A 144,179-nucleotide genomic window follows, 5' to 3' on the forward strand; every position below is an offset into this window, starting at 1 on the left:
TCATAAGATAGATAGATAGATAGATAAATTTTATTGTCATTGTCCGTATATACACAGTATACACAACAACGAAAATCAAACACCCAAGACCGGATTCACATACACATTTGCACGTATCTCCAACACTCTCATCCTATTCAGACATAATCTATTAAAACATACATAATCCAGAATATAACACAACCTATTAGAAGCATAGCATAACCTAAAACCTATCTCATTCCTTACTACTCACTGCTTGCTATTTCTTACAACTGGCCCTGAGATCATTATTTAGTGCAATCAGAGCTCTTGGATAGAAACTATTCAGAAGGCGTGTGGTTCGTGTTTTCATTGTCCTGTATCTTCTGCCCGAAGGCAACAGTTCAAAGAGGTTGTGAGCAGGATGGGTGGGATCTCTCAGGATATTGTGTGACTTCTTCAAACTGCGAGACGTGAAGATCTCATCCAGGGTTGGTAGTTGGAGCCCAATAACATTCTGGGCAATTTTAATTATTCTCTGTAAAGCTTTTTTATCCATTCCAGAGCTGCTCCCATACCACGATAATATACTATAGGTTAAGACACTCTCAATGGTACTATGATAGTAGGACAGAAGTAGGTGCTGAGATAGATTCAATCCTCTGAGCATTCTCAGGAAATACAACCTCCCCTGCACCTTCCTTGCGACCACTAAGACCGGGGCCTTTAGTGTGGTGGCAGCTTCTCATTAAAATGCAATCCCACTGAATATCAGGCAACCATGTACACCCTTGGCATTTAGAGGCCTGCTTAGAAGTCGTCTGTTAACCCAGGCTTCTCCTGAGAGGAGATCTGGCTACTTCACTGTATTAAGCTGATTTGGGGTGTATTTTGTACTTGTTGCATTAATGTAATTTTATTGTTGGTTTTATGCTGTTCAACACCAACATATTTATTTAATTTTTGAGGTTGGCAGTGTGTAAATTTTTGCAAATAAATAAATAAAGCGAGCGTAAAGCTTGTTCCCTTCGTAAGTGACCGAAACTGACTCCTGCTATAAAAATGTGTGTCATGCACATTTAAAAATAAATAAATAAGGAAAGATTACAATATAACTGGAAGGTTAAAAGCATATTCCAAGTATGATTCCTATAGACAGAGAGCTGAAAAGATAAGATGTAGTTAGTCATGCTGTGATATGGATAATGAAATCATGAAGCAATCCTAGATGACTGCAAGAGCCAAGTGCCAACCACTACTACTGAACAACATTCATACATTTGGGAGAGGCATGTGTAGGAATGCACAATAAGGTGTAGTGTGTGTGTGTGTGTGTGTATCCTCACTAAGATTTTTAAGGAGCTGTTCAAAGGGCTGTTGAACTCCTTGACATTTATCTCCCCCACCTTAATCTTAATGGGCTTAGTGATAGGCTCTGGGTGTTACATCTCTGGGATATCTGGTAAGTACCTCTGGTACAACCTTGCATCATTGCTTAAATGCATTATGGATGGGTAAGGGAAAAGGAGGTCTTTTCTTCTTGAGGATCATATACCAGCCACATTGTAATCAGGGCTTCGAATGTGAAAGACTAGCAACCTGATCTGAAATAGTAAATCCTATGTTCCTAATGGATCTATTTTATGATCCCTCTATTTAATGTGGACAGGGCATTGAAATGAAACAGACTCCCAAATCAATATTTAAAATTGAATTCAAAGGGAAAATAAAGCTTGACTTTCTGTTTTTATTTTCTCCTTATGGAGGGATTTTTAAATGGTGACAAATATCTAGTCGAGTATGCCAAATTTTCTTCAAACGGGGGGAAGCTTAAGTAGGAAAACTTAAAGAGAAGCGAGAAAGGGGAAATAACTTTATTTGAATTTTCAGAATTTATTTTGCTTGCAACATTGGATTTGCATATCTAAATTAATAGCACTTTATTGTTTTTGGGTGCCTTTTGATGACCCATTTTGGCTAATGGAAAACAAGGCACCCTCAAGCGCTTATTTTGTTATGCTTCCTTTGGCAAAATGAGAACATGTGTAAATGAAGTACACAATAACTGGAAACAAAGCATCATTTCACACATATTTTTTTAAATTCAATTGATTGCTGAATGCATGCATGCATTCAATTGATTGCTGAATGCATGCATTTAGCAATCCTAAAATGGTAGGGAGGCGGGGCTGGAGATTCTGTGGTGGAGAAACCTCCAGTTCCCAAACTTGTGCCAAGTAAGGCGGAAGAAGGAGGGTGGATTTTCCCATTCGGTTTGGTTCCGCTCAGCTTCCGATTTCCACTAAAGAAGGCCAAAAGGAGTACGCCAGTTTCAGGATAGGTGTAATTTTTCACCTTTCCTGGGGGCATGTTAGGGAATGAAGGGGCTCTATATGTAGTGGGTCCATGGCTTCCCCTAATCCACCCAAGAGCGACCTCTGAAATAACTTCTTCTGGGGCCATGGGGGCCTCCATCTCTAGAAAGGTTTGCAGTATCCTAAGACCCTGGGAGCCACCTTCCCAGGGAGCGTAGGATTGCTCTCTTAATGTTAAGGGATATTTTATTGTTACTGTGGCTCTGGGCACACTCCTCTTTGCTCTGCATCCAGTGTACTCCCATTGCTGGTTTGTGAAGCCCTGTACACATGGTGTCAGCTACAATTCATATCTAGCCTGAAGCTCCTTGAGAATGACTGCATTTTTGTGTGTTTTCTCCCAAACTGTCTTCAAAACACATCCAACCGTACTGATGTGTACAGCACATGCAAATAGAAATTGGGGGGGGGGAGAGATGTCACTGCTTCATTTTAAGCCGGTATTGTGTACACGAGTCTTTAACTTATTGTTTGAAATGCTCTGAGATAGGTAAAACAAAAAGGTAAAGGACCCCTGGACAGTTAAGTCCAGTCAAAGGCGACTATGGGGTTGCGGCGCTCATCTCGCTTTCAGGCTGAGGGAGCCGGCGTTTGTCCACAGACAGTTTTCTGGGTCATGTGGCCAGCATGACTAAACCACTAATGGGCAAAAGAACACTGTGGTTGAAGCCAGAGCACAAGGAAACACTGTTTACCTTCCCGCCGCAGAGGTACCTATTTATCTACTTGCACTGACATGCTTTCAAACTGCTAGGTTGGCAGGAGCTGGGACAGACCAACGGGAGCTCACCCTGTTGCGGGGATTTGAACAGCTGACCTTCCGATCAGCAAGCCCAAGAGGCTCAGTGTCCCTGAGCTCAGTGTCCCTGAGCGTCCCTGTGCTCTGATGATGAGTAGTATAGAAATTTTCTGATCCATACAGAGAGAGCTCCATATCTAAGTAAGAATGCTTGGTACATCCTTGGCTTTCGATCCTCTAAAGCATTTTGGTAATGCGGAAATAATCAACACATTCAACAATAACAATGGAATGTTATCAGATTATTCAGTTTAAGTTCCCTGCTTTGAGGTGGCATCCTGTCTACAGAGCTAAGCCTCTGAGCTTCTAGCCTTTCCCCACCAGCATTATTGACACGATAGCTCACTTAATTCTTTCTGAAAATCTAAATGACATTATTCCGCAAACTATCACATTCCTATGGAGGGAGAGGGTAGTGTTTTGGCATGAACCAGTTGGGGGAACCATCTATGCAAACTCTTTCAACAAGTTAAAATATCCATGGAATCATAGAATCGTAGAATTGTAGAGGAAAGGACCCCCAAAAGCTAAAAAAAAATCTGGATTTTCACTTTCTGAAATATGGCAACCCTATAGGATACACACATTCATTTTGGAAGGAAGGAAATCAATCCACCTTCCTGCATCCAGCACAACGATGGTGGTGACAGGGGAAAGGACTGGATGGCCTCAGGGTACCATGGGAATTGCTATGTCATTTGCAGAGGAGCTAGAGAACGCCAAACAGATTGCCAAACAGAGTTAGCACAACAGAACATTAGATCAATCAACAATAATCAAATAAATGTGTTCTTTTGGTGTCATCTGAAAATACCTTGAGACGGGAAAACTGTTGGCTATTAATATTAAGGGTTTAATAAGAAGCTGCCTTGTACTGTCCGATCATTGCTCCATCTAGATAAGTATGGTCTACAGAGACTGGCAGCAGCTTTTCAGGCTGAAGTCTCTTAGTTCTCCTTGGATATACCAGGGATTGAACTTCATGTGTGCAAAGCAGATGGTCTACCACTGAGCTATGGCTCCAAAGCATCCACTCCCAATGGTACATATGTACAAAATGCTTAATTCCATGTTCCCACAATCCTGTGCTGGTGACCTGTGCAGGGTGAGGATTCTAAATACATAGCTAGCTTCCAGCTCTAAGTGAAGGACCTCAAGATAGGATGAGAGAGACTTGGCCTTTTCTAAGAAGACTCTTGTGTTTTCCAGTTGCATGCTACAGACATGAAGTGCTGCAAATTCCCATGTGGGACATGTGGTTGGAGTTGTTCTGCAGAAGTTCTGACCAAGCTTGAGGCTGAGAGAAGGAAATTTATGCTATGCATGTGTAAAAGACAGACTTTACGTGCCATTAGGTTTGTGCGCATCACAGAGAATCATTGCGACCTGATGCGGTGATGGTCTTAGATGGCTCTCAAAAAGGGTCAGATAAATTCATGGAGGTTGGGATAACTAAGGGTTCATCCACCCTTCTGCTTTCCCCACTGCCTTCCCCTGGGGAGATCCAATCTTTACTGCTGCATCAGAGCAAATGTCAACTGAGCTTTCTCTGGATTAACATTTGCTCTGATTTAGAGCTGAAGATGCTTTCTAAGCCCAGATCCATGCCTAGAAAGCCCAGTACGAGCAGAAAACCACTTGGACCTGTGCTTTCTAGGCATGAGACAAGTGGAAGTGTGGATGAACCCTTAAAATGGAACTTCTATGCTCAGAGACAATGTAACCTGGATTACTAGATGCTGAGGGAGACAACAATTTCCATTATGTCCTATTTGTGAACTTGAACTTCTATGAAAAAAGAAGTTCTTATTTGTGAACTTGAACTTCTGTGGGGGGGAGAAAGTTCCTATTTGTGAACTTCTTTTCTATTATGTCCTATTTGTGAACTTGAACTTCTATGGAGGGGAGTTCCTATTTGTGAACTTGAACTTCTACGGAAAAAAAGGTTGGGCCATATGTCTACCTAGTCCTGCAAGGCATTTCTTAGGTGCCCATAATGAAGCGTGTGTGTGTGTGAGAGAGAGAGAGAGAGAGAGGGATGGGGGAGAGAAACACATATAAAGGCCTATCATTTCCATAAATTCTCTGGGCCTCTAAGTCCTAAACATTTTGCATGAATCACTTAGCCATGTAATAGTGCAAAAGCAAAAAAAAAAAAAAAAAAAAAAAAGTTACCCACAGGACAAGTTTAGGAAGAGTAAACACACATCAGCATCAACAGAAATTTAGTGTCCCGATCAAGGGAAATAATAGTACCACTCTGTTCTGTCTTGGTCAGACCAATACTGTAACCAGTTCTGGGTGCCACAATTTAAGAAAGATATTGACATGCTAAAACAGAGGAGGGCAACCAAGATGATCAAAGGTCTGGAAACCTTATGAGGAACAGTTGAGGGAACTGGGTATGTTTAGGCTGGAAGAGAGGAGATGAAGAGGAAATATGATAGCCATCTTCAAATATATGAAGGGCTGTCACATGGAAGATGGAGGAAGCTTGTTTTCTCTTGGTCTGGAGGATAGGACTCAAACCCATGGATTCAAGTTACAGGAAAGGAGATGCCAACTAAACATCAGGAATAGCTTTCAGGTGGTAACAGCTGTTCAACAGTGGGACGGACTCCCTTGGAGTTTGGTGGACTCTGTTTTCGTGGAGGTTTGTAAGCAGAGGTTGGATGCCCATCTGTCATGGATACTTTAGCTGAGATTCCTACATTGGACTAGATGACCCTTGAGACCCTTCCAACTCTACAGTTCTACGATTCTGTCTCAAGCAGCAGAAAGTATGTGTTACCAAGAACAACAATAACAAACATGTGAAAATTATTTCCCAATGCCAAATGTGCAGTCATTTAGACACTGGGTTATATTTTATTTTCTTTCAAATGCATGCACAATTATTATTAATATTTACCAAGAATGGATTTCTGTTTTCAAGCCCAAACTCAGTTGCTTTTTTTTTTTAAGGCTCCTTCATTTGCTTAACTCCAGCGCCATCTGTTGTTAACTCGGGGAAAATAATGGCCAAATCCAAAGGGAAGCCACACCAATAGATAATGAAATATTAATTTTAACTTTCTGTTGTGAACATAAATGGTGGCACAGAAAACCATGTTTCTTGGGAGTGGAGGTGAAGGAACTCCCTTAAGTGGGAAGACATCTGCTTTGCATGAGCATGTCCCAGGTTCAATCCTGGCATCTTCAGGTAGGGCTAGGTGAGACCCCCGTCTGAAACTCTGGACAGATACTGCCAGTCAGTATAGAGAATACTGAACTAGATAGAAAAATCCTCAGACTTGGCTGAAGGCGACATCCTACTTTCCTAAAGTGAATGGAGTTGTCACCTTTTTTAAGCAGTGCTGTGTTTTTAACAGCGGACTGACCCACAAATATTTGGCAGGTGAAGCGTCTCACCAGTTTGATTTGTGTGTGCCAGGCTACAGTGAAAAAGTCGCAAGAACATCATAAAATCCTGCTGGATCAAGCCAATGGCCCACCTAATCCAGCCCCCTGTTGCCACAGTGGTCAACCAGATCCCTGTGGGAATCCTGCAAACGGAATCCAAGCACAAGAGCCCTGTCCCCTCCTGGGGTTTTCAGCAACTAGCATTCAGAGAAGCATTGCTGCTTCTGACCATGGAAGCAGAACATAGCCGTTATGGCTAATAGCTACTGATAGCCTTATCCTTCGTGAGACAGGGTCAGAGTCCATAAGCAAAAATGCCAACCCTTAAAAAAAACTTCAGGAAACCGTTGTGCAATGTTCATTCCACTCACCATCATGTGAAGCCAGTGTGGTGTCGTGGTTAAGAGCGGTGGACTCGTAATCTGGGGAACCAGGTTCGCATCTCCGCTCCTCCACATGCAGCTGCTGGGTGACCTTGGGTTAGTTACACTTCTTTGAAGTCTCTCAGCCCCACTCACCTCACAGAGTATTTGTTGTGGGGGAAGAAGGGAAAGGAGAATGTTAGCCGCTTTGAGACTCCTTCGGTAAGTGATAAAGCGGGATATCAAATCCAAACTCTTTAAACTCTTATTCTTCATGTGGGCAACGGTAGCTGATCCATTAAGGCCCTTCTGCACCAACCTCGGTCTCCAGCTAGCTTCCACCTGCCTGCCTTTTTACCAGTCCAGGGGGTGGCACCGCCTGTCAATTCTTCCTCCTTAGGCTCAGTGTTGCTCTTTAAGAACTCATCAGGGTGCAGGATAGGGACAAAATTGGGGAAAGTGGCTGTCATTCTCTGGCTCCATCTACTCTTGGGCTCCCTGCTTTCTGCCCTGCCAATCCCAATGGGCTTTGGCTGCCATTTGCCTCTTCACTTCCCCCTCCAAATCCAAAATTTACTTGCCAGTACAAAACACATTCTGAAGCTTGGCAACCAGCTGACAGTTCTACATGAGGTGCTGTAAAGATTCCACCCCTCAAAGAATTCTGGGCACTGTAGTTAATTAGAGGTTGCTGAGAATTCTAACTCTATGAAGGGTAAACTGCCCAGAATTATTTGAGAGAAAGAATATGCTTTGAATGTGCTTTAAAGGTGTGGCATACCCTACACAGCCAAAGTTTATGTTTCTATGAAAGTTTCCTTTCTATGAAAAGGGGGAAAATGGTATCTGTACATGCAATTGAGAAATAATGTAACTTCAATGTCAGCAAGATAATTTGAAAATAATTTGAGTCCGCACCAATTTACCATTAATAATAATAATCGTAATAATAATAATTTTATTATTTATACCCTGCCCATCTGTCTGGGTTTCCCTAGCCACTCTGGGCAGCTTACAGTACATATAAAAACATAGGAAAACGTCAAACATTAAAAGTTTGAGTCACTTGCATTTGAGTATCTATCTGTGAAGGCACCCAGATATTCTACCTGCAGTCAAATTAGCTGATGCTGCTGTTACCCAAGATTACAGCACCTGAGGTTACAACCCTCAAAGGGAAATCCATGTGTGAACAAGTCTTACATTTGTTATGTGTGTTGTTTTGCTTGCCTGTTTTCCTTTGAAATGTCAGGTATCAACTGTTGCCAGGTGTAAGAGATGTTAGGTGGATCTGGCAGAACAGTTCGTGCTACCTGCCTGGCTTACTAACAAGTAATTATTATTACCAAAGAGAACACAAGTCAGCAGCATTGCAGAAGAGCGGGAGATATTTTATCATGCCTCTTCCATACACCAACAAGGAAACTGCTATCGTGCTGCTGATTTTCAAATCAGAATTACAGGTGCTGCTGATAGCGAGCGCTGAGCCATGAAGCTGCAAGAACATGGCTCGATTCTCAGATACCACGCTGAGTTCTGCTTCTGGTGTCGTTAGAAATAATCTTACAAAATGAGCAAATGTGAATATGGAGCATAACTATGGGAAGCAGAAATGATATTCAGCTGCTTTCAGATAAGCCTAGTACCCGAGTAGAAATTTCTGTACTGATAAAACTAAGCAACATTCTGATTTGGTTTGATTCCTTTCCCCACTTTCCTTTTGCAAAGGAAAAACATTGCAACCTTCGCATCCTAACAGTGCAATCTTTTACATATTTACTCAAAAATAAATCCCAATGTGGTTAATGGGTCCAGAGAAGAGTGTGTAGGATTGCAACCCAAATTAAGGACTCAGCTACATTAGTAAAAATAAAATGTTATAAATGCGTTATAACACTGTGACGCCAGATGGCGTTGTAGAGCTGAAATCAGAACTCTGTGAAATTTTCCATTGTGAGCTTTAAAGCAGTTTTTTTCCCAGAGCATTTTTTATAACTGTGTAGATGCAGCCTAATAATCTGATACTAATTCAGAGAATAAAACATCTCTTTCTTTCTTTCCCAGTTCTATAATGTATGTAAGAACTTGCACTCAATTTGGCAATGCAGGTTTACTAACACCTGAAGCTCACTACTTCTCTTGTTGAAATCGCCACCAGCATGGTTAGAATGTGGGAAAGGGTACATATTGTCACCCCACTTCTTTCAATATGGATGAAATGAAGGGTCTAATCTTCACCAGTGATCTTGACTAAGGATCCAGGCAATGAATCCCATTCTGCATGCATTAATACAAGGTGTGATTTTGTGTACATGGCCATGACCCATACACCATTTGCATCATAGGTTATGCAGCAACTTAAACAGCAACAAGGTCATTTCTGCACACACAAACACAGCTGTGTTTCAAATTGCATCTTTATGTTGCTATACACACCATGGGGGGAATATTTAGGAAGTTTTTAATGTCTGATGCTTTTAATGTATTTTTAATCTTTTGTTGGAAGCCACCCAAAGTGGCTGGGGAAACCCAGCCAGATGGGTGGGGTATAAATAATAAATTATTATTATTATTATTATTATTATTATTATTATTATTATTATTATTCACCCAATGCCCATGACTGATTTGTTTCCCCGCATCTGAAACCCTCCCAACTTCTATTCAAAGAAGCTGTAACCTGCTCAAACGTGATGGATGTCTTACATGTACACAGGTTTTTAAGTGAGATGGAAGCTGGTTTGAATGGGACCGCATCACAGGATGTTTTCAGATTTGGTTTATCTGTAAATGAATTAAGAGAAAAGTCCTCTGAAACCTAAGGCAGTGCTCCCAGCAACGCTTGAAAATGATGTTCCATTGAAATCAGTGGGACTCAGAACAGAGTCACAAATGCAAGCCTGCCATACAATGGCTCGCCACGGGATTAATCCACAGCATACATTGACTTGCAGTGGATGTATGAACTGCCTCAAGTTAAGTGTGTTCTTTCAAGTGGTCTGCCTCTTTGGCAGCACAGTCTGTTGTAGGGAAAAGAGAAAATAAAGCTCCGTCCTCCCAAAACGTATCTAGCTCGTTCCACTATCAGTATATACATTTTATGATATTCTGCACGGTTACATGTGATGGCTGTTTCAGACATAAAAGTTACCACTTGACATCACAGTCATGAACTGTGAGCTCAGTTTCCTTAGCAAATGTGTTTAGTATTTATAGAGAAAATACTTCCATTCTTTTACACCACGTACTGTATTGGAAAGGAAATGTTGCAAAAAAGGGTCAGCAGATGGGCCTGATGCCTGCAAACTGTTTTTGCCATCATGAACAATGGACCCAGAGATATTCTGAAGAAATGAAGACGATAGGTGACTCCTGCCTCATCCAGCACCTTGCCTAAGAGTGCAAGGCAGCATGGGGTAAGGGCACTATCAAACCTGGCTTTTTGACCCTGAAAAAACAACAACAACACTGCTCCCTCAAAGTGCTCCATGGATACCAAAACTGTGCACATGTTGCCATTTAGTCTGGCTCAAATGTACTCTCACCACTGGTGTTTAAAGCCAGAATTACAGGTGACATTAGTTGCAATCTATAGGTATCTTGTTGTTTCTTGAGAAATTCTGATGTTTCATGCAGTGCTTTTTTTTCTTAAAAAATGGTTAGGGGTACTCTCATTTTGACTCAAGAAAATCACCATTTTATAGTTCAAATTGGGAAAAATACAGTAAATGGACAAAAGCACAAAGATTCACAAATTGTTTAGGGGTATGCATACCCTTACGTACCCCCCCCCAATAAAAACAACATTGGTTTTATGTGTTCTCCCTGCTGCACCCCCACCAGCACGAGAGGAGCAGTAGCCAGACCACCTGCAAAACAGCTGGAACTTTTGCTACAATCTTCCAGCTTTGCCTTGCTATTGCTCCCCCCACACCCAGAGACAGGAGAGATTTTTTAAAGGGAAATTCCCTTATTCCGAATAGGATTCCTAGCAAGAAAAAAGTTGACAGCTATGTGGAGGACACTAGACCCACCCGCTGATTTACTACAGCTGGCCTTGACACCAGACTGCAGGGTGGGGAGATTAGAATGCTACTTAGCGGGCTAATTGTTTATTATTTGAGAATCATCAATGTTGTTTATTATTTATATTGTGTGTTGTTTTTATTTTTTCATGTTAGGTTAGACAATATATTGATGGGCCCCCTTTCCCCCTTCCCCATATGGGGTGGGTGTGGGTGTGTTGCTGTAAGTGGCTTGGAGACCTTTGGGTGACAAGCGACTAACAAATTTAATAAACCAATTCCTTCAAACGTTATCCAATGGACACATCTCCGCTTCACCGTGGCTTAACGTTTTCAAATGCAGTGCACGGAAGCATTATGCCGCAATGCTTCTTGCTCAAATCCGGGGCGCCTCGCTCTGCAGTGACACCCGCAGAGCTCCATGCAGACGATCACTTCCCGGGAATGCTGCTCGGAGACCGGCCCCGCTCGGATGAACCGCGACGCCGCCCGCTCCGCGTCTTCCGTTCCAGGCAAGTCACATGAGTGGTCTGTGCTCACTCTCCCCCCCTATTCCCCCCCTTTTTTACAAAATGGAACGGTCCGCGTTCTGCTGCGTGCCGTAGTACGGATGAGGGGCGGAGCTGGGTTGCTGGCGGAACAAACCAATGAGCGGGAAAGGGGAGAGGGCAAGTTTGCGGAAGGAGAAACGCGTTTTGTAGCCTTTGCGCGCTGCGGTAGATTAGCGAGCTGGGAGTCGAGAAGCTGGCATGGGCGCCGTCAGAGGGCAGGAGCACCAGCCTCCTCAGGAGGTAAGGCTGAAGCGGCGGGGCTGTGTTTCCCTCTCGCAGGGCAGGCTGGCCTTTCCCTTGCGGGTGGCGCTTCCCTGCCCCGCTTTTGTCTATGGGCTGCCGTTCCCCATAGCGCTTTCCGGGCAGCGCTTGCTTTGCAAGGCGAGCCCGCAAGTCCTGTTGCCTTGCAAGGAACGCGCCCCGAACACGTCGAGGTTCGCTTCTGGGGAAGGAAGCGTGTATATAGGATAAGCGCAGCCAGGGGCGCAGGCTTCTCCAGGAAACGTTAGTCCTGGGACCGGTGTTTGTATGTATGACGGGGAGGAGAACTCAGCGAGGGGATAAATTGCTGGGCCAGTGTCACACTCTGCACATGCTCAAGGCGCTCATCATTGCTATTACCTCAGATGTCTTCCTGGACGGGTGCTTAGTTCAGTAAGCCCTCAATTTACGCGAGGGATCTCGCCTAAAGTCAAAATCGCATATGGGTTCAGTGGACAGTGAGATTACCAAAGTAAATCCCCCCCCCCCCCCGAACGCCCTGCCCACTTTGTGCATTTTTATTCATTTATATTTTTTTACCACATTTTTATTCATTTATATATATATATTTACCACATGCATAAAGAGGAATGCTGTGGTTCCCAACTAGGCACACATCCCACAGGGGACAATTCGATAATGAGTTACTAACAGTGAATTTTTTGCATTTCTTGTGGTTCTAGGGGCCTCATATATAGTATATACTGTAAATATATATTGTGACATACACATTTTAAAAATTGAAATCAGAATGTACACGGTGGTCAACTGGTGACAGTGGAAAGGTTATCTAAACCTTGGCTGGGGAGGGCGGGGTATAAATAAAAATCATCATTATTATTATTAAACAGATAAGTTTATCTAAACAGAAAATACATTGTGTGCATTCTGGGGGAGTAGCGCTCCGTGGGGGGGTGGATCAGGTTTTTAGAGATGCTTAGGTGGGGTATGGCCAAAAAAAGGTTGGGAAGGAACCAGTGGCTGAATGCAAGCAAGTTAAATGCATGTAGGTTTGCAGGCTTACTGTATTGACAGGCAGTACATCAGCTTCATTTGGGTAAGTGCAGACTGAAATAAAACTCTCCTCCCAAACTCCCATGGTGTACCCAGAGGATAGGAGGCTGCTTGGAGTTGCATATTCTCTGTTCCAGAGAATATTTCCCTGAGTGTCATGTCTTGCGCTTGAAATACCCTGTGGATCCTTTGGAGGTGGGAGTGGGGGAATGAAATACCACATTTCCTTTGCTGTTCAGAAATCAGTAATGGTAAATGTTTGTCACAGAGAACTGGATAGCTGTGTTTATTTTCTATAGAGCTGTTATATGTCGTACTGTGAACAGACAGTCCACAATGTCACACCACATCTAGAAGGCAAAAGTTGTTATTATAACAAATTTATTTGTACTCTGATGCGACTCAAGGCAGCTTATATATAAAATGAGAACTGATAAAAACCATAGAAAAACATTAATTAAAAACAGTAAATCATTGTTAGAAGTAAAGTTCTGCTTTTTGTCTAGCAGAGCAACCCTATGCATGGTTTCTGAGAAATAAGGCCCACTGTGTTCAGTAGTTACTTGGTCCCAGGACTCTAGTTGTTTGTCATCCTTTTGAAGAACATCTCACAGGTTCTGGGTGATGCGGGGAGTGGCAGCAGAGAGACACTTTCTCTAGCAATTTACTCCCATAATGTGCTTTAGTACCAACATACACATACATAGAGCTGCTTGTCTACCAATATACACATTTTTTAAACTCTGTCAAAGTACAGCTCTGTGTTGTAATACAGGGGGAGTCACTGTGGAGCTCTACAGATTTTCTTCCTCTTCTAAGACTACAGTTCCCATCATCCTTGACCATTGACTGTGCTGGCTGGGACTGATGGGACTCATCATTCAACAACATCTAGAGGGCTGTCTGTTATGATGTATGAATAACATGGCTTTGTGACCTTTGCAAGCATCCAGCTTGTACACAAGTATAGACCAACTTGTAACATCAGCACCGGTCTGAAGTGGATATGATGTTTACTACATGCATTTTTTCTCTACGACTACTACTACTACTACTACTACTAATAATAATATTTATATGCCATCAATCTGACTTGGTTGCCCCAGCCACTCTGAGTGCCTCCCAACAGAATATTAAAAACACAATAAAACTTTCATAAATTGCACATAATTTTGTGTTTTAAGATGGTATTTCCCTCTCTTACCAAATGACATGGCTGTTTTATCAGTCAAATTCATCTGATCTTCATTAGTGCAAGGGCTTCTGTCAGAAGTGCCTCAAAACACATGATAATAACAACTTTGGTGCAAACTTTACATTTCTTAGAGCTGGTGAGCTAGCAGAAGCTAGTGCAGGGACTCTTATTAGTTCAGTGGAACTTTCCCTCAAGCGCCAAGATTCAGGACTCTGAAAAAATACCAAATAGCTCAAGAGATATAAAACATTGTAAACATCAGTAACACCACACTGCAATGGTGGTATTAGAAATGTAATGATTGGGCTAAGCTGTAGAAGTTTTAGAAGGTTTTATTAAAGAATTTGGGAACTTGATTGTATTGTCTTTATAAGTGACAAATGTGCCTGTCTTCCTTCAGTTGAGGAACATTGGTTACTTCATTATTCTTGTGTCTGACAGAATCAGAAATCTCAGCATATGCTACTGGAGGGAAAACCTGTGCAATAGTTGAACAGTTCTCATTTGCCGGACTTCCACCATCTTGTTTTTGCAGGATTCTTTGGGGCTATGTGCATTGATATTTTTATAGCCAGTTCCACAGGACGGAACCGGCTATAAAAGTATTAAAACTGTTTTACAGTGTAGTCAACAGTGTGTCTACTAAAAGAAAATATTTTGCAAGAAATTTGTAGTGTGTACACTTAGAAGAACATGGTTTTGTTTTTTTGAACATAGAATCAGTTTATTATCTCTTCTAGGTTGAAACCCGTGAAGATGAAGAGCAAAGTATTAAGCTGAGTGAAATCTTAGAGCTGCTGGTGGCAGCTGGATACTTCAGGGCAAGAATTAAAGGGCTGTCCCCCTTTGACAAGGTGAGAGTGTAACAAATTATGCACAAGGCATGCTTTAATTGGTAAATATATATATATATATATATATCAGCAAGGGCTAATTTGTGCAGATGAGTACAAATGTTATCCAGATGGCTGTGAATTAAGAGTTCAATTTTAAAGGGTTTTATATATATATATAAAAATGAATCTCTTTTTATATGTGTCTCAATGCAATTTGCAAAGATACCATAAAAACAGCTAAAATTGTTCAAAAACTGACAGAATGTGCAATCAGCATAAGCATTGTTGCTTGCTGGAGGGTATAAACCTCCCTCTCCTCCAGACGTTTACTGTTTTGGAAGTTCCCCTGACCACCCCAGGCCGATTTTGTGGGGTTCTGTGAGTGATGGAGAGGAGTGCCCAGTGTGAGTGGAAGCCCTTATACAGTGCCCAAGGAACTGGCATTCAGACGCAATACTACCTCCAACTGACACTGGTGGCAGAACATAGCCATCGTGAAAATGTGACATTGGGGGGCTGTCTTTTGTGTTTCATTTTTAAATAAATGCACAAGATGCTTCCGTGTAACTTCTGCGTTCTTCCACCAAACATCTGCGAGGGATAAAACGAGTGTGCTTGCCTTGTTCTAGGTGGTAGGCGGCATGACGTGGTGCATCACAACATGCAGTTTCGACATTGATGTGGACTTACTGTTTCAGGAAAACTCTACCATCGGCCAAAAAATGTAAGTGGGAGCTTGCCAGAAAGGGATCTTTCTTTCCAGTTGTGCGATGTGTTCAGTACCAGTCATATTTGTAATTGAAGCTTGCATAAGTGGTCACCTGAGCCAATATAAAAACACAAAACTTGCATACCATTATAACTAACAATAAACTGCAATTTAAAAGGCCGTCGTTTGTTTAATTAGCCAAAGGCCTGGGAGAAGAGGAATGTTTTTGCCTGGTGCCTAAAGATATGTAATGAAGGAACCAGCCAAAGCTCCCTGGAAATAGCATTCCATAAGCACGAAGCCACTGCAGAAAAGACCTGTTCTCATATTGCCACTCTCCTGACATCTTATGAAGGAGGCACACGAAGAAGGGCCTCAGAGAATGCTTGCAGGGTCTGGTTTGGTTCATATGGGGAGAGGCGGTCCTTCAAATCTGCTGTGCTCTCTGTTTTTTGGTCTTACTGCCCCTGATGTGCCCTCCCAGTAATATAATCTCTTCTCATCCTAAGCCTGAAAGCAGCCATGAAAATAAAGTGAAATGTTTAAGTACAGCAGGAACATGTAGAAGCCCACACTTACTTTCTGTTGCCTCCTCCTTCTTTTTGCACTATTTAAATGTTAGGACTTTTAAATAAAACAGTGACAATTACAGTCGTACCTTGGAAGTAGAACGGAATCCATTCCGGAAGTCCAAATTGCGACTTCTCATTGGCTGCAGGAAGCTCCTGCAGCCAATTGGAAGCCCCGTCGGACGTTCAGCTTCCAAAAATAGTTCGCAAACCGGAACAGTCACTTCCTGGTTTGCAGCGTTCGGGAGCCAAAACGTTCGGGAACTAAGCTGTTCCAAAACCAAGGAATGGCTGTAGAGTTTTTCTATTAACACATGAATGTCTTAAACTGTTGTTACTTTACCATGCGCTACCTTTGGAAGCTCGGAACTGATTAGATGTGCATCCCATTGGCGCACTGGATTGAATTCGCACTTGCTTAGCTTCATTCTAGAATAAGGAAATCACAGACCATTCCCTGGACTGAAACTGAAAACATTTTATGAAGTAAGGATTGATTGTTTGATAAGAAGCTTTTAACAACAGGTTTAAAAAAGAAACAACCTTGAATTTTTTTTCTCAGTTTTTAATAAGAGTTTGCAAGCTTGTCTAAAGATGTTTTTTTAAAAAAGAAGTGCCTCCAGTCCTACAGATCAGCATTTATCAGCACAGTTCTAAATTGCTTTGTGTATTCGCTTTTTAAAATCTACTATTTGATTTCAGCCACTAGAGGGCAGTTTCAGGCTAGTTAAGGCTTTGCTTCCACCCAGTTTCACCTTAAGCTCTGTCATCCTTCACCTTCTTTCCAGTGCCTTGACTGAGAAAATTGTATCCGTCTTGCCGAGAATGAAATGCCCTCATCGCTTGGAGCCTCATCAAATACAGGGATTGGATTTCATCCACATATTTCCTGTTGTGCAGGTAGGTGCTGCTTGAAAAGTTGCTCCCCCCAACACCTCCGTATAGTAGGCCTGCTGATGAAAAACCATATTGTAACCCTCTTTCTCTCTTCCCTGCAACTCTTATAGCCACTGGGGCATGGTTTTGATCAGGAAACAACCAAGTAGAATGAGTGTTCCTAATCATAAACAACATTGGTTCCACTAATGTGGGTAGGAGGCCCTTTAGATGCTGTGGGGCTCAAAGCTCCCTTCAGCCCTAGCTAGTGTTACCATTGGTCAGGAATGATGGGAGTCTAGCAACATCTAGGTGGCTACCCATTCCCCATCCCTGCACCATTGATTAATCCCTTTTGTAGCCTTGCAGCATTTCCTGTAACCAAAAAGTGTATGGAAAGAGATACTGCATCGCTGTTGCTTGCAGAGACAGTATTGGAAGCATAGTTCCATCTCTGATTAGATCCTGAACAAGGAGCAAGTTAGAGGCATCTTCTAAACCTAGTGTTTAACTTGGGATCTCGGAGTCTTTTATGTAATCGTTTCTATACCATCTTCTGTGAAATAAAAATAATTCAAAGCATTTAACCCATTTCCAAATTTGAGTCAATTATTAGCAAGACTCGGAGTGTTCAAATGGTTTGCTATTGCCCATGTAAATGGGAATACTGTTGCTTTATAGTTTTATATGTGCTTGCTTTTCTCTGTCTTGGAACGTCATTTGCAAAATTGACGTTTCAGCCAAACCAAGCCAGGAAGGTGTTTCTGTTGCAAGTGAACAGGGATGAGTTCTTTGCCTGGAAAGCTGGCTGCTTAAATAGAGAGCATGGGTCCCCCCCCACACACACACACCAAAGCAGAGTTGAGAGCTGCAGATGTAAGAGCAAGGCAGCAACTATTTTTGCCTGGTTGTCAGTTTGACAAAGTGGGGAGAAGTAGGTTGATAGCCAGAATGAGACCAGCACCTGCTACTCTTCCGTGGCCCTTGTTTGTTTCTGTATTTTTCAACTAAGTGCAGCAACGACCTGGTTGCACCAAATAGGAGCTGAACTTAGCCTGAGATTTCTAGTTGCCGACTCCTGATCTACAATGACAACATGAGTTAAGATTTTCCTTTAGGTCACACGTCTCAAGCCTTGTGCCTGTGCACCAGTACTGTGTTATGTCCATTGGCATGCTAAGTCTTCGGGCAGCCTGATAAGCAAGTGACACATCCAACCTGGGCCTGCAGATTGTCGTTTGTGACTACTCAGGTTTTGCTGCTATGCACCTTTGTGATATGGTCATGGAAAAGCAGGAATTTCCAGGTGGAGAAATCGAAGTTGGAAACAGAATTGTTAGAACCAAAGACTAAGGTACTATCTAGAATGTATAACTTGCTGTTAAAATGGAATACACAAGACGAAATGGTTAAATCGGCTATGATAAAGTGGGCACAGGACATTGGGCATAACATTATGTTTGAGGACTGGGAAAGGTCGTGGACCATTGGGCTGAACTTCACCGCATGTAATGCTCTGAAGGAAAATGTAATGAAAATGATATATAGATGGTACATGACCCCAGTTAAACTTGCCAAAATATACCATTCGTCTGATAATAAATGTTGGAAATGTAAAGAAAATGAAGGAACATTCTTTCACCTCTGGTGGACATGCCCTAAAGTGAAGGCCTTCTGGGAAATGATATATAATGAGTTGAAAAAGGTATTTAAGTATACCTTCACTAAGAAACCAGAGGCCTTCCTTCTGGGTATTGTCGGCCAGAAGGTGCTAAAGAAGGACCGAACATTTTTTATGTATGCAACAACGGCAGCAAGGATACTCATCGCTAAGAACTGGAAAACTCAAGATCTACCCACACTGGAAGAGTGGCAGATGCAGCTGATGGACTATATGCAACTGGCCGAGATGACTGGCAGAATCCGAGACCTGGGAGAAGAGAGGATTGAGGAAGACTGGAAGAAATTTAAGACGTATTTACAAAAACATTGTAATTTGGTTGAATGTTAAGAAGGATGCTAGATTATAAAAAATTGGCCACCACTAAATTAGATTTGAATTTGATGATAAGTGAGATTAAAGAAAACATAAACCTTTTGGAGAATTGCTAGATTATATTTAAATGAGTGGATATAAGATCGTAAACAAGTTGATAATTTGCTTGGAAAAACCTTTTAACGATGTAAATGGGAGCGGGAGACGTGAGGGAGTCCAAAGAAGTGATGAAACCACGTTATGATATAAGTAAGGTTGTTTATTATTTGTGCATTTGTATCCAAAATTTTTTTAATAAATATTTATATTAAAAAAAAGGAAAAGCAGGAATTGGAGTTTCATACAGCCCAGTCCAGGTGTCTCCAGATGTTGCTGGACTATAGTTCACATCATCCAAAGTATTGACCATACTGGCTGACAATGTTGGGAGCATCAGAAGGACGGCATATTGGCCACTCCTGCCTCTAGTCCCTGTGAGGCAGAGTTGGCCTCATGAAGAACAGATTAACTCACACTGTTCAGAGGAAAAGCACAGCAAAGGCTGATGAAACATGCCAGAAATATCTACAAGTGAGAAAAACAAGGGCCTAACCTGTCTTCCATCGTATTTGTGTCCTTTCAACATTTTTGCCTCCTAATAACCCTTTGTGGTAGGCTGAGTTGAAAGGGAGTGGCTGGGTCAACATCAGCCACAACAGCTGGTCAGAAATTTAAATCCTGGGTTGGTATTCAACTGAGTTTTACTTGAAGTAGACCTATTGAAATTAATGGACCCAACATAACTATGTCCTTTAATTTTAGTGGTTTTATTCTGTGTAACGCTTAGCTGAATCTAGTCTCAGTCAGATACACTAATCTTTTATGTCACGCTGAGACTCAGTGGGTTTTATGTTTCTTGGTTCATATGATGAACATGCACTGATGGCCATGTTCAGTGTCTAAATGTTTCAAAATATGAAAGGTAAGTAGCTGTAATAAGTATAACCCTTTGTTTATACAGTGTTGATTTTCCTTATTTTTTATTCCCTTTTTGATATCCAAGTCTGTCCTGAGTATATATATCTATCCAAGGCGTTGCTTTAATGCTGATGGTTTCCCTTTTTCTTTTCTCCCAGTGGCTTGTGAAACGTGCAATAGAAACCCGTGAAGAAATGGGAGATTACATCCGTTCATATTCTATATCTCAGTTTCAGAAGACACACAGTCTGCCAGAGGTAAATGTTTGGCTGCATCTTTTGTAATTCAGAACTAGAAGTGATTCTTTTAAGCATCTCTAAAACGGATAGGATTGATGCAAACCTGCACCAGCTGATTTGGCTCATAGGTTTCAGGACATAAGCGGATAGATCACACGTTATGAGCTGGCATTGGAGCAGAAAATATGAGTAGAGTAATTCAGTCCAACTCCTTAAGTATTAAATGCCCAGTTGCGCATCAAAAAGGTAGATGAATTTGCAGTGCATCCAAGTGCATTCATCGGATGCTCTGGGAAGCTGTTCTTGAAGGCACTTTTGAAGCTGTGCTCCTATTCGGTACTGAGTGACACAAGTCACTTTTTTCTTGTAAGGTCTTTTTCACAAAATTGTATTTGAATATATTTGTGCAGTGGCAACACAAACCTACACTGTGCAAGCACCAAAATGTTTCCCATTCTTAAAAATACGTTGCCCACCTATTCTTAGTGCAGAATGAGCCATTCCTTGAGAAGGAAAGTCCAGGTGTATTGTTTCTCTGTGATTAAAAGGTGATTGGCAGTTGATAATACTATACCTTAACATGACAGCTGCCCACTGGAATAAAATAGTTCATTTTTTTTTTAAGGCTGTGTTTTGGGGGTTTTCACTCACATTGTCGAAAGTTCAATTTACGATTCTTGCATCTCCCTGTATCTGTTGGTGCCTTTCATTACTTGTGCAGCTGCAAACTAGTGAGCATCTTTCTCTGCCTCATTTGTCAATAAATGGAAAGTGATGTTAAAGGTGTCAGTGCTGGAAGATACTCTGAATTTTTCTATCTGATGGGCCAAGTTCCTGCTAATGTTTTACTATTAACACCATATGTCTAAGATATAAATTGCATTGTGGAGCTTAGTCCTAGGTAAAGTAGGTAGGATCACAGCTTCATTGTGGTTTGGTTCCCACCTTTAAAAGTTGCTGCAGAGGCGCAGAGTACATATTTCCAGCTTTGGTTGGTTCTTCAGCCACAGCCATTCCTGGATTGAAGTAATCTGACCACAGTAATCCATGTTTTAATAATTTCCCAATTAGACTTTTGAAATATGGTCTACATGGAGCTGTCCTTGAAGACAGTTCAGAGATTATAGTGGGTGCAAAATGTGGCAACTGGGTATTGATTGCCACAGAAAGATCTGCACTATTTGCTACCATGTCCAATTCAAAGTGCTGTCCATGGAGGCACAGGACAGTTCTGTGTCCAGGGCAGCTGTCTACCAGATCCACCTGGTATACAGGCTGAGACCCTACCTGCCCATGGACTATCTCACCAGAGTAGTACATGCCCTGGTTATCTCCTGCTTGGACTACTGCAATGTGCTCTAGGTTGGTCTACCTTTGAAGGTGACTCAGAAACTACAATTAATCCAGAATGCGTCCGCTAGACTGGTGACTGGGAGAGGCCACCGGGAGCATATAACACCATTCCTAAAGGATCTTCACTGGTTCCCAGTACATTTCCGAACACAGTTCAAAAAGTTGGTGCTGACCTTTAAATCCCTAAACAGCCTTGGCCCAGTATACCTGAAGGAGCATCTCCACCCCCGAGGTCCTCCTCCAAGGGTCTTCTGCTGGTTCCCTCACTGTGAGAAGCGAAGTTACAGGGAACCAGGCAGAGGGCCTTCACAGTAGTGGCACCCTTCCAGTGGAACATCCTCCCTTCAGATGTCAAGGAGATAAAGAATTACACAACTTTTAGAAGACATCTGCCCTGTATCGGGAGGTTTTTAATGCTTGATGTTTTTGTTGTGTGTTTGGGATGCTGTAAGCCACCCAGAGTGGCTGGGGAAACCCAGCCAGATGGATAGGGTATAAATAAAATAATAATGATGGTGATAATGTAAATATGTAAACAAATTAATACCCAGCTACCTGAAGGTGTGTGCCTCCTGATATATTCCTCCCTGTTATCTGAAGTCTGCCAGGTAAGCTCTGTATGGTCATCAAACAAAGCCTTGAGTTCCCAAACTTGGAATAGGACTTTGTCAGTGGTAGCCTCCTAGCTGTGTAACATGAGATTAGGCTGGAACCTACATTAGTCAGTTTTCTTCACCAGCTTAAAACATATTTGTAAAAATCTGTCGGGCCTTCTGAAGTGTGTACATGGCCCTTGATTACTTGTATTCTGCTGAAGGATTGGCTGTATTTTTTGGTACATTTTAACATCACAGCTTTGGACAAGTTGACACAACAACTGGCCAATCTTTGTTGACACTGTTGAGGTTAAATATGTTTGTATGCTGGTATTTAAAGCTATCTAAATTGCTTTGCAGGATGATGACTTCATGCAAAGAAAAGAAAAGTCTGTCAAAGCAGTTAGTGAAATCTCTGTAAGTGTGGCATTCAGCAGTGTGGGTTTTCAGAAAATTTACAAATAAATAATAATTGGATTTAGCGTTGTTTTGATTATGTATATATTTTGGCTTTAATTTACTCCCCCTTCCCTTTTAAAGATGCATAGACCATGTTTGTATGATATATCTGCATACCTGCTTCCTGGGGATAGTAACTTTTCTTCAAATGAATTGCAACTTCAAAGGTGCTCAGTTTTATCCATTGTGGTATCCATTCGCTACATTCCTAGTTAGTTTTTATAAAAGAATGCATTTTTAGAAATTGATCTCTCCTGGGGTTCATGGCGGTGGGGAGGGGGCTAGAAAATGTTTCATCCCACATCATTGGTAACACACTAAATGAGAATTTTCTGGTCAAGTTGTGGAATGCCAACAACAATCCCAGCACTTTGGCATATACAGCCCTCAAATGACTCACTCTGCTAGGTTAGTACAAGTGGCAGCCCTAGTTAGAGTCTGTATTTGAGTCGGGTGCAAGTTGAGTCAGAAACACAATATTTTAAAGCTGCATTCTTGGACACATTAACTAGAGGATAAGCCCCATTGAATATATGTATATTTTTGTATAAATACGTGTGTTTATTTATTAAACATTGCAACTCTACCACATAAGAAAAACATTGCAACTCTACCACATAAGAAAAACATTGCAACTCTACCACATAAGAAAATGTGTACAGTGTTGTGCAATAAATCAGCTCCTTTCCTCCCTACAGAGGGTTTACTGTGTCAGGATTTTATTTCTCTGTTCCTATAGATTGCATTGCTCCATTATAATACCATATTAATTTTAGTTGGAGTTGACATGTGGCTCTTGGAGGCTCGATAGATTGATATCCCATTGTGCTCATCTTTTGAATACCAGCTCTGTGTATTCCTTCCCTTGTCTCTCTTTGTCCGGTGCAATGTCACTTTTAAAACGCCACACAAAACAGAACGTTGCGCTGCTGTGAATTCGGAAACGCGGGAGTTTGAATGGATTCCGTTGCATCTCAACTGATGTGCTATAGTTGAAAAAGATTTCCCACTTGCAAAACTGCCAACATTGATCAAAACGTTTTTAAAAGGAAAAAGGAAGGAGGGTAAAAAGCTCTTGACATATCTTCCTCTGGCAGAGTCAACAGAGTAGAGAAGCCAAGTCGTGGAAACAATGATCTCGTTTGTCATTGTATCTCAGGGAGAGTAAACTGCCTTTGTCATTGTGTCTGGAAGAAAGTGTGGAATGTCATCTGAAGGCACTGCTTTTTCCGAGAGTTCTTCTTAACAAAGAGTGTCTGGCATTGATGCTTCTTTCTTTTTAACTGTAGCCGTGTACAAGAACAACTTGGCTGTATTGAAGCATTGCTTTTTAAAAAGGGGGGGGGGGGGAGAGATTTCCTTGAACTTAGTTCAGCAACTTTTTTTTCTTGCACATTCTTACCACCACCCCAATTATGTTAAATCAATTTTCTTTTCCTATGTGACTGGCTAAAGTAGCCATAATGAAGAGAGTAGTAATTAAGCATAATTATTCAATAAGAGGCTAGAAGTGGAATGCATGAACACTAACCGCAGTGACTCGGAATTAATCATCTCTTTAATTATGCATAGTATTTTTTTTTCTTACTTTGTTTAAGATGTTTTGCAGATATGTCTGAGATCAGGTTGAATAGATTCATATGTTCTGGCGTAGCCATGTTCTTAATAATAGTAATAATAAGCTAGGAAAGTGCAAAAGGGAGGGGGAGGGGTGAGTCTAGGTCAATGAGCAGCCAGTGAAGGATATTATGTTATGACAGACTGTGTTGTGTTGTATTATGGAGCCACAAAAGCCCTGAGAAGGTCCAGGTAGGAGGTTTCTATGGAGAAAGAATGTTGACATTGGATTGCTTACTGAACATTTGTAGTTTGACACATGCTTATGCTCATTTTGTTGGCTTTCAGGAAGTTTACAAGCCACAAAGGAAATACCAGCGACGAGCAGGAGCAGAAAAGTTAGTCGACGAGGAGTCTAAAGTTCATGCTACGCTTCTGGAATATGGCAGGTATATTCATTTTGTTAAAGTGTGTTCCAGGGAACCCAGGATTTCTTGGGGGCATCTGAAGGATTCCAATAATGGCAGACAAAAGATCTGAAAGACAGCATGCTGTGGCTCTCTCTTCCCTGTAGGCAGATGCAGGAGAACCTTAAATGTAACTAAGAAGGGATGTTAATAGTGTAGCTTTGCTATTGTTGTTTTTTCTTTTTTTTTTACAAATTATCAGGCCAGGGGACCCATTCTGGAACTGTACAGTGAGGGGTAGGGGAGCGTTTAACCTTTTGCCACCCATTCTCACTAGCTGCAGTTTGCACCACCAGCAAAGGCCCCATATGTTTAGATGGAGCCTTCATTGGCCATGGAGTTGCAGGGGCCCTAATCCTGATTGGGAAGCAAAAGGCTAAAGCCCTCTATGCTCCATGCTAGGTTCATGATGGGGGTGGGGGGTGCTAATCACGTATGCCATCTTGAGGTTGGAAGAAAGACAGGACGGTAATGTAATTAATAATGCAGTCTGCTCAAGTTCTTGGGGGGAAATGTTGCTCCACAACATGTCAAAGACTCTGGGTTAGTGACAGCAGATTTCCTGGAATAATCTAAGTGTGTACAGAGTACAAAAGCAACATGTTGCTTGCCACAAATAACTGGTGAAATGGTTATAATATAAAATGTATTGACATTTTGATTCACTAGCTTTTCCACTGCAGTTCTTTAGTCATACAGGTGGTTTGCACACTACAGTAAGCCAAAGTGTGTTTGAAACTGTGGCCTAAGTGTGTCTTCTCCTCCCTATGGCAAGCCAGATCGCTTTTTCAAGTTCTTCATCTTTTTGTTTTCCTATCCCCCTTCTTTAGTATCACTGGTTATTTCTTGTGAGTATTTTTCCTCCTGTGTACGTGTGGTGTGCGCCCCCCCTTTCTAGTTGGCTCTTGGCACTTGAATTTGCATTTTTCACGTTAACATGTCTTCCACATTTGGTATTTAACAGCATTGTTAAATTAATGTTCACGGGGACTGTCTTTTTTTCTCAGCGCAAAAGGCACACTTTTCTCTAGGGGCTAAGGGGTGAGAGAGGAGTGCATAGGAAAAAAATCCCAAATTCCACTCTTTTCACATATTCCCCGGGAAAATAGGTTCCCAGCTGTTGCCTCCCTGATCTACTGCTCCTTTTACGCCGATATGTAAATATTTTAAAGGACTCCTTTATCACGTGAACCCAGCTGATCTCAGACGACAGTGATTAAACACAGCAGTATCATGGAGCCTAGAGTGATTTTACATGGCTTCGTTAGTTACAACAAATATAGCAGCCATTGGTAGACAGTCTACAGAACGTAAGGCTAATCCCCTTTCAAAGCCATCAAAGTTGGTAGTCACAGTTTATAACTGCACTGTGAAGGACTTTCTGTAGTCCATCCATCAGTTAGCTTCAATGGACAACCTTGGAGTCTAGTGTTACATAAGAGAGAGGGGAACACCCACTCTATCACCATGCCCACTTTTGCCACATTGTGCATGGTGTTTGAACCCTCATATCACTTCCTTCCCTGCCCTGCCCCTTACTTCGCTTTTTTCCTGTTCTAAAAAGCTCCAAATGTTGTGAACTTTTCTCATGGGAGAGAAAATTGTTCCAGCCAGCCCCTTTTCCTGCAACTTTCCCTTTTGCTGGGAAAGGCTGTTCAGGTTTTCAGACTGGGTCCCCTGCACCAGATCTACCTGGAGATGACCAGGACTGAACCTGGGACCTTATGGCATGCACAGTGTGCCTTCCTCAGTATCCTCTGCTTTATAGGTTGTGTAGCAGCATATTAAAACCTGGTTGCCTGAGTGCAGTGGAACTACTCCCTAGTGGGAGAGTGAAATACAGCTGCAGCAGAAGGAGATGTTTAAACTAGAACTTCAGTGGAAAGGGCATATACAGAGAAAGCAAATAAAGCTAGGGAGGGCTGGCAGATTAATGCCTTGGGGGGCAAAAGTGAAATGTTCTTGGAATTAAAACGGGCTTTCATTAGCAATTCAGCAACAAGCCTCGGAGCACCACTGTCATTAACGATAAGGCAACCCCCCTCCTTCCCTCCTTTCAGCCCCCCTGGAACCTGCTGTACTGCAGAGGTTTAGAATGCACTGGGAAGACTTTGATGATGAATTGCACTGTTGCAACAGGAAAAATGGTTTACTTGTTAATGGCATATAAATTACAAAATGTACACTCAAAATAAAATGGTGAATATAACTAACCCCAAACTGCTGCTGTTGTTTTTCTAAAAAGCACTGAGAGCTGGTCTTTGGCATGTTTGCAAAAGCACATCTTCTGCAATGAAAGTGAATCCAGCTGCATATTCTGATTTGTTTCCCCCTCCCTTTTTACTTTTTCTAGGAGGTATGGTTTCAGCAGACAAGGGAAAATTGAGAAGGTAAGCTTGTTTCCTCATCTGGAATCCAGCTGAAAAAATGTGTGTGTTGGACAAAATACTAGACACCAAAGCAGGTTTTTATATATATATATATATAAAAGTGTGATGCAGCAATTGATTATTATTTTTAATAATATTGAAAACCACTTGTTTGCTTGTTCTTTCTAGGCTACCCAATCTTACTGTGTTGTGGTCACCATCCTGCTGCTGCTGTATTCAGCACATTGTGGGGAAACATTGCTAGAATTGTTCATGATCCTTTTCACTGTGGGTTAAATTCAGAGCCAGTTTGACTTTTGTCACTGCCTGTTCCAGACAAAGGGGCTCGGCAGTCTTCATTTTTTGTTTGTTTTTATTTTTCAGTGTTTGTAATTAGCCCTGCATGCAAGGATCCCAGGGTGGCACACTGTAAACATTAAAACCATTGGTAACAATAAAACTAAAACAAAAGTAACTCAGCATAATGCAGTTTAGCAATTCACAGACAACAGAAAACAAACAAAGAAAACCCCTCTGTTATTGTTATTTTCTTGGGAACTGCTAGCAAGCATGATGTAGCCCAGTGGCGCCCTGCAAAGCACTTTCAGATTGGCACACTTTCAGCACACGCTGTTGGAAAGAAATGTTTCCTAACATTTCAAGCTACACGCTGCTTGGCGGGAGATGTTAGCTAAATTAGTATTAGAGAACAAAGAGCACTTCACCCAAGAAAGTTGCCAGTGAAGTTAATTAAGCCGATGGAGCTTATTTTCCACTTGCAGAAATGTACATGTATTGCAATGTTGTGGAAGGCCCCAAAGTTCCATGCAGCAAGAATGCTGTTCCTAAAGCTGCATCTCACTCCCTTTGTTGACTTCTACAAAATATGGCTGCAACGCTTCATCATATCTTATTGACCTTGCATGCTTTTAGCCTAAGACTGTCAAATGCTTTCATTAAAATTTAGCCACTGTGATGGAAAGGAGGTCCTGCTCAGGATACCGTTTACACTGTGTGCTTCTTCTGGGCTTCATCCGATGCTATCCAAGAGGAGTTCTGCTCATGCGGCAAAACTTCCTCCATCCTCTCAGCTCCTGCACATGCCCAAAATCTGCTCTCAATGTCCTCCAGCCCCCTGGAGCAGATTTTGGGGGTGCTGGAGGGGCTGCAGGGGAGAGGAGGTGGGAAGTTAAATTGTACAAGCAGAGGTCTGCTGCATGAACAGAGCAGCAGTGTTGGGTACGTGCCTGTGTCTGAATTATTACTGTAGTGTGTTTTTAATGTGTCCATGAAAGGCTCTCTGGAGCCTTTCCTTAATATATTCTGAAAGCATACGTTGTTCGTTTCCTTTTTTTTTAATTCTCCCCACCCCCGCCTTGTGATTTTGTACATGCACCTTTTCCTCTTAATGTTAGACAACATCCTTTTCTTCAATAGGTTGAAGACAAGAAAATGGTGCTGCCTGCTGGCCTTCCATCATCTGGGAAAGCTGATGCCTACACTGAAGATGACCTCCAAGCTGCAGAAGAGGTGGAATTAACTGCTAATTTGTGACAAGGCTCAGTTCAGGGTTACTACTTCCTACTACATGAAATGAAACAAAGCTGGTGGTATAGAGGTTTCCCCCACTTCCCTTTTTCTATCTGTAGATTTTGCATTCTCAGAACCAATATGCACTCTTACTTGAAATTGAGTTTGGTGCAGATACACAGTGCTACAAAATGCATGTGGTAGGGCTTTAGTGGTGCACTTGCCTTTCAGTGGATAGCTTTATTTTATGTATTGCATTTGTGTCCTGCTGTCCTCTAAACATCTTATGGTGCCTTAAAATGGGATTAACCCTGCATCGAATACGGAAACTCAGCCATTCAAATGTGTGAGTGCTGTTGACAGCTGGTGCACCACATGTATATAAACTTAGGTATATGCACCTGTTTTCAAATAAAGTGAAGTGTGACTGTTCAAAGAAGAATGATGCTGTGAGGGCCTAAAGAAAATGATGTTTTCTTTTGCTTTGTGTTTGCCCAAAGTAGAGGAGCAGAGACTTCAGATTATTACACAGCTTTTTGTGTTATGTTTGTTTGTGAATAAACGAGTGAGCAAAAGGAGAGGGGTGTGTGTATATCCATTGCTGTTTTCTTCAGTGGAAGCAATGTACTAAGGAGCCATGTTTGCAGTAGCTTCCAGGCTGCCATCACAGTGTTGAGAAGGAGTTTTGTATGAAAAGGGGAAGGAAAGTGTGTCAACCTCCTTGCTAACCTCCAAGCATTGTCACATTTTTTTCTATAAAAAAAATTAAAGCATGTGCTACATGTTTAGAAACAACTGTTCTGATCTCAGCACTTCTATTTTTTATCAGCTTCGTATTAAAACATTGATGACTGAGATGGCTGCAATGGGAACAGAAGAGGTAAGCAGTTCTGTTTGTTAGTCAAAGTTTTTTGGGGAAAAATATTATTTCAACCACTACTCTGGTATTATTAACAGGGTAGCACAGGCCAAAAAAAAATCTTTCCAGATATCACTCCATCTTGATTTCTGATATCTGAAAGTTCCCTTCTTCATGGGGCTGTGAACTGAAACTGGAGCGAACTGCAATTCAGTAGAGAAAGAAAGGAAAGGATGCATATTTCTTATTGCCTAGCTGTACTCTGTACCTATCAAGCAAACTCTGCAGTATATACAACTAAAGTTATTCACATCCCTGTTCTTTCCTCCTGCACCTGCAGATTGACTTGAAAGCTATCACAACCCATGAAATAGGGTTAAATGGAGTCAGGCTGCCTGAGGCCTTACATTGCAGTGTAAATTGACACAAGGAAAAGACTACTAAGCTTGAAAGGTGGTCTTTTTCAAAAGGTGTTTAGCCTTTGTTGGCTGTGTCCTTGCCTACAAAAAGCATAAGGAGAGTTATCTCTGCTTAGTAAGCAAAGATACGGCAGCTCACAGCCTTTTCACTCCTCGCTTTGTGAAAAGAAGAAACAAATGAAACTTCCAAAACTCCCAGTTCCCTTTTTTGTACAAACCATGAAACTATGGTTTAAAGCAGGGGTCCCCAAACTAAGGCCCGCGGGCTGGATAAGGCCAGAGGGACTCATTTATCCGGCCCACAGCGACCCCCGCTGCCGCCACCCGCACTTACCTGTGCTGCGCTTCGCGGCTGCCCTCTTCCGGGTCGGAGGAGCACCAGAAATAGCTTGTGCGGATGCACAAGCATTATTTCCGGTGCACATCCGGGTTGGAGGAGGCCCACGCACATGCACACAAGCTATTTCCGGTGCTCCTCCGACCCGGAAGTGCGCCGGAAATAGCGTGTGTACACACGTATGGGCATGCACTCCTCCACCCTACCGCGCGTTCGGCGCTGGAGACACCTGCCCAAAGCACAGTAACTTTGCTGACCCCTAGTTTAACAGCTTCTCAACAAACCAGACTGTTAAGACATAACTTAATATCTTTTCTGAAGACTTTCTGATTCGTTTGATCACCAGCAGTAAGAGAAAAGTATTTCTTGCACATCTTTTCTGTCTCCCAAGACCGCGGAACCTTTGAAGAGCCTTCTCATTTGGCTAGATTCTAATGGAGTCCACTATCATCCTGTACACATTTTTTTTTTCTGCTCCCCTACCCCACAGCACACATACCTCAGCAAAGCAAAGGTCTTTGTTGACTCATGGTAATGCTTATCAATTCTATGCACACATGCAAACTTTCTGCTGCTCCTACCTACATTCAGTGACCAGCAGATGTCACTCAAATTCTCTTCCCACCTGGCTCATGTGCATGGTGCCTCATCTACATACACAGCCCTTTCTTCCATTCTTGGGATATGAGTCCAAAATGCTCCTTATCTCTCAAATATACTTTAAGCAAGGAACTTTCATAGCAAAGCAGCAGCAATTCTTGTGCTCTGACTTAATGTAATTGAGCCATTGCCCTGGAAGCCTTGCTAAGGTAGCAAATGTTGTCCTGTTCCCACTTCTGTAGATGGATTTTATGATGAGATAAAAAGGCTTGCTAGCTGATGCCCACTCTTCCAAGTATCTCCCCACTGCCCCGGCCAGCTCTGCTTGCTTATTCTCCATCCAAGCCTTGTTGGTTTCATGGAGGACAGTGGCACTGCTTCATGGAAACAGACATTGCATTTACATCAATTCAAACTGCCCTGCTTTTTCAAAAAGCTGTCTCATGTGTGCCTTCATAAGACTTGTGTTCTACTTTCAGGGCAGACTGACCGCAAGCACTGTAGGGCAGATAGTTGGACTTCAGTCTGATGAGATCAAGCAGATAGTATCAGAATATGCTGAAAAGGTAGGTGATTTTTAAAAACTGTTTTAAGAAAACCATACCTGAGCAATTGCCTATTAAGTCTTCAAATTTTGAAGCTTCAGTTTTAAAATATATATTCTTTAGAACAATATCTACAATAGTGATGCTAGTTGGTGTGCCAATGCTTCTTTGTGCAGGCATACAAATCTGCGCTATCATCAATAAAAATCAGTTAGATTCCCGTGTCTCTGTGTCTTCTAAGCAAGTAGCTAAAAGTTGCATATGACTTTGTAGAGGAATATTTCTCCCACGTCCTTGTGCGCCATGAAACAGTTTGTGAAGTTTTACAGCTGTAATATATGGAGCTATTTGATGTTGTGCTATGTTGATCATTCGGTCAGGCCAGATGGAGCAATTCTCCCTCTCCTTCCCCCCACCAGGGAGCTGTTTTGGGGTTCCTCCTGACACACGCACACCCAGGCCAGTTGTGAGGGAGCAGACTAGGATAAACGCCATTGCTCAGGTGGAGGCCCTTGCCTGGGCTTCCACTGATGGGGTGCATTATTTGAATTTCACCCATAGTTGTTGTAGTCAAGATGTGTTTTGTTTGCAAGAAGACAAACCCTCCCATCCTGATTTCTTCCTCTTTATCTATTTCCTCAGCCCATTCCTCTTACCTTTCTGCTAGTTATAGGGGTTTTTTTTGAAAATCTGGCTTGGCTATTTTGGGCTTTTATAATAGATTTCCTGTCAGTGCACAATGAAGATTGCTTAAAGCAATGGTGTGTGTTTGTGTGCCCTTGAGTTTAGTGGTTACTATAGAGCAGTCACTTAATTACGTCTTAAATTCAGGAAGGTCAGGCTTTCCTGGTTGTACTTGGGTCTAAAGAGATGAGTGATGTGTTTGGGAGGAAAAGGAGAAAGATGCACATAGGCTTGCATGAATTGAGAGGGAATTAGGCAGTTGCAGTGTTTAGGCTTAGAATCCGGAATCTGTGCCTGAATCGAGAGGCTCTTAGGGAAAAGAATATAGTTTCTAACTTTGGTAGCAGTTTTAAAATGTTCAAAGTGCTTTACCATTCTCATCTTGGCTATTTCCCCTGATTTAAATATACCAACTACTTGGGGACTCCTTTTGGGATTCTTTTTGACAGTATTTAACTAATAAGTTGACTGTGTTAACTTTAACAGTGTTATGGGAATGGAAAGAGTTTCATGCATGGGGATGTTGTTGAACAGTTGTGAGAGCAAAAAAGGGCAGGGGGTCAAGTGCCTTGCACATAGAGTACCTTACAAATTGCAGAACCACCTGCTCCCACAAAAATTAAATAGTCTTTTTTTCGATTTTGGAAATAAATGTCCACCCTGAGATCTTCAGATGAAGGGTGGTATATAAGTTTAAAAAATAAAATTAAAATGCTTATTTTTCTGAAATAGAGATAACTTGTTTCTATTTTCTGGCACCTCATTGATCTGCTACTTTTTCCCTTCAGTTGACAAATGAATGGCAAGTTTAAAAGAACTTAGGTGGGTGTTCGTAGCAACTGCTGAATGTTTTAATTGACAAATTTAAAAACAATTCCTGGGTTTTGCCATCCATCTGTGAATGCAATTTTGTAGTACGCAAGAGAATTTTCAACTAAATGTTTATGATCTGAAGATAACAGAATGTGTCGGCTCTCACTTAAAACTGCTACACGTCTAGTGTGGTTTTGAAAATAAATTACTTTAGTAGAAACCTTTTGGACTTCAATTTCAAGCAAGAGCCAAGAAGCTTCAGTTGTGTTATAACATATGTCTTCCATAGCCCTACTTGCTATACCTCATGTTTCAGTTCGTAAATAGCACAAATAGATGATATTGTTCAAAACTTTGTTTTAACAGGTCAGATGTTATATCCTTCTTTCAACAAAATGTTTTTTATGAGTACAAAGGAAAAATAAATCATGGAGCAGTGGCTTGCAGCAAAAACTGCAAAAAAAGTTGTTGTTATTTTTAAATGGATAACTGTTGTATTTTACTGACTGGACTTCACCGTCCAGGGGTCCTTTACCTTTACCTTTTACCATACCGGACTGCTCTGGACTCCTGCGGGTGAAGGAGCATTACAGAAATAATAATCATAATCATATTAATCATGATCAAAATGATCTTGATTGCTGCCTTCCACATTTGTTGTATTTTTCCATGAACATAAAACACAGAATGAGGTAGCAGCTAAATACAGTAATTAAATTCCAGTCAATTTATGTGTGCGGGGAGAATTAGTCTTGCAGCATAGTCTATCTGTGTTTACTTTGAAGTCAGTCTAGTGGCAATCAGTGGCAGGGAAGATTCCCAGTGCCGGGCGAACATTGCTCCCAGTTACGAAGAGGGTGAGAGACAAAGAGGTAGGAAACTTGGCATGGTGCTCGGCGTCGGTAAGCGCCCACTACAGAGTCAGCCCCATTGGTTTCAATGGGACTTAAGTACACTTAACATTGCAGTCCAGTCCTGGGAAGTTGGTGCTGAAATTCAAAGTAATGCTGCGAATTCTCACCCCATCCCCATATAATGATGTGCTGTTGAATTTTAACAGTCTTATCCACCTGCCCTTTGCTCCCAGCACCGTATCTCTTTCTAGGATGGAGGAAATGTGTTGAGTCAGCCTTGCGGGTCAAAGTGGAACATGCCCAGTTCCCCTCACATTTCTGCCTCCAGAAGAGCTCTGCCAACTTCCACACTTGCTTACTCCCTGTAATGCAGGACATGCAAGCATCCAGACCTCTGCACACTTGTATGCGGCTACCCAGTGGTTTATGGAACAGTCTTAATGCACAGATTAGGCAAGTAATGATTCCTGTGCGTCTGACAAAGTGCTGAGGGGGTGTTCCATTCATTGTGTCCTCTCCCTGCCCCATCTTTTTCTAGCAATCAGGACTTTCTGCAGAGGAGCGTCCAGAGAGACTTGGAGCTGCCCAGCAGCACAGAAGGAAGGTGGCATCTTTAAACAAACAGATCTTACAGAAAACCAAGCAGCTGGATGAAGTATGTGGGGATTTGTTGTTGTTGTTGCTCCCTTATTTTGAGGGTTTGTAAACCACTTTGCCACTCTGCACTTATGGAGAAGATTATAACTTCAGCATCCATTTAGGAGAATTACAATATGAGTAACCTGGGTCTTAATAAGCATTGGTTACGTGGATTTTTTTGCACATAAGTTGTAGGGTTTGTACATAAGTTTGCACACTTTCCTTGATTGTCTCTACGGAAGCAATAGGTGCTTACTGACTGCCAGCAATTCCGAATTAAAGCTGTGAGCTGTGTTTATGTACAGGCAAAGGCAGCATTTAAATTCTCCACTGTCAGAATATCAAATGTTGAGGTCAGACAGGTGCCCTCCCTGTTCTACTCCCAGTGCCTACTAGGGATTCTTAATTCCAGCAAGGTTTTTTTAATTACATTCTGATATCATAGTTTTAACTCATTTTAGACTTACTGTATTGTACTGGATCTCCTGCACACTGCTCAGAGACAACCGTGATTAAGTGTACTATAAATTGCTGAAATAAATAAATAAAAATAGTTGGCATTTAAAGCGGCACAGAATTGCATTGTTAACAGAATCTTTCAAAGGAGTTGTGATTCTTTTTCTTTTTCTTTTCCAAATGCTGGAAGGTCCACAAATCATAGAAACAAAAGAGTTGGAAGGGGGACCATCAGGATCCTCTAGTCCAGTGGTTCTCAACCCGTGGGTCCCCAGATGTTGTTGAACTACAACTCCCATCATCCCTGAGCTCTGGCCTTGCTAGCTAGGGGTGATGGGAGTTGTAGTTCAACAACATCTGGGGACCCACAGGTTGAGAAAGGCTGCTCTAGTCCAACCCCCTGCATTGCAGGAATATGCAACTGTCCCATGTGGGGATTGAACCTGAGAATTTGGTGGCACCATGCTCTTACCAACTGAGCTATCCAGTCCTTAGCTCCTGTAAACATTACATTGGTGCTCACTTGGCTGCTGCTAACATTATTGTTTTGCCTGTCAAAATCTTTGCGGATTCGCTGATTTAATTGCCTTCTGTTCCGTTCTATCTGCCATTCCTCCCCACTCCCTTTTGTACTTTAAGGAAGCCAAATGGAATACAATTTCCTAGAATCAACCTGGTTTTTTCTAATATACGTGTTCTCCTGAGTTATATTTCCTGATGCTTTTCCAATATTTGTGCATCAGGTCAGTGAATTTTATTTAAAGATGAACTGCGGTGTCAGCTACGATCCAGTAAAGGCTCCCACCAAAGAAGGGTGGGGGGATGATTTTCACTTGATTTCCACCAACTGTCCCAAGTGCCACCTTCCATATTGTTGACGAGAGTCCCCTGAAGCCCAGAACAGTTTTTGGAGGGTACAGGCCTGTTGCAGGAAGTGAAAGCCAGCAAAAAAGGCCTATCTCATGCACAAATTTCCTCCAGTGGAGCATTCTGTAAATAGAGTTCCTCCCACAGTATAATTCATCTGTTGTTGTTCTTCTAAATCCAGATGTTTTGATAAAAAAAAAGGGTATCCTGGAACTGCTACATTCCGTTCTTGTTCAGCTGATAGCTGTCCAGAGAACTTTGTTGATATATACATAAATACATGGATGTAAACTTTATCTCTCACACATTACTTGCTTCTAAAACCTTCCAGACTCTCAAAGTGGAAATTTACTGTAAGTTTAGACCTCAGGAGAATCAGTGCCTTTGTTTTTTCTTTCTGTCCATGGATAAGAAACCGAAGGAAGCTATAAGAGACACTTTGCAATAATATACTGCAAGAGAAAATAGTTAAAATTATGGCCCTGTTCACGCTTAATGCTGAAACAGGAAACATTTCATCCATCTTGGAAGCACTGACCCCTGACACCTTGTGGACACCAGCCCTGCCTTATTTCTTCCAAATTTTCCTGTGTTGAGTGGGGGAAGTCTGAAGGGAGCTTCTACCCATGTTTGCTTGAAACCTCCATGTGATCAGAAACTCTTACTGTAGAGAAGAAAGAAGGACAGGAATAAATTTGCCAGTGTAGGGACAAGCAAAGAACCTCAAAGGTGCACAAAATTAAGATTGATTCAGCCCAACATGTTTAGGTTTAAAGAATTTGCCTGGGGCATTGTAAAACAAATGTTATCCACCTGCTGCATTGCTAATTGATTCCTCGGGACATAAAACATGAATCTGGGAAGTGGGCATGAAATGTTTTTGATAAAGAGGTTGTAAAATATTGTCCTTTTTATTATGAATAGCTACAGTTCACCATGCAGTGTATATGGTTTGCATAGACCTATTTCTCAGATGGGGTGTTTCATAAGCAAAAGCCTCGTTTCTGAGGTTTCTCACTGCTACTTTTATAAATTTTCTTTACAATCCAGCCTGAGCAATGCTTCTGTGGATATTAGAAGAACCATTAAGTATAGTTCCAGCATGTTTCTTGGTGTGTATGTGTGTATACGCATGCCATTGTTAGGAAATGTTGCTGCCTTTGATTAAAATACCAGGTTGGTGATCACTTAACTTGACTTTCCCCCTGTGTTCTTCTTTTGAAAACAGTTGCAGGCAAAATGTGCTGACCTGCAAGCAGGATGTAGTGAGGCTAAGAAGAAATTGAATGAGGTAAGCTCGTTCTTCCCTTTGTCCTCCCCTCTTCTACTTAGACTGGTCTCTGTCAACTCTGTGTTGGCCAGATGCAAAAGAGGCCTCTACATCTAATTGTTGTGTAGAAGAGAATTTTGGGATGTAATGCAAGCTACACCTGCTGAAATTCATTCTTCTGCTCAGTTGCATAAGAGCCCTGTCACCTTCTTCATTTGACCACCTGGACCAAAATGAACTTGAATAATTGTAATTGTAATAATTGTAACAATGTGCACCCGCACCTATGCAAATAAGAGTAAGAGGCAGCCCAGAATACCACATTTTCCATTGTTGCGTGTTAGGGAAGGTTCTGCTACGTTAGTAAAAGCTGCCTCCTGGTGGTTATCCAAATCTGTCCCAGACAAGCATAATGCCATATTGACTTTTGTCTTGTAATGATACTGCAGCAAGAAATAGGAAAGATGAAAGAAACTTGTGCACAAGATGTACCAGTGTTTTATCCCTTGCAAAAAAAAGGGGGGGAGAGACCTTAACAAATCCTGTACAAGTTGGTATGAGAGGGGACCATGCACTATCCTGGTAGGCAAGTGTGCAATCCAGTACTCACCTCTGTAGGCAGCTGGAGGAGACAGCGCTGGTACAGCAGAACTGTACCGAGCCTAGGCTCACATCTCAACACTAATGCCAAGGGTTACATCCAATTGTGACGGTCAAGGGCCCTGTGAGCTACACCTGGTGCCTTTATGAGAACAACTGGTCATGCTATTTGAGGAAAAAATAGGTAGAGCTTGCCAGAGTTTTAAATAGAACCCTATCATTTGTTTTTGGGTTAAATTGGTTTTTATTACATTTTCACACCATGTGTTATTAATTCCAATCCTTTAGGTTAAGAATCACAGTGAAAAATTGGACAAGGAGCTGGCAGCCTTAGAAACAGTGGAATCCCAAGCAGATTCAAAGTATGTGTCTAGTTCCTCTCCATCCTTCCCTGTCCCCTTTGCAATGAATTGTGTTAATTCAGCAGTAGTCCCTGTTGGTGGTGGTGGGGTTTTTGTATCTATAGTTTATAGTGTGTGTGTGTGTGTGTGTGCGCACACACACACACACACACACAACACACACAACACACACACACACACAGACATTCTAGTCCAAATGTTTCCTTTCATGGCAGAATGTTCTTTATGCTGGAGACTCTGTCAGCCTTCCTCAGCTTGGTGACCCTGTATGGTTTTGGCTACAACTCTGATCAGCCCAACCAACAGTCAGGGCTGGTTGAAGTCTCACGTTAATTCTTGACATGGTGCAGTCACTGCAAAATGATGGTTAAACATCATTTTCAAATTAAGACTTGCATTGATTTTCAAGGATTAGGGGCTGGGAAAAACATCTGGCACTTCTTGAATGTTCAAAAACACCCAGCATCAAAAAGGGTTATTTTAAGAATTACTGTTTGCTCACTGAGCCTTAAAATAACCCTATTAAGGAAAGTCAGCGTATTTTCTTCCAGATGGGAGACTTAGCAGCACAGTCCTGTGCAGGTCTACTTGGAAGTAAGCCTCATTAGGTTCAATAGGCCTTACTCCCAGCAGTGTACTGGAAGGGAGAGCCAAGTAGCAATGCTTGCACTGACGGAACGATCTCCTTAGTGCAACACTGAAATCCACCTGTGTGTTTTATTGTTTTAATGTACTGGCTTTTATGTAGATTCTGTAATGAGCTGGAATTTTTCATTATGATGAGCAGTATAAAAATGTTTCTGCCTTTTAAATCAGTGGGTATTAAGAAATGTTTAAGTTTGATTGAATCCTGTCCATTGTATCCTTCCATGAAAATGGTATATATTCAAACTGGAAGACCCTAAGATTTGCTGGTCTCTCATTTTTCCTTCAAAATTAACCCATGAGAAACAGGTGTACTTCGATTGATAATGGAGTCATCCAAACTGTGAGCAGCAATATAGGAGAACGTTTCTTCTGTGAGATTCTACCTTTCTGTTTTATTCAGCTCTGTTGCTGCCCTAAATTGCTTCTTTAAGATATTTTGTTTTCCCCACTCCCCAATGCTTCATTTTTCTTAGAATAAATGTCTCTAAATGCTCGAGAATAAATAATGTGTTGTTGTTGTTGTTGTTGTTGTTGTTTTAATTTAGTGTATTGCAGAAGCTTCGGGCACTGGTGGCAATGAATGAGAACCTCAAAAGCCAAGAGCAAGAATTTAGAGCACATTGCAGAGTAAGTTTTTTAGATGCTTCATTCCAAGTCAGTGCCTGCACACAATTCTTTTTAAGGATCCAGATTGAGGATCCATAATCCAGATGTTCTCCTGTGCTTCTTTGTGTATGCAAAGGTGGCCTTACAATTGGTATCTCCCTTAAACTTCGGGCTAAACTTTCACTAGTGCATGCATTTCCGCCTTATGCAATTACCGGACTGATCTCTGGAGGAAACTTCTCTTTATTGGTTACAAATGTCTCTTTCCCTCCGGGAGGGTTAGCAGCTGATCTTACTTCTAGATGGGAATCCCTAGAGGATTTTTTACTTTCCTGTTATCTTAAATATCCCAATGTCCCCTCCATTACTGGAGGCGATTTTAACGCTCGGATAGCCTCAAATTGGGAGGCTCTTAAAAAGTCTAAGTGGTGGATTGACCCTGGCGCTCAAACTTACGATCTAGCATACACCCCCACTAGAATATCAAAGGATGTAAAAGTCAATAAGGCGGGAGTGATGCTTTATCAGATGACTCTGCGCCTTAATTTAATTATATTAAATGGCAGGTGTCCTCCAGACATACCAGGAGAGTTCACCCACCTGGGGTTAAAATCAAACAGTGTTCTCGACTATGTTTTGGTTTCCCGGGATTTATTTTTGAAAGTCACCTCTTTTAAAATTGATAATGCCCAATTTAGTGACCATCTTCCCCTGACAACCAAGTTATGTGTTGACTGGCAGTTGCTCGACCGCTCCCACCTAATCCCGGTGACTGTGGAGTCGTCCACTAAAATAAAGGGGACTAAATGGTCCCCTGCCCTTGCTCATAGATATATGGATTTTATCAGAGAAAAGTTTCCTGGTGACCAGCCGGATGTAGGAATAGTCCCGCATGATCCTATTACCTGTATGAATTTTTTTTTCTTGCCTGATAGAAGTTTTAACTCGCTTTTTTACTTCTCCAACCCATGGAGTTAAAAACGATTATTTTAAATTTGGCGCCCCTTGGTTCAACTCTGCTTGCAAGCTAGCCAGACTCCATCTACATACAATATATAATGACTATAAACTTTCCGGCGCTCCGGCCTTACCTCCATCTTATTCCCTGGCTAAAAAAGCATACAAACAGGACCAGAAATCGGCCAAACGGGAATGGCATTTAAATCGTTGGCAGACTATAATTTCTGCCTCAAAATCTCATAACTCCCGGAAATTTTGGTCCTTAATAAAGGGAAGAAACACGAAATATCCCTTAACGGTGATCCCGGCCCCTACATGGGAGCAGTTCCTGAGAAAATATTTCTCTGTGGTAGAAGCTCCGGCCACTCATTGGAGACCTTCTAATCCCCTTCCCATCTGGCCCAATACCAACCCTGCCCTGCTGAAATCCTAGAATTGATAGCCGAGCTGAAAACTGGTAAGGCCCCTGGGCCAGATTTGGTCCCTGTTGAGGCTATAAAGCTTCATTCTGCATGGTGGGCAGGGATTTTAGCTAAAATGTTCGACGCAATAAATGTCACGGGCTTAATTCCAGGAATGTGGAAGGAGACCATTATAATTCCTATCTACAAAAAAGGCCCTCCCGGTGACCCAGGGAATTATCGGAATATCAGTCTGCTATCGTCCATTGGGAAAATAGATGCCCGTTTTTTGCTGGCAAGGTTGATGAAGTGGTCAGTTGAGGCTGACCTGATTGGACATGAGCAAGCTGGATTTAGATTAAACCAATCCACAACAGACCAGGCAATTATTCTTTATCACTTAGCCCGGAAATACTCGACACCTAGACGGGGCCAACTTTGCGCAGCTTTCATAGATTTGAAAGCTGCGTTTGATAGTATCCCGAGGAAATTACTATGGGATAAACTTGCCAGTTGGGGAATAGATAGAAGGCTCCTGTGGCTTATTTCCCAACTTCACGCCGGGTCCGTGGCCAGGGTGAGATTATCCCCTGCTGGAGACCTGACTAACCCAGTGCCAGTAAATAAGGGTGTACGCCAGGGTTGTATTTTAGCGCCGCTTCTTTTTAACTTATTTATCAGTGATATGAGGAACCCATTAGCCGTCTCACATAAATTTATCCACACCCCTCGTATAGCAGATTACCGTTGTCCTTTACTTCTCTACGCAGATGATGCTGTACTACTCTCTTACTCCAGAGTGGGTTTAAGGAGGGCACTAAAGATTTTTGCGACATATTGCCATTCTAATCATCTGTCTATCAACCACACCAAGTCCAAAGTACTGATATTTTCAAGGAGTCGAAAACTTTATTCATGGAAACTGGAGGGCACGAAAATCAAACAAGTACACAAATTTAAATATTTAGGAATTTATTTTCAATATAACTTAGGGTGGAAAGCGCATGTTGAATATCTTCAAAACAAGACAAAAGCCCTATCACACTCCCTCCTTCGTTTTTTCTACTCTGACGGGGCCTCATTCATCCCTGTGGCCCTGAAAGTGTATAGCATCAAAGTGATGGCCACAATGGCCTATGCTGCACCTTTATGGGCTGCCTTTGCAAACCTCTCACCATTAGAGTCACTTCAAAGCCAATTCTTACACCGACTTTTAAAATTACCGACATGCGTAAGTAATGCGGCTATTCGCTTAGAAATGAAGATCCCCTCAGTGGAGTTAGTTATATGGAGGAGAGTTTTGATTTATTGGATATCCCTATGGCATAAACTCCCGAACCACTATCTCATTCAATGCATGTGGCGAGATGACTTCACAAATTTGTGGTCAGGAAAAATCCATGCCAAATTGCTGTCTTATGAGATCTCACCCACTGAATTGCTTAAACTGGATTTAAATGTGGCAAAAAGGTGTATAAATCAAAGGCTGGATGATGCGGAGCTATACCAAAATTTCGTAGCTGGTGGTGGAGTCTGCTCGCCGTTAAATTTCGGCATAACCCCTATCTACCGCACTCCGTCCTACTTAACATCGCTTATGGCCGCGTCTCACCGATATGCCTTCATTAGAGCTAGGTTTAATGTCTTTCCAACAAACGTGCTGAGACATAGATTCACTAAGGGCCAAGTCCCTTCAATGTGTGCTTGTGAAATGAAAACATCTGAATCTCTACATCATGTTATGTTTATCTGCCCTTTGTACAGTTCAGCCCATGCTAGCATACTAAACTCCATAATCCAGCCTATGGCTGACAAACCAGTAGACCTACAGCTTGCCTGGGTTCTTCAAGATGTGGATCCTTATATTACTCTACAGGTTGCTAAATTCCTAACAGCCGTCCTCTCGTACAAGAGACGGAATGGAATGTTAGCTGATTATTGATAGTTATAAGAATTTTCTATAGCGACATCAGATATTGATTTCGGTGTAGTGCAAAATTTTTTTAATCTTAATCTTAAACTTAAACTTTTCTTATGAATTGGCTAATATTTGTCCTTGTGAGTTGTGAACTGTGTTATACTACTTGTGGCTTGTACGAGTCCGCTGTTTGATTTGATTTGTTTTGTTGTGTTGTGTTTCATGATGGGCGTAAAGCCGAATAAACATTTGATTTGATTGATTGTGTATGCAGCAGAATACATGTATGGACCATGTTTACTAATTCCTGTTGCTTAGGAATGCTTTTGCAACACAGTAACTGGAAAAACTACTTCCATGTGGTTAGGGGCTCCGTGTCAACATGAGGACCAGAGGTGTAGTGGGGGACACACTAAACACCACTAAACACCACGACAACGCACTAAACACCACATCATGGGAGGGGAGCCCACACTTACCACGGGGCGTGGCCTACAGTGCACCTGAGCCACATGTCTCCTGGGAGTGACGCAGTGGCTCCCTGCTGCCCGAAACAGCAGCGTGGGGCTGGCATCTGCCCACCGCCTCCCCCTCAGGCTCAGCTGTCCTACAGCTGAGGCCCCAGCTCACCCCGCCCCCAGGTGCAGGGCGCATGTGATGCCCCAGACGTCTAGCTAAGCCGCTGTTGGGTACCTTGTAGTAAAGCAGAATATAATCTTTTTTTTTTTTTTTTTTAAATGCCATTTGCCTTGTTCACCTGGCTGGTTCCCATTCCACAGTTCCCAGGTGGACCTGTGCAGTGGGAACCTATGAACATTGCAGTGTCTTAACACTGACATCTGTTAAGATTGCCGTGTGGAGCTCCCACCACCTAGGTGCCAAGGTAATGTATGAATTGGACTGAAACCATAATCAGTGGTTGTTGTGAGGTACCTTGAAAAAGTGATCAATATCAGGAGTCATAAAATGTGTAAATTGTATGAGAAAGGAGGAAAGAAATGGAATGGGGCAAGAATACAAATTGAATTTTAAACCCCTGTAACTTAATATTTTGGGGTGGCTATTTTCATTATGGGATGCAGTGTGCTCAGTGTTGCTTCTGCAAAAGCGCTTTCGAAATGGTTAGGGACAGTAGGGCTTATGCAAGATGCTGTAGTCATGGTGGTGCTTGTATTTTGATTTTTTAAAAAAACCTCAAACTTATTCCCTTGCCCTTCTGACTTGGGTTCATTTGCATAAGAGTCAGACTGTGTGTTTTCCCCTCTCTCTCCCCCACCCCCTTGACAATAGAGTGTGCTACTTTACATAATGAAGAACATTCACCTCCTCTGGAGCCCTAAGCACAGAATGTCTATACGTTTTTGGGCTCTTTCTGATGCATATTTTACGAAAAGAAAACACTGTCTCTGGCTTCTGTTTCCATAAAGAGCACACGCTGATTGCTAATGAAAAGAAACAATTATTATTTTCTTGCTGTTCTAGGAAGAGATGGCACGCCTCCAGCAAAACATTGAAAGTTTGAAAACAGAAGCAGCTGACAATGGAGAAGAGAAGGTAAACAGAAAATATTTAAGCATTCTTACTGAGCTTTGGAATCTTCTTCCCAATTTTAAAATGCTTGTGGTCCCTTTGCTCCATTTAGAAGTGTTTGCCCTCATTTGGAATGCTGCCTGAATTTTTTTGTTTTGCCAGTCTGCTACCTAAAGGTGCTAATGTGTGTGTGTGTGTGTGTCTTTTGATGTGATTCACTTTCTCTGGTTACTTAAAATGAACACTTTATTTCACTTTAACAAAACTTTATATATTTGAACTCATGTCTTTCTTATCAAAGGCAATATCTTATACACAAGAATTGGGACTTGGAACACTGGAACACAGTCAGTTCCCAAAAGTGTGTGTATTTTTTGGAGCGGGGTAGCTTGTTCCTTTAAGTATGCTGAATAGCAAATCTGATTCTGTTTGCCTGTGTATTTTAATAAAAGAAACATCAGAACACATGGTGGACATTTAACAATGGATGTGGCATGCAGGTGTTTTCCATTAGAGGACTTCTAAATTGTTGCCCAATTTAAAAGTACATGACGCTTGAGTTTGGACTCCACCTTCAAGAAGATTGCTCAATTCAGATGATTTTTGAAACCTTGCAGTCCATCCTCTCTTCCAGAAAACTTCTCTTTTGTTTTGCACTAATCATAGTCGGTTGTAATGTCCAAATCAAACTGCAGAGTGTTTGCACTCCAGGAAAAACCCACTTCAGACCTTGGCTTCTAATTTCCGGCTTGGAGTACAAGCCTTAACCATAGTCTGCCGATTCGGATGCCATGGGTTAGTGTTAAACAGGAAAAAGCAAGCCATCTGTAAACCTGCAGCTCATTACTGAATGTCCAAATAATGAACAGAAAGATACTTTGAGCTTTCCTGGAGCAAATCAGAACTCCAGGGTAGCTTACCCAGGATTGTATTCTCCACAAGGAGAACTATGTTGAATAGTCTTCTGATACTCTGACTGATGTGCTTCCCCAAACCCCACTGTCCTTCCACCTGCTAGTGTGTATTTTTAACATCTGTACAGCAAGCAGAGCCTGAACAGATTCACCTTTACCCAGGATAGACTTGTGGTGGGGAATGTTCTTCTGCTTCTCTGGGCAGCTTGTTTTTAGGTGAATACGCTACATATGTAGTTGCACAAGTTAACATGTTGGGTTGGATCCAGTAAAATGTGGCAGAACATAGCTTTCTTGAACCCCCTTCTCCTCAGCATGTTTTTAACTTTGGTGCGGAACCACTATAAACCCTGGGCCCGGTATGAACAAGTGACCCTTTGTCATCATAGTCTCGACTGAATTTGGTCAGCTAAAAATCAGTTTTGTTTTATGTCTCCAATGTTAGGAACCCGCTAAAATTATAGACCAGCAGTACAAAACTGAGAGAGAGAAGCTGCAGAAGATCAGACTGCTTCTGGTGAGTTTTCCAAACCGTAAGTCTCACTGGGTCGGCAGATGTATTTGCTAAATGTCTTCCTGTCCTGTGCAATGTAAATTTCTGGTTCACGCGAGACTCCCGGATTCTTCTGTAATGGGTGTTTTAAAAGTTGGAAATACCAGTTTGGGGGTAATTATTTGGAAAACGTCACCTTTCGCAGTGGAGCCAAGAGGGCAGGGGGTCCGCAAGGCAGCAATTGATTCCGTTATCAGGTTGTTTCTAAATGTCAGTTTGTTTTTTAGAAACCTAGTCACAGGGTTTTTTTCTGTTTTTGTTTTGTATATTGTTTTCAACTCTCCTCAGGCCCGACGAAACAGAGAAATAGCCATTTTACAACGCAAGATTGATGAGGTTCCCAGCAGAGCTGAGTTAACACAGTACCAGAAAAGATTTATTGAACTTTACGGGCAGGGTACGTATATCAGGCAGAAATGCATTCCTCACAGCTAAGCACTATAAACCTATGGAGCATGGCAACCACTTCTTGTTTAATGTTGTTGTATCACTGTCTGTTTGACATTCATATCGTATGCCTTCTCAGACAAGCAGGGTTTTTCCAAAACATGGATTTTAAAATGCCCTCAGGGCCAAAGATTTGGCACTTTCGGGGTAGGTTCTTGAATGTTTGTAGCTGGTTCTGCCACTTAGTTCCACAGTCTATATATTAAGACACTGTTCCTTATGACACTAGACAGGGGGGGAAACAATAGCAACAACCAACCCACTACATGCAATGGGTACGTCAGGGCTGCCCTCCCCACTAATACACTAGTTAATATGTGTGATGTGCAGCATTCATATTTGTTTCCAATCCCTGCTGTTCTTCCACTTCAGAAACAATGTGTGTGGGGCCTGTGCATGCACACAAATAGGTGCACGCTCAAACATACGCATGCAGTTCAAGGTGAGGACGCCTTCTCCAGGCCCATGATCCCAGTGCACTTGTAACTCAGTTGCTGCAAACTAGTCTTCATCTGCTTGTTAGTGGCTGACTACTTCAGTGGAAACCCCTTCAGCAGCAACAGCTCTTCTGCTCATGGAGCACCACTGGCTAGGGGTTTAAGTAAGCCTAAGGAAGAAGAGGAGGAGGAGGAGTAGTTTGGATTTGATATCCCGCTTTATCACTACCCTAAGGAGTCTCAAAGCAGCTCACAATCTCCTTTCCCTTCCTCCCCCACAACTAACACTCTGTGAGATGAGTGAGGCTGAGATACTTCAGAGAAGTGTGACTAGCCCAAGTTCACCCAGCAGATGCATGTGGAGGAGCGGGGAAGTGAACCCAGTTCACCAGATTACGAGTCCACCAACGAAAGCCTGCTTGTTTCCCAAATGCTCGTCCTCTGGTGAAATTCTTTGTTCTTGGAGAGATGGGGTGGGCTGTCCAAAAAAACGAGGGGGAAAAGACAAAGGTGACAGAAGAAGAAAATCAGAGGTACTGCGTTCCATAGGAACCTGTCGTTTTCTGGTACCCAGAGGTAAACTCCTCCTGTTGTCCTTGGCCCTCATTTTCTGTCTGCCCCAGTTGTTCACTTAGTTTTTCCACATACCTCCCTTCCACATACCTCCCTCTACTCTTGATCCTCTATGCCTGGCTGTCTGCCATTTCCAGAGATCATGGGGAAGCTGTTCCTTTACACTAGGTGAAATCTGCAGGGCAGGAAATGTCTACCTGCTGCACCCTCTTTGGGGAGATAGGTTAAGGTTAGGGGGGTGCACTGGTAAGCAAGCCCACATGGGCATTTGACACTTTGACATACACTCTAGATAATTCAAGGACTTGAATTTCTTAACTCCCAGAGGTAGGCAACTTCTCGCCACGTGGAACATGTTGTAATTGTTGTATCCCACCCACCTCCCCCCAAAATTGCTCAAACCATGGTGAGGAGGGGTTTTTAATTTATGTAAAAACAAATGTCTAGTTCTTATAGTTACAGGGATGTCAAATTTGTGCTCATCAAAATTAGCAATGTGATCTTTTATATTGAACAAGTGGTTTCCATGGCTGCTTATTATACTTCTGATTTTTTCCCGGAATAGGGTACTCCTCTGCAATGTCATTTCTCATTGGCTTTTCTCCAAAACATCTGTTGGGGGGGGTCACATACATGCACGCGCACTGAAGCTTTATCAGCAGCCAAAGCAAAATAATATATGGGTTTTACCGCTCTGCCTCTTCAGGCTATTCAGTACCATTAATGGCTATAAAGAGTGTTCTGTGTCAGAAAGTACATTACCTCTCCTTAGACCGGAACCATCGTTGTATCACTGTCCCAGCCACACTTAATGTAGTGAATTGATGATTTAGGAGAATTCTACCTTTTGCCTGCCTGATCTACGCTAAATGAGCATTGCAAATCATTTAGAATAACCCTTTTTGCTTTACAAGCTGAAATACTGTCACTCCCAATAAATTTATGTGAGCTACAATTCACAGAATGTTGGTTTTATGTTAAGATATATTGCCAGCCTTTTATAGGTTGGCTAAGTACTTGGGAGTGTGTTCTTTCCCTCCTTGGATTTCTATGACAATGTTGAAAAGTTGAAAAGAATGTTTGCAAAATTGTATTTCCAGGTTTTGGCTGGGATCCAAATAGGCTCATGGAGGAGTCCTAAAGGGTTTCCCTACCCTTGGAAGATGTTTGAGACAGTTGTTTTTTTCCATAAAATGCCAGTTCAAAAGGTCCCCTGGGTTTGGGGGGTGGTTTTTCAGGAAGGGTAGTATGGTGTGTAAGGAGGGGTGTGAGAAAGATACTGTGCATAAATTAAAGTCATCTTATCCTTCTGTTAGCTTTCAGGCCTTTTCATTTCTTCCTACAGAGCTAATAGGAGCCATGGAGAGATTCTGCTCCTTAATAGGTGGAGAACCAGCCTTACATATGACAGCAGGTTCACCTTTTAACTTTTAACGTGGTACACCTTTCATGTTGTGCACCATTAAGATGTAAACCTTTTGTGTGCCGTTAACTTACTTAAGTTAAAAATTATCATGAAAGCCAGCTTTCTCAGTCACCCAATTTTGAGTGCAGGTGACACTGGGACTTCTTCTCCAGAAGCTTGTGTTCAGGAGTGCAGCCTAAGGTTGCAACCTTATACTCACTTAACCAGACTAAGTCTTACTGGACTCTGTTGTACTTACTTAAGAAGGCATGTCTGGGATCACACTATAAGAATCTTCCCTTTGTTTGCAGTTTCGGCAACACACAAAGAAACGAAGCAGTTCTTTACCCTCTACAACACACTGGATGATAAGAAGGTGTATTTGGAAAAAGAGGTAAGCTGCTTGATCAGATGTTCTAGCTGACCACAAAGCGTCACCTGCAGTATAAGCCGTTATTTTTGCAATAAGGGGAACTATGGTGAATATATTTGGGTTCCTGTTTGGTTTTTTCTGTCTGTTCTGTAAAAGGGTTTTCCTTAAGACAGGAGTGGATGGGGAACCCATGGTGCTCCTTGATGTTGCTGGACTACAGGTCCCATCTCCCCTGACCATTAGCCATGATGACTGGGGCTGGAGGTTCTTCCCCCAGCAGGTTCTTAGTGGGGGAAAATTATTAGTGGGGGACATCACAGGATTATTATTTTTTAAGAATTGCACAATGCTTTTGTGTGCCGTATAGTGTTAATTAGTTCTAATGTAACTCAGCGTGGGTAGAATGTCTCCTCTGTCTCCTCCACATAGGAGTTCTTGCCAAAAAGTTAAATGGCAAGGTGTAATTATATTGTGCTCTCCCTGCATTGATGAGAGTGAAACCAGACATAAATTCAGAGATGCCTCTTAATGAGAGGCATTATTTCTATAACCGATGTGCAGTTAAAATATTCATTATCTTTTCCTTTCCTTGACGTGATTATGACAGCGCTGAGAATATAGTTATTTTAAAAGTCGTCTTTTAAAATGCTAAGTGTTAAATTGATAAATACTGCCTGACTGTGTATCAAGAGCTCAGTGGTATCGAGCATGTGCTCTGCATGCAGAAGATCACAGAATGCAGCAGCTCAGTCCCTCCTAACATCACCAGGAAGGGCAGAGAGAAAACCCTGCCTACAGTCCTAGAGAGCCCCCTGCCAGTTGGTGACCATACTGAGCTGGATAGACCAATTGTCTGACTGTAGTAGTCTGACTCTAAGGCAGCTTCCTCTGTCCCCAATGGTGAATTGAGATGTCATGGAATTGTGGGCCAGCTAGATTCTGCTAAATTTGCTTTTTGACGCCTGATTACACAAAAAGTTGTGGTCTTCAAAGGCTAAAGCAAACATGGAGAAAAACAAGTGAACTGGAGGAATGTGTGTGCTTTTGTGTGAATGCATGGACAAGGAAGCCATATTCCTGTAACCCCCTTACAATTTTTTTTGTTAAGTGGTGTACATAAATCTTGTCAAATAAATAAAAATAATCCCAGGTTGACTCCTGAATGGGATTCTCCTAGCCAAAGATGATTTTCCCATTTCCTGCTTCAGCCCTCCAAGAAGGCCAGCAGATCCTAATTAATGGCATGGGATGAGCTGAGGAGAATTCAGTGGGGATGGAGGTCACAGAGATTGATTATAGGGGGCTGGTCTGAAGTGCATGGATTAAATCAAGCAGTGGATTCTAATGCGGGCCTCCTCAGGTAATCGTGTCAGAATGCAACTGCTTCAAGGCTTTTGCTAAAAAGAGGTCAATACATTATGAACCTTCCTTCAAACTGACTTGAGACAATTGGTCCATCTATCCTGATTTTGATTCTTCTGACAGGCAGCAGTTCTCCAGGGTATTGCTTTGAATAAAGTGAAGCATGTGATTGATTGCCCTGTTGAATTTGGCAGTGTGTTGTCTCGTGTCAAGTGTTATTTATAAAGGGGCGGGATGGAGGGGGAGACCCATGGTTTCTTGGAAGACCTGCTGTGGTTTGCATTGCTATGCCGCACAAATAGGAAACCGATTGTGTTCTTTTCAGCAGCTAATGCAAGGCAAGAAAAATGCTAGCGGAGCAAAAAATGTGCAATAGCACTCTGTGAGGCAAGGAGAATTTTTGTCTACAGCTTAGTCCAGGGTTGTCACCCTTTTTCAAATAGCGGATGCCATGGGGTGTGTGGCAAAACACAAAATCAAGAGTACAGTCATTGCTGCCCAGAATTCACTGGGGTTTTGTAACTCTGTGGTTGCATATCCCTTTGTACATGGTACTTCAATTTCTTATGAGATGGCTTTGATAATGTTTTGATAAATAGGATAGCAGCAGTCCAATATTTATTTGAACACATATGCTAGCTGTGAGGAGCACAAAACATTGAATATATGCTCCTGAAAAGATAAAAGTTAATAGGCACATAATTTGTCTGAAGTCATCTAAATTCCCTACCAATACATGTTTGTGTGTAATGCTCTGAATACCCTCACACTGTTGTATTTCAAGTACTGTTCTTAGGGTAACATATTACTGGTTCATTAAATGCATGTTCATTACTTCATGTCTGAAAGTATGTGTGAATACAATAAGAAATTTGTGGTAACCCAATAAGGCCTCAGATACACTGTTTTTGAACGAGTTGGTTCACACACATTAAACTGCAAATCAAGTAATTTAGTGCAGCAAAGCCTGTATGATCATGCATTAGCCAAGCCGCATCATTTTCTGAACCAGCCCTATTGCTTAAAAGGGATTTGCTTTTTTAAATGGAAAACTTTGCATAAAAATGCATCCTTGTGTTTGTCTTTCCCAGGTTAACTTGTTGAATTCAATTCATGACAACTTCCAGCAGTAAGTAGTCCTTTCTTTTTTGTGGGTACAGCCTTTACTAACACAGCTTGGCCATTTCACCTCCCTTACGATGACCAGCCCTTGATTTAAAGAAACAGTCACATGTCTTTACAATCTTTCCAGAAGTTTCAATGGTCTTAAGAAAAAAATTTAAGTCATGTATCCCATTCAAGAAATTATGCATGTCACATTATGCTCCTAAATAGTTCATGTAATACTTGTTTCAGTGCCTTTTCTCTGAAACTATGACAGTACGCTGCTTCTTGTTTTTGAAGGGGAAATATAGAAAACAGTCCTAAATTATTATTTCTTTTGTCAGACAAAGGCACACTTTAATAGGCTAGCCCTAAGAATTCTGTCGAAATCCATGGGACTTGAATAAGCACCACTGGATCCAAAGAGGCCAAGTTTGTCTTTTCTGTCAACTGCAAAGTTTGACTTCCATGATTTACCATTTAGGCTGCAGACATATTGCGTGGACTCTCACTCTTTCCACAAGTGACTTTGGCACCCATTCTCCTTTGTCTGATGCCCTTATGCCACGTGTACCCCATTCTCATTTCAGAGCCATGGCTTCTTCTGGTGCTCGAGACCAGTTTCTGCGGCAAATGGAACAAATCGTAGAAGGAATTAAACAGAATCGAATGAAGGTTGGTTTATTATTTTCACATAAGTTTGGTGGCGTTTCTTCTTAGACCTCAATATAACCTTTAGGATTTGTGCAGTGAAATACAAACGTACAGAAGATCTGGAATATGCTTTCATTCCTGCGCTGCTAAAATATGCTCATTATTACCCTGTGAGCATACTGCAACATTCTAGCAATTGAAATAGAACCCAGAGGTTGAAGATGCATCTCTATACCAAGCACAATGGAAAATGATTTGGATTCATAGACTTGGTCCTGAAAGCAAATGCCTTGGAACATAATCAAGTGTGTGTTGTGTTCCTCCATCATGCAGCCTTCACCTGTTAAAACACATGCACAGTTCTTATCCCAGATCACATATCTGCCAAAATTCCCTTGCATTATTCTTTAAATTACCCCCTTTTCTTTCATTCACAGAAATCCTTCCTTCAAATAAATGGCCATTCTCAGTTTTTAGATTTAATGATTTGTAACTAAGATGTGCTGAATAGAACAAGGGATAACCTAAGGTGTAGGAAAGCCACTATTATTTAGGGTGGGCAGTACTACTGTACTTGATACCGTATTTTTCGCTCTATAGGGCGCACCGGACCATAGGGCACCTAGTTTTTTTTTGGGGGGGGGGGAAATAAAGAAAAAAAAAATAAACAAAAGCGCCCACCCCCCCGCCCCAAAGAGCAAAGAAGCCAAGACAGCGAGCGGGATCCATCCCACTGGCTGTCTTGGCTTCCTCTTTAGCCATGCACAAGCTCTCCAGCCGGGAGAGACTGTGCGCGGCTTTGGCAGAAGCCAAGACAGCGAGCAGGATGGATCCCGCTCACTGTCTTAGCTTCCTTTTTAGCCGCGGGGCTGGGGCGGGGGAAGCCCGAGGCAGTTCATTATTTATCTGAGCACAGAACATCTGTGACTAAAGATAAAACTTGGATTTAAATTAATCAGTCAAGCTTATAAAATTTCTCTAGTGGATGGCATAGTAATCTTCTTGCTATCTCAGGATTGAAAGGACCCCCTGTAGATGTTCTCCTGTGCTGAACCTTAAAAAAAAACAACCCCACAAGCTTCTTTGCTACAGCCACTCTCACTCAACAAAGTGGAAGGTGTTTCCTTCTTGCTTTCCATTTTTTAAACTCCTCCCATTGGGTGAGACAAGCACTTCTAGCACAAAGCATCAGTGTGGGCCATGGGTTGTCCAGTAGGGAATCTGGCTCAAGTCAGTACACCTGTTGAAACCGCAGTGCAGGTATCCTTGAACAAGATAGTGTAGGAAAGAAACATCCCATGAGCAGAAAGGCAAAAGTTCACTTGGTCTTGATTTTCATTTATGAATGCAGACCATGAAGATGGGGCCTCATGAGTTACCTTACTTCTGAGATTTTAAGCAAAGGGGTGTTGGAAAACCTTCACCACAAGAAAACTGACTTGTGGCAATGAAGGTTTCATAGTGATTTCACTTTTTAATCCTTTGCTATATTTCTGCTCTTTCCTAGTTGTACACTACCAAATGCTTCTATTGTTGGAACAGATGCAGGGAGCACTTGTTGTTTATTTGGTGTTTTGTTTTTGTTTCAAGAGGGGGAAAAATGCTGGAGGATTTCGTTTTTGGTCTTGTGCGTTTCAAGGTACCATAATACTTTCCCCTTGTTACCAACAGATGGAAAAGAAGAAACAAGAAAACAAAATGAGAAGGGACCAGCTCAATGATGAATATCTGGAGTTACTGGAGAAACAAAGACTCTACTTCAAAACGGTCAAAGAATTTAAAGAGGTAAATGGTACAGTGGTGGTGGGGGGGAGAGAGAACACGCACACACACAGAGATACTTTGTCTCAAAAGCTCTGACCATGACGTGGTGGCTTAATAACACACACACACACACACACACACACACACACATACACACACTGATTCAGCACTACTTTGTGATGCCACAGTGTCCCGTCCCCGTCCCCACCGCCCAATCATCTAGCACTGTACGGTTGTGGGCAGAATGCAGATTAGTTGTTCACAACCTGTACCCCGCAGATGTTTGGTGCTACAACTCACATAATCTCTGTTAGCCATAGGACTGAAGAGTTAGTCCTAAAAACAGAGGGCATGAGGTTCAGAAGGGCTGGTGTGAATGATTCTAGGTAATATAGTTGGTGGCAGAAGGCTAAGAACAATCAGGTGCATTAGTCTGGTTTTTTCAGATATTATTCATACGGACCAATCCCATCCAGCACCTTTTCACTTTAACAGTAAATTCCACCTGCCTTGCTGTATTACCTACAGCATGTGTTAAAAGATAGACAGCTGATTTGGGCTGTTATCCTATATGTTTAGTTGGAAATAAGACGCATTGAATTTAATTACCCTTGCTTCTTTGTTGCCATGCAGGTTTGCACTGTTAGTATCATCATTTAACTGACATGTCTTGTTTAATATTTTAAATCTTCCATCTCTTTGTTTATCAACAGGAATGCCGCAAAAATGAAATGCTTTTATCCAAGCTGAAAGACAAGTGTTCTTGAAGAACTTCAGACAGCAATTCATTTATATGATTGAATTCATTTTCATTCTGATCCAGCCCAATGATTAGATGTATTCCTTTTTGAGATTTAATGCAGTATAGCAGTTCAGAAATATTATTTGATTGTCTTTTTATATATGCACAAAGTAAAGTGACACTGTTCTGTAAATGATTTACCTTTGCACTAGTTAACATTTCATGTGCACTAGAAAACATATATTATGTGTTAAACAATAAATATGTATAAATCAAAAGCTCCAAATTTGTTTGGCTGACTAACTTGCTTTCTAAGCTGCTTTTCTTCTTCTATTCATGATAAAAAAAACTTCTTCACTAACAGGGATGAGTGCAGATATTGATGTTTTGCCCATTTCTCTGACAAGCTACAACATTGGCATCTGAAATTCTGCCCAAAGCATAGAAACCTTCAGCACAAATGACAGAACCTGATAGGATTTAGAAAATTCTAAAAGAGCTGAGTTCACTCTAGAAACAACATGTGTGCTAGCTGAAGACTGAAAGGGGTCCCAGACTGCAGAGGTAAATGGGCTGAAAAATGTGCAAATGCCTTGACTGAATCCAAGTGCCCCTGCTTCCAAAGTTGGCAGTAGGGCTCCTTTTGCAGTGGGGTGGTGGTGTATGTGGGGTACCAAACAATACAAGCAGGGGAATCAGACATTCCCTCTGAACAAGCAGACGGTACTTCTAGTCACACAATAGATCTCTGTGTTTCCTTGTACTCTTCATACGATAGGGACACACCTGCCTGCAGTCCCCTACATTGCGTAATATGCCTTTTTGAAGGGTTGTCTGACCAAAAAGCAGCTTAATACATGTGGATATTGAGAGTCTGCAGCAGGTAATGGTGGGGGGAACTTGATATAGGCATAGTTTTCAAACCAAGCTGATGCAGGTGTTTCCTCCTGTACCAGTAAATTGATTTAAAACAAACAAAACAAAAACCTCCCCGTCTCTACTCCTGGAGAGACTAGGATCTTGAGGTAGCCTGGAACCTCTAAGCAATAGTTTAAAGCTTGAGAATTCGGTCTGCATTGATGTCACCAAAGTATATATTGCATGCTGTTGTTGTTTAAAATATATTTGACAATTAAGTTATTTTATACTGACTAAGCTATCAGACTCATTTTAAAGAGCCTGATGCCAACTTTGCATTGATCTTAAAACTGAGGTAATAGCTGAACATGCAGCTGAGTAAAAGAGCTTTATCCCAGCATAGTAAAACATACGTGTGATGCTGCAAGAAAAGATTGCACTTATTTTTCATTAAATACACATTAGTATTTTTCTGGAAGAAAAGAACACCAAGAGTTTGCCAAAGTATGGTGGTAACCACTAAATGACTCTGAAGGAAACTAGTTGTTGCAATATGTTTCCCACTCTTTGCAGAGCGATACGCTGTCCTCCCCAGTTACCATTCAATGTTGATTTCCCCCATAAAATGCATTTAGCACTATGGTAACAGGGCTAAGACATAAAACACATGCTGGCTACATGTAGGCAAATCCAGTCCAGTTAATAGGGTCATTTGCAACTACTAAAGGAAAGTTTCCACATAACTATATTTTCCCCAAAACAACTGATTTGAATGGAAGGCTCTGGACTTGCGATCTGGGAATTTAGTTTCAATGCTCCCCTGCGGTAGTCTTCAGAAAATTGCCTCCATCCTCTACTTAACCCAACACTTCCTTGAGCCATTTCACATGATTGTTTTTGCTCAGTTTTGCTGCAATTAAAGTTTTAAAAGTTCGGCCACCCAAGTTCAATGATTCTTGTATCTTAGCAGTCAATGATCTTTATCCTGATTCATATCTGAAGAATTACTAAAGCAAACAAATATTGTTAGGGATTTTATTAGTTGCTGACCCTTTACTTACCTCCAGTCTCTGTGTATTATAGTGCCTTGTAACTCTTGGAATTCTTGTTTTCAGTGCCTTACTACGCCCGCCATAAATGTTTCATAGTAAAAGTTATTGATGACACTACAACTGGCTGTTGGCAAATGAGCAGAACAACGTTAGAAATACAGTCTAGCCTTTACCAAGGCAACACAGGACAGCTTGTTGCACAGGCTTAATTGTGATCGAAGTGGGGTTTTTAAAATTATTTGCTGCCTTTCATATAGGGAGCTGCAGCCAACTGGGCAGGAGGACTTTTGCAATGGTCAGAGATTTCTTCTCTAGAAAACTGGGCTGCATTGCAATGGAGGGTGTGTAATGGGCTATGTTTCTGATATATCACCCGTTCTTATTGCTTAATTCCCACAGTCAAGTGAAATATGCAAACGGAATTACCTAGCAAACAAATTTTGCATAAATGAGCTTACTATAATCCAATAGGAATGGTAGCCATGCACCCCCATTGCTCTTTTTACCTCTGCCTCACAAAAAGGTTCTTGAATGCATTGTTGTAGTTTTTGTTAAAAGCTGTATAAATCAGAGGATTGAAGAAGGAGTTGGAGTAACCAAGCCAGAGGAAGATGCTTTTCCAGACTGGTGCTATGGTGCAGGAGCAGAGGGGGCTTATTAGTTCTGTGACAAAGAAGGGAATCCAGCAAAGTACAAACACACCAATTAAAATGCCAACCATCATAGCCGCTTTCTTCTCTTTCTGTTCTCTCCATGTTTCTCCATCTGTCTGGAAAGTGACAGTCGCATGACGAGCTGTAAACACCATCTGCGGCTGATGAGAAGCTTCTTTCACCTTGACATAAAAGCAAACAGGAATTATTACCAAGACAGTTTTGTTTAAGTAAAGGATTTCTACACACACACAGCCCTTCACTGCTTTTCAAATGACAGACCAGCTGTGTCCAAGCCCAAACTCTAGACTTCAACCAGTGTGTGTGTGTGTGTGTGTGTGTGTGTGTTGCAAGACTTCTGCTGGGGTGGAGGGAGGCAAGAAAAACACAGATCAGGACAGAACTACGCTGCCCCGTTATTCACTCCTGCAACATACAGCACAAACTACTGCTCAAATAAGTCACTACCTCAAATAAGTCAGAATCCAAAGGCTGGTGAGGTCTTGTGCATGGATTTCTGCCTTTCAAGCCATTCTGCCCTAAACCTATTCCCCTTGCTCTCAAGTAGTGCAAAGTAACATCTGACGCAGCACAAGGAAAGCAAAAATGGCAATGTCCCCAGGTGAACATCTGCATATAAATGGGCTTTTTAAAATCCTAATCATACTGTTTGGCACTTTTGTTAGAGTGATCCAACCTTCTGCTAGATGGGGGAGCCAAAGGAAAACTGACCCTCTCTCCTTTAGCCTATAGCCTGTCCCCCTGTCCAAAGCACACCCACCCACCCACCCCACAGGCAGGGTACTACAGCAGCATCAATAACTAATGGAATAAAACATAGAATGAACAAAATGGGTTCTATCCAGTTCTTCCACTGCTAGATGTCTTTCAACTGACCATCATCACATGAGAGCCCAGGATGGTTTGATCTAGCAGAGGCTAACTTCGACAGAAGAAAGCAGAAAGATATTTTATATTATCAATTAACCCTTCCCTGTGGACCCCCATCCAAAAAAAGAATACACCAGTCTGCCTCAAAACGTTGCACCCTCTGACATGAATCATACACACAACACTGGAATGACCCCATCTGTTTGCTCTTTGAATGGCTAATATTGCTGGAAAATGTTACTGGAAAACTAAAACAACCACAACCACCAGCAGCAGCACTGCAGGACTTGCCCGAAACTGGTTGATGAACAGTATTGAGGAGAAGCTCTTGTGCTGAACCCAGTTCCAATTAAGGGCTTCCGGGTGACATCCAATGATTTCCACCTGCTTGTGCAACAGAAATTGACTCATGCAATGGGACTTCTAGTCTCTCTCCCACTTCAGCCCCACCAAATCAGCTGGAGATGCTCCCATGTAGGGGAAGCAGCAGGGTAGTAAGGAGGAGAAGCCTTTGTTGGATCTTACTCTTTGTATGAGGCTTTACTGACAAACAGCAGAGACCCAACATGACGTACAGCTCTTTTTGGGACTGCTCTGGCCTAAAGAATGCTCTGTCTGTCTGTCTGTCCTCAGCTTTATTCAGTAAGCCAACTACAAAGGAATGGACAAAACGTAATTGTTATCACTGAAGTGAGAAATTAATAGGCATTTAATGTTGCTTTGCCCAACTCAGGGTTCCATCTGAAAGGGCCTGACTGTTTTGAACCTCTTTAGTATGAGAGGAGGGTAGCATCCCCAGAAAAGCTAAGTGTGAGCAAAAAGTCACTTATCAGTCATCAGGGTGGATAGTGCAGTCTTTCCCTACAGGTGAGAGACATAACAACAACAACAACAACAACAACAACAACAACAACAACAACAACAACAACAACAACAACTTTATTATTTATACCCCGCCCATCCGGCTGGGCTTCCCCAGCCACTCTGGGCGGCTTCCAAAAATATTAAAATAATGTAATACATCAAACATTAAAAGCTTCCCTAAAAAGGGCTGCCTTCAGATGTCTTCTAAAAGTCTAGTACAGTGGTGCCTCGCAAGACGAAATTAATCCGTTCCGCGAGTCTCTTCATCTTGCGGTTTTTTCGTCTTGCGAAGCACGGCTATTAACGGCTTAGCGGCTATTAACGGCTTAGCGGCTTTAAGAAAAAGGAAAAAAACTCGCAAGAACTCGTAAGACGTTTCATCTTGCGAAGCAAGCCCATAGGGAAATTCGTCTTGCGGAACGACTCAAAATACGGAAAACTCTTTCGTCTTGCGCGTTTTTCGTCTTGCGAGGCATTTGTCTTGCGATGTACCACTGTAGTTGTTGTTGTCTTTGACATCTGGTGGGAGGGCGTTCCACAGGGAGGGCACCACTACCGAGAAGGCCCTCTGCCTGGTTACCTGTAACTTGGCTTCTCGCAGTGAGGGAACCGCCAGAGGGCCCTCAGTGCTGGACCTCAATGTCCAGGTAGAACGATGGGGGTGGAGACACTCCTTCAGATATACTGGACCGAAGCCGTTTATGACTCTGAAACCTATGCTAGGAAATAGAAGGGCATTTATTTGCCTATTCCTTCTGCTCCTCTGCACTGATATTCTCATGATTCTCAACCAATGAATCAATGACTGCAGATCTTTCCCCTGGATCTATATTAGCAGCCTAAGCAAATGCTTCTCTGTTGAACTTGCACAGGAAAAAAACGAAATTGCTATAGTAACAGAAATTGGTAAGTGGGGCTGGGAGTATACCTGCCAGTTTCACTTCAGACTTTACTGCCTCCAGGACATGCAGTAAATATAGTCTGCCTCACTGATTTGTTCTCCTTCCTGCTGCTTCAGGTGTTTCCTGTCATCCTGGACCCTTTTCTGCAGCCTGCTCTCCTTTGTATTTGCTTCTACCTGCATCAAAAGTCCTGGCAACCAGAACTGAGCACCGTGGTCTACTTTGAACTTAACATAAAAGGCTTGGCCCTGCAGATGATTAATTGCCAGGAATGTTAGCAACCCTTATCCTGCTAGCAACCTTACCTGTAGTGATCCCATTGATGGCAGTGGGACTACATTAAAACAAAATATATTGTCCATTTTATGTCCTAATTCTGTTGCATGTGCAAGTCCTACTAAATTTAAGGGGGCCTCCACCCCCATTCCTCCAAGCAGATATAGGGTTGAAGCCACAGTTACAAACAAACAAAAAACTGAATCGATTTTCTGTGTGCAAAGATTAGGGGCCCCTCCAGGCAACCTGTTTATTGAGCATTCATCATGATTTGCCTGCACAAATCAGGAGATTAGATTATATCCTGTCTTTATTGAGTATTCATTCTGATTTGTTTGCTGCAATGAGCATATGTCCTGCATTCCTGATTTGCTGGCAGGCTTTTTATACTTCACCCCATTAATCAATTGTTCATCTAACACTTTTCATTGTGTTTCCCTGTCACTTTCCTAACAGTAGAAAGTCTGGGGATTATTATTTTTTAAGTGGATTTGTTGCACTAGGGCAATAAAATTCCTTAATCCATTTAGAACATGCAAGCCTAAAGTTCCTATGTGTGCTTGAGCCACTCCTGTGAAATAGCGATAGCTTGCAGGTACCCCAAGTCTTGATAACTCTGCACAACACCTCTTCCTTTCCCAAAAAGATAACGTTGGCTCAATGTTTCTTATGTCTTGTCCATTCCTTCTGTGTTTTATTTCAATATTGAAACAAGGACACAGTGAATAAAGAACTCCAACAAACATATTTGCAAAAATGTGCAGAATGTCAATAACCTATTTCTATCTGGAATGTGACTAATCAATCTCCTTCGTAGATCATATCAGAATACCAGGAAAATGAAGAACCCAACTTCGCAGTCCTTGCCCAGGCAAGTTTGATTACACTGGAAGAGAATGCAGTGACTGTCACTCTGCTCACTTGAAGCATCAGTAGCACTAGTAGCTGACATTGTTAGTTATAATTAAAACTGCTCCACTGTAAAGCCAAGCACAAAAAAAAAGGTTTCAAGACAATGGTGTGCACACGATGAAATAAAAAGACAGGCTTAAAATAAAGAAATTCATTTTGGGTTGGGACTGTATATAAGGACCTTTTGCCTATCAAGAAAGGAAACTGGACTGGGGGTAGTGGAGCGCTTTCCTAATCAAGGATGCTGAGACTCTTATGCTGTAATCTTATCCACGTTTACATAGAAGAAAGGACCATTTACGGTAATTCAGCTGAGGTTACTTTGACATAAATGTGTGTAGCAACCTGCTGTTGCTTGCAACAACTAGATCTGTATATGCATTCCCCAAAATGTAACTGTTATATTCAGGTGACAATTCACATATTCAGATAAACTGAAAGTTGCGAAACACACAACTTTACCGTGATAATACACTAATCTAATAAAGGCAGCACCATTATCTTTGCTGCACCTTCCCCTCCCATGTGGTGACATGATGAAGATCTGGTTGCAGGTTCGATCCCTGTATGGGACATCTGCGTATTCCTGCATTGCAGGGGGTTGAACTAGATGATCCTCAGGGTCCCTTCCAATTCTATGATTCTATTCTATTCTATCTAAGGACCCTTGGGGTTTACAATCCACAATTCCCTCCGCCCTTGCTTAATATGATAACAATAAATTATTTTTCAAGTACTAGTAAGTACTTGCCTTAAGAAATGAAGATTTTTGTCCCACACATCAAGTTGCAGCTTACCAAAACATTAGTAACGTGGTGCATGTTTACTCAGAAATAAGTCCCACTACTTTTCAATGGGGCTTAATCCCAAGAACTGCACCCTCAAATGTGTGCACGTGCACACATTCTCTTGTGTCTGTGTATCTTATTTCCAGACACAGCATTATACAAATTTTGTTTTTAATATCACAAAAAAATGGTATCTATCAAAGTTCTTTCTCTGCCTACAAAAAAAGCAAACGATTGCAAACTTGAAAATTATGGAGCCAATAATATAGGAAATGCAATTTTTTTAAAAATCAGAAGGTTAAGCTTTTGTGGACTACAGCCACGTTATCACATGAATTCAGTATTATTCTGGGCTACCCATGTGGTGGTGGGCCTGTATTGCAGAAAAGTGCAGTGAGAGTTTTGTAATTAACAGCAGGAGTTTCCCAAGATTGTTCTTGATAACAACTGCATCATTATACCAGTAAGCCAAAATACAAAACAAAACTAAACAAAACAGAACAAAAAAAGAATCTGATAAAAATCCTCTCTGTTTTACAGTCATCATCCCCAGGAAAGAAACAATTCCATCTTCTTGTCCTCACAAACTACCGTGTGTGTGTGTGTGTGTGTGTGTGTGTGCGCGCGCGCGCACGCACGTACACACGCATATATACATATATATATATATATATATGTGTGTGTGTGTGTGTGTGTGTGTGTGTATGTATGTGTGTATAGAGAGAGAGCTGTAACTAAAGATAACACTTCATGCATCTTATGAAGTGGACTATAGTTACCAAAAGCTTCATGCAATGATACATTTTGTTAGTCTTTAATTTGCTACAAGTATCATTGTTCTTTTTGCTGCAACCAACTAACATGGCTAACCCCTCCCCCCCCCCCACTTGCAAATTGCTGCCATGGATTTTGGACACACTTGAATGAATTAAAGCTGGAATCTGTCACAATCATTCACATCAAGCCGTGCAAGGAAGCTATAGGGAAATCAACTGGGATCATTTATGAACTGAAACGACAGGCACTGAAGATCAAGCCCAGACAATGTAAAATTTTGTTGCTGACTTCAATGGTATGGAGACTGTGACCAGCATGAGAAATGGTAGTACATATTAATATGGATAGCTCAGTCGGCAGAACATGAGATTCTTAATCCCAGAGCCGTAAGTTCAAGCCTCACATCGGGTGAAAGATTTCTGCATTGCACCCTTGCAACTCTACAATTCTATCAACAGTAATTCCTTATGATAGCTAACTAGAACCTCCTTATTCAGAGGCAGTGTACCTTTGAATACCAGGCGCTTAGGGAATGCAGCGAAAGAGCCATGCAGCAAGTGAGCTTCCTTTGTAGGCATTCCAGAAGCACCTGGCTGGCTAGGAAAGAGGAGGCTGTACTAAACAGGCCTGACCACCCACTCCCCTCTCTTATCTCCTTTACGTGACATGCAAAGTTCATTCCTGCATATTCTACCTCCCCCACAATTCATCTTTACTTTCTGCACGAGTGGCTATGAGTTAAGAGATGCACGCAGGTGGATTTGGTTATGTAGCTGCTGATGCATAGATGGACAGACAAATGGATGACTCTAAGAGAAAGACTTCATTTCCAAACTCTGCAAGCATGCGCAACAGAATAATTCAATACATAGTTAAACCATTCTGTAAAACACCAAAACAGTGCAGAGAGATGGGGGAGATGCGTGCATGCCAGAGATATTGATACAGTGGTACCTTGGTTTAAGAACAGCCCTGTTTACGAACTCCTCAAAACCAGAAGTAGTGTCCTGGTTTGCAAACTTTACCTCCGTCTAAGAACAGAAGCTGAACAGTGGAAGGGCACCGGTGGTGGGATGCCTCATTTGGGAAAGCGCGCCTTGGTTTAAGAATGGTTTCGGTTTAAAAATGGACTTCCGGGATGGATTAAGTTCGTAAACTGAAGTACCACTGTAATTCCCTTCCTACCAAAGAATGAGTCCCAAGATGGTTGATAATAAAAAGCACCCCCTCAAAAAAATAAAAGGGGAGACAGACACTATTAAAGACTCTTGAGTATTAACAGCGTAATCCTAAACAGCATAATCCTAAACTCATAAATTTAAGCCTACTGCCTTCAGTGGCACTGTGAGTGTGTTTAGGATTGCAGATGAAGACTACAGCAGACTCAATTTAATTGAACATGGTGTGGCCTTCCTTCTGTGTAAACACATACATAATTGGGCGGCACTGTATAAATAAAAATATTAGCTCTTTTCCACTTTGTGCTAAAGGATAAAACGGTGGAAACCATTTATTATTTGCCTCATCTTAAAGCATTGTAAAACCTTAGAAGCACTGCACACCAAATATTTGTATTTACAACGGTTTCTTTCTTCACACAATGAGCATCAGCTTTTGAGGCTGCACCAAAAAAAAAAAAAAAAAAAAAAAGCAACGCATAAGACGAAAACAGATTTCAAACCAGCTGTGTAATTTTGCACCTCCCCATTTATCCTGCCACACTGGCTGTCTAATGCCTGCATTTATCTACTTTCCATCTCAGATGTGCCACTCCACTCTCATCCTCCAGCTATTCCTAGCTGAACCTTTCTGTCCTGATGTTCACTTTTGCTGTTTCTAATACATCCAGAAGTCCCTACAGCTGTTCTAGAAACTCTTCCCAAGGTTAGAGCTAACCCTGGAGCATAAATAACACTGAGTAACTTTCTCCAGATCCCACACCAGAGGTAGACACTCCCCTCTGCAGAGCCCAGAACTTCCAAGCAGGCTTGGAAAACCTACACTTCACACTTAAGAAGCTAAGCAAAAGCTCTGCATAAACGCACTTCCTCCCCTTTTCACTGTGGCCCCCTGAATTTCCAGCTGCATCCAGCTGCAAATTTCCAGCTTGCATCTTTCAGCTTGCAAGTTTCAAAACTTGATTCCAAAAGAAAGAAAGAAAGAAGTTTTCATTCAAGGCTGCATAGACGTTTCAGGCTGCTTGAAGCAACTTTTCCAAAGGGCGAATGAATTTCAGCCTCTCCTTCCCAGCCTCAGTTGCTTTTGAAAAGATCTAAAATTCCGGAGCTTTGACAGCAAAGTCTGAACTGCGCTGGTTGGAAATAACCCAGGCTTGCAGCAACTGCTGTCTACACCTGCTCAACGGCCAAGTTCAGCAATCAAACCTTGAATTGTTTGGATGCCTGCTGGTGAAACGCAGATTGAGATTCATGCTTGTTAAACTTCTCGGACCCACCGTTCGCCCTATTGCTCAACCACCCCTACTGTCTATGCTGCGCGCGACCCCCTGCTCCCCCCACAGAACTTTAGAGTTGGAGGGTCATTAGCCCACCCCCCCCCCGACAGATCCGAGGGTGGCGTTGCGGGGGAGCCGGATTCCAACGAAGCCTGGCATAGCACGTTCCCCCACCCGCTGTGCGCGCGAACCCCCAAGTTGGGAGGGACCCCACGGGTCATCTAGCCCAACCCCTGACAGACCAGAAAAAGGCGTTGGGGGGGGGGGAGCCGGATTCCAACGCAGCCTCACATGCCACGTCGCACCCCCCCTCCTCCCTGCGCACCGATCCTCCCCCCCCCCCACGACGAGGCTTTACCTGCCCCGTTTCTGGGAGGGGCCCGACGGCGTTCCTGCCTCCGACGCGGAACTTGGCCGCCTTGTAGATCTTCCAGTAGACGAAGAGCACGACGCCCAGGGGCAGGTAGAAAGCGCCCCCGGTGGAGAAGACGGCGTAGGCGGGCTCGGGGCTGACCTGGCAGCGCTGCTGCTCGGCGCTGTACGAGCTGCCTCCCCCGCCCAGCAGCAGCGGCAGCAGCGCCAGGAGCGCGCCCAGCGCCCACGCCCCGCCAATGAGGGCGGCCGAGGCTCGGCGGCGCGCGCGCGGGGTGTAGCGCAGGTGCCTGGAGACGGACCAGTAGCGGTCGAGGGCGATGGCGGCCACGCTCCAGATGCTGGCCGTGCAGCAGAGCACGTCGAGGCAGACCCAGGCGTGGCACAGCGCCCGGCCCAGGCGCCAGCGCCGCCCGCCCCCCGACAGCTCCTTGGCCAGGCTGAGAGGCATCACCAGCGCCGCCACCAGCGCGTCGGCCGCCGCCGTGGACGCCACCAGGTTGTGCGGCGCGCGGTGGAAAGCCCTCACGCGCACGATGGTGGCCAGCACCAGCAGGTTCCACACCAGCGTGGCCAGAGTCAGCAGCGCCAGCAGGCTCAGCACCAGCAGGCGGAAGAGGGACAGGGGCTCGCCGTCGTCTGAGGACGAGGTGCGGTTGGCTCCTCCGGCGCCTGAGGAGGAGCCGTTCAGCGGCATGGCCGGCTTGGCGGGAAGAGCAGCCGCTCGCCGCCCGCATAGAGCTCCCGCCGGCGCGCCAAACTGAGGGAAAAGTTAGCGGGCCGAGGAGGCGGCGGCGGCGGGTCCAATCAACGCACCTCGCTCCTCCGAAGTGCTTGGGAAACTCCCGCCGGCGGGCAGGTGGCCGGCAGCCGAGCCGCGCAAAGCGCAGCAGCTGCTCGCTCCGCCCCCTTCGGAAAGACCGCTCCCGCTGCCAGCGCCACGTGCTGCTGCTGCTGCTGCTGCGCGCGCCTTGCTTTCTCTACGGGGGGGGGGGGGCGCAGGGTCTGATTTAGGTTTGATGAGGCCCTGAGCTACTGAAGGTAATGGGGCCCTTTATATGTCTAGCTGTCCAGTTTGTCAACAACAAATTGCCGCTGGGTTTTTTTGTGTTGAATATATGCTGTATGGTAATGTATGAACCTAATAGGTATCTAAAGCCATTTGCACATAACAAAGCATGCATTTTATCAAAGTAATTGATATAGAAATGAGCAAACCAGTGATATTTGAGGGAGCAGGCTAGCAGGCGGGCCCATTACTTACATCATAGGAGCCTGCACAACACAAAACACTGTTGCTGTATGTAGGTTTTATTTTATTAGTTTTTTATCTCATATTTTGGAAAATGTACCTCCAGGTTTTTTTTCCTTTAAATTGTTTTGGGGGCCCCACTCGGGGCCCTAAGCTATAGCTTGTTTAAGGTAAAGGGACTCCTGACCATTGGGTCCATAGCCGGGGGTGGGGGGAGGCAGGGGACCAAATTTCCTTGATTATAAATCAAGGAAATCCATAAAAAAATACTAAACTAACTGAGGTTCTGCCTGCAACATAAAGCCTGTCCCGCCCCCCACATAAATCCTGGCTATACCTATGCTTCCTTCCTTCCTAGGGAGATTTGCAGTGCAATCCCATGCTGATCTACAAAAACTGGATGCCTTAATCTGCCCCAGCTGCAACAAAACATGTCTCTCCCATATTAGTCTCTACAGCCGCAGCAGGTTCTGCAACCTTCTAACAGCTTGACTTCACCCCCCCCCCCCCCAGGCACACTCCTCCATTGTCTCCTGAGATGGACAGATGCCAACAACATTAGAAGTAATTTCACCTGTTACGGTGGGAACTCCATGGAGTGTCTTTAATCCAGGAATTGGGAACCTGTGAGCTTTTAAATGTCATTGGAAAATAAATAAATAAATAAATAATTTTATTTGTACCCTGCCCACCTGGCTGGGTTGCCCCAGCCATTCTGGGTGGCTTCCAACACATATAAAAATAATAATAAAACATCAAGCATTAATAGTAACAATCTGACCCAATATAAAAAGTTACAATAACTTTAAAATAAACAACTTATATAAAATAAAGCAATATTCAATAACCCATTAGAATCCAACTACAATTTCCACCTACCCTGGTCATTACCCATCCTAATGACTACTAATGGAGGGTTAATGACAACTGGAGGCCAACAACATTGGCAGGACCATAGGTGAAAGCAGGGCTAGGTTAAGTCACTTCCACAAATATAGCTGATTTTTAGTAATTCATAATAATCCAAACAATCCACTTTTGAACTGCCAGAGCCACTCTGCTATCACTTTTCACAGTTAAATATTTATGCTGCTTTTCGAAAAAGTTCCATTACAAAAGAAATAATTCTCAAAACTAGCACCATAATGTTAACGCAAGACCCCAAAGACATATGAAGCAGTCTTTTTCTCAACCCAATGCCTGCTAGACAATGCACCTTCACACACACACACACACACACACACACAATGAAGAGAGATTATTTTCCTTTTATTTCTTCTTCTTGCGGGAAGAGGTTCCACCATGGTGACGCAAAACTTGTAAAACCCATTGCCATCAAAAGCTGTGAAGACAGCAAGGCAATAGGACGTATATGAGGAAAGAGTTTCCTGCTTCTGGTGGTAGTGTGTGGTGTTTCTTTTTTAAAAAAGCTGTGCTGATTCCTCCATCTTGTTTTTCAGTAGCCCCGTTTTGACTCCAACTTGGTTGGCATTCAACCACCGGAGTTGGTTATTAGAGGGACAGATAACAACAACAAAGGCAAGAACAGTTTTAATAGGGCTGACTTTTGAGACAGGAGCAACAGCACTAGCTGTAGTGAGTGGGATGAAGTAATTGCATCTGTGGAAGAGTCACCTCTCCCTCAGTCTCCCAATTGGTTTTCTACGCGAGACGCCATCTCACAGGACACTGTTATTTTCTTCTCGATAAGAACTGTTTAATGTCCTTTGAGAAAGTTGCGTTTATCCTCATAGATAATCATGCTGCAGTTGCTATGGCAACCGGCTTCAGCATCTCAAGAGCAAGGCTGTAATTTAGAGAGAGAGAAGACAGATCTAGATGAGGTCCAGATTTTCATAAATTATAAGTAATGGAAAAGCAAATTGGCCCACTTAATGGAAATGGAAGGAGGGGGAAATACAGAGAGGTGGGTCCTACTTCTTCCACAAAGCAATTAAGAAAAAGAAGGGAGGAAATAAGTTGTTCGCATTGCATATGCAATTACTATTATGCAAAATGTTGCCTCTTATTAGGCACAGGAGAATTACAGTTTGAATTCGCTTTTTCTCTGCAGTGGCTGAAGCAATAATCTATGGAACATCCTCACTTCAATTTCCGGTCTGTCCAAAGGAGCTTGGTGCCTTGGCAGCTGATACAATCGACTTTTTCATTACTGTTTATCATTTCTTTTGTTGAAAGGTGGGAAGTGTTAAGAATGAACAGTGAAGGCAAAAGAGCAGGAGCATGCCTTCTGCGGAACCCATGTTTCTCTAGATAATGGGGAGAGGCATGACAGAGATAGCATCAGTTCATGAGAAAAATATATATGAAAAATGGGTACCTTCATAAAAAAAAACCTCCTTTTGTGAGTTGGTGCGTGTGAAAATGTAGTGCTAGGGCAAAGAAGGTAACATAGATACAAAATGCATATAACATGTTGGGAAGGCTGAGAACTGACTTATGAGATGTTCCACCGTTTATTGAAATTCTGAGAAAGGTACTGAAGTAATATTAAAATAAGGAATCATTGGTTTGACATATTATTTGCCACATAGTTCGAAAACTTATGGGATTGCTCTTCTTTTCTCACTTTCAGAACCCAACCTGCAAAGCTTTGTGGGGGAAATACTTCAAATCATGATAAAATCATGCAGTTCATCAACCAAGTCAGTATTTTTCACTGGGGTTTTATCTTTGCCTTCTTAATCTCCAATTTCTGCCCTCTGAAGATCATTACGCTGACCTTCATGCACTAGAACAAGATCAGCAAATCTGAAGATACCGCTTCACAGCATCCCATTTTAACACCCCATTGTTTTCTTTATTTCATTTTTGCTATATAGGTTTGTGGGTATTTTTCTAAATTAAAAAGTGGCCATGCACCACTTGGGAAACATTTATTGGGAAGCACTTTATAAATTCTCTAACAAATAGCAAATAAGGGGGGGGGGAGAGATAGAAGAGATGGTTACTTGTTTGTGGGTCTCATTTGTTTTTTTTATTATGCATTTCATTTTCTTTATTATTTCTATGTTGTGAACTGCCTCAAGATCTACAGATGAAGGGTGACACACAAAATGAACAAACCAATTAACATTTCCTCCTTGTCACTTGTTTATTTTCCAGTTCAGCTATGGAAGAATGGGAAATGAATTAAATCTGTGATGGGGAACCTGTGGCCCTTCAGGTGCCTTTGGATTACAACTCCCATCATGCATCAGCGTTGGCCAGCGTTGGTCATCAGAGTGACCCATGAAGCTCACTGGGTGACCTTGGACCAGTCATGACCTCACAGTGTAGCCTACCTCATGGAATTTTTGTGAGGATTAAATGAAGAGGGGTCGAACCATGTACACCAGGCTTCCTCAACCTCAGCCCTCCAGATGTTTTTGGCCTACAACTCCCATGATCCCTAGCTAGCAGGACCAGTGGTCAGGGATTGTAGTCTCAAAGCATCTGGAGGGGTGAGGTTGAGGAAGCCTGGTGTACACAATCCTGAGCTCCTTGGTGGGAAATGTTTATAAATGTAATACAGTGGTGCCTTGCAAGATGAAATTAATTCGTTCCGCGAGTCTCTTCGTCTTGCGGTTTTTTCGTCTTGCGAAGCACGGCTATTAGCGGCTTAGCGTATGGGAAAAAAAGGAAAAAGCTCGCAAGACGTTTCGTCTTGCGAAGCAAGCCCATAGGGAAATTCGTCTTGCGAAGCACCTCAAAAGACGGAAAACTCTTTCGTCTAGCGAGTTTTTTGTCTTGCGAGGCATTCGTCTTGCGGGGCACCACTGTAAATATATTTTGTTTTTATTCATGTCCTGCCTTTCTTCCCCCATGGCGCCCAAAATGGCACATGCGGTTCCTTGCAATGACAAGCTCAGCTTCCGCAAGGTGGTAGCGTCAGGGGCCTGCACACTATGCCTTTAAAATACGTTTGAAACACCACCACCCCACTCAAAAAAGTTCTGGGTACTTCAGTTCGTTAAAGGTTGCTGGGCACTCTTAACTCTGAGGGGTAAACTACAGTGCCCAGAATTCTGTGGGGGTGGAATGTGCTTTAAAGGTATAGTGCATATACAACCAGAAAACTACCCTTCAAGGCTTTTATAGATAGTGTAAAACTTTCCAGCATGTTGAGACAATGAGAATATAAGTTTGGGGGAGGGCAGAATAGCTTTCCTCGTGAGCTAAGGCTTTCTCTTGGTGCCCATTCACTTAAGTGGAAATCGGCATAGTTTAAGGATATGGTTAAGCAGCCCATTTACTGCTGTTGAGGCCAGATACAAGGGTGTGTTAAAAAATCCCCCCTGGGAATTTTCTTTAAAAAGCCATCAGTGCACAACAGGCTATTCTCATCAAACTGATGACTCTGCAGAGCTCTGTTTGCTTCTAATCAGAGAAAGTTTTGCTAACGCTATCGTTCTGGAGAGAAAGCACATTCAAGCTTATCAACCGTGTAACAAATATCTCAGGAGTGTACGTACCCAATTCCTCAGCATTATAGATGGGTTCTGGGGGATGCAAAATGAGACTAATGTGACAAGCACTGTTTAAATGTTGTTAGCATCATAATAGATCCCTTTGCCAATTGCAACCTCAGGCTTTGGGGGCCAAATGTATCTCTTGGAATTGTCCTCAGGCCACAGGCTCCTGCAGGCCATGAACCCTCACCAGCCTAACTTCATGACCTCAGGCACTTTTGCCTGCTTGAAAGGTGTCCTAGAACTGTGATACTGACTCCTGCTTCCCTGGATGGAGGATAGAGAGAAGTATGTGACTGTGTAGAAACTAGCCTACCATAGGTAAAGGTAAAGGGACCCCTGACTGTTAGGTCCAGTTGTGACCGACTCTAGGGTTGTGGTGCTCATCTCGCTTTATTGGCCGAGGGAGCCGGCGTACAGCTTCCGGGTCATGTGGCCAGCATGACTAAGCCGCTTCTGGTGAACCAGAGCAGCGCACGGAAATGCTGTTTACCTTCCCGCCGGAGCGGTACCTATTTATCTATTTGCACTTGACGTGCTTTCAAACTGCTAGGTTGGCAGGAGCAGGGACCAAGCAACAGGAGCTCACCCCGTCACAGGGATTTGAACCGCCGACCTTCTGATCAGCAAGTCCTAGGCTCTGTGGTTTAACCCACGGCACCACCCATGTCCCTAGCCTACCATACATAGGTAGAAATTACATTGTCCCACCCACTTTTGCTTCCAGCCCTGCTCGCTACTGGCATGTGCACTCTCCCACCAATGGATCTTTGGCTGAAAAAAAAAAAATCCCCAACTGTTTTATGGTTACAAATCACAGAGTAACCTGAGGCCAAACAGCAACAACCTACACCACTGAAGACAGGTTGTGCAAAAGAGCTGTAGAGGTAAATGGGAGGAAAGGCAGGTGCAAGAGGAGCAAAGTGTGTTTCAGACTTGGTTATATCAGGGGAGAGCTGGCTTGGAAGGAAGCACTATGGCAGCCCTGTCATCTAGAGAGGCGGCATTACAAGGTGTGGCTGAAGAGGATCCAGCAGATGAAGACAAGTTGGGGGCAAAAAAAATTAGGACATGACTGGATCGTCTTCGGAAACGTCATGTGCCAAAGGATTAATCTCTCTCAGCCAATATTGCTCCCAGGGGTGCAAGGCTTGGGTTTACTGCCCCCAGCTATTCACGTCTCACAGAAACACCAGAATGGAGTGGAAATCTACACCAGAGATACAAACCTCCAGTATTAGAAAGCAAGCCTCAAAGTAGACCAGGCCATGGAAATATGTGGACAGGATAGTGCCCATCTTAGGCTTCAAATCAGTGATATTAATTAAAGATTGGTATAAGGAAATTCCAACTGCTGCTATTATTATTATTGTTAGACTGGATGAGACACTGCAACATTAGAGAGACACAGTACTTAAGAGTAACAACCAAATATTCCTGCCCAAAGAAGATTGCGATCTAATTTTCAATCTAACGTGGCTCCTATTTGGTACTTTTCACAGTATCAATTGAGGAATGGGGACTTTGAAGGGGCAAAGAGTTCTGCAACATATTAGCCCAGGGGTTGTCAACCTGGTCCCTACCGCCCACTAGTGGACGTTTCAGGATTCTAGGTGGGCGGTACGGGGTTCTACGGCACAAGCTGAATCCTCCTTCCATCGAGTACTGGTGGGCCTTAAGGGAATTTTACTATCAAGAAAGATGCATTATTGGGTGGTGGGTATAAAAAGGTTGACCACCCCTGTATTAGCCAATAGGAAGTATCCTACTTGTACAACAGGCAAAGTGTTTCCTTGTGTTCCAGCCTTGAAACAGTGTTCTAAGCACTTTCTGCTAAGCAGAGTTCTTAGCCAAAATTGCCTTTGAAGGTTGTGCTGATTCTCAAAGCGTAGCCTTCCAGAGCATCTCAACATGTTGTCAGCTCCTCAGCCTCATGTCAGGATCTCTTGCCCACTGTCAGAATCTGTGGATGTGCTGCATATTCCTCAAGACTGAGGTAGTAGGCACATAATTCTGCTTCATGAGAACCTCAGATTTCTTTTAAGGCAAAAAGCAACAGAAAGCCACCAGCTCTTATGGCTAAAAAAAAAATCTACTTAGGCAACAGCTGCTGAAATCCCAGAAAGGTGGCTCAATAAAGCTTTAGGTAGGTTTCTGAGTTTTTGCCTCTCTAAATATTAACAAGCCTGTAATGCATTTATGCCAATTTGCACACTGTATACGTCACAGAATTCAGCTTAATGAAGAACTACAACCGGCACAGAGTGCCTATGTGTATTAGAGGTGTGTAACTGACCAGCACATGCAGCAGTATATGGTTATAGAAACTATTGCAACACATTTCATTCAAAATGACAGAAATGTAATCAAATCAGTAGGAAGAATAATGCTGACTCCTGCCGTTTTGCCACTATGGTTAGGAGTCGTCCAGTGACTGAAGCATGAGGAGGCGATAGAGGGAAACACTGGGAGAAACCCCAGCACAATGGGTGGAGGACGGAGGGGGGAGACCTTTCTGTTGGACAAGCAGAAATGCTTCTGCTGACCAAACCATCTCCTTAGCACATTGAATATGACCAGATATCTCTCCTGTTGGTAGTGCCTCTGCAAAATACAATCAGATAAGCTAGACAGCATGATAAAGAGCCTGTTGAACTTGGCCGCTTCCACCAAGTTATTGTGATATCTTGTATTCCACTGTGAAAACAGAGCCAGTTCTTACACTCTTTGAGTCAGCTCCAGTTCACGTCACAACTAACTACTCAAGTGAATGGCTCACTCTCACATGTGACATGAGAGGGAAGTATTTCTTTGTGAGTCGTTGCTAACAGAAATTTCAAGATGAAACTTTTCTAACTGGAGGGATGAGGGCACCCCAAGAATTCTTCATAGGATAACTAACTTCTGGGATGACGTTTAGTTTCCCCTGAAAGTCATTAAAAATAGACCTGTGCTTAACAAGTGGACGTGCAGCTACAAAAATAGCAGTGAAGAGAATAGGGAACAGGCTCCAATAATCAAGTGGAACAACCAAGTGGAACAGGAGGAAAAGGGATGAGCCTGACATTTCAAACCAAATTAGTCACAAAGGTTTGTATTCCTTTAGTGGTGCAGCAATAAAAACTGCTAGCACATTTGAAAAGCTAAGCAGGGTCTGATACGGTTTCAAATTGGATGGGGGCCCAAATATTGATATTTTTGCATTGCAAAGGATTGGGTTAGATGACCCTCAGGGTCCCTTCCAACTTCACAATTCTATGGTTCAATAGAATTTCCCAACTCTACAATTCTAATAACATGCCTTTTTTTCACATGAAAGCGTGCAAGTAGAATTTAAGAACGAATTTCACATTACAGAATATGCTGAAAACTGCACTAACCCAACAAGTGAGTGGTAGATCTTTTCAAATTCTTGTTTGTTTGGAAGCACCCATAAGAAGTACATTTGAATAGGGTTTTTTGGTGGGGAGCGGTTAAAGAAATGTTTCAGATGGTGCAAGCCATCGACATAATCAGACCTCCCAATATGGTAACTTAGCTCATCTGGAAAAGTGAACTATCAATCTGTGTGTCATGGTAATCTGCAATGGCCTTAAAGCCCCCCCTCCCCCAGTTACTATTGTGAAACCATAGAGAGGCATAGAGTATCCAACTTGATAAACTCTGGCTGCATGGTCAATAAATCTCCCATCTGTATCACTTCATCTTGAATGATTTTGAAAGTAATTGCTATTCTATATCTGCACAAAGCAGCACAGGACTGTAGCATTCTATAAGATGTGCCTGCATCATGCCTGGCTTATTCAATTCCTATTATGGGAAGCTTCAGCAAAGCAACTGTGTTTTCTTTTATGGGTCTATAGTGGGGTTGTTTTTAAAATCTCCCCACAGCCACTTTGATAACCTCCCTTTAACCGGCTTACGAAGTCCAATTTCCTCGTCAAGGTTTTCTGAGTGGGAGGCAATTCCTCAAGAAATACAGTATTAGTGTGCAAACCATCAGTCACCTTTATGAGACAAGCCTTGAGTGCGCGATGGCCGAGGTCTATTAAATACCCATAAGATTGATTATGGGAAAAGTGCACAGGAAACCTTACATTTCCAGTCCATTTTTATAGTATTTACAACTTCCTGTGATACTACTCATATGAGAGCCAGAGCTCAACAGACTAAGCTGTTATCCTATCTGCAAGCTACTGTATACATTAAGTGGGATTCAAAGAGCTGCTTAAGACTTACAATTGCCCAGTGGACCCTTTTCCTTTTCTTCTTCAAACAACTGAATCGCAGCCGAAACCCTCAATGTAAGGGTTTCCATTTCAAAAGCAGCTTGCCATGCAGCACGAGGAAAGAAGCCGTTCAATAAAAGCTAAAAGTCCCTTGGCACTCATGAAACTGTTTTCAGAATTTTGTAAATCGTCCCGTAAGTAAAAAGCAGAGGTGAAGTCAAATGCATCTGCACAATCAAGCGAGAGGCATCTGTGAATCTAGTGAATTTATGGAGTCAAGTCTTCCAAATAGGAAGACACTTTTACAGTAGCTCAGCCTTGCAAATTAAACCCTCGAGTATTTCTAGCCTATTTGTTTGAGGCAGAAAGAGGTGTTGAGAGGGGGAACACGCTAACTCTGCAGAACTGCTCTGCTAGTTTGCCTGGAGATACTCTCCAAGTTTTCTTACCTGGAACAAGCTCTCTGAGCAGCCATACACCCTCTGCTGCTATTCTGGCCATCTCCCACATAGGTAGCTATGGTTTTATTGGACCTCTAACAACTGAGCATCCCTCAGAAGACTCAACGGTTGTGTGACTGGAATGAGGTTCACTTACTCAGCAGGATTCTCCCTCCATCTCAACTTAAAACTGGGTTGGGGGAGCCACCAGAATAGATTTGAGGGCACAGGGGGGAAGAGAAGGTGGAAGTCTTCTTGCATGACCAGACCTTGTTCCTCCACTTAGCGCTTTGTTGAATTCCATCCCAAGGGTGGAAGTCAACATAGCTCTACAGCAAATGTCTTCTCGGTCCAAGGATTTCTCCTTGCACAATGGGATGTTCATCACAACTCCAGATCAGGGGTTCCCACAACTCTCCGGAGCATTTGGGTGAGCCTTCAAAACTGACATTCCAGTTGCGAGAGTGTGGTTAGGACAACTCTCACTTGCTTGTTCCAACACAATATATATTACTATATAAGCAACTAACTCATCAGTAGGAAACCTGGCTTTCAATGTTACTGCAAACTTTCAGTGTTACTGCAAACACAACCACTTGGGATTCACAAGTACTTCGCTGCTTCTGATGTTGCTCTCCTGCTGCCATGTGAAAAAGGCAGTTCATGCAGTTAAAATGCACAAGCTGGATGCCCTAATGGAACATGGCTGCGGGGGCTGAAACCTATTCCAAAAGGGACAAAAAGGAAAGAATCCGCTTTGGTGGCAGAACCAATAGCCTGAGAAGTGCGCTATGCGCCCAGAACTCTAAAGGGGTTTATTCGTGTGACACGATGATATATAATTTTGGTTGACCTTTTGAATTCTAACCATTTAAACTCAATTCAAAAATTCATACAGAGCGCAATACCCCTAAACTTCTTCAAAGCTTTCAATTCAAGGTAAGGTATCACTTTATACACGTCTCGGATAAAGGTTCTCTCTTCTTCAAACATCCTTTATACTTCCAAAAGTTACAAAAAAGCTTTTGAAGCTTTGGAGGAAAAAGGAATTGCCACTTGGGACCGGGTGGGGTGGGGGGAATAATCACCTACAATTTCTAAGCATGGCCCCAGTGGGCTGTCAAACCTCTAAAGAGCTTCTGAACAGCCATGTGGCATAGCAGGCAGACAACCTACGTTTACTTTGTAAGAAAACACAAGGAAGAGTCTCTGAGTACAAAAACTTAAAGAGTACATAAAAAAGAATTGTATTAATCACCTCTTGCAAAATCTGTGTACATACAGCCTAAAAATTCTGAGAGATGCCAAATCACTTGGGAGTCCATGGAAGGAAATAGAGCACCCTTTTAAAAGTGCCACATAGTATCAGTGGATAGAGACTTGAGCTCCAATCCATTGTAGCCACAGTGTTAGCTCCCGGAGGACCCGCAAAGGGTCAGCCAAGACGTATATCAAGAATAGTAATATCCTGCACTGCAGAGGGGAATAGGGGACACAGGAAGAGGCATTCTATTTTCCCGGGTAAGAGAACTGCAGCCAATTCATGTGAGCATAGGCTGGAAGAAGTGGGAAAAGCTAAAAGGAATGTTCCATGCATAGGTACAATGATCACAGAGGACTGGACTGTGCTTCAAAGTCTATACCAAATTCTATCCTGAATGCACCTTGCTTTGCAGAGAACAGAGTAATTAAGTGAAGGATCAAAAGCCATTTCTGTGAACACGGAACAAGCACCTCAGCGGGAAAACTGCCTGCTATCTGATTGTTTCTTGTTAATGTGCTTGAAGATTTTGGATTTCTGGACGTTCTTTGATTTCTGATAGCCAAACCCTCCACCGCCACCTCTTTTTTGCAATCTCTTCCCGTGGCTGCTGTTTACATCTGAGAAAATGGTGTCAAGGAATGCAAGTTCATAAATAGGTAATTAGCTTAAGCTATTAAAATTCTAAGGATGGCACCAAGGCCTCTTTTTTTGGGGGGGGGGGTGGAATCATAGCATTAGCAGTACATTTTCAAAACTAGGTTGCAAGTGTGGCAAGGGAGAAGAAAACACCTGTAGAAATTTATCTAGTGACTGCCATCGCTCAGAGTTTTCCAATTAAGTTTTTCTACGGAGAGCAAAGTTAGCCCTCTATTAGATACCGTTATTACGTCAAGCCTGTGACTGAAGCAGTCATGTTCCAAAGGATAGAATAACTGGTCCATGTAAACACAAAGTCAATGGGCATTTTAGGATGCAAAGATGATGGAATGAAACAACAAAAGCAGACCATAATCATTTGCCCTGGCAGGCCCTCCTTAAGAGTAGTGCTATCGCTACATGCTGAAAGCTCATGCCCTCCACCTTCTTTTACACATGAAAATGTCATGTTTAAAATCTACACCTGCAGTTCTGAATTTCTGAAACTGCCATTGAACCAGATCTACTACCAGCCCACAAACTGGTTTACTGACAAGTGAACAGTCGACCCCAAGACATCTGAATCATAGAAAGGGGAAGAAATACTTTGCAACAAAAGGATACTAAGGTCCACAAATGGTGGGACCTTGAAGCCAAAAGAGAGTGCAACCTTGAGCAGATCCAAGTTATTGACGTTGTAGATCTGTTTCAGAGAATGGGAATCATAAGCTCTTATATAGGCTTTGTAAGCTTCTTGGGCAGATTTGTGAAGAAAGTAGTTCTTCTCGATCAATTTTTCCAGCTGAAAATTACAAAGGCAGAAGGAACGTTCAATTATACAGTCATGTAATAAATGAGGAAATGGAACATTTTGCAGGTAACTGACATTGACATTTATCATTTGGAAGAATAGAGCAATACAGTTGGAATAGTACACACATTTATCAAATTGTAGTTTTCAAAGTTAACAATGCAAGCTCATTATCAAGAAATACTGTTCTTTTCCTTTTCTTTTTTTTTTTTTACAAAAATATGTGGCTATAGAATTTGAAAATTAGGTATAAATTTCCTTCATAGAACGAAGTGTGAAAACTCCACATTCTACAGTGGGACTTTTTACCAGGTCTCTGAAAAAAATATATCCTGGTCTCCATCTTACCTACCGCTAAAAATATACACAGCATGTTTCCACTTCCAGGTTTTTTTTAAAATATATAATGCCATAGAGGAAAGGCTTCTAAAATCATGCCCCAATGTCAACCTCTCTGATATTAACGTCTTGCAGTCAACTCAGTTTACACTCACATGCTGTCATTTTATCCGTAGTGAAATTCTTGTGGGAGGAAGTGCAAAACGACATCAGGGTCTGTTCCAGCTATGGCCCATTCCTCTGCCTGCCCTGAGTCCCTCAGGCCATATACTGTCAACTGCCCTGTGGGAACTGTTAATATTTTACTCTTTTTTCTATTAGAAATCCTTCCATGAGGACGTATAAATATTCTGAAAGGCTACAAATAAACACTAATAAGAAAGACCATAAGGTCTTCATGTGCCTCAACATACGTAAGACACACACTGTGCTATGTTCATTTTATAAGTAGGTTGCTACGGTTACTTTAAATGTAGCAGGATTAAAATTCATCCAAATTTAGTTTCACTCACACCTCACAATAGCTTCAAATTTGTGCACTGTGTGTTCTTCTATTATGATTTATTCATTAGATTGCTTTTTGTATTTATTTTTAGTTACCTAGATATGTGGGGTACAAATTTTCCAAAGAAATAGGTGAAGCAAGCTTAAGAATGCAAGTGGCAGAAACACTTTTATTTTTATTTTACCTGAGATTGGATGTCAGAAATTTTGGACCAAGAAAATTCAAATTCATTTAATGGTACCTAAAAGAATAATTAAGAAAACTGTTACATTATATGCAGAAGATACTGAAAAGGCAGGTGCTGCTCAAACATCAGTTCAGAGAACTGTCACTAAAAACAAATAGCAGCTGTCTAGAACATATGGAGGCTCACCCCAAATCCCATTCTTCTGCACTTGCTAAATTAGTGTAAATAAAGCAGGGTTTTTTTTGGTGATGACAGAAATCCAGAGAGCGATTTCAACACAAAAATGTTTCAAAGAGGAATGGAAGTTCATACACAGCATGAGCAGCTGTTTTGTAATCGCATTCTGAAACACCCTCATAACCAAAGACATTTCACATTTCTATACCCAACAGGGGACAATTACTCTGATGCATTCCTGTGCAAATGCGTCATGGAAGTTTCTGTATTTGCATAATTCCTGCAAAAGATGTGTTCGTGAGTCATTTTATGGTGGGAAAACAAGCTTATATGAACCCCCTGTGGGCTACCACCAATATATGCAGAAGCACTGCCCTGACATCTTCACGGTGGTATTGCCTCCATCAAAGCCCTCACCATTCTATGCAAAACATACAAAACAAACAATTTTATTGACAACTTATGACCATCCTTGGCATCATGGGAATTAGAAGTTGATTCTGTTTGCTCTGATACTGCTGGATCTGCGATGGGACCAAGAACCAGGATATCAAAGCACTGCATCCATAGCTTGTGTTAAATTTTCTCTACTCCCTTAAACTCCACATGCATATGATGGAAAGCTTCTTCTAAATTATGCAGTTTCATTACAGCAGCCGCTCTGCAATTCTACTATGGTTATTTAGTTAAACACTCTTTAGGCAATTAAGGCAGGTAGAAATTATTTGATTAATCATTAAAGCTTAGCTGCAGTGCTCCACACTGACTTACCCTGGCTTGCTTTAGGTAACGCAAGAAACCCAGTTCTTCCGGACGTAAAATCAGCAGAGCATGTCCTCTTCCATTTATACCCCGGGCAGTCCTACCAACACGGTGAATGTATTCCTTTTTAAAAAGAAACAATGCGAGAGTAACTAACTTTTTTTTTACAGTAAACAGAGGCACAGCAAAGGGCGCTCATACATAAACAGATCCGCAACTAAACTTACATAAAAGTCTCCTATTCCCCAAATGAAATTCTTATTTACTTCAGTTATGGACTTAGCTTTGACAAAATAAATTAGTAAAAAAAAGAGGGAAAGCATGGATGCTTTGGAAAAGTATACACAATGGGAAAAATAAAGCATTGTGGGGTGTGTTTTTTTTTGGGGGGGGGGAGTTTGGAAGCTTGACTCTTCTTGGTTGGAGGCGACGCAGCTGGAAGTTAGCATCTTCTGGCTGCTGCTAAGGTCCCAACACCCTGGACCCACCACTGCTCATGATCTTTATTTCTTGCTGCTCCTCATTACTGTCACCATTTGCATGCTCAGGCAGCCAGCAGCACATTAACCAGCTCTTTCCTTCTGGGCTCCCAATGTCTCACCTAAATGCCACTCTAACTTGCTCTTGAACATCGCTGGAGCCAGCTATGATTCCAATACTCTTGCCTTATTCAGGCATTCCATGCCCACCATTATAGAATTGCCTGTGTGAGGACAGGAACATGCTAGCTAGATCTGCTCCCACCCTGGTCATCCCCGTTACTGGTATCCACATACCGGAAGGCAAACACCTGCAGCATGGATCCTGCTCCAATCCTGAAAGCTACATGCATGTTTCAGCAACATGCAGATCATGCAGCAACATGCAATTTAACTGGAAGGCAGCATGAAAGTCTGGCCTCTCTGCTCACTATATACCAGATTTTCCAGTTCCTTTATCTTTTTAAAGTTTCCTTAGAAGAGCAATCTTGTGCAAATAATTTCCCCCAAAAAGGGGGAAAAAAGAAAAAAAAGCATTCTGAAGGGTCTCAGAAAACAGTCTGAACGTACAGGATACAGAAACCCTGCAGAAGCAAAACGAAATTGGGTATAATCACTGTATGGGACAGAAACGTATGCATGCCACCTTGCGCTCCTTGGAGGAAATGTAATGGATAAAATTTAAATGTTAAATTGTGAAGTCAAGCTTAGCAGGGATTTTATTGATGGTCTATTTTTATTCTTATACGTCGTATGCCACCTTGCTATATTATAAGTGCATGTTATAAATATGCATAAATAAATATATTAAGATTTGCGGTCTCATTTAGTTTCAGGAACACGGGGGAATTTCTTAGGTGGGTTAAATCCACAGCACCTCTGAAAACATACATCTTTCAGGAAATCGTACTACCTTTGGATCATCTGGTGGGTCATACTGAACAATCCAGTCAACCTCCGGAATGTCCAGTCCTCGAGCAGCTACATCTGTGCACAAGAGTATTCCAGAATCTGCATTGCAGAACTGGAAAAATGTCGTTGTGCGCTTCGTTTGCTTCTGCTTGCCCTAGAAGAAAGTGAGATGTTCATGATGAGGTTCATAAGCAACTATGGGATTCTCCAGAGAGAGCCTGAAAGCCAACACATCCCTATAATGTACATGCATCACACTGCATGAATAGCAACCTGGCTACAAATATATCAGAATTATGTCAAAAATTATACTGCCGAACAAACCCCAAAACCATTACAAAACCATAACTAGGTGTGAACAAGTGTCAGAACCACCACTGTGTGGGAAATAACCTGTGATATATTATGCACGGTGAAATAAATAGGGCTTTTTAATTCTTACAAGAATCCTGTAAAGAAAGGCCTGCATTACTATCCCCATATTGCAGCCAGTATGCCAAGGCTCTGCAGTTTGCAAAAAAACACTCCAGCAAATCCATGCCTAAGGCAAGATTTAGATCAGAGAATTGCTGGCTGTCAGTTTACACTTTTAGCCACCACATAAAATCAGAAGAAATGTCCAGCATGGAAAAAGGCAGCAATTACTGCTTTTTATGAGAAAATGCAAGAAGAGCAGCCTACAGTAGGAAGAGGGACACGGGTGGCGCTGTGGGTTAAACCACAGAGCCTAGGACTTGCCGAACAGAAGGTTGGCAGTTCGAATCCCTGCGACGGGGTGAGCTCCCGTTGCTCAGTCCCATCAGTTGTAAACATAAACATAAACAAAAACAAAACAAAACAGAAAAAAGTCCGTTTATGGGAGAGAATGAAAAACTTTTTTTTTGCTTTCTAAAAAGTGCACAGTATTGCAGTTAATTTAGTAAATTCTACCTGAATAGTCATTTTTGTGTTAATTTAAGAAGAAACAAAGGGTGCTTTGCTTCTTCCACAGTATGAGCACTGGGGGGAAAATCCCTTTACTACATTAATGCAGACACACTTAAATTGGTTAACTGTCAGCTAACAACATTCTAACAAACAACTTCAACCTTGCTGACAAAACCGAGTTCTTCACATAAGCATTTTAAAGGCAGGTTTAAGAGAAAGGTTCCACTGATGACATTTAAAGGTTAATTTATGACTTCACTGCAGAAATCTTGCCGAGATGCTGACATTCTTGTTATGCACTCTCAGGCTTCATAAAAGGCCACTTGCAATTTACAGTAACTTCAAAGCTACATGCATTATTCAAGCTTGCAAGTCGGCTCAAAACACCCAGCTGTAGATGCAAAAGGGGTCTCATGATAGCATAGAGCAGGGTAAATTTCTTGCCAAAAAGAGGGGCTATTGAAATTATTCACAGTGTGCCCTGGAAGTCCCATAAGTCTGAGATCAGCTGTCAGTTAAAGATGGCACTTAGCTGGCCAAAATTTTTGTAAATCTACTGGTTGAACACTGTCAAAATGCCTTACAGTGGTTCTCAACCTGTGGATCCCCAGATGTTGTTGGACTACAACTCCCATCATCCCTGAGCTCTGGCCTTGCTACCTAGGGGTGATAGGAGTTGTAGTTCAACAACATCTGGGGACCCACAAGTTGAGAACGGCTGGCTTATAACATCCATCACATCATAATGCTATTGGTTTGCTTAAAACATGGTTCATTTAACTGAACACCAGCACCATCCTTTAGTTGAGCAGAAAAACAAACTATGGAGCAGCTGGCTTAGCATTGCTTAAACCAGCCCTTTTGGTTTGTTTCTCTCAAAGAAACCATGAATGAGAAGGGAAGCCAAGAACGAACCTTGGCAATAGATTGTGGGAGTACTCAAGCAGCATATATCAGCATGCATCTCATGGATAGTTAAACAAATAATACTTCAAAGCTTAGCATTACCTCTGAACGCAGCCAGTGAAAAGGGAGGACGCAATAACTCACAAGTGACGGATTACTGCTAGATTCTGGTTTATCAGATTATCAGCTTTATGTATATTAACCCAAAATAAATCTTGAGTGATCAAAACAGTCATGGATAAACACTGCCAGTTTCAAAGTAGATTGTCACTTCCAAAACATATACTTACGTGAATGGCCAGGACTGGGAGATCAATGTAATTAAGAAGTTCATAATGATACTTCACAGACATACATGAAGAGAAGAACACCATCAGTTTTTTCTTCCGATTCTTCTTGAGGAAAGTGAAAAGCAGGAGGAACCTCTTTTCTGAAGGGCACACTACGTAACCCTAAAAATGATTGGGGAAATGGTTTTATGTACATATAGCCTTCTATAGTACTATTTCTAGCAACTTCCAAATGGAAGCACACTGTACCAAAATGCACCTAAAGAATTGTGTTCTGATAACCCATTTCCTAATCTCTGACTTGTGAAAAATTTTGATCAGAAGTGAAGGTGTGTGGTTGACTCCCATCGACTAAAGGAAAGGGATCAAAAAGGGTTTTTAAAAACAAACAAACCCGATTCCAATGCTATTCATCTGCCAGTAGAAAAGGCACCACTGGCAGAATGGATTCCCCTTCCTTCTGCAGCTCCCCCCGCCCGCTGTGATGGCAAAATCTGCTCCGGAGGGTTGGACAGCCCTCTGTAGAAGACTGGGGGCTGCAGGAAGAAAGACATCCCATCATAGAAAACAGTTACGTTTTCTTTCCATCCTATGCACATTTGCCAGCAATCCAACTAAATTCAGTGGGATTTTCCAGTGAACATGTTCAAAAATGATGGCCTTAGAAAATGTCAGGCCACCTGAATAAAGATTTCAGTGAAATGTGGGTTTTACTTTTAAGCCCCTTAAGTTCTATTTTCCTTACAAAAAAGGACTATAAAGAGAATCTGCATGAGTACAATTAAAGTTCACCCCAACTAATGTTCATCTATTCCTGCAGTTTTTGTAGGAATGACTTTTTAAGGCTGGTCGCCGCCAACTTTGTTATCCTTTTGGTGCCAGGCAAAGATGGTTCCCCCTCCGATTGCTTGGGCAGCATCTGCCTTTAAGTGACTGTGTTTTCATCTTCTTTATCATAATTGTAAATTGTTTTGAGACTTCAGTAGGAAGCAATATACAAATTTAATAAACCTAAGCCCGATCTAAATCTGGTATAAGACCATTCCAAGTGAGATAGGAGACAATTAATATCTTCAGGCAGCAGTATGGAGTCCACACTATTTCAAAGCTGCACTTAGCTGTAATTATGCCACTGCAGGTGCATAGGAATCAGGTTTGCTTTGGAAAATACATGAATATTTGAAAAAAGTGATCAGCAGTAAGCCAAAATTAGAAACATTATGTACATTGGCTGAACTTGGATGCAGATCTCAATGTCTGGGTTTGCATGTAGCACTTATTTATTAAGATCCTAGGGCAGGATACAGCAATATAATATACAATTATATATGCTACAGTACAATTTAAAAAAAACCACAAGCAAAACATTATAACCAGAGCAGAACAATATAAATTCAGCAAACGTTGGGTTCCACAAAACAACAGGTATTAACAGTCCAAAGTCCAGAGTGAAGTTACAGCTTCAGCATATGGTAAAAGCTGTACAATGAAGATGCTAGATCAGGCATAGGCAAACTCGGCCCTCCAGATGCTTTGGGACCACAATTCCCATCATCCCTGACCACTGGTCCTGTTAGCTAGGGATGATGGAAGTTGTAGTCCCAAAACACCTGGAGGGCCGAGTTTGCCTATGCCTGTGCTAGATGCATATCTGTGGAACTATATGTGTGGTCAACAATAAAAGCTTATGAAACAACAAGCAGCCATGGTTTAAAAGTGTGGTTTAGTCATGGTGAATAAACCCTGGTTGAGGCACTGAGCCGGGTTGGGACAATTGAATTACACCATAACTTAAGAGTTACATGAGAACCAGAACAATATGAAAAACAAAGGGTGCCTGGTGAAAGTGAAATCTGATAAAAGCAGAGAAATGAGTGTCCAGGACAGCAGTAAAAATGAAAGAAACTCTGCTAAGAAGCTAATGTATCTTTCTATTATTATTACTACTACTTCCACCACCACCACTAGATAGTTACCTGTTCAAGCCCATCTACAGTTGCTGTCTCTTTATTGTCATCAACCCCAACATACAATGGCTCCTTTTTTAGAGAGATCTTGGCCAGGTCTTCAACTTTACGGGTTTGTGTAGCAGAGAACAGCATGGTCTGCCTACGCTCTGGGAGGGAGAAAAATAGGAAGCAACTTCAACTGAATGGATTACAGCAACAGACTGAATGAAATAAAACACACTAATGCTTTGAGAAATACACTTGCTCTTTGTATAACCTGGATATTTCTAAAATTATCCGGTCACAGGTTTTTTTTCCACTAAGAGCCAAATAGTTTCATAGCAGTCCAGTTTTGAAGTAGAAGCACACCAAAAACGTTATTTATTAGCAAGTGCTAATGACTACTTGGGAGTAAGATCCACTGAACACAGTGGAAGTAATTTCTAAGTAAATATGCATGGGATTACTCTGCAAATGTTACTATTAAGCCAGCTGTAAGGAAGGCACATCCATTTAAAATTCTGTACAGTGCTTAAAATGAAAACGCAAAAGACACTGAAGAAGTGAGCAAGAACTGCAAAAAATAAAAATAAAGTGTTTTGAGACTGCCACTCTCCTTGCTATCTCAAGAAAGAAAGAATGAGGACAATTTGAATGTTTGGCTTACTTGGTAGGAGCTTAATGATCTGTTTCATTTCTTCCTCAAATCCCACTTCTAAGATTCTATCTGCCTCATCGATCACCAGACACTGCAGGTTCTTGAACATAAACCCTGGAGTATTCTGCAAGGCATTTAAACAGTGTCACCAGCTATCACAAGGCACACAAAATAAGCCCTGAGCTACGCACTCCTCTTCCTACCTGCATATGGTCCAGAAGCCTGCCTGGAGTTGCCACAATGATGTTAATGCCATTTGCAAGTTTCTGTGCCTCGGCAGATCTATTACTGCCTCCCATTATCAGGCCATAAGTGTGGACGTGATGAGTCATCAATTCTTTGAGGACACCATAGGTCTGCATGGCAAGTTCCCGAGTAGGCGAAAGGATGAGGACGCCCGTTCCTGGAAGGGGGCAGAGGGAAAGATGCAGAAAGGAGACCATAATGGCAAACAATTATCCCCAAATTTATCTTCAGACTTTCAAGTGAGAAGGCAATGCAGAAAATCTTACCATTCCTGGGCATGAATTTTAACTTGTAGATGAGTTCTATGGCTGGAATTAGAAATGCCAGAGTTTTGCCACTGCCAGTTTTTGCAGCTGCTAGAATATCTCTGCAGATAAAATAAGTACGAATAACTGAATTTAGGAGCAGGAAAGCTGAAACAATTTAAAGTCAAACAAGAATAACTTTGAAGGTAAACATAAATAAGCCCAGAGTTTGTGTTTATGCATGCCTAGGCAAAAGTCAGTCCCACTGAGCTTATTTCTAGGTATAGGATTGCAGCCTAAACTACATTATTACACATGACACAGAAAATCATTTTCCAAAATACATAAGTGGGACTACTTTCAGCTGTCACTATTTTAATTTTCCACCACAATCTTAACTGATTTTAATGTGGCATGCTTTAATACAATGCTCACAAGCCAGCAATAAGATAGAAAGAAACGCAGCCTGATCCTATAAGCAATTATTCAAATTAAGTCCCATGGGGTGATATCCAATTGTGATGCCCCATTTGCATATCAGACTGCTCCTTGTGCAAACAGGCCCTGCTCTCCCTTTCCTTTCCCTTACAGATGTGCATTTCCCTGTTCCATATGGTGTGTTTGGGAGTCATGCTAAATATTACCCCTGTATTCACTGGGCTCTTATCCGGCTAGTATGCACAAGACAGCAATCCCAGTAACAGCACGTGGGGTGGGGAGGAGAGGAGAAATCATTCTGTGGCTATCCGAGAGCGATCTCCTTAGTTACTTTGCATTCATAGGAACATACAAAGAGCCCTGTCGGATCAGGCCAATGGGTCATCTAGTCCAGCATTCTGTTCTCAGTGGCCAACCAGATACCTCAGGGAAACCCACATGCAGAATCTGAGCACATGATCACTCTCCCCTCCTGTGATCTCCAGCAACTGGTGCTCAGAAGCATTGCTGCGTCCAGTTGTGAAGGCGGAACATAGCTATCGTGGTTAGTTGCCATTGATACGATTACCAAAAAACAAACAAACAAAAAAAGAGTCTATACAAAACACACCTGCCTCCCACAAGCCATTTCTTACCTGCCTTCCACAAGTGGTTTAATACTTTTATGTTGAATTTCTGTCATGTGCGTAAAGCCCATGTCAGCTATTCCTTTCAACGTGTTCTCACTGACAAGGCCATTAAGGGAAGCAAAGGACGTATCCTCAAAAGCACCTGAAGGCAGAAATGATCTTGGTCAGTTTCCATTGACAACATGCCAAAATAAATAGCAACAAACCCTTATTAAAGTAGAACAAAGCTGGTCTTTCAGTATCAAATTTTGTTTCTGCACACCACGGAAAATTCTGACGACAGCTACCGTATTTTTCGTCCTATAGGACGCACTTTCTCCCCTCCAAAAATGAAGGGGAAATGTGTGTGCGTCCTATGGGGCTTTCGCTGAAGCCTGGAGAGCGAGGGGGGTCGGTGCGCACCGGCCCCTCTCGCTCTCCAGGCTTCAGGAAGCTATCTGCTAGCCGTGGGAGACCCAGCTCTCCCACGGCTAACGGAGACCTTGCTGGCAGCCAGAAGCTTGGGGCGCGCTGAGCTCCGCACGCCCCAAGTTTCGGGATTAGCGCAGCGCTCCGCTAGCCGTGGGAGAACCGCGCGGCTCTCCCACGGCTAGCGGAGACCTTGTCGGCACCCAGAAGCTTGGGACACACTGAACTCCGCACACCCCAAGCTTCGGGATTAGCGCAGAGCACCTGGGGGGGGGGGGAATAAATCCCCCCTTTATTTCCCCCCCAAAAACTAGGTATGTCCTATGGGCCGGTGCGTCCTATGGGGCGAAAAATACGGTAACTTATCCAGCTCCTAAGCATTCCCAGCCTCAGTACACACAACTTTCTCTGGAATCATCTGACCACCAAATAAGCTTAGCGTGTTGCTGAGATAGTTTAATTTTTCCACATATGAAAGCCACATTGCAGCAATGCCTGAAGCAGTTACACATCTGCAAGTCCCCTACACAGCCTACTGCACGGCTCAGCAAACTTTTTCAGTAGGGGGGCAGTCCACTGTCCCTCAGACCTTGTGGGGGACCCGACTATATTTAGGGGGGGGGGATGAACGAATTCCTATGCCCCACAAATAACCCAGAGATGTATTTGAAATAAAAACACACATTCTACTCATGTAAAAACATGCTGAGGGCCAGATTTAGTAGGCGATTGGGCCAGATCTGGCCCCCGGGTCTGAGTTTGCCTACTCATGGCCTACTGCATGTGTAGCATTTGCTTGCCAATATCTCTTGGCTTGAGTTGTGCAGATTGACATGGGAAAGTTCCACATGTCTGGTCAATTTAAGGCTACAATGCTACGTACAATCATACACAGCCTGGAAACTGGCACCGTAAAGGGACATCCCTCCTGCCCACCCCACCTTCCACTCTAACCAATGTGAATGCTGGAGCTGCAGACATAGCGTGGGCTGCACTGCTCCATCAAGCCTTGCCACTGATGACCAGGGGTTAGTGCTGCAGTTGGGTACCAAAGCAAGGATAACTTGATCTCCAAGATCAACAGAAATCAAAATCCAGAGCCCTGAAGCCCAGTCCAATAAATCTCACTGAGTTCAATGAAATTTACTCCCAGGGTCAGTCCACAGACAAAAAGTGAAACTACCAATTGACTTAAAGTTCGCTTTAAAAAAGAGAAAACCCAGTACCATCTGAACATTTTGAAAGACAAAATCTCACTAAACAAGAAACAGAACAAAGAAGTGGGGTGTGGGGGGAGCTTGCCTGTTAGTCCTAGAGGCAAAGCAGGTCCATCAGCATCTTCAGACACTTCTTTCTCATCCAAACTTTCACTACTTTCTTCTTTGGGCTCCCCATTAAATGTCTCTTCTTCCTCAGTGCATGCTTCCTCCATTTTTGCTTTCTTAGTTTCTGTGTATACACAATGCACGGAAATCAATCAATGCCAATACCGGACATGTACATATGAACTAGCAGTCTGCAGCAAGAATCTATACGGCAGTCAGTGTAGTTGGTACATTCATTGAAAGGGCTAGGGGGAAAATTCCACATTGTTGATCTCTGGTTTTGGCATTTAAACTATGGACAAAAATGTACTTATGCCACATATAAACCACCACCAAAGTTTCTGCATCTAAGCTGCAAAAGGAGGGAAAAGTGGGTTCTGCACTATGTGGAGTAGTCACCTAGAAAGCAGAAGAGAATGAAGAAGAAAACAGAGAAGGCAGAATTGTGTTGCTCAATCAGATGAACAGCCAGTTTATCTACTGCTCTTCCAATATGGACTAACTAAAAAGTCCCAGAAAATAACAAGACAGCACTATGGTATTAGCCACTGGCCGCATTCCCACATCATGGAGAACCAGTTTTAGCCTACGAGGCCTCCCCAGTTGCCCTACACATGACATCAGCTGCAGACCAAGTAAGGCTCTGCCTTCAAAGGAACAATCAGATCTTAAAGTGGGCTTGATTGTTGTTTTGCTGGGGCAAGGTGCATTCCCAACTGCCCATCAGCTGATGAGTGCGCCTTGCTCTAGGAGGTGGAAAAGGGTTCCATTCAACAGAAGCTGCTTCTCCCTCCCAGTGCTGCTCTTTGAAGAAGCTTCACACTTGCAAGGCACTTGTGCTACTTCTTTAAACTTTGAAACCAGACAAGGTAAACTTTGAAACTGCACAAGGCAACTTACAAACATAGGACTGGCAATCCCCTTGCACTGTGGTTCCCAAGCACCTAATAGGCAACTGTTGGGCACCTGAGTACCCAGGCATTTTTACAACTGGATAAAAGTAAGAGATATAATACCATTTTCTGTATCAGCCACAATTTTTCTTTTCTTCTTTTTCTTCTTCTTTTTCAACTCAGGCTGTGTGTTTCCAGCCTCACCATTGTTTGGTGTTACTTTAGTCTGTTCCACACCCTCTGTTTTTTGTTCTTCAGCTGCTGCTTCTGAGATGCTGGAAAAGTCTTCCGCGATGCCCTCAACTGTTGCTCCTAATGAGACAAACAATAATAAATCAAAGCAATGTCTGACACCATTTAAGAAACAACAACAACTTCACACATGAATTTTAAGAGCCAGATCACATTCATAGCTCCTCTAGTTAATTACTACTGGTGCATACACTCTCTCTATTGGACCCAATGGACAACCTCTTCTTGCTCACAAAAAGTAAGTGTGCACATGTTTTAGAAAGAAAGGATATTGTAGAGCTGGAAAAGATTCAGAGTATGCCAACCAAATACAATCAAGGGGATGGAATGACTCCTCTACCGGTATGACGATCTACCTGTAGATCCCTGGCTGATCCTAGTAGATCACGGGATCCTTATCGTGTACAAAAAGTTACGGAGGGGAAAGCTAAAAAACTCTGTGCAATCCTCCCCCCAAAAAGCTCAACAACTCTACAACTCTGTGCAATCCATCCACCCCATGCACACTCCTCCTGCCTCCAATGACAATGGGTAGATTACTGCCAGTTTTTTTTATACTGCAAATAGGTCACAGTCTCTCGGGAGTTGGATATTTCTGGTTTAGAGAAAAGGTGAGTGACATGACATGAGTTTATAAAATTACACATGGCATGGAGGAAGTGCATAGTTTCTCTCCCTCTCTCACAACTCTAGAACTCTTAGAACTTGGGGAAGGGTTACAGCTCAGGGGTAGAGTAATCTGCCTTGAAAGCAGAAGGCCCTGCGTTCAATCCCCAACACCATCTCCAGGTAGGGTTGGTAGAGACTCTAGCCTGAAACCCCAGACAACCGTTGTCAGTCAGTGTACACAATACTGAGCAAGCTGGTCTGGCTCGATATAAGGCAGTCTTCCTATGTTCTTATGATATGAAACAATGTTGGAATATTTAGGGTAGACAAAAGAAAGCACTTCCTCATGCGGTGCATAGTTAGAACTATGGAAGTTGCTTCCACAGGAGGCGGAGCCGGCCACCAACCCATATGTCCTTAAAAGAGGATTAGACAAATTCCTGGAGGAATCTGCTTCTGCCTCTGTTGGCCATGATGACTATGCTCTGCCTCCATGGTCAGAGGCAGCCAAACATCTGAATACCAGTTGCCCCAAAACACAGGAGAGCCCTCTTGTGTTTGAATCTTGCTTACTCACACAGCCCCTTGGCCAGCCACCTTGAGAACAGGATGCTGAACTTACCTGGGCCATTGGCCTGATCCAGCGGGCTATTCTCACGTTCTTAAATACAAAGACACACACTGTCTTTGCGCCGGAAGCGGCGGAGCCGGCGCACGAGATTCTGATCTGGGCACAACACATGTGTGTGACGGAGCCACGTCACACAAAAGGGGATCCTTTTGACGCCAGACAAATACATTCCTCTTTTCCCAGGCCTTTGGCTAACTCAATAATCTATTACCCTTTTAAGCTGTTGGGAGGGTTGCTGTTTTTGCTCGTTACACTGTTATGTACTTTTTTGTGTCTTTATACAGCCACCCGCCCTGTGACCCCCGGATGAAGGGCAGCGTAGAAACCCAATACACCAACGCACAAATGAAACAGAAAAGCCCGTCCCTGGTCTCCCCTCCTTCCATCTAGCTTCCCTTCGGGGCGCCCGTGTCCCTGTCTCCCCACCGGCCGCCGTCTTACCGGAGGGCCCGGGGCCCATCGCGCCATCCGCCGCCCCCGCCGCCTGCCGGGCCAAGTTGCGCTGGCGAATCTTGAGGTTGCGCTTGTGGAGCTTCTTGCGCAGCAGCCGCATTGGCAGGTTCCCGGTATTGGCCGCCATGGCTGCGGAGACCGAACGCCACCGCCGACCCCACGTGCGCAGAGGGAAAGGGAGGCAGGAAAAAGGAAGGAGCAGCCGGAAGGGGCGGAGGCCGGCGCACGAGAGCTTCCGGTGCCCATTCGCTTCCCTCCTTCCGCCCCGAAGGGTCCGGTTGCAGCGGCCTCTCGAGGCTCGGAGGAAGAAGCGCAGGCAGCTGGGAAGTGAAAGCGCGCAGGGTTCTTGCCGCTTCTCCTTTTCCTCAGAGCTCCGTCTCTCAATGGCAGTTGAACCAGAGAGCAAAGCCACATTCTGCAGCTGTCCGCTCAAGTCCCTGGTGCTACAGACACACTTACCCGGGAGCAAATCTCGTTGGACTCAACGGGACTGACTTCTGAGCAGACAGACACACGCACTGGACTGCTTTTGCGGAGCCAAGACTGCATTGCCGGTTTGCTTCGCGATGCTAAGATGCCCTGTGCCATCCCCGACTGCTGCCGCTGCTGCCAATGGTCATTTTGCATGCAATCTGAGCGCCGTTCGCTTTTTGCATTTCGATGCCCTTTAACCTTAACCTTTCTATTCTCTATGCCCCCGTAAGCGTAGATCACACTCAATGCATCTAATGAAGTGGGTTTTTACCCACAAAAAAATTATGCCAAATAATAAATATTTGCAAGACTGCCTCGTTTTTGCTAGGCAGATGAACCCAGCTACAAGGTGTCAGTTCGTATCTTCAAGCCCCAGCTATGTAACAAAGCAGGCCCCAGTATGCACATAAAGCACCAGAGAGGTATGTAAACTGGTTCAAGGACAATATTGTTCAAAGTTCAGACATATACTGGCAGGAGGCGCTCTTAATATTCATGGAAAGTTAATGCAGGCTAATGAATCATTTATGTTTATTATAGGAACATTTTTTTTCCTTCCAAAAAGCAAAGGGAACTTTGTGGTTTTTAGGACCAAACGAAAGTATCACAGAATAGTGAGGAAGCTTTTCATAGGCTCATAGAAATGTAGAGGAGAAGGGACCCCTAGAGTCATCTAGTCCAAACCCGTGCAGTTCAAGGAATCACAGCTAAAGAATCCCAGACCTCAGGGTCAAAGAAACATACCGTGGTAGATTCCGATTTTGAAAGTGTACATTGCAGCTGCTATCCAGATCAGTCTCCATCCTTAGGCAAAACTTGCAAGGTGGTTTTTGTTTTGGTAGGTGGAAAACAGAAATAAAGAGAAACTAGACTGCATTCCTCTTCAGCTTGGTATCAGTGGCACGAGTGAAATGGCATAATGTGCCAGTAGCCAGGAAGAGATTCTTGTCCAGGCCAGTCATGCAGAAACTGCTGTCTATTTAGTTAAGGAATGAGGCTTCAAAAGCACCAGGCAGTGACAGATCACAGAATGTGGTATGGACTGTGTCTCTTTAAGAAGTATTTCCAGATTTGAAAGCAAAACTCATTAGATAGTGATATATGAATCTCCAAAACAGAGGAAATGCAGCACAATAAAAAAGAGGACCCAAATTCCCATAAAAAGTGCATATGTACATTTGCAGTTTATGAATACTGTACAGAATCAAATTTAGAAATAACTACTGCATTGGAAGTAGAAGTAGAGCATATCGCTCCACAGCTGTCTAGGGACTAAGCATTGATGAGCAACTTCAGGGCTCCTGCTCTCCCTTCTTAGGGTTTCCCCCGCTTTTTCCTTATTTTTTTTTAAAAAATATTCTCTTTAAATCTGTCTTTCAAACAGAGGGCTGCCCTCTAAAGCTCATGGATACATGGAAATAGCAGAGTGGAAGTTGGAAGAGAACAGCACAGAGGGATTCTGGGCAGAATGAGGATAGCGAGAGAGGTGAGTCACTCAGAAAAGTGGACCACAAAATATAGGCATGCATGCTGTGGATACGAGAAACGCATCTTTATTCTAGCAAATTTGGGCAAATGGTGCATGCAAGGACATTGCAGACTCGGAGGTGTCCCACTGCAGTATTTTTGATAGAGGGCCGATCTGTGTCACTGTCAGTGCCTGGTGGTAGGCAGACCTCCTATAACACGAGCTTTTCAGCTTTGAATCGGATTATCAATTTAGGAGTTCTGGCTGCATTCCTGGGATGAGAGTTGAGCAGCTACTTTTCACTTGGTCAAGTAACTGAATTTTCCAGCTGCTCTTTCAGCAGTTGGCACTGAGTGACCTTTTGTTCTAATGTCACTTCTTTTAGTTCCCATCAGTCCTATCAAGCCAATATGTTCCACATACTTTTTTGGACAGTAGGTGGTGCAAACAGAACAGTTATTCTGTAATACTTTCACTGTCACTAGCCAACAGCAGTGATGTGTTCTTAGAAATCGGAATAATTTATTGCTACCTTTTTTATATTACCACTTCTCAATGCAGAAAGACGATGGTTTTAATGTACAGGAATGAAGAAAAAACAGGTTCTTTTTAATGAAGCCCAAATACATGTTTATTTTTCTTCCCACGCATTCTGATTTCGGTTTGGGAAAGTATGTATGCATGATTAAAACATATTAATGCTTTAAAAACTGTTTTAAACTTGTCCTTGGAGTTTATAGATCGCTTAAGAAAAACATAACAAATGTTTTCTCTTGGCAGGAGGGGGGACTTCAGAAAAGTTTGGGAGGACTGGAATGAGTAAGGCTTGTTAGGTGACAACTTTGTAAGAGTAACCTTGGGAATGCATTTCAAGTTGTCACTGAAGGTAAGAAGCCGCTAATTGGAGGTGCAAATCCTTCATGCAGGCTTCATTCTATCTGGCTTAGAGAGACATTTCAAGCACCACTTGTCACAATTTGTGATTCTAAATCTTGACAGTTTGCTGAAGCATCCTTTCCCAAAGGAACACAGGAGGATGTCAACGAATTTAACCTTGCCTGCCTCACAGCAGTGACTCTCTTCTATTTGGAGGGCTTGGGAAGCCCATTTGGTAAACCTTGTCGGCTTGAAGAAATTGACCCTTCTGTAATGTCTAACCCTCCAGACCACTTATTAAAACACATGCAGAAAACCCCCAACAACTACTCTATGTCTTCATATTTTTCTAAACCAAGATAGACACATGCTAAATCCAGGTTGAGGGAGTGCAGCTGGCTTAAGATTTTGGTCCAACTCTAAGGCCAATTTCAGTTTTCATCCAGAAAAAGGTGAACCCCACCCCAGAAGGTCCACCTAACTTTTGTGACTATATTGTTGTGTTGCTTTCATTGCTGTTGAACAAGCTCATGTGAATAGTTTGCTGCAAGAATTTAGCACAGTAGGGTCAAACTTATAAAGAGATCATTTTTTCGCTTCTGCCTTACTGCAGAGATAGCCAATGGCATGCCTTCAAGATGCTGTTAGATTCCCACCAGCATGGCCAGCGATTGCTGATGATTGTAGTTATAGTCCAGCAACATGTGGAGGGAGTAGCAGTGGGGTAGGGTAGCAGCACTCACCTGACCTCCGGTCGCTTGCATCACTGCAGCATATTAGGATGGAGAATTGGAAGGTACAAGGTGGGTGCAGTGTTGATGCCAATCTGGCACTCTTTGTTGTGCAACACACCAGCCTTGCCACCATCTTGCTGCTCCCCATCCTGCTATGCAGCAGTGATGCAGGTGACTGGAGGTCAGGTGAGGCCTTCTGCCCCACCCTGTGGTCCACGAGGCCACCATATTTGCTATCGCTGTCTTAATGCAGGATCTTTTGACTGAGTGCTAGTTCCAGGCATCCCCTGGACTAAACTAAGTCCCTGAGTGGTACCATCCAGCCCCTTCTAGCTGCCATCTCTAGAGGCAAGTGCAGGGTGATGAACAGTGTCTGCAGCCATTCACTTCGGAAGCAGGTTGCTTTTGGGCGGGGCCTGAAGCCTCAGCGCAGACTCCAGTTTCTGTTTCAAAGTGGCCCTCCAGCAAAGCTGCAAGACAAGCTGCTAGAAAGTTTCAGAGATTGCCTCAGAATGTCCTCCCAACAGGCCTATCAGCGCACATTCCCTGTAGAGAAGCTTCCCCTGTGGCTGTCAACACATCGAGAATTTCTGCGGAAACTTGCCAACGGCCAAGGATGATGATATTTTGGAAGATCTTATCTAAGTTGACACATGTCAGTGATTTCTGTTAGATGGTGAATTTTATCCCCTTGGTATTTTTTCAGCCTGTTTTGTTAATTTGTCAGCTTGCCAGTACCCCAAGACTCAAACAGGATAAAATCAACAAGTATTTAACACTATTTATATGCTGCTTAATCAACAAAAACTTCTAAGCAGTTTATAAAGCAATATAAAATATATGTAAGAAATTATCAATAAAATCAAACTTTTGAAACAAACACACACAGGGGAGGGGGGGACCAGGTGAGGAGGGGAGAGAATAATACATAACTTAAAAGTCTCAAAATGATCTGAAGACCTGGAACATTTCCATGCCATTTGGGGATAATTTCTTCTCACTTAAGTAGTAGTGAGTTCTTTGCCTGTATCAATATGTGAAATCTGAACCTTATGATTTATAAAAATGGTTCTCTTCTTGATCTTGCTCAGTGGGCAACAATTTTTCTTTGATGTACATCCCCTAATTGTGTTTGTTATGCCCTTTTAATTTCTGTTATTATATAATTAATTATAAAATAAAACCAGCATTTTTAAACAAATACACACAATAAAATCACATGTCTGGGCAGACTTGCCTAAACTGAAAAGTTTCTAGCAGCTGTCATAACACAATGCATTGAACGCCTGCCTAATGGCAATGTATAGGGAATTCCAGAGAGCAGATGCTGCTACATTTTAAGATTGATTTCGTGCAAGTGCAGAATAAACATGTGGCACTTGTAAAAGTGCCAGTTCTGTACATCAAAGTGATCAAGCGGGCAACTATGGGGTAAGGTGATCCTTTAGGTCTAGTTAACTGCACATGATGAACTTGGGGAATGAATATGTTGAAGTCAAGACAGGCGCATGGTATACTTTTGTGGACAGCTTACTTAAATTTCTGTCTAAAAGTTTTTCCAATGCAGTTGTCATACTGACTCACTGCAAACCGTCACTTGCTGATTGTCCACCCCTGAAATGTGTAGCTACTTTTTATATTCCTGGCCTCTCCAGCACAAATGCCTTCCCCTCCCGTTTACCTGAATTTATGGTTTAGTGTTACATGTAAATTCTAATTCCATGTTAACACTAAACAGGTTAATAATTCATAATCAGGATTTCTGGTTATGGGAGCAACCCTGGTTTGTCAGGGAGAGAGTAAACATACCAAAATTTGGTCCCTTCAGACCACCAGGAGGAAAGTGCCAGTGTCTTCAGGGATGGAACTTTATCTGACTTTGCTCCCATGACCTGATTTTTCTAGCTTATTGGAAATGTGCCAGTTAATAATCCAATCAAGAGCAATTTATCAAATCAGAACTGATGAGTTTGAATTCCAATGTTTATCCCTTACAGAAATCTTTCCGGAGATATTTTCTCTTCTATAACTGGATAGAATAATGACTCTTGGAAATTATACTTGCTGATAAGGTAGAAAGGTTGCTACTAAACTCTATTTAAAGATATTGTTTGAAATTCAGATTTAAGGTTCCCAGACACCCAATGTTTTAATATACATTTGCTTTTGCAATTCCACGATTATTCACAGTGATGTTCAGGGACGCCCATACCTTATTTACATGACTAATGCAGACATATAAACTGTTCGAAATGGAGGAATACACAAGACAGAACATTTATTGGTTTTCCTATGAGAATTCTAGAATCAAGTGTACTTACTCTTAAGCCCTTTCATATAAGCCTTTTTCAGTCATTCATTTCATGTTGAATGAATGCACAGGGAATAACATGCAACCAAGTACATTGATTAGAACATCTATAGGAAACCCCATCTGCGCATCTGTATACAGGGAGAGCTCTTTACACACACAAAACTGGAAAGATTTGTTAAGTATAATTCTTTAATTCACACTGAAATGGAGAATACCTGAATGTGTTTAACATGGGGATTTTTCCATGGGTTAGGGTTACCACTATATACGGTAGTTGTTCTCTGCTAGGTCTGACTTGGTGTTTAACCTTAGATCAGGTGATTACGGTATTGAATTGCAAACACTCCACTTTGAAGGGAGTTGCCTTGGTCTTTTGTTTCCAGTCAAAGTGGGAATAAGATGTGATAATGGAGCTCACTCCAGGAGCCTCAGGTTGGAATGGGGAAGAGACAGGGTTTTGATCTCAATCCTGTTTGAAGTTATTTCTAAGATGCCGAGTGTGTGCTGGACATGCACATGATCTTATGGAACGGTTTGGATTTACTGTTATGAAACTGTTTAATTTTACTGTTTTTTCATACTGTTTTGAAGAAAGTTCTGCAAGTCAAGTTTTTAATCAAACTTAATGGGTCTGGACAATGTTTCCCACAAAAAGGAATAAGTTTTTATGCATCCAGTTGCTTCATGCTGCACAATTTTAATACCGTATTGGCCTGAATATAAGCCTCACTTTCCCCCCAAATTCCAACCGTGAAAAGTTAAAGGGTGGCTTATATTTGTGACCTTACGGTATGCAGCCAGGAGCATGGGGCAAACAGCTCCAGGTGGGAAGGGAGAGGGCAAGGGAGGGGAAAGGCCACAGGCAATGCAACATGCCCCGCGCCCAGTATGCACCCAGGAGTAGCCAGGAATGGAGCAGCTTAGAATAGGGAATTTTTACTTTTTTCCTCTCCCCCCCCCCCCCAATTTTAAAGGTGCAGCTTATATTCTGGTGTGGCTTATATTCGGGCCAATATGGTATCTGCAATATCCTACCATGAGATGGCTGTCAAAGGAGCCTATAATAATAATAATTTATTATTTATACCCCGCCTAGCGCAACAAGGCAGACAAATCCTACAAAGTCATCATACAAAGAATGAATGACTGAAAAGGGGTTGTGCAAAAGGGAGTAGTGAGGGGAAACCTATGTCAGCCTGAGGGCTGCATTCCATTCTTGACAATCTTTGGGGTGAGGGGGTGGGCACATGCCAGCAGTGGGCAGGGGCAGAACCAATGAATGCTAATGTTATATTCGTACAGTAGGTTTGTTTCTACACACACACACACACACACACACACTATCCCCCATCCAAGGAAGCAAGAAGCATTGTCGGAGTTCAAGGGCACCTTCCAGCCAGGCAGAAATACACAACAAGGGTGCAAAGCAGGGCTGGTAAGGGGTGTGGCCTGGGAATGAGGGGTGTGGCCTGGGAGTGACGTTGCCTGGGCCTTGTTCTGAGTGCCAGATAGAGAGGCCTGGAGTGCTTAATTCACTCCCAGGACCTGAGGTTCCCCACCACTGGCTAAAATAGGAGTACACCTCATTCTAGTTATGCAAATCAATAGACATTCTAACCTGCTGCGCCCCTGTATGCATATGCAAAGGATTGTGGCTTCACAATGGAGCTCCATTTCCTTTGATTGAACAGCAGCTTCCTTACACTTCTGGGCAGTTTAAACAGCAGCTCAGAATGTAGCAAGAGATAAAGTTAATTAGAGCCCCAGCCACTGCCTTAAGGGTTCTGCCCTTCATTTCTTTGGATTAGATTTCAGAATCTGTGTTGCAACAGCCAGTGGCTTTTTATGTATGCTTCTTTTGCAGACTCTTAAAATTACTAGGATATGCAGTATAGGATATTGAGGTCTATTATATGAATACACACACACACACACTCATCTGGTAATAAATGCTATGAATTATAATCATTAGGAAATTAGGTTACCCATTTATTCTGAATGATAAACATCTCCAGTGACAGCTCTGGCTGGCATTATTCTGGGGGAAGCCCTCTGTGTTGATAACTGCTATCATTCTTAGGGCATGCACATGCCAGATTTATTTAAAATGTTGGACTCATTCATTGCAGCCAAGGGGCCTATAGTACACATACTTAGCACACTTTCAGCTCAATACTGAAATATCAAATGGAGATCAAGGGCAAGCCCTGTGCGCTTCCTGCTCCATTCATCACTTTTGCATTCTGCCTTCCTAATAATCTGTGTTGCCAGTGCACATCATTATATTTAATTCTATCCAGTTTTGGGAGTGGGGAGGGGAAGAACTGACCTATTTCACACCTCATTTTGGTACTGGACACAGGGCACATCAACAGAGGCCATTTTTGAGTCATGTGTATGCCTTTGAAGGATGCCCCCAGCGGTGCATTTGGGAACCTGGGGAAAGAAGGGGTGAGTGAAGATCTACATCAGGAATCAAATCAACTGTACCCCAAAATGGGAATCAAATACAGCAGTCTCTGCACGGGGTAGGATACTCTGAAACATGCCTGGAAGGTGCAGAGCCCAGGAGACCCCCTGCCATTTCCTCCCTAGCAATGACTTCTATTTGCCAAGAAGCCACTGTGGAAGCAGCGCTGGGGGTGGGGGAAGCTGCTGCTGAGGTAGCAGATCTGGCCTCCAAGGAGCGCAACACCGCCGTTGCTGCCAGTGTGGGAGCAGCAGGTGATGCTCTTGTGGATCTTGCCACCTGAGGCATCCTGCCACCTGAGACCGTCACTTCACCTTGCTCCATGGGTGAACCAGCCCTAGCTGCTGCCACGCCAGAACAGGAAGAGGGGAAGTTTGCATTCTTTAGCCAGTGAGAGCCAATGATATGTGCCCTTGGACTCCAGTTCCCATTAGTGCCAGCCAGCACACGATCATGGATGATGGGAGTTCGAGTCCAAGCACATCTGGAGGGTTCCATGTTGGCTACTCCTGCCTTAAATATCGGACCTGCAGCTTGACTCATGCATTCCTCAAACCAGATTCTGTTTGGAATGTATTCTTAAACTGTCTCCGTGAAGCCTCCCCTTCTTCCACTGTGTGTAAAGAGCTAAACACCCCCATATTAGAATACCACCCCTAGTGCAGACTGCCTGTTGCAGTTGGGTCAAGTGAATAATGAGAGGGTTAATCAAAAGCTGCAGAATCGGCAACCAACTCATAATTTACAGTTTTGGCAGGTACATGATCCTTAATAATACAACTGTCTTTGGGGTAAAAGGCTTTCCTAGAATGCAGTGCCTGTACTCATTTCCAAATCTCCTAATGAAAGAATTACTGTTCTTTGTTCCAACAAAACTGTACTAATTTTGCCAATTTGTGGTGTATATCTATTCATCTACAGAAGCTTTTTCTAATGTTCAAAGGCTAGACCCAGTGCAGGCTTAGTCAGCACAATAGCTTTCCCCCTTTGTCTGAGACTTAAAAGCACTGTGTTTTTCAAGATTGATGGCACAGACCAGAGTCCAGACCATTAGTGTTCTGTGACTGCCGTCCTGCACACATACATATATTCAATGGGACCTATTTCTGAATAAACATGAATAGGATCAGATGGTACTCTGGTGATTTTCCATTTCATTTCATTTTGCTTTTAATTTGTATACTACCTTTCTACATTACCACTAAGAGGTTCACAAGCAAAAACAACAACAACAAAAAACCCCAACAACATATACAAGATCACACATCTTATAGCAATCCAATCCAAATAAATCATAAAAAAGACTTAACTTAAGCAACTTATATAAAGCAATATTCAGCAGGACTTTAGAATATAATAGTTGTGACGCCACTTTATTTCCCACCACCTAGCTGTACCCCATATTGTCGCACCCAAACAGGTATAAAACATATGTAATCTGAACTGGAGGGCTGCCATAGATGTGTGCTTATATTTCATCTGTATGAACAGCCTTCCACCAGATGATTGTACAGGACAATAGCTCTCCCATTTTTTCTGGCAAAAGCTAGCACTCATGGGCTGGAATTTGTGGTTTCATTGCATCATGTATACCGAGAACAGTATTTAACCAAATTCAAAATTGGTAGTATTGAAAAATCCAACACCACCAAATGTATGCATAATACATGGAGCTTTAAAAATAAAAAGGAAGGCAACCTGCTAGAGTGTTATGGGTGGGAGTAAGACAGATGACAAAATCAGCATTTGATTGCTCATAAGTCTTTGATTGCATGCAAGTATATTTCCCTGGGCTCATAAATTTCTCCCCCATTGCAAAGGCAGGAAAGCTGTTTCTCACCCCATGTGGGGGAAATGTGCAGGGACTTTTTACGGTATGCTGTTTTTTAGCAGTGTTCATATGCCACCCTAACAAAGATTTCAGGGCAGCTCATAATAAGAGCTGCACACAAACTTTAGTTTCGTAGAACTTGATAGGGTCTGGCTTGTTTCAGCTAACATACAGACTAGTCTCCTCCTACAATTAAAAAACATTGGATTGTGTTGTATTACAGAGAACGTGCACATGAGTGCACATATTGTAGATTTATGGATGTCACAGAACATGGGCAAGGTGGGTAAGTTACATGGGGACAAATGTGTTTCTGCTGTTCCTTTCAGTAGTTATGAACAGTGGGTGAAGCATTTTGTGAAGGAGTGTTGTGCTAACAAATGTAGAGCTGATAAACTCAAGTTCCTGCTACGCAGTAATTGATCCAGAGAGCCTACAAGCATGGGGTAGCCTCCTCTGCAAAACTCACAACTAAAGCCACCAGGCATCCTGTCTTCCCTTGAGTTGGGGACCTGGAGTGTGTGCTGAACATGTAGAGTTTGGGGAAATCCATGGTCTAAGTGAGGTTGCTGGGCCTTGAAGAGCAGACACCAAGTGAGGCGAGTCCAGAAATCCCGTTTGAGCAGTGCAGTGCAAAAGACCACCGAGTAGCACCTTGGAGAGCACCCTCTAGCTAGGGGTGCTAAGAACTCTCCAAGAGTCAGCTGTTGTCTCAGCAACCTTCTCAGGCCTTATGAAGACTGAATGACCCAATATTTCCTTTTAGTTCTGGCCCCCAAGGAGCTGTTTAAAAGGTCATTTTTGTAACCACTGACCTGAGGCCCGAGGGTGACAAGGACTGCCAAGTGTGTGTATGTATATAAAATTTCCAGACACTTTGAAGTCATGATAAAAGCCACTCAGGGGGCCTGCTTCCATTCCCACTGCCCTCCTCTTCTTTATACAAATAGACACAGTTACAGGAAAAGTGCAACTTAACAGCCTTCATTAAGCATTACATCAAACTCTAAATATTCTGATCTAGACTGCAATCCCACTCAAGAGCTCCACTGCAAGGAATTAAGCATAGTCCTTATTTTACTTAATTCAGGAAAGCAGTCCCTTTCCTGGTAGTTCAACTGTTTTCTGGGGCAGGTAGGAAGAAGGGGGGGGGGACCTCATCCAGTTGCCTTCCATGACTTTTCCATGCTTCCTGGTAAGCAGACATTGAAATAAAAGGGTCCACTGATTTAGATTTGTTCTCCCTGTCTACGCTTACTTTTTCCAGGGGTTCAGAGTGGTACCTTTCTTCCTGCATTGACTGCTACTCACTGGACACCCAGGTGTCTTCGTCTCCAGGAGTTTTCTTTCCATCTTTGGTTTGAGAGGAGCTCCAGCCTGCTATTCTGGTGTGACCCCTTTGTCTTCCACCAGAGCTCCTTTTATAGAGAACTCTATTTCCAAGGTCATTCCTTGCAGCTGGATCTAACTCCAGCTGTGCTCCTCCCACCCCACCCCATGAATTGAGGCTCTGATTTTGCATCAAAGTAGGTAGGAAACCTCAGATGCAGCAGTGGTGGTGTCCTTTACAATACTAATTATAGATTTTCTTTAATTTTGCAATAGTGTATTTTATTTCACTTTTTAAAACAATTACATAATCAGAAAACAATAACTTGGGTGTTTTTTGTTTTTGCATAAAATTAAACCAGAGTTAAAAGGAGCAGAAATTCCTGTGTTTGCTGCTACCTTTTTCCTTTTGGTGGGCACAGTACTGCACAGTCACAGCTACAATGGAACCCTCAACTTCTCAATCATCTTTTCTGGGCAACAATCATTTCTCTTTTAGGAAAGCTGAAAAAGCTTCAGAATGACCCAAGCCTTCAAAATGCACCTTCTCCACTGGCTGAATCTAGAGGTAAAAACTGAGAGAGAGAGAGAGAGAGAGAGAGAGAGAGAGAGAGAGAGAGAGAGAGATGCATCAAAGAATGACTTCAAAATAAACCAGGAAGCCTCTCCTCCATTGTTTGGATAAGAATCTTCCTCATGGGTAGGCCAACCAAGGCCTGGGGGCCAGATGCGGCCCAAGCACCTGTGGTACATACCACAGGTATTAAATTTACGGCATGTAGTGCCTTAAAAGAGAATATAATGAAAATGATCTATAGGTGGTACATGACCCCAGTCAAGCTTGCAAAGATATATCATCTGCCCAATAACAACTGCTGGAAGTGTAATGAATGCGAAGGAACTTTTTATCATCTTTGGTGGACCTGCCCGAAGATTAAGGCCTACTGGGAAATGATCTATAATGAAATTAAGAAAATCCTTAAGTGGACATTTGCAAAGAAACCGGAGGCTTTTCTCTTGGGCATGGTAGGCCAAATGGTTCCAAAGAAAGATAGAACATTTTTTATGTACGCAACAACAGCAGCAAGAATTCTTTTGGCAAAGTATTGGAAGACTAAAGAACTACCTACTCTGGAAGAATGGCAGACCAAGGTGACTGAATTTATGGGACTGGCAGAGATGACCGGCAGAATTCGTGACCAGAGGAGAGAGACAGTGGAAGAGGACTGGAAAAAATTTAAAATTTATCTTAAAAATTGTTGTAAAATTTCGGAATGTTAAGATGTCAAGGGATTTGATATAAAGAATTACAGCTGCAAAAATTTATGCTTAAGAAAATTTTAAAGAGAATTAAATATAAAAATGGATGAAGGATTGCTAAAAAATTTTAAAACAAGGATGCAGTGAAGGGGAGGTATGGGGAAGTCGTGTTATGTTTGTTTGTTTTTTGTTTATGTTGTAAAATTAATAAAAATTATTTTTTTAAAAAAAAAACAGATGCGGCCCAATCACCTTCTCAATCCGGCCTGCGGACAGTCCGGGAATCAGCGTGTTTTTACATGAGTAGAAAGTGCCCTTTTATTTAAAATGCATCTCTGCATTATTTGCGGGGCATAGAAATTCATTCATTTTGTATTTTTTCCCTCCAAAATATAGTCCGGTCCCCCACAACGTCTGAGGGACAGTGGACCAGCCCCCTGCTGAAAAAGGTTGCTGACCCCTAGTCTTCCTGGATCATTTTGAAACGTGTGTGTGTGTGTCTTCCCTTGGGCTTGTAGGGCTCTACATTTTCCTTAACCGTAGCTCTGTCTTCACTCATTGGCTAAAAGTATTGAAAGGTGGTGACACATTTTGTTCCAGAACTTTAATTCTAAAAGCTCAGAGTCAGGCGCCTCTAGGCTCTTTGGACCCAGGTACACCAGTATCCTTTGTGTCTGCTTTTCATTGGCCCTGGAAACACCCAAGAGGCACTTCAATATAGCAGCTTCAGTGGAGACAATTTAGAGTAGGTAAATATGTGGAAAGAAAAGATTAAGCATCCAGCCCCCTAACAGCTTGTTCTGAGTGTTCAGAGTAGTGAGTGGGACTGGGGGGGGGGGGTTAGGATAAAAAAACCCACATTAAGCCATATCAAACCATGGTTTATCCGGGCTCTATCTAGTGTAGCTTTGATTCTCTCAGCAAACTCACCCCAAATTCTTTCTCTGGTCCTTCCAACTTAATGTTTAGGGAAGCTTTTAAAATATTGTATTTTAATATTTTGTTGGAAGCCGCCCAGAGTGGCTGGGGAAACCCAGCCAGATGGGTGGGGTATAAATAATAATAATATATTATTATTATTATTATTATTATTATTATTATTATTATTATTATTATCAACTTCCAAAGCCTGGGTCCAGGAAGGAACAGGAAGGCTCTTTTTGTCAACCCCCTGAGCTCATCAAAGCCAAACCATGATGCTCATTTAAGCAGAACCACAGCGATAGTGTAGACCCATTCAAAATAATCAAGAGAACCAAGGCTCATGACACCATATAATAACAGTGGATATTGTGTTGGCAGCAGGGAATGAGTCTTTCATAATTTAGCTGTTTAGTTAATGTTTCTGCCCTTTATGTTAAGCTCCCTCTGTTCTCTAAATTAATTTTTGACTCTTATGTTGGGTAATGTTGCTGCTCAGTCACTTATGTAACTTTCACCTAACTGTGTCTTCAGTTTGTCAAAACCGTACAGAGCAGAGCTATGACTATAATAACATTGCTCTTAAACTTAACCTATCTACTACAACAATAATAAATCTGCCTATGTACTTTCAGCAGTGCACTGCTTTATTATCAATGGCATTTTCCTGTAAAAGTTCAAAGCAAGCTTAACTTTCAAGATCAAACACATTCATTAACTGAAGCGGCGCTTCTTTCTGACAGAAAGGTGCTTTAATGACAAAACCAGAAGATGGCACTGTTTTTTAATAGATGAGAGCAATATATATAACATTATTTTTTTTTAAAAAAAAAAATCAGGATGGAGAGACAGGCAGGTCTGGGAATACAACCTGAAGCTTTAACTTGTTCAGTAATTCTTGTTCTGTTGGGTAACTCTACAGAATTTGAAGGGATAACAGGCTTCAGAAAAGATGTGCAAGACAGAGTACAAAGCTAGCCAGCCAGAAATTAAATCATACAAATACTATGTCGGAAAAAAGCTCATGAACTGTCTAGTTCAGTTCAGTAGGAAAGGACACTTCTATTATGTATTACACGCTGGCACAACAAATTTCCTGTGTGTGTGTGTGTGTGTGTGTGTGTGTGTGTGTACACACAGAGAGTATATACACACCATAATAATAAATATATCCAGCTTCTCTGATTTGGAAGGGTGGGCTGTTTGTTTCATAGGCAGCTTCCTGAGAAGAAAGCAAGTGGAGCCATTCATGTAGGCTGCATGGCCCACTTTGATTCCATAGCTGCAGTTGTTAGCCATGCGGAGAGCCTGCCCAACTGAAAGAGCTGAAACAGAAGATGTCAGCCCCTAAACTCAGAACCATCTGGACAGTCCCCTTAAAACAGTAATTTTCAATGGCTTCAGAACTTCTATGAAAGAACAGGTTTCTGAGGAGCCATGAATCTTATCAGAGGTTAGTCCATGAGAAGAAGAAAAAATCAGTAATGAGGGACAACTATCACAATGTTCTCCCACAGTGTGCGGTCTGAGGAGAGCATTGAATCTGTTCTGGAGTTCCCCCCTCAATAGCTGTCGCATCATGGGTGAGGTCCTGACCAGCACCTCACGTCTGTCAAACTTCAATCTTTTGACTCCATTAATCCTCTCCTGACCACCCAGCCTTAAAAGTCCATTCTTGTGTTATATGCACAAATGTGTATGCAAGGGAGAAAGGGAGCAGGAGGAGAATGGTGGAGGTGAAATTGTAACAGCTTCAGTGTCTGTGTGTGCAAGTGCACTTGCTTAATAGGTTTTACTCGGACCAAAGGAGAAGGAAACAAAAAATAAATATTGACAGGAGATAGGGAGAGAGAGCAGAGCATATGGGGCAGAGGTTTATCACATCATTCTCCCAAAAGGGAGATCTTCCCAGCAGGACCAGGTCACCCATGAGGCAAGGTGAGGTGAATACCTCAGGTGGCAGAATTCACAGGCGCAGCAATTCTGACCTCCAAGGAATGATTGCAGCACACTCCTTGGAAGCTAGATCTACCATCTCCTTGGCAGCACACTCCTCTGCCACTCTATAGTGGCCCCTTGGCGAATAGGAGGTGCTGCTGGCCTCCTCCCACCCTTGTTGCTGATGTAGATTTTCACTCACCCCTTCTTCCCTGGTGGAGGGGAGGCACCATTTTGTGGTTTGTCTCAGGTCCCAAAATATACTGGGCTGGCTCTTCTCTCCAGTGTGGCTAGAAGGCTTGGACTAAAGACATGGGGACACCTTACTTCACATGCTGTAAGAATCAAGGTCCCCACACCTGTGGTTATTGAAGGGGGAAAAGCAAGATAAGCAGCTGTATCCGTGTGAACCTCTAGTTTGACCCCAAGAACGTTGGATCGGTCTTTGGTTGTGCATATCTGTCAATAGTGGCTGGGGCAGAAACACTCAGTTCAAACTGTCAGCCCAATGATCATCTGCAGAGGTGAGTTAAACAGACTGGAAGAGCCCAGACAGGGCAGCTCTGCTGGAGAAGGAGATATGCTGAATGAGCCAGAGGCTAAAAGCATGGAGAATAGCACATTTGGACGGAGTTTCAAGCATGAAGGGAGTTACGACAGGGAAGGAGTAGCAGGTAAAGAAAAGAGAAATGAAGCCATGGGCAAGCTTTCCTACAGCAACTTAGGACATATTAATTCTGGGGCTAGCCACCACAGTTGCAAGTCAATGAGGGGAAGGGTTACCTTAAGGAAAGCAGAGGCTGCTGATACATCTGGGGATACAGGGATTAATGGGGTTGCAAACTGCTTTACAAAACCCACCAGATTTCAGAAGGTCTCTGAACTCATTCAAATGGATCCATAGTGAGACCGTGGAAGCTCTCGCAATGTTTCTGAACATGCTATGGATAGATATGAAATTTGAGGAGGGGTTTTTGCAGATACACTTCATGCTACATATATGATAATAATAGGTGGAAAATTACTACCAAAGACACATCCTTTGCAGTGTACTACAGCAAAAGAAATGGCATGTCAACTGTACTAGAACGCCGAAGAAGTGACAGGATTGGGTCCCCCTAGAACTAACATAATGGTTTCTCTCAGTGCAAAGAAATGAAAAGTTATAATGGTTTTTGTTTTTTTTTTGAATAATATTTATTAAAGTTTTCCAATTAATTACAAATTAATAAAACATCCAATTTCAAATCTTTTTCCAATTACATCCTTTCAGGACTTCCCCTTCCCTCCCCCCCTTGTATTCCAAATCTCTCAAATGATCTCAACAAGTTCTTCTCCTCAATTCCGACTTGTTATCCTTAACCCAATTTTTTTTTTTAAAAAAAAACAACAACATTATTTTCCATTCCCCTAAAATCGGCTTATTCCCACCACGAGTTCCCCACTTTAGAATACCATGTAGATGTATATAGCCTAAATAAAATATAGTTTACGCCCTTTGGATTCCACATTTCCCACCCCCCCTTTTCCCGGTTGCGTTCCCAATGTTCCTCAATGTCCGATATTTCCACATCTCTCTAAGTCATAGTCCTTTGCCAGTCCTCTTTAGTTTCGAATGTCCAATCATGGAAGAATTCTGTCTCAAAGAAAGGCCCATTTTTTCCATCCAGATTTTTATATCCAGGAGTGAAAAACTCCAAATTATAATCCTTAAGCTTGTCAAATCTGGATGTCCCAAACGTCCCCACTTTTGACTTGGTCCAATTCTTGTTATTTTGTTGTTCTTATTGATCACACTCCTCTTTCTATTTCTTTCTGTCCCTGTTTTCCTGCACAAATGTCCTAATTCCAAAAGTTAGTTCCTTTACAGAGGCTTGTTATTCAGAAACAAAACATTACGTCAAGTTCCTTTCATTCCACAACAGATGATTCCATTGTCTTCTTCGGTGTAGTGGCCTCTGTAGTCATAATAATGTTCCATTTCTGCAGTTTCCCAGGAGATAAACAGTTCTGTTCCAATTTCCAGCTAAAACCACTTGTAATATCCCTCGGCTCCTCTAGGTGAATTGCAAAAACTGAGTTCTCTTCCAGATCGCGTCCATTAGCCCTAGTAACTTTATAATCCTTATTTAAAACAATTTGTATCCAATTTATAACAAATATAACCAGCAAAGTCCTTGTAACATAGTCTCTATCTTATTTTCCGCTTTGACAGCTCTTTGACAGCTGTCAAAACTTGCCTTTCTCCTCTCCAAACTCCGTCATCGATCGCTCCCGGGATTCCAGGGGGGGTTGTTTTTAAGTCCGAATTCTACTTCCCTCCTCCAGCTCAATCTCATATTCTTCACTCGTGAGGTTAAAAACTTGCCAAAATGATGTTACTCCGATCTTAGTTATCAGATCCTTTGCTTTGACCCTTCTACAATGGAGGGGGTGGCTGACTTCCTTTTTTGCGCCTCCCCCGCTCGCTCCGAAATTTTTAAAATTTTTGTCCCTCTTTTTAGTCCAAGTTCCAATTACTTACGGGTTGTTCTTTTAGGTCCGAATTTTCAAAGGAAAAAGCCAGCGCTCTCCGCCGAATGGCATGCGGCTTCGCACGGCAGGGATAGCAGAGGACTCAAAACACCACGCTTCTCCCCGGCACCCGATCCGTAGCCTTTAAAAAGGCTCCTTCACGAGTCGGGAGGGCGCTAACGGTGTCAGCCGAGTCTCCATGTCCACGGCGAAAAGTTATAATGGTAATAACAATTCAAAGAATCCACTGCTTCAATTTCCATTCATTGGCAAAGCCCTCATTATACACATTTATACCCCACCTTTCCTTCAAGAAGTTCAGGATTGCATACATAGGTTCTTCTATTTTATTCTTACAACAACTCTGTGAAGTATGTTAACTTGGTTAATCTAAGATCACAGAGGCTGCTTTATAGGTAAGTGAAGACTTGAACCCAACTATGTGCAGTTGGACATACTAACCACTACACTGGCTGTTGTAGTGGGTTAAACAAACCACATTCCTATACAAATCAGGGCTTTCTTAATATTTAAATCCATTTCTGAAAGGAACCTTCCAGATATCTATACATAATATGCCATGAGCAGCAGTCCTGAGGGAGATTTTCCTAGCATTAAGTAGCAGCAAGCCTTCAGGAAAAGCATTCAGGAAATATATATATATATATGAAAAGCTGGTTCATTTTTTTAAAAAAGCTAGGCGTATTCCCACTTGAACTTTGTTGAGAGAAAACCAGTGTGGGATTTGAACCCAGGTTCCTGTTCTAAGTGCATTAAGCAGAAGTCCTGATATCCACAGCAACAGTGTGCCCAATACCCATACAATTCTTCATAAATGTGCATTAACCAGAAGGGTGATGTAAAAGATTGCTGGTAATTATTACATAATTTCTTGATGGAATTCACTTTTTGGGAGGTTCGGGGAAGGCAACAGACATGTTATACTTTCCTCCAGGACTCACTGAGTCTTTGAGACCTTAATAACAGCAAGCTAGAAATGGAGGCAGCTGATATGCCCTGGAAAACCTCAAGACATTAAATAAAACAAAATTAAGTGAGATCCAAACCTGCACACATCTTCTCAACGGCAACAGAATAAATATTTTATAGCACGCCAGGAGGCAGAAAGTCCAAAAGAACCTAGCATTTCAATTGGTGAGATGACAACTTATTAAAGAAAAATAATAATCCTGAGCCTGGAATAATGTGAGTCAAGAGAAATAAATCCATGACAGAGATTGCAAGGATGAAGGAAGTTATTTCAGACGTGTCACGTTACGAATGAAATTGAGGCATATGACGTTTCTCATTGCATGTGCCCTGAGATAACCTGATCAACCTGGTCCATCTAATTTGTGGAGATGTTGCACAATTTCAGTGTCCGCTGATTCAGCAAGAGCATCTCAGTTCATGAATTTAAAGCCAACAGGGACTATTCTGTGCCTGGGGTTTGGTTTTCAGGTGTATTACAGCCTTTCTCAAATCCTCACAGAGAGCCTGAGCAGAAGGTTTAGTACTAAAGCCTGAGGCATATGCATACCTAAAATCCAAAATAAGCACCCAGGAGAGGTTTCACTTGTGTCAAGATTACAGTGTTTTACCCTGCCAGGCTAAGACTTATTTATTTGCTCAGGCTGTAGTCTGTTTGGGGATTTTAGCTGTTGCTGTTTTAATTTTTTCTTGTCATATGAACGGATTACATTTTGTTTTTATTATATGTTGTTGTCGATTGCCATGAGATCCGTCTGGATGAAGAGTGGTTCAGAAATTTTAAGATTAAATAAACCAGTAAGCAATACTAAATCTGTAACAAAAAGGGGTCGCCAGCCCTTTGGGGCCAGTGGGCACATTTGGATTTTTGAGAAAGTGCCATAGGCATCAGTCACAAAATGTCTGCCATGGGAATGTGGCTTTGCACAAAATGGCTGCTACATCTAAAAGAAGAGAAAAAGATACAGGATCACAACAGGAACAGACATGCCCATTCCTCAAAGCAGGTCCCCCATCAAGAGACACACCTACACCCACCACCACTGTGCTTGCTCACAGACAAAAGTTATTTGCATCTCTCCTCTTTTAAAAGCCTTTACATTCAGTGAAATGTGGTCATGTTTAAGGGGCTGTGTACAATGTAGAAGTCAAGCAAGCACAACCAAGAATTGGGAAGATAGAGCAAACTGTCCCCTATGTATTGTGGATTACTGGGACCTTTTTCAGGCACTATAAAAGGTAGTGGTGCCTGTGGGTGCTGCATTGGTGACCCCTGTCTATGAGCATTTAACAGATGGAAAATGAACATCTTGGACAAGCAAATGACTCAGGACCTGGAAGTTAATTTGTGAGATCTGAATCGGATACCTCCAAAAATGTTTTTTTTTTAATTATTATTAAAAAAAACAACATTGCTTACCTCTGTTAGATAATGAAACTCTCTTTCTCAACCTATTGTTTCTCATCTGCAGCCAATGAGAGTAATTCCAGGCCACTCTTAACTGTAATTATGTACCATTGATTTCTGTGGGATTTAAGCACATTGAACTGTATGGTGGATTGAACCAAGAGTGATTGTTCCCTTATTAACACTAAAGCCAAACTATACTTGAGATCCATGCATATTTCAGAGGTGCTCATTTATTAACAAGAAACAGGACAGTTTGCTGGGGTGATGTGAAAGATGGAGATTTGACTGAATTTGTGAAATGAAAAGGACCTTCTGAGTATGGTATTTTAGGAAATGAATGTGACAAGAAGCCAATCTTTTTCCTTAAAAAAAATACAGAGCAGGTCCACTTATGTGCATTAAGGAACTTGTGCAATTTAAAGAATTTTGCCCCAAAAGTTATGGAGGAAGAATAATTACTTCTAAGTCAATTTCCTGTTCATTTATCCAGCCTGGATTTTTTCTCCCCCAAGTCCATTTTCAGATCGGCATGCAGGAGTATATGCACATCCCTCGTTATCACTAATGGGAACTTCAAAGCAGCATATAATTTTACTGGGCTATTTTGTCTGACTTGTATTACACCTGTCAATCCGATTTCCTTCTGCTATTTCATTAATATTTAAATGCTAATATTTAAAGGTCAAGCTTAGCTTGCAGTAATATTTAAAATACCATTCTTTCCTGGTTTCTAGAAAGACCATGTGGGAAAATATTCATCAGGAGATATATATGTGTAACATGAAGCGAGGAAATGAAATCAGTGCTGCGTTTTATGTATTCCCCTCCTCCACTTCCTTGCAACGTCTTCATCTCTGCCAACTATGCACTCTCCTTCAGATCAGATCAGCCTTCCCTCTCCTACCCCCCCAATCCATTTAGAATGTGTATTTGGCATTTAAGCAGCTCATTCCAACCAAGAAACCTCAGCTCTTGGCATTTGTGTCCTTTGCCACGTTTTCTGGTGGTTCCGTTAGTTTTCCATATGGCAAATCCATATTTACCAAAATGCTTATGACATATCATTCAGTTTGTTTATGACATTTCTGAATTGCTCCTCCTACCAGAGGAGCCCAGGGCAATGTACATGCACATTAGAAAATAAAAACAAAAGACACATTCCACAAAATGGAATGATGAGCAAAATAGTTGTAAAACCAGAACCATTAATACACCCCCCTCCCCACAAATCTGCAGTCTTCACTAAAGGGGCAACATATTTAAACAGCCTACCCTGAGTTTGTAAAAGCTGACTTAAACAAAAATATCTTCAACCAATTTCTAAATATATACTGTATTTTTTGCTCTATAAGACTCACTTTATCCCTCCTAAAAAGTAAGGGGAAATGTGTGTGCGTCTTATGGAGCGAATGCAGGCTGTGCAGCTATCCCAGAAGCCAGAACAGCAAGAGGCATTGTGGCTTTCAATGCGCAGCGATCCCTCTTGCTGTTCTGGCTTCTGGGATTCAGAATATTTTTTTGCTTATTTTCCTCCTCCAAAAACTAGGTGCGTCTTATGGTCTGGTGCGTCTTATAGAGCGAAAAATACAGTATTCCAAATTACAATGCCACCCAGGACCCATGAAGAAGAGTGAAGCAGCTGCAGAATTCCAAGGGGCGAGATCTTGCCCCACCCCTTTCTTTGCATAGGATGGCCACTTGGAATTACTGCAGAGACTTCCAGCCTGGCCCTCCTGTTCTCAAGATGTGTATTGGAATCCGGCTATATATCTCAAGGCCTTACATATTCACAACACATTAAAGTCATACCTTAAGAGACCACTTGCGGATAGGTAGCCGTGTTGGTCTGCCATAGTCAAAACAAAATAAAAAAATTCCTTCCAGTAGCACCTTAAAGACCAACTAAGTTAGTTCTAGGTATGAGCTTTCGTGTGCATGCACACTTCTTCAGATACACTGAAACAGAAGTCACCAGACCCTTCTATATAGTGAGAAGGTGGGGAGGGGTATTACTCAGAAGGGGGGTGGGAATGGGTGATTGGCAGATAGCTGTCTGGTGACTTCTGTTTCAGTGTATCTGAAGAAGTGTGCATGCACACGAAAGCTCATACCTAGAACTAACTTAGTTGGTCTTTAAGGTGCTACTGGAAGGAATTTTTTTATTTTGTTTTGATTAAGAGACCACTGTTTCTGTTCAATATTTCACACTCACTGTAGAGGTTGGGGAAGCCTGTGGCCCTCCAGATATTATTGGACTGCAACTCCATCACTCCTGATCAATTCACTTCATGGCATGGACCTCATTGGTTTTGTTTGTTTTAGTTGAATTATTCTGATTGCAGCAGGTACGCTCTAGGGGGCTAAGGCAGGCAAGGACCCACAGCCCAGGTGGGGCTCGCTAGCTTGGGGAGGAGGTTTGTGATTCCTCAGCTGGAGTAGGCTCAGGATGGGTCACAGATGCTGCAATGAACATGCAAGATATAAAAGGAAATCTGTCCTGGTTGGTGTCATGGCCAGGCTTCAAAGCTCAGCAGGAAAGGCTCGTAGCTCAGCGGTAGAGCACGTGTTTTTGCATACAGAAAATCCCAGGTTCAATCCGTGGCATTTCCAGGACTGCCAGTCAGTGCAGACAATATGGAACTGGAAGTGCCAACAGCATAAGACAGCTTCCTACATTCCACCTACAAAGTCTTGTGTCATTGCTGATGTGGGTTGATTTCAGATATGCAGGTAAAGCAGGGGTAGGCAAACTAAGGCCCGGGGGCTGGATCTGGCCCAATCGCCTTCTCAATCCGGCCTGTGGATGGTCCGGGAATCAGCGTGTTTATACATGAGTAGAATGTGTGCTTTTATTTAAAATGCATCTCTGGGTTATTTGTGGGGCATAGGAAATCGTTCATTCTCCACCCCCATATATAGTCAGCCCACCACATGGTCTGAGGGACGGAGGACAGGCCCACGGCTGAAAAAGGTTGCTGACCCCTAAGGCAAAGAATAAGGCTTCACCTGCCACCATTGTGATCTCCACTGACTGACAGATGGGCAGCCCCACCTACCTGTCAAACTGGCCCATGGACTTAGGTGACTTAAGGATCTGGCCTACCAGCTAGAAAGTATTCCCCTACGCATGAGGTATCAGGAGTGCTCCGCATTTGCATTGCATAAATAAGCTTCCCCAAAGATTCGCTGGAGTGCTACCCTAAGCATACTTCGAAAGTGGTAGAAGACTTTCCCCTGTGTTGTCAGATGGAGATGAGTAATTTGCAGTTTATTCACTTTCGTTTACGTTATTTATAGCAAAATGTGTTACCTGCCCTGAGCCTCCAAGGGAGGGCCAGATATAAACTCAATTAACTAAATACATTTCCTGGCATCTCCAGTCACTTGTGGCTTTTGATCTGCGATATTTAGATTTTGAACAGTGATTACAAGTTGTTTTAGCCTTGAGTCTCCATTCAGTGGAAATGTATTCACAACTACGACGTCGTACATGTCTGCTCAATGTGTAGCCCTTACTAAATTCTGTTGTCAGAATCAAAAAAGGAGAATCTAAAAGGCTCATAATTTTGAACGCTGGAGATGATGATCAACGACACAGCTGTTTATTCTAAATGTAATCTCATTTCTGCAAATCTAAAGGAAGGGTTGATGGCAAATCATGACTAATTTTCTTGCTCTTTCCATTTCTCCTCACTTAATATTGTTAATTAAATTAGGTTCTCCCTTCCAGCTGTTTATAAGACAACAACCAGATGCCTGCCTTCATTCCACAAATGGTAAAAGTTTCAACTAGAAAGGGAATTAAAATGTGGGGAGAGGGAAAGAAAGAAACACATTTGGACGTGTCTTCTTTTATAGTCGAATTATATACAGTATTGCAGTATATAAATGCCTGATATTGTATCATTTCTGGCATAGCATAAGAAAACAAAATATTTCATGGAATAAGTGATTGTTCTTAAGTGCAGCAGTTTCTTTGAATAACAGTAGTAATAATAAAAATAAAACATTCACATTTTCTGCTGCCATAGAAACCATTTTGGGAAACTAGCAGATTGGAAATAGAGACATGGGCCTCTGGCTTTACATTTATATTACATTTCCGTTCCCTTTTTAAATATGACAAATGATCCCTTGTTTCTGTTTGATTCACAGTTTATTGATCACATTTCTAGATTTAGGTTTGTGGTGTTTTAAGAAATGCTTTCGGATTTAAGAGACAAGATTTGCACTGAATCAACAAGTAGTGTGTATACTGAGCAGCTGCCCCCATACACAGTTCAGGGCAGGTCACAGGTGATTAAAATGGATGAGGTGATTAAAATAGATGAGAAGTGATCACTTATTAAAAGGTGCTTTGTTAATACGGGCCATATTTCACATTATTATGGTGAGCTAGCCAATGAGCCCCTGTCACAAATAATGTCCATTGCATCAACTGCCTGCAATACATCATTGTCACCATGTTAGTTCTGACTCTGTTGACGCAACCATTCAACACTCCAGAGAGGACCATCCACAGAACTCATTGAGTTGATCTTCTACTGCATCTCCATCCAAGTTTGACGCTTGTTCACCAGGATGGAGATTCAGGAGCGCCAACATCTTTCGTGCCTCTTGCAAAAAAGCACAATGATCTACCATCAATTCCTCTATGGGAAGGCTTCTAGGAGAGAGGGGAGCAGGTGAAGACCCCTTCAGGGCCTCTTCCAGCAGAACAATCTCCTCCCTCCACACCCACCCCTGCATCGGATGTGTTGACATTTTAACACATATTAAATCTGTTTATATCTTTTTTGTATTATTATTATTATTATTATTATTATTATTATTTTTATAAATATTTATTAAGGTTTTTAAATATAAATGCACACATAATAAACAATCTTACTTCTATCACAACAATTTCATCACTTCTTTGGACTCCCTCACGTCTCCCGCTCCCGTTTACATCGTTAAAAATTTTTTCCAAACAAATTATCAACTTGTTTACAATCTCATGTCCACTCATTCAAATATAATCTAGCACTTCTTCCAAAAAATTTTATATTTTCTTTAATCTCACTTTCATCAAATTTAAATCTAGTTTAGTGGTGACCAGTTTTTTATAATCTAGCATCCTTCTTAACATTCAACCAAATTACAATGTTTTTGTAGATACATCTTGAATTTCTCCCAGTCTTCCTCCATCTTCTCTTCTCCCAGATCACGGATTCTGCCGGTCATCTCGGCCAGTTGCATATAGTCCATCAGCTGCATCTGCCACTCTTCCAGTGTGGGTAGATCTTGAGTTTTCCAGTTTTTTGCGATGAGAATCCTTGCTGCCGTTGTTGCATACATGAAAAATGTTCGATCCTTCTTTAACACCTTCTGGCCGACAATACCCAGAAGGAAGGCCTCTGGTTTCTTTGTGAAGGTATACTTAAATACCTTTTTCAGCTCATTATATATCATTTCCCAGAAGACCTTCACCTTAGGGCATGTCCACCAGAGGTGAAAGAATGTTCCTTCATTTTCTTTACATTTCCAACATTTATTATCAGACGAATGGTATATTTTGGCAAGTTTAACTGGGGTCATGTACCATCTATATATCATTTTCATAACATTTTCCTTCAGAGCATTACATGCGGTGAAGTTCAGCCCAGTGGTCCACAACCTTTCCCAGTCCTCAAACATAATGTTATGCCCGATGTCCTGTGCCCATTTTATCATAGCCGATTTAACCATTTCGTCTTGTGTATTCCATTTTAGCAGCAAGTTATACATTCTAGATAGTACCTTGGTCTTTGGTTCTAACAATTCTGTTTCTAACTTCGATTTCTCCACCTGGAACCCTAACTTTTTGTCATTTTTAAAAACTTCTTTAATCTGAGCATAATGTAACCAGTCTCGCACCTTATCCTTCATTTTCTCCAAACTCTGCAATTTCCAATTGTCTCCATCTTTTTCTAATATTTCCCAATATTTTGGCCATTTGGCCTCCATATTGGGTCTTTTTCGGGCCTTAGCCTCCAGAGGTGAAAGCCACCTTGGGGTTTTATTTTCCAATAAGTCTTTATATTTTGTCCAGACATTAAACACTGCTTTCCTGACAATATGGTTCTTAAAGGCCTTATTGATCTTAACTTTGTCATACCATAAGTATGCATGCCAACCAAAAGCATTGTTAAAACCTTCCAGGTCCAGTACGTCAGTGTCTTCGAGAAGTAGCCAGTCTTTTAGCCAGCAAAAAGCTGCGGCTTCATAGTACAACTTTAAGTCTGGCAGGGCAAAGCCCCCTCTTTCTTTCGCATCTGTTAATATCTTAAACTTAATTCTGGGCTTTTTGCCCTGCCAGACAAATTTAGATATATCTTTCTGCCACTTCCGGAAGCACTCCGTTTTGTCCACAATCTGTAATTATTATTATTATTATTAAAATGCAATTTATTGTATTTTTCGCTCCATAAGGCGCACCGGACCATAAGGCGCACCTAGTTTTTAGGGGGGGAAATCAAGAAAAAAAATCTTAATGCCCCCCCAGCCCCAAAGAGCAAAGAGTCTTGCTCTCCCGGCTTCAGCAAAAGGAACCCGAAGCCTTTGGAGTGCAGCGTGAGGTCCCGCTGTGCTCCAAAGGCTTCAGGGATAGCCACCTGAAGCCTTTTGAGCGCAGCGGGAACTTGCGCTGCACTCCAAAGGCTTCGGGTTCCTTTCACTGAAGCCAGGAGAGTCTTGCTCTCCCGGCTTCAGCAAAAGGAACCCGCTGGTGCTCACCGACCCCTCTCGCTCTCCAGGCTTCAGCGAAAGCAACGCATAGCCTCCGGAGCACGGCGGGAGTGCTCCCTCTGCGCTTTGGAGGCTTCGCGTTGCTATCACTGAAGCCAAGGAGCCTGCATTCGCTCCATAGGATGCACACACATTTCCCCATAATTTTTGGAGGGGAAAAAGTGCGTCCTATAGAGCGAAAAATACGGTATTACCTCCTGGAGGCCAGATGCCCAATATTTTGTGGGGTATGAGTGTGTTGAACAGGACACTGTAGTGGAATGCAGCAACTGCAAGTTCATTAAAAAGTAATTTTTCCAAGGAATCTCCTTGACCTTAAAACACCTTTGTGAATGTCAAATGTTCTCTTCCTCAACCTTGAAGAGAAGTGTAAAACACACACATACCCAAGGGACTTTCCCAAGGTCACACAAAGAACTGGAAAGCAGAGTTGAAGCCCAAGTCTCCCCTGCTAGCTGCTTCAAAGCGGTGCTGAAATTTTTAATTTAAAAGTGCAGCAAAGTCAGCTCTGGTAATTTTAGCTCTTTCTCCGCTTTATCTAATGGAATCCAAGTATGCTATTTCCCATTGTGAACCTGCTTGAACTTTTTGTCTTTATTGATAACTCTGAAGCATGCAGCTATAATAGAAACCCTTCTGCCAGCTTGTAATATTTGCAGGGACTCTAAAATTACATCTCAAAACATTTGGCCCCCAAATGCACGCCACTGGTGCATCTGTACTTTGATGTAATAGGAGATTGCACATTGCAGCCCAGAACTTCTATGACCTTCTTAGTCTTGAAATATTAATGACTTTCTGGGCAGATAAGAACAGACAATTGGAATTGGAATACAGCTCTGGAAGAGGAAGGGCAACCCTTTTCGGCTCACTGCTGCTGCCATTTTCTTGCAATGGCAGACTTTCCCACCGCTTTCCTGTGCAAAATTGACGCTGGTATATAATGCAGCATCGTGGACTGAAATAAAAACCAACCCCTGATTACAAAGCTCTGGGAGAGGCAGGAAAAACACAGCTCTTGGTAAAGAGTTTATAATAATGTTCGACACTCCTTGTGACATATTCAGGCACAGTGAATTAACTCTCCCCTTCCCTTAAGTGCAGCACAGCTTCCAACCTTCCTTTTCCTTCTCCTCCCTTGTCCTAGGGCAGGGATGAGGAACCTGGGACTCTCCAGACCTTGTTGGACTGCAACTCCCATCAATTGTGCGAATGCTGACGGTGTTGGCTAGAGCTGATGATGGCTGGAATCCAGTAACATCTGGTTCCCCATTTCTGGTTTAAGGGGCTCTTTGCCAGAGAGCTGTATATAAGCCACTTAAGTGGAACAGTCTCCTTCTGCAGGTTGTGGATTCTCCTTCCTTGGACGTTTTAAAGCAGAGGTTGAATGGCCATCTATCATGGATGCTTTAGCTGAGATTCCTGCATTGCAGGGGGTTGGACTAGATCAGTGGTGGCCAAATATCCATCATCCCTAGCCAACAGGACCAGTGGTTAGGGATGATGAGAACTGTAGTCCCAAAACAGCTGGAGGGCCAAGTTTGGCCACCACTGCACTCAAACTCTATGATTCTAAGTTACAAACACATGTGTTGAATTCCATCCTTCAACAATTTGGGCCAGTAGGCTAGCCAACTATTCCCCACTGGTTTCTTTGATCAGCCACGATGGATAAAGGTCTAAATTTTTGTGCTGGTGTTCTCAAGTACTGAGGGATGTGCCTATGATCCTTGAACTACTTTTACCAGTAGGAGATCTGTTCCAGGAAATGAGCTTCTGCAAATGCTTCTAGCAGCCTGTAAGCTCAAAGGGGAAAGAATATACGAGCCTAGCAAATTCCCTGCATGCATATTAATAATATTTTTAATTTGCTTTTAAAAAACAAGAGCAATATTATTGCTAAGAATTTTTCCTCCACCCATACAATGCAGGGGTTATTGCCGAGCTCCTGCCTTTGATTTTGTACTTTTCTTCAGCTTGTGTACCAACCAATTCTTGTTAAATATTTATGGACAAGATTAAAGACTTTATAAAACTTTGCAGCTGGCAGCCGTCCTCGCCTAAAGGATAACACACTGAGTTTTCATTTTAATTGGATAACTATGTGACCGAAATATACAAACCCCAAGGGATATGCAGACATTAAAATATGTAATGCAGTTCATTTTTAAAAAACTGAAAAGGGATCCTTTTACATTTTATCCTTTCCTTTCCTTTTCCCTTTGGTAGCTGTTACAAATGCAGACTGATTATTTCACCTTTGCGCATTTGTGGTTCTCTGCTGCCGTTAAATTTCTGAAGAGGCATTTCATTTATGTTGCACACTGAAAGAATTAACTATAACTTCATTTCCCCCCATTCAACCCTCTGCCATCATTCTTTCTCTCGATTTCATTGACATTATTAGAAACACTCACTTCAAGTCAGTCTCTTCTTAAGGTGGACTCTGCCATCACTGAGCCAGGGTACCATGCTGTGGAGTACCTAAGCAAGCTCTCTTACAGGTTTTTAACACGCAATCTTCACCTCAGTTGCTGCAGGCAGCACTTCCACTATTATATATGGCAGCTGTGGGGAACCTTTAGCCTGCCAAATGTTGCTGAACTTCAACTCCCATCATCTCTGGCAGTTAAACATGATCGCTAGGGCTGATGGGAGTTGTTCTTCTTCTTTGGCAATCACTCATAGCCAAGTAAGATTGTCTTCCATAAACACAGTATTAACAGTACAGTGGTACCTCGGGTTACATATGCTTCAGGTTACAGATGCTTCAGGTTTCAGACTCTGCTAACCCAGAAATAGTACCTCAGATTAAGAACTTTGCTTCAGGATGAGAACAGAAATCGTGCTCCTGCGGCGCGCTGGCAGCGGGAGGCCCCATTAGCTAAAGTGGTGCTTCAGGTTAAGAACAGTTTCAGGTTAAAGAATGGACCTCCAGAACAAATTAAGTTCTTAACCCGAGGTACCACTGTAAATGACTGTGGAGACCAATTCTGGATCCACACGTCCTTCCACAGTGGGGACATAGGTTTCCGGGCGGGAGTTGATCATGGTGAGGGTTTGCCAAACATGCCTTCCTCTTAGCGCATTTCTCCCTTTTGTCCTGAGTTTCAGTGTCTTCAGAACCAATGACATCTTTGGTAAAGGCTGCTCTCCAATTGGAGCGCTTGCAGGCCAGTGTTTGCATGACCAGGTGGAGCCCCCCCCCCCGGCCCCAGGGACCACCAGAATGAATAATGACTCATGACGACATGTTATGGAAGTAAAATTTGGCCACAACTTTATGAAACTTTTAAATGTAGGAAGACCTTGGCTTAGGCATTGGGCGTGTATCCCTCCCAGCCCCCCAGCTGGGGGAACTGGGGCTCCTCAGGGTGAATGGGATATGGGAGGTGCACTGCAAGATGCGTATGTATGCAGGCAGCCCATCCCATATCCCTGCAATGCAGGAGAGTTCACTGACAAGCTTTCAGTGTATGGCCAGTAACACCCATTTACAACCCCTTTAAGAAGAGACCTTGGAATCACCACTTCACGCCGCCCCCCCCCCCATTTTAGGGAAGAAAAGACTAAAGGATTCAGCCCAAGTCCTTAAACCGCCAAAGTTGTGATGAATTGCTATGGGGAAGACAAAACCTGCCAATGCAGGAAAATTTCTTCCTGGCACTTCAACAGCAACTAGTCAAAAGACTGTAGCAGCACCCTCTAAACAGGAAGAAAAAGGTTAACCTGCAAAAAGAACATTGAACTAAGGGACAGTAGGGTGGGTGGAGCTCCAGAGCCGACTGCCTGGCTGCTGCCGGCTCTGCCTCCTATTTATGCAACTGGCCCCACCTCCAGCAGTGCTAAATGACTAACTGAGTTTTGGCAGGAACCTCCAAAGAATAGCACTGAGAGGCAGGCCAGCCCAATCAGCCCATAGGTCCCCAGGAGCCTGAGGCGCCACGCGCAATCCCGCAAAGGGCGCCCACAGTGTAAGGTGTGAGCGCTCATTCCTAATGGTTGTGCATCTCTTGAGGAAAAATACACTTCAGCTTGTTTGATCCATATCACTTCCTGTCTTTTAGCTCCAGTCGGTAGAGTACGAGGCTCTTAATTTCAGGGTTGTAGGTTCAAGCCCCCAAATTGGGCAAAAGATTCCTGCATTGCAGAGCATTGGACTAGATGACCCTTGTGGTGCTTTCCAACTCTGCAAACCGATGATACTATTTACCCACGTTGGTGTAGCCAATGGAGTTTACTCCAGATGTTGTTGAACTAGGACTCCTGTATTCTCTGACTGTGGACCACACTCTGCAACAACCTTTTTTTGGGGGGGGACACTGTGTTTTTTTAATAAATTATTATTATTATTATTATTATTATTATTATTAATTAGATTTATATACCACCCTTCACCCAAAGATCTCAGGGCAGTTCACAAGATAAAAATGCAAGATAAAAGCACAAATATACAGTTAAAACAGAAACAGCAAAACAATAACTTCCCTCCCACAAACCCATTTAAAAAGGTATAGGATGCTATGAAGTCCAAGGCCTGCTTTCAACAGCACCCAAGTGGCTATGCTAAGAATAATCTAGAACATTTGTAACCAAAGAAATGTACCACTACTAGGCTGCCTCCAGTCACTGTAGTTTGTGATCTTACATCTGCTTAAAATCCTCCTGGGTCGCATCATATTCTGAAGGTGGATGAGGCAAGAGGGATCAGAAGGGGCAAGGATTATTGATTCAGGTAGAAGAAAGCGTATTTTGTCGTCCCAGGATACTTAAGATTAACTGTCGCCCTAATTCAGGGTCCTAAAAAAAAAAAAGAAAAAAAAGAAACGCCTCCTTTGAAGGTCTGCAATATGCTATTTAGAATTAATGGAGTAATTGCGTAAATGCTAGGCGATCAATTAATATATTTAATGGCTGAGCATAAAGGTTGCCATCATGCTTTATATATTGTAGAGGAGGCATCATAATAGACCTGAAGAATTATCCGTCAGGGGTAATTTAATAAGGGTTGCTTAGGGAAGAGACTGAAATGTGGCTACTTTTCTGTTCCATTAATTAGGCTGCAGTGGGTGGCTTTACAAGAGATTTCCGCATACAGATTTACACAGCCATTGGGAATAAGTCATGGGGGAAGAGCAGGAGAGAAGCGAACAGTGAAGAACTCTCTTCTTAGCAGCTGACATCCCACTCTTTGCATTACATTGCTGTCTGTGGTTCACTACAGAACACACACACACAAACCAGATGCTGCCACCCTTGCTTGTTCCAGTCACCAACCCCTCCTAGTCCTTTACCCACTAGGAACTGCTGTCCTTGCTCACTCTGCTCATGAGCCCTGTCTACTCCTTTGCCAACCGTCCTCCCCACCACCTGACAATTTCCCTCCATCTACACCTCCCCCATCTCCTTTCCCCTCCCCCAGATAGTTCATCCAAAATGCCTCCCCTCACAGCTCACCCAACACTTTTTAAAGGGGAGGGGAGGCACAGCTAGGTGTTGTGTGAAGAACCTCCCTACCCCATTAAACATGGATGCAGCAAGGCTTAACCAGGAGAGTGCAGGAAGCGGATGTGGAAATGTGATGTGGAAATACAAAGAGCTGCTTTGGCCCTATATGCACCTTTCCCACAATGCCACACATTTTTAATGTCATTTTCACCTATATATGCATTTTTATGCACAGTTTGCCCTAGCAGTATGCTGTCGGATAGCTCAGTTGCTTAGGGCGTGGTGCTGATAACACCGAGGTTTCAGGTTCGGTCCGCATGTGGGACACCTGCATATTCCTGCATTGCAGGGGGTTGGACTAGATGATCCTCAGGATCCCTTCCAGCTCTGAAGTTCTATGATTCTATGCATTTCCGTACATGCTATTTGGTTGGGGATACACACTGCAAAAATGCACAACAAGTGTGCATTTCAAAGGATGGCTGTGTTGAGTGCTGAAAAACTGAGAGGAAGCAGTATGGAACACAGCAATCCTTTCTGTGTTTCTTTCTTTCTTTTGTCATTCATATTTTGGCACAGGCACTCACACCCCGCCCCCTCTTACCCCCCTGTCCTCACTTCATTGTGAATCTGGAGGTGTGAGTGAAACCCAGCACCTGCTCTTCCCCCCACTAAGCCTGCCCCCGCTTCAGGCTTGAATTAACTGCAGCAGTGACAATGCTGTCTGATGCGCCTTGCCAAGCCTTTGCCACTAAGAGTCCTCTGGGGGTTTGAGCAGCCTTGACAAAAACCTTGCCAGAAAGTGATTACTTTCCTCTTCTGGCCCTCCTGCATCTCCATGCCCTGAAATTCCAGCAGGTCTCAGCCACTAAACATTTGGATAGGAGGGAGAGGGAGGCAAGGAGAAGAGGAACACCACACACACACATACATACAAAAAGCAATTAGAGGGAAATATAGTGTGTTCTCTCAGGTCATTGCAACCTTCTTTATCTTGAGCCTTTGAATCTGAGGCTTAGAAGTGAACCTGGCTCCTCGAGAGTCTGCATGCAGAGTGGCTCTGAAACACGGGCTTTAAGCAAGTGGGGAAAGAAATAGTTATAGGAAAGCAGCGATTACAAAAGAATCTCCTGAGGCATTAGTTTTATCATCAGCTGCCTTGAAAACCAAACACAGAATGGAACAACTAGCCGCTCAGAGAGGAACTTGCAACAGTTTAAATGATATTGTATGGATTTAAATCAACGCTTCCTCTTTTGGGTAGTTAGGATTCATGGCCGGAGGGGAAACTGTGTTGCTATCAACTGCAGCTTGCGAAAAAACAATGCTTTATCATTATTGAATATTTTGCTCTTTTAAGCATGCGGGAGCCCAGAGTCCTTTGCAAATGAGCATAGCCTTTGTCACGAAAAGGTCGCGAAAGGAGAACCCAGACAAATAATTCGATTCCCTGGTGTTGCTGCTGAGTTTGCACCACAACGGAATCTTTTTGGAAGAGAAGGGGCAGTGGCGTAGCTAGCTGCTCAGGTGCCCGGGGCAGTGTGCGCCCTGCAGCCGGGGGCAGAGTGAGCCACCCATGGAGGTGGGGCAAGCCAAGGCAGGGTGCACTGTGTGGAGCCTCTCCCAAGCCTCCCCCTCAGCTGTAGGGTGGATGAGGCAATGGGCAGACACAAGGCCCATGCTCCTTGGAAAAGAAGTGTGGAGCTTGCAGGCAGTTCGCCCACCGCCGCCTCCTCAGGAGAGATGTGTGGCTCAGGCACGCTGTAGGCCCAGTGCCCCCTGCCTCACCTAGTTACGCCTCTGCCTTCATGCTTACCTAAGTGTGGATCTCCAAACTCTTCCCCCTCAATTCCCCGAGCCCTCCCCCCATTGCTCTTGCTTCCTACCATAGGAGCCAGCGGCTGGCCTGTGGCTGGACATATGTTGGTGGTGGCGAGAGGAATGCAGCCCACTTATGGAGACGGGAAGAAATGGGGCTAGGTGGTGGGTTTCTGGCTTATTGCAGAGATTCAAAAGCCACTTTTTAGGGCAATGAACCTCCAAAGGCAGCTTCCACCATGCAGTCATAAAACCCAGAGCAACCCAGACCCAGCAAAAAGTATTAACTCACTCCCACACTGCCCCCGAGAGTACAGAAAAGCAGCCCTCATGGAAACCTGTCCCAAGCAGCCTCAGCCCATTTCAACCAGATCAAGCCTTGGAAACCTTCCAGGCGGCTCAAACCTGGCAGGAAGATCCCCTCTCTCCTTCCTGACCTCCAGGGGGAGCCTGTCTCTCTGCCTGGCTGACCGAGCCGGGACTCTCCCGGTTTCTGCAGAGGGTTTTTCTCCTCAGAGACTTACTGTGCCAAAGCGAGCAGGGGAGGAAGATGGAGAGGAGGAGGCAGCTTAGGCAGATTCATGGAAGAGAGGGCTGTCGAAGTCTACTAGCCATAAAGTCTGTATTCTGCCTGCAAAGATGGAGCAATGCTTCTGGTTTCTGGAAATCACTCGAGGGGAGAGTGCTCCTGCTGTGGTGTAGGAAGGGGCGTGCGGTGGGTGTGGGAGTTATTTTTTGTCACCCTTCCCAGTGATGACACCCGGGGGAACCCGCACCCCCCGCACCCCCTTCCTACGCCACTGAAAAGGGGACAGTGTTAGGACAGGTACCAGGTTATACACTTGGGATTAAGCACAGCACCTAGAAATGCGTCCCAGTGTAGGAATGCTGAGAGCGTGCTAGGATATGAAAAGAGCTTTTGCTCTGGTTCAAACAGGTAGGGAAGGACGTTGAATAGGAAAAAGCACATGCCTGGAGTACTGGTACAGCCTGAGGAGAAAGGTCTCATCCATTGTGTGTGAGCATTTTCCTCTTCCTCTCATAATGCTGCAACCCAGGGGCTTCCAAGAAAGCTGAATGCTGGAAGCTTCAAGGCAGACAAAAGGAAGGTACTTCCATGCCCTCCAACATTTCCCCCATGAAAATAGGGACATCCCCTTCCATAATGATAATTTTACTATTTATACCCCACACATACTGGGTTGCCCCAGCCATTCTGGGCAGCTTCCAACATATATAAAAACATAATAAAACATTAAATATTTAAAAAAACCAACTTCCCTATACAGGATTGCCTTCAGGTGGCTCGGAGGTCGGATAACTCCATACCCTCCAACATTTCTCCAATGAAAATAGGGACATCCTAAGGAAAAGTGGGACACTCTGGGATCAAATCAGAAACCGGGGTGACCCTCTCTAAATCTGGAATGTCCCTGGAAAATAGGGACACTTGGAGGGTCTATATTTCTTCACACAGTGCTTAGTTCAAACTATGGAACTCACTCCCACAATATGTAGCATTGGCTTGGAGGGCTGTAAAAGAGGATTAAACATGGAGAATAAGGCCATCAATGGCTACTAGCTACATGGGCTGTTCTATACCCACTGTTGGAGGCAGTAAGTATCTGAATATCAGTTGCTGGGAAGTGCAAATGGGAGGAGTTGCTGCAGGGCTTAGGTCCACTGTGTTGACTTCCCATAGGCCTCTGGTTGGCGACTGTGAATGCTGAACTAGCTGGACCTTTTGGCTTGATCTAGCAGGACTCTTCTGATGCTCTTATATCTGGCTTTAGTGCTGGCTCCATGATTTGTGGGAATTGTTAGGTAAGATTCCTTCAGTGAGTCCCACCTCCTCCAACCTGCCACCACCCATTCACTTTTGACCTGGACCTGGTTCCCACCGCTGGCTGGAGGAAAAGGAAAGTGAGTGAGAAAGTGAGCAGGCAACAATGGCAAGAGGAGGAGGAGGCGGCGGCGGCTCTGGAACTGAGCTCTATAGCTTTTGACAGGTATCCAACCATGACACTGGCCATGTCTGGCTTTCATATGATGCTGGGTCAAGCAAACAATCAAGACTTAGGATAATTGAGTGGAATATTAGGATGCAGGAACTGGCAAAGGATGCAGGTGAAGGTGCCTATTGTGCAAGACATGGGCAGCTGCTAGCCCTATGAAATTGCTGTTGCTGCTGCTGCTAGTTTGGACTCTGAGAGTTAAAGCGGTGCATCCCATAAGGTCTCTATGCTTAGATTTCACACAAATGGTTTAGAGCATCAATCTTCGACTGAATCACTCTAATAACACAAACACTATTTGCTTTTCTAATTAGGATACTACTACTACTATTAGGAGAGAGTGTAAGAGAAAATGAGTGTAAGAGACACATCCGTTCAAAAGTATTGTATTCGTCCATATTTATGTCATATTTATATTTCATAAATTCAACAAGTGGTTTCCATTTATCATTACAAAAATCTGTTCTATGTATGTTGGAGTTTTAAAGTTATAAGGAAGGGCAGAATAGAAATTTTGAAAGAAAGAAAGAAGAATTGTCCCTCATAATGACTGGGTTATGACACATAGACTGCAATTCTATACACATACTTATCTGGAAGTGAGGCCCATTGAACTCAATGGGACAGGTTTAAGAGTAAACTTACTTGGGTTTGCACGGCTATGCTCTTTGTCCCTGGCACACCTTAACACCAGAGATAGAGCTGCATGAACAGCAAGAAGGTCAGTGCTTTGAGTGCAACCAAAGTACTAGCAAACATATGAGCCTTCTGTCTGCCACTTAACAGAGCGAAGCAAAGTTTGTCGAGCAGCCTGGGAAACATATGATGCCTTGGCACTATCAGAACCTACTCCAGCACTTTATTCTGAGCTACACATCTCCCTGATGAGAAACAAGCTATTGATACTCTCCCAGTTGTGACTTATTGCCTGCATTTGTGACTTTGTCTTTAAGTATTTGTCCATCTACTTTCTACCAGTTGGAATTACTGTGGTGATCCTCTCATCACCTCTGCCACCTGCAGTCCCTCATCCTGCTAGAAGAGAGGAACTACCATTTCTGTTAGCCTTGGAATCAAGTCCAATCCATCGTCTTTATTTCAGTGATAAGGACACTAATAATCATGGAAATCGTTTGCTTGTTTGTATTAAATGTGCTCGATGTTCCAGTTCCCAAAGTAGCATTAAAATAGAATTTCAGGTTTATTTTTAATCCTGCAATTTTCTAAATTGTTGAGGTTTTCTTTCCCTAATGTTGTTTTCCCTCTCAACTGGATAAACTTCAACCATTTTCTAATTACTGAGTAGTATATTGGAATATGTTGCCATCTGTTCGGCAAAACACCAAGAGCTTAAAATTTCTACAGCATGAAATTTAGGGGCAATTCACAGGGTCAGTTTAATTGAGAGGACTGACTGTTTTCCACATGGCAAATCACAGATCATGTACTGACTTCTTTGCATGAAGCTATTATCATGAAATCTGCTAAAAGGATTGATCATCTTATGGCTTCGGCAGGTCTTCCCATGTGAGTTAAAATAATTATTTAATTATTTATTAATTTTGTATACTGCCATTCATCCAAAGATCCCAGGGTGATTCACAAAAGAAAAATACAAAATGAGAATACAAAATACATAATTAACAACAAACCAATAATCTGCCTCCCACAAACACATTCAAAAATTCATATAATGTTAATCAGATGAATGCCTGGTTTTTGCCTGGCGCCTAAAGCTGTGTAATGAAGGCGCCAGGCAAGCCTCCCTGATAAGAAAGTATATTTGATATTGCAGATTGTTACAGGTTGTTCACATAAACCAAAACTGTGCTCCTGGGAAGGATTTGAAGGGAGCATCACTGAAAGATTGGTACCACCAGGTAGGACACCTAGAATTAGTAGAGATATGGACACAGAAGCGTAGGTTCTTAAAATGTCTTTCAAAATCGAACAAATTCATTGTATGATCTATTAGTTTTATCAGTACAAAAGGAAATAATAGAAGCCTCCATCACATTATACAAGTAATTCCAAAGGTCCTGTTTGTTTGTTTGTTTTAATCCCATATGGTTTTATCTTCACTTTCTTTTTACTGGATTTTTTGTGTCACGTATTTACACCACTGCTGCTTGTCTTCTGAGCTGTATAGATTCCTGTTTCCTTTTTAAAAAGATTCCTGGTTTTTTCTTTTCGTAGGGGTGTTTGTTTTCTCTGTTTTTAATGTGTATTCCTGGCATCTGTTTGGATATACAAAGTAAAGTGAAAATCAATAAAGCCTAAATATTTTTTTCCTTTTAAAAATGAGAAGAGATAATGACACGCAAGATTCCATGAAAGACCTATTTTCCATAGCTACCAACCTTCCCCTGCAATGTGTTGAGTTCAGGCTGCTGGATGTGTTTTCAAGAGATGCAGTACTGGTTTTTAAAAGTGAGGGCCTGGTAGGGTTGCCAGATGCAGAAGAAGACAGGCCAGCTGTGCAAGAAAGAAAAATTTTGTATGACAAACTACACCTGCTGAAATCCTTTCTTCTATATGATTATTGAATTCCCAGAGAGGTGCACTATTCTGTTCTAACAAAACCTACAATGCATATATAGAACCTTAAAGGCAAACACATTTATTTTGGCATAAGCTTTCATGGACTATGGTCTTCTTCAAGTTTTATACTGAGTTACAGATACAGTGGTACCTCGGGTTACATACGCTTCAGGTTTCAGACTCTGCTAACCCAGAAATAATACCTCGGGTTAAGAACTTTGCTTCAGGATGAGAACAGAAATTGTGCTCCGGCGGCGCAGCAGCAGCAGCAGTGGGAGGCCCCATTAGCTAAAGTGGTGCTTCAGGTTAAGAACAGTTTCAGGTTAAGAACAGACCTCCACAACAAATTAAGTACGTAACCAGAGGTACCACTGTATCTGTGTGTGTATGTGTGGATGCGCAAGTGCACACACACATGTGTGCACACACATACACAGAGGTAGAGAGATATTGTAAACAGTGAGGTTGGACAGATAAGTGCACAAGTACTGACAGTGAAAATAATGCTGTCATTATAATCACCATTCATTAAACCCACTGACTTCCTGGAATTGGTAGGTCAAGTAACAAACGTAGCGTTGATAAAATTCGTTTGTCTCAATTCAGGTTACAGTGGTACCTTGGTTCTCAAATGCCTTGGTTCTCAAATGCCGAAAACCCAGAAGTAATTGTTCTGGTTTTCAAACGTTTTTGGGAAGCCAAACGTCTGATGTGGCTGTCAGCTATTGTTTCCGGGGCACCTGCACCAATCAGAAGCTGTGCCTTGGTTTTCGAACATTTTGGATGTCAAACGGACTTCCAGAATGGATTAAGTTTGGTGCTTTTGTTTTGTTATTTATTTTGCATTTTTGTTTTTGAGACTGTGTGGAACCCAGTTCAGGTACTGATTGACTGATTGCCCCCCATCCAAACAATGACTATCAGTGCAGGTAAGGGGAAAAAATAATTTTAGTTTTTATCATCTACAATAGTGTCTTATTTATTTTATAGCACAGTACATTGATTATTGCTTTCATTTTATGGATCAGTGGTCTCATTAGATAGTAAAATTCATGCTAAATTGCTGTTTTAGGGGTTGTTTTTAAAAGTCTGGAATGGATTAATCTATTTTGCATCACTTTCTATGGGAAAGTGCGCCTTTGTTTTGGAACACTTTGGTATTGGAACAGACTTCCAGAACTAATTAAGTTTGAGAACCAAGGTACCACTGTACAAGTTATAACCCTGAAGCTCTTGATTAACTATAACTCCATGATTTCATACTGCAGTATTCCTCAGAAGTTCCTTGTTCCAGTATGGCCACTTTACAGTCAGTTATAGAGTATTCTGGGAGGCCCAAATGTTCTCCCATTGGTTGAGATTGCCATTTCTGATGTCAGATTTGTGTCCTTTTGAGTAGAGACTGGCCTGGTTGTCCTATGTAGAATGCAGAAGGGCACTGTTGGCATATGAGAGCATACATCCCATTAGGAAATAATCAGGTGAAAGAACCCTTGGGGATGGATTCAAGTACTCGGTTCCATTAGTGGAAACCAGTTCAAGGAATCCTGGTAGTGCAACATGGATTCCACTTCTCTCCTTTCCTCACGGCTCTGATGTTGTAGATGAGATTATCGGGCCTTGTAACAGTTTTGCCAGAGTAGACATAGAAGCAGAGAGGGCATCACTAATTAAAGAGTGTTGTACTCTTTTACATCTAGTTATCCCTAGAGCCAACAGCCCTGGCCACTGTCCTGCAATAACTCTCTAGAGCAGTGGTTCCCAATTGGTGGTCCGTGGACCCCACCAACCCGGGGGCCAGTGTCACTATTCACATAACAAAAACTACCAAAGAGGTATCAAATTTTTCAAAAGTAGGGAGTTCATGGCTTCGTTTTTGAAAAACAAGGGGTCCACAGTACTTACCTAATTAAGAACCACTGCCCTAGAGCATAAATGAATTGTTTCTAGAGCACAGATATTCCTCAGCAGACAAGCTAGAGTCCCTCAACGTGGAAAGTCTGAATGAGCCTGCTGAAGCTTATCATCTGGAAAACTATAAGCCACGGGCATCCAATGTTGTGCCCAACAAATTTTGTGTTACCTCAATTCCCACTATCCCTGGTCATTCTTGGGCAACACCTGAAGGGAACCCGACCGTGTATAGTGTGAGAATCAGCTCTTGGTCCTGTTTCTATGCTAAAGACTTGAGTCCTTCTTGAGGCCTGACTGCTTCCATTTAATGGCCTAGAAATATTGTCCTCAGTGTGTTGTATTCAAACAGAGGTAATTATCTGAGCATTCCTTGTGAATCGGTCACAGCTCAGAGCATCTGCTTTGCATGCAGAAAATTCCAGGTTCCATCTCTTGCATGCCCAGATTGGGTTGGGAATGCCCCCTGTCTGAAACACCTTATAGAGAAAAGAAAACAGAGGGAGGGTTGGGAGGGAAAATATGAATCCCTACAGCCTATCACCTATTCTGGAAATGATGCAGATTTGAGAGTGGGGGAAATGTGAAGAGAACTTACTTGGAAGTAAAACTCACTGTTTCCCATGGACTCACTCACAGATAAGTGTGTATAGGGTTGCAGCCCAGGGCTAAATTATTCTAATTTGTGGTGGGTTGTGATTTAAATTAATGTGAAACAAGGCAAATGTTGACAAAGCTTTGATGTCTTGCACTTGAATAAAATCCATTGATTGGATTGGAAAGAGGTTAGCTGCATTATGGAAGGAGGAATATCAAATGCTTTGAAGTCTGAAATACCCCCAGCATGAATTAACATTTTATGGCAAAATGTCAATAATTAAGAATGTGCAGTTTGATCAACTGCTATTTTCAGGCAGTCTTTTGAATGAGACAGCCTTTTCCCTTCAAATGTCTAAATCTAAGTTTGTACTTCTGCCAGAAAATGTGACTGTGTGGAATTACATCAGCACAATTAAGACTGAAGGGTGGCACTGGCTGTCTTGAAGAGTTCTTGATTCTTTATGAAGCTAAATCAGAACTTGATTGAGCTGGGAGGTTCCACAGGAATGCATTACCTAGCACCACTTTCACTCTTAAGGAAGCCATCTTACGTTTAAAACACAGATGTGGACCATACAGCTTTACAGAGATTGCTGGACTCTGACTCCCATCAGCCTCAGCCAGCTTGGCCAAGGTGTTAATGGAGGGCCTGATTTAAAGCACCCTAAAAGTTCTCTGTTAATCATTGATAAGAGAATGTTTACTAATTGCTTATATATTTTGCTCTTGCTCACATGTTCTTTTAGTTTGGAAACTACTCAACTTTGCTCTATTCTACAGTAATTTCCCAAATATACTGTATAGGGGTTTTTTTGGGGGGGGTGTGTGTGTTAGGCTGAATTCTTGGATCGCCTTTTAATTCCAGGATCCAGTACAGATTAAGTTGCGGGAATAGGCAGGCCAGCCTAGTAATCACCTGGGTGATGAGCCATTAAGAAAGCCAAATGGGAGGTGCTCCTCCCTCAAGCCAGAGTTAGTCTGGAAGCTAAAGGAGAGTTTTGAAGTATTAGAGTTCAGTTCAGGATTGGAGTTTCTCATGATGTGAACAAGGGGAAAAAGGTTGCAGTCTGCTAAACGCGGCAGTCTGTAAAATGCAGCAAGTGCAAGAGAGGGTAAGATGTGGCTGAGGTCAATTTGCATCTAAGGTTGCAGCTATGGGAGAAGCAAGACCTTCTTGGAATATTAATTCTATAAAGCCCTCCATTGTAGGCTCAGGTTGCATATATGTGTAAATATTACATATGTAATAAAGATACAACAGTCTCTGCTGTGCCTCATTTCCAAGGGGAAACACAGACCCTGGGTAAACATGCTCAGAACCCCTGGAATCTCACACCATTTGGAGACTGAGGTGACGTGCAACAATAGATAATAGTTTTTTGTCCTTACTCTCCCTTTCCCCACTTTCCGTATGCTTAAAGATTCGTATTCTGTTTCATTTTTCTCTACCCTAAATATGCTTATTTCCTTCAAACATTGTTGATATCGCATGCAGCCCAAATTCCATGGCTGGAATATCAAGCTTCTAGTCCTAAAAAGGGATGTTGGTGGTGCTGTGGGTTAAACCACAGAATCTAGGACTTACCGATCAGAAGGTCGGCGTTTCAAATCCCTGCGACGGGGTGAGCTCCCGTTGCTCGGTCCGTGCTCCTGCCAACCTAGCAGTTCGAAAGTACATCAAAGTGCAAGTAGATAAATAGGCACCGCTCCGGCGGGAAGGTAAATGGTGTTTCCGTGCACTGCTGTGGTTCACCAGAAGCGGCTTAGTCATGCTGGCCACATGACCTGGAAGCTGTACGCTGGCTCCCTCGGCCAATAAAGCGAGATGAGCACCGCAACCCCAGAGTCGGTCACAACTGGACCTAATGGTCAGGGGTCCCTTTACCTTTACCTTGTCCTAAAAAAGAGGTATGATATTATACTGAATGTTGTATCATCTTTGGTTTCCTAACTTTACAAATGCATCAGCCACCTTCTAAGACTGAGTTCTGAGATTTGATCGTATAGGTCAAGTTCTTGCCTCTTATACTTGTGGTCCTGTGGTCTGTGAGTCAAGATGGCGGCCTACGAGTAAGGATGTGTAATAGCATGGGTTGGAACCAGAAAAGAATGAATGGCGTGGGGGAGCAAAACAGATAACCGGAGGTGTGATCTGACAAAAGGGAAGGAGTGTCAAAGTGTTTTCAAATTCAATGTAGTAAGCTGGGAAAGATGAGCTCATTAAGCATGCAATCTAGAAAACCTGAAATAAGAAAGGAGAACGTCTGAGAATTGCTACATTATGTACGAGACACAGATACTTCTAATCGATTCTGAAAATAAAGCATTGGGTATAATTGTATTAAATGGAACATGAATAAAAAGGCACTTAAGGAGTAATTAAAGAGGAAAAGTAACGAAATGAAGTTATAACAAATGCAGGAAGCATGAAGAGAGGAGACAGGATGAAAGAAAGGTCTCTACCACTCAGCTTACGGAGAAATGTGTTTGATTGATTGCTGGACTTTGGGAACAGTGGCCTGCTTGATGACATCTGTTGGACTAATTTCTTCTCTGTTAGGATCACGGGTGTGCTAGGTACAGTTGCTTTTGAAGGCTGGAGGATTTATACGAATGGAGAAGAGAACCTGTCAGGAGAACTTCTGCCGGGGGGGGGGGGGAGCTGGAATGGGGAAATTTGATTCAAGGTTATAGGAAGGCTGTGTAGATTCTGCTACTGCAACTACTGTGTATATTCTACTACTGCATTTGAGTTTCTAAGGTGCATTGTGGTATATAAATAAATAAATGCTGCCTAATCCCATGCTGCCTTCTAAAACAGAGGTGAGTTCTCAGCTGGATGCGGCTGAAGTTAGACTTGTAGGAGTTGGTGCCGGGTAGCTGGATCTAGCATTGCGCTGAAGCATTATGGGTGGAGCAGGGGGAGGTCAGCTAGAGAGCTCCCTCCCACTTGCACTGCTTGGGACTGTTGCCACCACAGCCAAATAAGCCTGCCAGGACTGAAGGACAGCAGCATGCAAAATGACTCCAGGTCAGCCCCCTCCCCCTGCCCATTACAGGGAAGAAAAGACTAAAGGATTCCACCTAAGGCCATAAACTGCCAAAGTTGTGACAAATTGCTATGGGGAAGACAAAACCTGCCAATGCAAGAAAATGTCTTCCTGGTCCTTCAACAGCAACCAGTCAAAGACCATAGCAGCGTCCGCTAAACAGGAAGAAAAAGTTAACCTGCAAACAAGAAAACATTAAACTAAGGGAGAGTAGTGTGGGTGAATCTCCTGAGCCAACTGCCTGGCTACTGTCAGCTCCACCCCCTATATAAATGGGACTGGCCCCACCTCCCAGCAGTGAAACTTGACTACTGAGGCTGGGCGTGAACCTCCAAATAGTAACACTGAGAGACAGGCCAGTCCCTGTTTGCCAGTAAGTTCCCTGAGAACTCTAGCACCGTGCGCGATCCCGCAAAGGACACCCACAATGTAAAGTGTGAGTACTCTTTCTTTCTTTCTTTCTTTCTTTCTTTCTTTCTTTCTTTCTTTCGGATAATAATGACAGGGCAGCCAGGAAGCCCTTTAGCAATAGGAAGGCTAATTACTTGCCTTGAGGAAAAGAGAACGTGTTATTTGGTGGTTCTGTGACCTCTAAGTTCACTAGATCACTGTAATAAATAATATTCAACCAAACTACCATGCTGTTTTGAGTCAATATGTGATGCGAATGGACAGTGTACAATGTGTGCTGCTAATGAAATGAATGTGTTTGAAAAAAGCCAGGGTTTAGTAGCATATCAAATAATAATAATAATAATAATAATAACAACAACAACAACAACAACAATTAAATAAGCAGCATTCAAAGGAGAAAAAATGAAGTGTGTCAATATTTATGTGAAATATATCCAAACAGTGCCACATTTAGGATCTGGATCCTAGTAGTTAATCACAAAAAAATGTTGACAAGTGAGCAACAACATCTCTCAGATTTTCAGTTTAGTTTTAGTTTAGCTTTTGTCAGCATCGCAGCTGGATGTCAAACCAAGTGCAGAAAGCCAAGGTTGTTGACAGTTCTATGAGCACTGCTGAGGATGGAGCACATTCTCTGTTGCTATCAAAGGGTTAAAAGGTAGCAGAAACGCTCTAATCACTGAGCAGCTGGAGGTCATTAGGCTTCCAGGAACATGAGTTTGTATAAATAGTCAGTCTCCCATGTGTTTGTTCCCTTTTTTCCCCTTCTCCCCTTTTGGGCGTGTTTGCTGATATGTGTGGTTCGTCACCGGGGTTTTTTTGTTTTTGTAAATAAACCTTTTCTTTGAGTTCCAAACCGCTTGCTCCAAGACTCCTCTTTGAAAAGATACTGCCTCTCCTGCCCTTCTAAACCGCTGCGCGAAATGCTCTGCTGTAGTGGGACTTGTGACGATGGAAGCGCACTGGGCATTTACATTAAACTAATTAAAGTTTAATGGGACAGGTTATGGGTGTTTGTACGTCAAGAAGGAGCTAAGGAGTGCAGTTCAGAGTGATTTATGCAAGGACTGGAGCGAAGTCAGAAGCAGTTGCCGACAACGAAAGCCTTCAAAGCAGCTTGAGTCCTGCAACGTGCCTAGAAAAGTTTTAAACAGGCACTGAGCAGTTTGTACTCGCTGGAAGACGTCTTATTCCACAAGGAGCCACCTCAGCAGCTGGGAGACGGTCTACAGGTGTGTGAGTATCGTTCCTAAGCCCCAGGGAGGATGGCAGAGTCCCAGGAAAGTTTTTCTGTCCCGTTTACGCGACTCAATGGGAAAAATTGGCAAGATAAAAGGCAAAGAGAAAGAGGTTTGTCTTCAAAGGGGAGTTATGCTGTGCCTAAGAGTGGGGATGCTGAGTTTGAGAACACAGTAAATGCTTTTACAGCTAGACACTGTTTTCGCTGTGGTTCCCCTTCCCATCTAATCAGGAATTGCACACGTGAACCTGGTCAAGACAGCACCAAGGCCGTTACCCCTAGTTACCAGACAAGGAGTTCCAGGGGACGTCAAAGAAGAGGAGGAGGTCGTGGCTACTCCCACAGCACACAGCAAATGGCTTCAGCAATGGCGTTGATGCAAGGGCGTGGCCAAGGCAGCAATCTACGCTGGTTGATCGACAGTGGTGCATCTCACCACCTGGTGGCGCCATCTAGTGTCCGTTTGCAGAATTGCAGACATTTGCAAATCCCTAAAGTTGTGACAATGGCAGATTCAACTAAACGTTCCTTAGAGACCGTAGGCACAGTGTTCTTGAATTGTTTGCAAACAGAAATTGATGCCTACGTGCTAAAGGGATTGAAGGGGTGTATTTTGTCTGTGTCAGAACTTGATAGAGTTGGGTTTAAAACTGTGTTTGAAAATGGGGTTTGCACTATTTCAAAGAATAACGTATCTCTTTTGCAGGTGGAATGCAGAAATGGGTTATATTATTTTGAGACAAGTCCAGATGAAGTTGAACAGGTTCATGCTGGTTGTGTGAACTCGCCTACCCATAATTCTTGTGTTCATTTATGGCACCGCCGTCTGGGACATATTAATTTTCAGTATGTTAAAAGGCAACCTGAATTATCAGAAGGGTGCAAAATGAACAAATGTGCTAAGTATTTGGATTGTACTGCATGCAAAAGGGCGAAGGTTCATAGATGCAGCTATCCCAGTTCAGATAGGAAATCTGACAAAGTATTCCAACTTGTGCATATGGACCTATGTGGCCCAATGCCTGTTGCTAGCATGGGAGGTTCGAGGTATGCACTGTGTCTCTCGGATGACAAAACAAAAGTCACATGGTTTTTTCCTCTCAAAACCAAAGCAGATACTGCAGAAACAGTTAAAAATTGGGTTCATGCAGTAGAACTTGAATTCGGTACTAGAGTACTTGCTTTTCAAACAGACAGAGGGTCAGAATTTACCGGGTCTGTGTTGCAGAATTTCTTTAAGAAAAAGGGAATTAAGCATCGTCTGTCTACACCTTATTCCCCCCAAGAAGGAGGCGTGGCCGAACGTAAAAACAGGGTTCTGCAAGAGTTGGCAAACTCTATGTTGTTTGATGCTAAACTCCCTCAAAGTTACTGGGCGGAAGCCTGGCAGGCGGCTACTCATATTCTGAACCGAGTATATAATTCTGTAATTGGCACTACCCCTTATTTTGCTTTATATGGGAAGAAGCCCAAAATTAATTACTTTCGGGTGTTTGGATGTCAAGCCTATGTACTTATCCCAAAAGCGTTAAGGAAAAAGGGAGGTCCAAGGGCTAGGAAACTCATCTTTTGTGGGTATGAACCACACGCTAAATCTTGGAGATTCGTGAACCCAAATGGGGATACTACAAGAGTGGTCCTCAGTAGGAGTGCTGAATTTTGTGAGCAGTCCGGATGGACTCACTTACATGCTAACCCTGACATTTTGAGAGATGATTTAGGCATTCATGCTGAGAATGAAAGTCCAGAGAGTAGTGAGCCAGAAGGGGATGGTGCACATGGTTCAGATGCAGATTCTGACCAGGCACAAGGTTCTTCTCCTAAGGTAGAAAAGCCAGAATCTAGGAGTGTTCCAACATCGCCAGCCAGTAGGCCTAGCAGACAGCAAAAGCGAAGCAGGTCGCCTGCAACACCAAGCCCAAGGGAGGTATCTAAACGGAGGTCTTTATCCCTAGGGGCGCATCCAGACGTAAAGTCTGAGACAGATTCTGACAGCCAACGGTCAGAGGGGGCACAAGAGGAACAATTGCGCAGGTCAAACCGTGCCACAAAGGGCAAGCCGCCAGAGCGGTTTAAGGTGACAAGTGTATACGTAAATATGGCACAGTGTGAGCCAGATAGCTATATGGAAGTACAACAGCTTCCAAGCTCAGAAGCAGCAAAGTGGCAGGAAGCAATGGAAAAGGAGATGGCTTCAATGAAGTCTCTCGGTGTGTTTACAAGTACAGAGCTTCCGAAAGGGCAACAAGCTGTAGGTTGTCAATGGGTATATCGTTTAAAGCCCACAACTACTGAAGAGTTGCAGTATAAAGCCCGACTAGTTGCAAAAGGGTTTTCGCAGCGCAAAGGTGTTCACTATTCTCAAATCTATGCCCCTACTTCAAGATCGGAGTCACTAAGAATGCTTTTAGCCTCTTCAACTAAGAAGGGAAACAAGCTGTTTCATTTTGATGTCAATGTGGCTTATTTAAATGCAGACTTACAGGAGGAAGTCTATATGACACCACCACCGGGTTTTGAAGGAGACAAGCCAAACCAGGTCTGGCGCCTACACAAATCCATTTATGGGTTGAAACAGTCCGCCCGTAATTGGAATTCCTGCTTAAATGATGCTCTAGAGAGCATGGGGTTCAGAAAGAGCGCAGCAGATGCGTGTCTTTATCTAAAAGGCTCGGGATGTGAACAAGAAGCAGTCTTGATATTTGTTGACGATTTATTATACAGTGGAAAGGATGATAAACTTGCACAACAATTTGCCACAAAGCTTGGAGAAAGGTTTCAGATAAAATCACTAGGCAATGTATCTGTTTATCTAGGAGTTAAAATTCAGCAAGATGAAAATGGGAACTATTGGCTCAGCCAAGAAGCTAAGATCCAGCAGTTGCTGGAAAGGTTTAAAATGGACAACTGTGCTGGTGTTAAAACCCCAATGGAGTTAAGTTACATAAAGGATGCTCAAGCCGAGCAACAGGCAGAGTTCTCTAATCCCGGGGTTTACCAGTCAGCAATAGGCAGTCTACTCCACATTGCACAGTGGACTCGGCCCGATATAACATATGCTGTCAACATGCTGTGTAGACAAGCTGAAAAACCATCAATGCATGCTTGGCAAGGAGTAAAAAGAGTTTTAAGGTATCTCCAAACTACCAAAAGGTTTCGCTTAAAACTATCAGCAGAGGGCAGCACACAACTTGAATGTTGGGCCGACAGTAGTTGGGCAGATGCTGGACCAGATAGAAAATCAGTGTCAGGAATGGCGATAAAATTTGGAAATGCACTAATTGGTTGGAGATCAAGAAAGCAGTCACTTATAGCTTTAAGTTCAACTGAATCTGAGTTTAATGCATTATCAGATGTATGTAGAGAACTGGAATTTTATAAGCAACTGGTACAAGAATTGTTTGGAGAATGTTCCCTACCTATCAGAGTGTGGGAAGACAATCAACCTTGTATTAAACTAGCTAAATCAGGTCAATTCAAGGCACACACAAAACACTTGGATATCCGTTATCAAAATGTATGCCAAAGTGTAAAACAAGGTTTAATTGAACTAAAGTATTGTCCAAGCCAAGAAAATCTCGCAGACGGTTTTACGAAAGCTTTGGGTCCGCAATTTCATAAATGTTTCTGTTCAGGTTTAAATTTGAATTAAGGTTGGTACAGCTCAGTGTTACGAGCGAGAGGGGGTGTTGCTATCAAAGGGTTAAAAGGTAGCAGAAACGCTCTAATCACTGAGCAGCTGGAGGTCATTAGGCTTCCAGGAACATGAGTTTGTATAAATAGTCAGTCTCCCATGTGTTTGTTCCCTTTTTTCCCCTTCTCCCCTTTTGGGCGTGTTTGCTGATATGTGTGGTTCGTCACCGGGGGTTTTTTGTTTTTGTAAATAAACCTTTTCTTTGAGTTCCAAACCGCTTGCTCCAAGACTCCTCTTTGAAAAGATACTGCCTCTCCTGCCCTTCTAAACCGCTGCGCGAAATGCTCTGCTGTAGTGGGACTTGTGACGATGGAAGCGCACTGGGCATTTACATTAAACTAATTAAAGTTTAATGGGACATTCTCTTCAAGATTATGGATGAGTGCATGCAAGCTTTTGAAAAGAATCAGAGGCATAGCAAAGGCCATTGGAGTGTTCTGTTGTTATTATAGCTCTGTGTTGAGGGATATAATCATATTATGCCATTATAATGGGAAATCGGTGTGTGTTTGTAGGTTCTACAGCTCATAGTTAGCAAAAGGTTCAACAGACTGATTTGTAGGAAATGGAAGTTTGAGGATGGTCCATGCTGAATTTAGAGACTTCGGGCTGAATGCTAAATATCTTTAGGTAGGCAGAATCCAAAAGCTTGCTTATGCAAGGCAGAACAGGCCACCTCTCCCCACTTCACTCCCACCCTCCACATTCCAGCCCAGAAATCTTGCCTCTTTGGACAAGCTCAACTGAGGGAGCATGGTGATGTGACAATTGGATTCAGAATGATGTAATCGGTGGTTTTAATTCGGCTCACACAAGTAATGTACATAGGTGCAGAAGGCAATGTAAGAAGGTTTGGCTTGCTGGTACCAGTATGCTGAAAATTGGGTAAGGGATGACTCTAATGGTTAAGGCTAGTTAGGAGATGCTGGATGGATGCCTACCACCAAAGGGCCATGGTGTTCTTTGTTCATATCTTCTGTGCTGTCATGGAGAACAGAGTGTCTTGAAGGAGAAAATGTTAGAATCCATGGCACAACCAATGGATATAGAGAAGGTGCTTTTTAAATTTGTGCACTCTCTTGGGACAATTTTTATTGCTGGAGATATGCCAAATTCTAAAGGTAAAATGTGTGTTTTTAACACGTGTCAGAATTTCCTGTAAAGGTCCCAAAATTCTCAGAGCCTCAGACAATCTCTGACATTCACAGAGATCCTGGTAGGACTCTTACCACTAGGATTTGGAACCCCATGTCATCTGTGGACCCCTCTGTTTAGCTTATTTGTCTCTACCCACACCCCTTGCTATTCTCTGTAGCTGGTGGTTCCCATTCCCCCCACCCTCCTCTCTTTCCTTTCTGCTTTACCACTGGGTTTACCAATCCAAAATTAGTTTCTTACTCTTACTTCCTTCACTGGCTTCCCTTGCAACCTCTCTTCTTTCTCTACCACCTTCTCTCCCTCAACTGCAGAGTCTCAACTGTAAATGTTTTCTCCTTTGGTCTCTTTGTGTGCCTGTGCAGTCTTTTCACAAAACGTTCTGGGACTCTTCCCAGACCCAACAGAGTCTTGCCTTTTCTGCTACAGCTGCGATTTGCATTTGCAACACTCCCCGGCTGTGCCTGTCCCATTGCATCATTCCCTGATTGCTGGTGTTTTTGTTTGAGCAAGCTGGGAGAAGAATGACATGGGAGGCAGCAGCCCTGTTTGCATCCTCCCAACAATGCGTCTTGGATGGCAGGAATTGCCGTTTCAGTAACTATATCGTTCTCATGTTACTGCCATATTTGCTTAAATGTTCTGAAGCTCAGAGTAAACAATCAGATCACTGCAGCTAAATTATTCTTCTACTTCTTTTGAGAAATGTCCTGGGGG

At 42.7% G+C, this 144,179-nt stretch overlaps 3 protein-coding genes across 7 annotated transcripts; 1 reads left to right on the forward strand and 2 right to left on the reverse strand.

Annotated features, from left to right (window-relative positions):
* The first annotated feature begins 11,557 nt into the window (after positions 1–11,557).
* On the forward strand, positions 11,558–54,440 carry CCDC93 (CCC complex scaffolding subunit CCDC93). Of its 2 annotated transcripts, XM_081872091.1 has the most exons (24): positions 11,558–11,715; positions 14,686–14,799; positions 15,411–15,505; positions 16,848–16,959; positions 20,047–20,145; positions 22,437–22,493; positions 24,441–24,541; positions 25,390–25,407; positions 26,913–26,949; positions 28,366–28,458; positions 29,288–29,338; positions 31,153–31,239; positions 34,108–34,224; positions 36,760–36,822; positions 37,690–37,763; positions 38,957–39,038; positions 43,779–43,850; positions 45,186–45,257; positions 45,582–45,690; positions 48,467–48,549; positions 50,982–51,019; positions 51,585–51,669; positions 53,320–53,433; positions 54,126–54,440. In XM_081872091.1, exons 1-24 carry the CDS (start codon positions 11,674–11,676, stop codon positions 54,177–54,179), a joined length of 1,869 nt encoding a protein of 622 aa, XP_081728217.1. In that variant the 5' UTR covers positions 11,558–11,673; the 3' UTR covers positions 54,180–54,440. The 2 variants fall into 2 exon arrangements, with proteins under 2 accessions (XP_081728217.1, XP_081728218.1); XM_081872092.1 differs by lacking the exon at positions 25,390–25,407.
* On the reverse strand, positions 51,676–65,841 carry LOC309348262 (5-hydroxytryptamine receptor 5B-like). 3 transcript variants are annotated; one of them, XM_081873307.1, is made up of 3 exons: positions 64,941–65,841; positions 56,783–56,899; positions 51,676–51,988 (listed from the first exon to the last, which is right to left on the reverse strand). In XM_081873307.1, exons 1-3 carry the CDS (start codon positions 65,649–65,651, stop codon positions 51,974–51,976), a joined length of 843 nt encoding a protein of 280 aa, XP_081729433.1. In that variant the 5' UTR covers positions 65,652–65,841; the 3' UTR covers positions 51,676–51,973. The 3 variants fall into 3 exon arrangements, 2 of the variants coding, with proteins under 2 accessions (XP_081729433.1, XP_081729432.1); XR_014159316.1 differs by having other exon boundaries at positions 51,678–51,988; positions 56,074–56,899; XM_081873306.1 differs by lacking the exon at positions 51,676–51,988 and having other exon boundaries at positions 54,589–56,899.
* A 10,729-nt stretch (positions 65,842–76,570) lies between these two features.
* DDX18 (DEAD-box helicase 18) lies at positions 76,571–92,471 on the reverse strand. 2 transcript variants are annotated; one of them, XM_081871979.1, is made up of 14 exons: positions 92,267–92,471; positions 90,457–90,636; positions 89,418–89,564; positions 87,714–87,849; positions 86,662–86,762; positions 86,353–86,552; positions 86,159–86,273; positions 85,519–85,658; positions 83,543–83,704; positions 81,421–81,573; positions 80,038–80,151; positions 79,087–79,143; positions 77,872–78,049; positions 76,571–77,228 (listed from the first exon to the last, which is right to left on the reverse strand). In XM_081871979.1, the coding sequence occupies exons 1-14, from the start codon at positions 92,403–92,405 to the stop codon at positions 77,083–77,085; spliced, it is 1,968 nt and encodes a 655-aa protein (XP_081728105.1). In that variant the 5' UTR covers positions 92,406–92,471; the 3' UTR covers positions 76,571–77,082. The 2 variants fall into 2 exon arrangements, with proteins under 2 accessions (XP_081728105.1, XP_081728106.1); XM_081871980.1 differs by having other exon boundaries at positions 90,457–90,645.
* Positions 92,472–144,179: the final 51,708 nt, after the last annotated feature.

The sequence above is a fragment of the Podarcis erhardii genome (assembly GCF_964252035.2).
Source record: "Podarcis erhardii genome assembly, chromosome: 1".
Classification (NCBI taxonomy): Eukaryota; Metazoa; Chordata; class Lepidosauria; order Squamata; family Lacertidae; genus Podarcis; species Podarcis erhardii.

Coding starts and splice junctions, on each gene's coding strand:
- CCDC93 (XM_081872091.1), top strand. CDS start 11,674: ATGGGCGCCGTCAGAGGGCAGGAGCACCAGCCTCCTCAGGAG. Junction 11,716..14,685: donor AGCACCAGCCTCCTCAGGAG/GTAAGGCTGAAG, acceptor TATCTCTTCTAG/GTTGAAACCCGTGAAGATGA. Junction 15,506..16,847: donor TCTACCATCGGCCAAAAAAT/GTAAGTGGGAGC, acceptor CCTTCTTTCCAG/TGCCTTGACTGAGAAAATTG.
- LOC309348262 (XM_081873306.1), bottom strand. CDS start 65,651: ATGCCGCTGAACGGCTCCTCCTCAGGCGCCGGAGGAGCCAACCGCACC. Junction 56,900..64,940: donor CCCTCCCAGAAACGGGGCAG/GTAAAGCCTCGT, acceptor TTTTATGTCAAG/GTGAAAGAAGCTTCTCATCA.
- DDX18 (XM_081871980.1), bottom strand. CDS start 92,405: ATGGCGGCCAATACCGGGAACCTGCCAATGCGGCTGCTGCGCAAGAAG. Junction 89,565..90,456: donor TGTGGCTGATACAGAAAATG/GTATTATATCTC, acceptor GTGTATACACAG/AAACTAAGAAAGCAAAAATG. Junction 86,274..86,352: donor GGCTTCTGGACCATATGCAG/GTAGGAAGAGGA, acceptor AATGCCTTGCAG/AATACTCCAGGGTTTATGTT.